The 121896-nt window shown below is 52.9% G+C and overlaps 6 protein-coding genes across 14 annotated transcripts; 4 read left to right on the plus strand and 2 right to left on the minus strand.

The window, feature by feature from the left end:
• Positions 1-13561: 13561 nt before the first annotated feature.
• On the plus strand, positions 13562-51056 carry DEDD (death effector domain containing). Of its 4 annotated transcripts, XM_090056422.1 has the most exons (6): positions 13595-13640; positions 15183-15307; positions 36258-36657; positions 42500-42607; positions 46365-46511; positions 48241-51056. In XM_090056422.1, exons 3-6 carry the CDS (start codon positions 36333-36335, stop codon positions 48615-48617), a joined length of 957 nt encoding a protein of 318 aa, XP_089912548.1. In that variant the 5' UTR covers positions 13595-13640; positions 15183-15307; positions 36258-36332; the 3' UTR covers positions 48618-51056. The 4 variants fall into 4 exon arrangements, with proteins under 4 accessions (XP_089912549.1, XP_089912548.1, XP_089912550.1 ...); XM_090056423.1 differs by lacking the exon at positions 15183-15307 and having other exon boundaries at positions 13562-13640; XM_090056421.1 differs by lacking the exons at positions 13595-13640; positions 15183-15307 and adding an exon at positions 14071-15118.
• Positions 51057-52050: 994 nt separating this feature from the next.
• Positions 52051-54925, minus strand: NIT1 (nitrilase 1). The gene is made up of 4 exons (XM_090056420.1): positions 54297-54925; positions 54065-54198; positions 53354-53479; positions 52051-52699 (listed from the first exon to the last, which is right to left on the minus strand). The coding sequence occupies exons 1-4, from the start codon at positions 54868-54870 to the stop codon at positions 52325-52327; spliced, it is 1209 nt and encodes a 402-aa protein (XP_089912546.1). The 5' UTR covers positions 54871-54925; the 3' UTR covers positions 52051-52324.
• Positions 54926-55333: 408 nt separating this feature from the next.
• PFDN2 (prefoldin subunit 2) lies at positions 55334-56626 on the plus strand. Its single transcript, XM_090056443.1, has 4 exons — positions 55334-55468; positions 55714-55802; positions 55892-56015; positions 56303-56626. The coding sequence occupies exons 1-4, from the start codon at positions 55376-55378 to the stop codon at positions 56480-56482; spliced, it is 486 nt and encodes a 161-aa protein (XP_089912569.1). The 5' UTR covers positions 55334-55375; the 3' UTR covers positions 56483-56626.
• An 8876-nt stretch (positions 56627-65502) lies between these two features.
• KLHDC9 (kelch domain containing 9) lies at positions 65503-71318 on the minus strand. 4 transcript variants are annotated; one of them, XM_090056417.1, is made up of 6 exons: positions 71249-71303; positions 70713-70827; positions 68071-68591; positions 67577-67727; positions 67148-67346; positions 65503-65795 (listed from the first exon to the last, which is right to left on the minus strand). In XM_090056417.1, exons 3-6 carry the CDS (start codon positions 68577-68579, stop codon positions 65629-65631), a joined length of 1026 nt encoding a protein of 341 aa, XP_089912543.1. In that variant the 5' UTR covers positions 68580-68591; positions 70713-70827; positions 71249-71303; the 3' UTR covers positions 65503-65628. The 4 variants fall into 4 exon arrangements, with proteins under 4 accessions (XP_089912543.1, XP_089912541.1, XP_089912545.1 ...); XM_090056415.1 differs by having other exon boundaries at positions 70473-70827; XM_090056419.1 differs by lacking the exon at positions 70713-70827 and having other exon boundaries at positions 71249-71318.
• Positions 71319-72320: 1002 nt separating this feature from the next.
• LOC149861288 (V-type proton ATPase catalytic subunit A-like) lies at positions 72321-106819 on the plus strand. Of its 3 annotated transcripts, none has more exons than XM_090056380.1 (15): positions 72321-72471; positions 74515-74662; positions 74875-75003; positions 75212-75426; positions 77152-77289; positions 82125-82276; positions 95697-95859; positions 96489-96597; positions 96925-97047; positions 97735-97849; positions 98308-98371; positions 98457-98660; positions 98803-98897; positions 104734-104905; positions 106620-106819. In XM_090056380.1, exons 2-15 carry the CDS (start codon positions 74581-74583, stop codon positions 106710-106712), a joined length of 1854 nt encoding a protein of 617 aa, XP_089912506.1. In that variant the 5' UTR covers positions 72321-72471; positions 74515-74580; the 3' UTR covers positions 106713-106819. The 3 variants fall into 3 exon arrangements, with proteins under 3 accessions (XP_089912506.1, XP_089912504.1, XP_089912505.1); XM_090056378.1 differs by having other exon boundaries at positions 72324-72471; positions 74458-74662; XM_090056379.1 differs by having other exon boundaries at positions 72376-72471; positions 74518-74662.
• A 4144-nt stretch (positions 106820-110963) lies between these two features.
• Positions 110964-120874, plus strand: LOC149861289 (uncharacterized). The gene is made up of 4 exons (XM_090056441.1): positions 110964-111085; positions 112808-112898; positions 117892-118236; positions 119049-120874. The coding sequence occupies exons 2-4, from the start codon at positions 112844-112846 to the stop codon at positions 119174-119176; spliced, it is 528 nt and encodes a 175-aa protein (XP_089912567.1). The 5' UTR covers positions 110964-111085; positions 112808-112843; the 3' UTR covers positions 119177-120874.
• The last annotated feature ends 1022 nt before the right edge of the window (positions 120875-121896 follow it).

The raw sequence follows: 121896 nt of genomic DNA on the forward strand, positions 1-121896 counted from the left end.
CATCTGACTGTGTAGGCATCAATGCCACAGTTGTCCAATTTTTTAATGAGGATGGGGTGGGAGACGGTGTCAAAGGCCTTGCTGAAGTCCAGAAAGACTACATCCACAGCAACACCTGCATCCAAGGCTTTTGTGACCTGATCATAAAAGGCAATCAGGTGGGTCTGACATGACCTGCCTCTAATGAAACCGTGCTGGTTGCCCTTGAGCATCATCCCTGAAGCCGGCCCGTTGCAGATGTGCTCCATGATGATCTTCTCAAAGAGTTTCCCTAGGATTGAGGTAAGACTGACGGGCCTATAGTTCCCTGGGTCCTCCCTCCTCCCTTTTTTAAAGATGGGGACCACGTTGGCTATCTTCCAACCATCTGGCACCTGGCCCAAGCACCACGAGCGCTTGTAAAGCCGTGCCAAGGGCTCTGCAATAACCCCTGCTTGCTCCCTCAACACCCTGGGGTGGAGAGCATCTGGACCTCCTGATTTGAACACGTCCAGCCCCTCCAGAAGCTCTCTAGCCCGGTCCTCCCCAACCTGAGGTCGGAGGCGTTCCCCTCGAGTCCATCTTGCATCACGGTGGGGGAGTCCTGGTCCCTGCACAAGAAAACAGAGGTGAAGAATTGGTTAAAGAGATCTGCTTTCTCCTCTGGTGCAACCACCAGATTGCCCAGTGTATCTTGCAGGGGCCCCACATTTCCCGGTGCTTTCTTCATCCTCCCTATATATTTGAAAAAGGACTTTTTATTTTCTTTGATCTTAGACACTAGTCCTAGCTCTATGTCTGCCTTAGCTTTCCTGACAGTCCCCCTACAGGCCTGAGCAGAGGAGGTGTACTCCTCTTTGGAGATAGCACCTCCCTTCTATCGGGTGTACACTGCCTTTTTGGCAATCAGGCATTCCCGGACACCCTTGGTGAGCCAGGGGGGCTTTCGGGCACTCTTGCCCCCCTTGCTTCTTGTTGGGATGGTCACCCCTTGGGCCCTGAGTATCGTCTCCTTAAGGAATGACCGCTCATCTTGGGCACTGAGCTCCCCTGCCCTCGAGAACCGCAGCGCCTCTCCCACTCATTTCCTCAACTCATTGAAGTTGGCCCTCTTGAAGTTGAGGGCTACTGCCTTGCTGCAGGCCCTTGACACCCTGCGCTGGATGGTGAATTCCAGCAAGCGACGATCGCTGTCGCCCAGGTGGTCAAGGACCTGGAGGCCCCTTACCAGGTCGTCGCCTGTGGCCAGAACCAGGTCCAACAGGGCATTTCCTCTGGTGGGGCTGTGCACCATCTGAATTAAGTGGAGGTCCTGTATCTCGGCCAGGAACCTCCTGGAACGGTCCAACCTGGTTGACTGTTCCTCCCAGCAGATGTCCGGGTAATTAAAATCACCCATGACAACTACATCCCTTGCCTTAAGTGCCGCTGCAAGCTGGCCCAAAAATTCCTGGTCCAGCTCCTCCCCTTGGTTGGAGGAGTTGTTAAATCCCTCTCCCCATAGCCCCCTTGTATCTTGACCCAGAGCACCTCAGCTTCCCCTCCTCTGACCCCATTCTGCTGGCAGAGGATGTGTAGTGCTTCTTGACATACAGCGCCACACCCCCGCCTTTCCTTCCTTCTCTATCCTGCCTGTAAAGCCTATAGCCCCTAATGCTAACTGCCTAGTCGCGGGATGAATCCCACCACGTTTCTGTAAGCCCTATTATGTCTGAGTTTGAACTGGCTATTCTGCGGGTGAGTTCCTCCTGTTTGTTCTCCAAACTATGAGCATTGGTATATAAGCATTTAAGGCCTTGCATAGTTGTGTGTGCCACCCCCGCCACCCCAATTTGGGAGACTGTCTGGACCATGTTTCTTACCTGGGCACTCCTTGCATTTGTCACCTGTCTTGCTCGGGTTGTGTCTCCTCATCTTCCTGCAGCCCCCTCCCCCAGCAAGGCTAATTTAAAGCTCACTGTACGAGATCAGCCAACTTGGAAGAAAAGACATGCTTGCCTTTAGGAGAGAGGTGAAGCCCTCCTGCCCCAGCAAGTCCCTAGGAACCCAAGGCCCGCCTGGCAGCACCAACTGTGTAAACGCCGGTTGACTTTGCCAATGCAGGCCCCGTGTCGCCGTCCCTGCCTATTCACTGGAAAAAAAGAGGAGAATACCACCTGTGCCCCCGTCTCCTTAAGCTTGTCCCCCAGAGCCTTGAAATCCTTCATAATGTGGTCAGGGTTGCTCCTGGCCGTGTCATTGGTTCCCACGTGGATGACAACCATGGGGTATACTGGTCTGCAGGTCGGATGTAGGCCAGGATCCTCTCCGTGATGTCCCTAACCCAAGCCCCAGACATGACGCTGACCTCTTGTGCCATGGGGTCAGGTTGGCAGATGGGACCTTCCAGTCCTTGTAGGACGGAGTCTCCGATGACGAGGACCCGGTGTTTCTTCCTGCTGGTGTTCGCTCTCTGCCCATTCCTTGTTATGTGGGGAGTGGTATTGTCCCTGCCGGATGCAATTTCTCTGTCTTTCTCCATCACAGCTGCCAGGGCCTCAAACCTGTTCCCCAGGTGAACCTGGGGAGCTTCCACCACTCTAGGCCTAGCAGCTCTGGATCTGGACACCTTCTGCCACTCCTGCAGTGGATGCGTCTCCTGTGGGGGCTGTACAGTGGGCGACTGGGCCTGCAAAGAACAGAGATAGGCATCAATTTCATCCTCTGCGTCCTTGATCCCCCTCAGCCTGCTCACCTCAGCCTGGAGCTCCCTCACCTGCTCCTCCAGGGCCCTAAGTCGTGCACAGGAGGGACAGGCCAGGGGACCACCAAGGCCCCCCCACAGACAGTGGGGCAAGGGGTCACCGACCCTGCCATGAGCTCCGTCTGGGTGGAGGCCTCAGAAGAGCCCATGGCAGGTGGCAGCGCCAGGGTGGGGCCCCGGCAGCCTCGCTCCGCGTCTTTATCATGTCTGCAGAGCTGCACCTACTGCTTTTGCTCTCTGGAGGTACCGCTCTGGGCAGCTACCTCGTACCCGCCTTACGTGAACGCCGGCGCAAACACTGGCACGCCCTTACAGAGCACACCTGTTTGCGCGCACTGCTCATGCGTGCTGCCCGCATGCGGCTCGGGAGCATGGCTCCCTGTTGGGAAAGCTAAGAGGGCTCCGAAGGTTGATAGGGAAGCAGTTGTCATTGGGGTTAAGAAATTCCATGACCACGTGCATGGCTGCAAATTCACAATTGTGACAGATCATAAACCATTGCTAGGGTTATTCACCAAGAATGGACCAACGTCCTAGATCATTTTGCCGTGTATGCTTTGTTGAACCTTACTGTTAAATGTATATGGCTGAATTTTGACACCCCTGCGACATTGATAGTCAATGCAGATGCAACTAGGTGTTTAGCATTATCTTTCCCTGAATTTGGTGTTTCTCTGCTCTCTGAGGTGCTGATGCTAGAATCCCTCTTCCAATCCTCCTCTCCAGGCAGATGACATTGCTCATATGACTTCTAAGGATCCAGTGTTATACCAGGTGCTAAACTGGGTATGGAGCAGGTGGCCTTTGGCAAAAGTTGCAGATGAATTTAAGCCATTTGTTACACATCAACATGAACTTTTCACCCTTAAGGGATGCCTCCTATAAGGTAACTGATTGGTGATTCCCAGTACAGAAGGAACATGAGTTCTTGATGCTCTCCAGGTGAGAGATTCCACCCACCACCAGCTGAAAACTTGCTTGGATTGGATCCACCTAGAAATGGTAGCTGAATATGAAACAAGGCAAGAAATCCAGTTCTCCAAGAAACAAGATGTTTTACCTGTAAGAGCCTTTGAAACAGATGAAGGTGTGTACATCTGAAACTATGTGACTGAGCCACAGTGGGTGCCAACGTCTGTCTTTGGAGCTACAGGGCAAGTATCATATAAGATCCAGACACTAAGCAGGCACATTGACTGGATGCAAGGCCAAGTCGCAGACAGTGGGATCTCTACAACAACAGTATCACTGTCTAGCAGGCCAGCTGGCCTAGCGGGCAGAGCTAGGAATGGCACTGGGGATTGCAATGGTAGGGGTCAGAAGCCACAAATCAGGAACCAAATATCAAGCCAAGATCAGGATCTGGGAATCAGAAGTCTAGTTACCGAATCTTAGGGACAATCCACAGGGTGAGGTCTAAGAACAGAGCTAAACCAGGGTCAGGAGCCAAGAAACATCTGTCCAAAGCCAAAATCCAGAAACCAAGTCAAAATCAGGGGCAGAAACTAGGAAAGCTAGAGAAGTTGCTGAAAACCAGACTAGAAACCAGTAAGTTGCTCAGCAGGGCTCAAATGCTGGAGGAGTAGCCTTAAAAACAGCCCCAGAGCCAACCAAAGGGAAAGGTCAGCTGGCCTTGATTACTTGTTGAGTACGACTGACCCAATTGCAAGGGCTGTAGGGCAGAAGCATGACTGAGCCTTACAGAGCTGACCCAGGCTGCTGGGCTTCTTTCCTGCAACAAAAAGGTGTTGCACAGCTGATGGATGTAAATTCTGCAAAGTCCATCAGCTGCTGTTTTAGACCTGCCAGCACTTCTGGATGCTGAAGATCCTCTAGAAGAGCTGAAGGAGCCTACTTCTGCTGCCAGTGAAATGTCTGTTTAAGCCTGAAGTGGATGGCATGAGATGGGTCACCACCTGGCCCAAATACTCACAGGACTACGTTATCTAGAGAGGGGTGTTTTGTATTGAATGTCTATGTGCGTGGTTATCAGAAATCCCTTCAAGGATGATTCAAGGATGATCTCTACCATAGCTCATTGATGAATCTTGAGATGACTTAAGAGTCCAATCCTTGAGCCACAGATCCATCCACAGAAGTTGCAGGTCTTCCTGTGGGCCATAAAGTGTCTTGCCCACAAAGCGGAAAAGCTCAAGGAGGAGGAGATGAATCCCAGGCTCCAGCCTGCTTTCCCCTGTGGAAAGACCTGCAACTTCTGTGGATGGAGCTGTGGCTCAAGGATTGTACAACCTTAAGCATAGCTCTGCCACTAGCATGGATCTTCGAGAACTTGTGGAGCTCAGGCAAAGTGCCCAAAGATTGGAAGAAGGCCAATATGGTGCCTATCTTCAAGAAAGGGAGGAAAGTAGATCTGGGGAACTACAGGCCCATCAGCCTGACCTCTATCCCGGGGAAGATCTTGGAAAAAATCATCAAAGAGACCATTCTTGACAAATAGCCGAAGGCAACTTCCTGAGGGATAGCCAGCATGGGTTTGTTGTGGGTAGGTCTTGCCTGACCAATCTCTTTTCCTTCTATGACCAGGTGACAGATCACCTGGACAAGGGAGAAGAGATTGACATCATATATCTTGATTTTAAAAAAGCTTTTGATCTGGTATCCCATGATCATCTCACAGAAAAAACTGGCCAACTGCGGCCTTGGCTACATCACAGTCCCCAGGGAGTGGGGAATTGGCTCTGTGGTTGGACCCAGAGGGCGGTAGTTGACAGAAGTCAATCATCATGGTGTGTTGTGACCAGTGAGGTCCCCCAAGGCTCCGTCCTTGTGCCTATTCTTTTCAACATCTTCATTAATGATTTGGACGTTGGTATCAGAAATGGACTGGCCAAGTTTGCTGATGACACCAAACTTTGGGTAAAGCATCCACTCCCAAGGACAGGATGGTGATCCAGGCTGACCTTGACAGGTTCGGAAAATGGGCAGACAAAAACCTGATGGCCTTCAACACCAAAAAATGCAAGGTACTCCACCTTGGGAAGAAAAACCCGCAGCATGTTTATAGGCTTGGCAGTACTACACTTGCTAGCACCATGGTCAAAAGGGATTTGGGGGTCATGATTGACCACAAGATGAATATGAGCCACCAATGTGATGTTGCAGCTGGCAAAGTGAACAAAACTGTGGCTTGCATCCATAGATGCTTCTCTAGCAAATCCCAGGATGTCATCCTCCTGCTGTACTTGGCCTTAGTGGAGCCGCAGCTAGAGTACTGCATCCAATTCTGGGCTCCACAATTTAAAAAGGATGTGGAGAAGCTTGAGAGTCCAGAGGAGAGCCATGCGCATGATCAGAGGTCAGGAAAACAGGCCTTATGAAGAGAGGCTGAGAGGTATGGGACTCTTCAGCCTGGAAAAGAGCAGGCTCAGGGGGCACTTGGTGGCAGCCTGTAAGTATATAAGAGGTGCTCACCAGGATCTGGGGGAAAGTCTGTTCACCAGCACACCCCATGGAATGACAAGGTCAAACGGTCACAAATTCCTCCAAGACAGTTTCAGACTGGACATAAGGAAGAACTTCTTTACTGTCCAAGCTGTCAAGGCCTGGAACGGACTGCCGCCGGAGGTGGTGCAAGCACCTACTCTGGACTCCTTTAAGAGACATTTGGATGTTTATTTTGCTGGGATCCTGTGACCCCAGCTGACTTCCTGCCCCTGGGGCAGGGGGCTGGACTCAATGATCTTCCAAGGTCCCTTCCAGCCCTGATGTCTATGAATCTATGAAACCAAGAGGCACCCTGTGTCAAGGAAAGCGTCTTGCCCTTGATGGAGAGAAAAGAGAATGGAGAAAGGAAGAGGAGAGGAATCCCAGCCTGTGACTGCTTCAGCCTCCTCACATTGGCCTTTGCAGCTCCAGGACCACCAGCACTGCCTGGGCTTGGGGTGCAGTGAGGCCTTCCTGGGCAGCAGTTGGTCTGGGTGCTTCACTGGGTCCTGCTTTGCTCCTGTGGCCTGGTGAAATTGAGATCATGATTGTCTCTGGGGGGTCTGCAATGGTGGTGGTGGGGGGTCCCTTCTATTCCTCCTTTGTTTCTACCAGTACCGGACCCTGGAGCACTTTCTTCCCGTAAAGGAGGCATACCTAGTGGCACACCCACCCTCTCCACTGGGGGCTGCTAGGACCACAGGGATTCAACCTGGGGCAGCCAGGCCAGCAGATACAAGCTGAGTCCTTGGCACCACTGCACACCTGGTCAGACACCAGCCCCAGCCCGGTCTGGTCCCTCCTGTGAGGATGTTAGCAAGGAGTCAAGTGACCAAGGGAACATATAGGCACTTTGAGCCCCTGACAGGGGGTATAAACCCCCTCCTATTTCCTGTGAGATTTGTCTCAGCAACATCACTCATGTATGTGCTCCTTGGACCTCTGCCTTGCTGGCCGGATGCCCCAGTTTTGAATTTCTATGGTCCTAACAAAAGTGTGGGGAGCAGCCAGGCCTTGTGCTCTGAGCATGCAACTAGCTCAAGCTAGGAGGTGTAGGACATCCTGGCCAGTGAAGCCTGGTGGGACAGGAGGGTGCAAGCCAGGGGAGCATGAGGTGACAGGCACGTCATGGTGTCTCGTGGTCCCCAGTGCCTGTCTGTACTGGGGTGACAGCACTGCCAGCCTCCCAGGACACATGGGGAGGAGCTGTCAGATGCTCCACTCTCTGCTGGGGCAACACCAACCTACAGACCAGCGGGGGTGCGGGGCAGGCCTGGCCATGCCAGAGGGCTATCCTGACTTGACCTGGATTGCTCCAGGAGTGGGCTTAGTTGTTCCTGCCCCAGCCCCCTGGGTCCCTGGGCACTGCCTTCTACCACTTTGTATCTCACACATCTGGGCATCAGTGCTAGGGTTACCGCCTTTTTAAAATGGAAAGGCAGGACACATGCCCGCCTCCCCCCCACAACACCCACTGCTGGTGGTACGGCTGGATCCAAGCTGAATGGGGAGAGATGTGGGCTGCCTGCTGCCCTTTCCCAGGGAGCCCCACACCAGCTGTGTACCCATGGTCCACCGGGCAGCAGCAGGGGTGGTAGTGTGGAGTTGTGCCCACTGTTGTTGCTGGGAGGGCAGGGGGTGTGCTGGTGTGGCAGCATGGGACTCCCAGGGCAAAGGCAGCAGGCAGCTCGTATCTACCCCTGCCCTGTGCACAAACTGGGGGGGGCATGTGCCCCCCTCAGGGGGTGCAGCAACAGTGGGGAAATGCCCCTTGCCCCCGGGACAAGCTGCCTGGAGCTCTATTCTGCTCCCTGCCCTGGCCTGGGTCCCATGCACCACCCTGCCTGGGCAGCACCCTCAGGCCCAGTTCCTGCCCCACTCCCTCCCTCACTGTGGGGGCCTCAATTTACCTGCAGGGAGCTGCTCTTCACACTGCCCAGCTGTATTCCTGGCCACATGCATGTGTGTGGGCATGCACGTGCATATTACAACCCGTGTCGTGCTCCCCGCAGCCCTTTGTAGGCTGAAACACTGCCCACCTGCAAGAGGAAACCTGGTGGTGTCTCAGTCCCTGCAGGAGACTGCAGATCCAGGACAAATGCTGTTCCAAAGTCATGCAGCATGGGACTGGGACTTGATCCTATTCCAGGACTGTCCCACCCAGTCAGAGGTGGGTGGTCCCCCTATTCAGCATTCTCCCCTCCAAACAAACCTGTAACCTGGAGTTTGCTTTGGGAGGACAGAGACAGGAATGAACACATTCCTTGGGACCCATGGACACCACGGAGGCTCAGTAATGCACCCCATGCGGTAGTGTGGAGTTGTGCCCCCCGTTGTTGCTGGGAGAGCAGGGGGTGTGCAAGTGGCACCTAAAAACCTCACCTGGTTGCAACTGTGGAAACCCGGACCAAACCATGGAGTATATAACATCCTGCCCCAGATCCAAGTTTGAGGGCAACGCTCTGGAGTTACACTCACTTTCCAGCAGGGCATTGGTCTGGCTGGGGAATTTGGAATTAAAACGGTGATGATAGTTCTTGCTCCTAAAACCATATGAAAGAAAGGAAGAACCTTTTCCACATGAAAATATGCACCTGATCTTTCAGCCTGGTCCTGCCCATCAATCACTGCAGCCCCATGCTCTTTCTCTGCCTTTCTCTTCTGGATTACAGAGCCCGTATTTAGCGCCATATGTGGTGTCAGGAAGGAATTTTGCCCCACAGACAGATTGGTATGGATGGGGGGTCATTGTCTTCCTCTCTAGTGGGGGCCATGGCCCTCTATCGGAGATCTTTTGAGCATATATTAACAACCTTTGCTGCAGCTGGACATTGACTGCTGTGGTCCCCCTGCTTTACCTGTGGCAGATTCGGGTGTGAGGTCTTATGTTGTGTCAGGGGTGACTGTAATTTTGCTAAGAGCCTAGACAGTGGATGTGTCTGGGATGGTTTGGGTAGGGCTGATCCTGCCTCAGGCAGGGGGTTGGATTAGAAGTAGCGTCTGGAGCTCCCTTCCAGCCCTGCTACTCCATGATTCTGTGACTGCAGAGTTGGGCACTCGGACAAGTTACCAGGGAGATAAAAAAGGAAGGGATTTCCCATGGATCTGCTGCCCCGAGTCAATAACCTATGTGGACATGGGGCTGGGGGATATGACTTATGAGGAAAGTCTGAGGAAAGTAGTCTTATTTAGTCTAGAGAAGAGGAGGCTGAGAGGGGACTTAATAGCAGCCTTCAACTACCTGAAAGGGAGTTGGAAAGAGGATGGAGCTGGGCTGTCCTCAGTGGTGGCAGATGACAGAACAAGGATGCAGCCAAGTCCATCTGGAAAGGGACATGCGGCATAGGCTGTTCCAAGCCCCCCAGGAAAGGAAGCGGATGGGGAAACCGAAGGGGACAATGACACAACCAGACCTGAAGACAGCGAGGAGGACAACAACAGGATCAGCAGCAGTGGAAGCAACAGCGACATGTACACCAACGAGGACTGTGAATGAACTGAGAAGGGAAACCCCAAATCGGGGTTGGGGCTATGAGACTGTTTGGGTTAGGGAAGGGCAGAGGGTGGGTGTGTGTGGGCACAGCGGAGTGGGTGTGGTTATTGTAATGGGTGTATGGGTTTATTCAGGTGGTTTGGAAAAGAAAAGGTGCAATGCAAGTCTGTGATAGAGGATTTATATACATACCTAAAAAAATATATAGATATATTTTAATAATTTAAAAAGGGGGAAGTTTAGGTTAGATATTAGGAAGAATTTTCTCACTAGAAGAAAGTCAAACACTGGAGATTACCTAGAGGCGTGGTGGAGTCTCCATCCTTGGAGGTTTTCAAAACCTGGCTTGACAAAGCTTTGGCTGGGTGATGTAGTTGGGGCTGGTCCTGCTTTGAGCAGGGGACTGGACTAGATGTGACCTCCTGAGGTCCCTTCAACCCTCATTGCCTATGATTCTGTAATACTCTTAGCTCATGGTAAAGAAAGAACAACCCCATGGCACTGTGGCTCTTTACCAAGATCTGAACTACTGAAGTATATGGTGCAGTGGACACCCCCCTTTACTTGGCCATGAAGTGTCCATGGCCTAAGTTTGTTTAATCCCCTCTAGCCATGTCTACACAGTCAGCTCACTGCACGTGGCAGCAGTATGTGTAAGCAAAGCACTCTGCTCCTGTTGAGATGCCTCCTAACCCAGAAGCAGCATAGTCACCACTGCATAGTACTGTGGGCTGGCTAATTAATTGGCTCTTTCTCCCTACAATGCTAATTAACCTTCCCACCGCACCATGTGGACATGGCTACACAACTTGTGGGTTAAGACGCAGCACAGTGTGTCACAGCTTCACTACCTGGCATACGATGTCTACTGAATCCCTGAAATGCCACACACCATTCATTTCTGGGCTCTCTCCAATTTGTTTGTATCCTGCAGCTTCGGACCTGGATGCAGCATTCAATGAGGATCTCGCTCCCAGGTGGCATCAAACAATCCTTGCTTCTCATGTTGGGTAGGGGGCGTTTCTCCTCTTGTGATATTTTACCTATAATTTTATTTACACATATTCTATGCATATATTTATCTACATATATTTTAGCTTTTCTCCCCCACTATTTCCCCAATGTGATGGGGGTTGTTTAGAGCTGGGCCCCACAGGGAAGGGAGGTAACCTCTTTGCTAATGATTTTGGGGGGATTGTTAACCCCTTCATTAACAATCATTGCAGCAGCAGGACATTAACTACCATTATTGCCCTGCTCCACCTGTGGCAGGTTAGGGTGGTAGGCCTTGTGGCACGACAGGGGCACCTGTGTAGTTTTAGTAATTGGTTAGACACGGATTTCTTTAGGATGGTTTGGATAGGGATAATCCTGGTTCTGCCAGGGGGTGGGACTACATCTGACTTTTGGAGATCCCTTCTAGCCCTACTTTGATACAAAGATGGAGTGATTCCATTTCTACTGGCAGGTTAGTTTTCTTCCACTAAAAACCTATCACCTGCCTGTACCTGGTAGCATTTTTTTTACAAATTCCTACAACCATGAAATTAAATCCCTGAAAGGCAGGAAACCTTAGAGCACTGGGGCTGGAAGGGACTTCCCACATCTAGTCCATCCCGCTGCCTGAAGTCAACTGTATTCTTGTTCTGCCTCCTGGGTCCCTTCAAATGGACCCTGTGCACTTGTCCTGCAGCAGCAACTGTTTTGCTTCTTTCCTTAGATAATTCAGTTGCCCATGAAATTTGGATGCATTTGTCCAGAGTCAGGTCAACCTCTCCCTTAGTTTAGGATTAAATGTTCAGCAAGTAATTCTGTTAGGGGGGCTTTTAAGTTCCCAAAATTATATGTGGATGCCAGCGTTTTCAGCTCTGTAACAGTTTTTCGTTCCTGATTCCAGGTAAAATAACACTATTTTTCCAAAGCTTCATTATTTTTTTTTCTGGAGTCACAGTACTTGCCAAAAGCCTTCATCAGCTGCCCTAATGTATTGTGTTGTACTCATTTCTCTTTCCCTTGTCCCAATGTGGTAATGGAAAAGGTTTGCTTCCATTTCCTCATCCTTGGTTGCTCAGCTATATGTACAAAGTCAGCTTTTTCTTCCACAGCTTCTATGCTGTTCCCGGATTCTTTGACTGGAAAGCCAAATGTGCAGGGGGTCTGAGCCCCTCTCTGCTTCCTGCAGTCTCTGCTGTGTGGGTGATGCTTTCAATCACATACTCTTTGCTGCTGTTCTCATCTACTGCCACCATATTTCCTGCATGGAGCTCTGTGTAGATAGCCAAAGGAGCCCATTTGGACTGCAGGCATTCAGATCTTTATTAGAAGAGCCACATGCTCCGTGCTGCTGCTTGCAGCTATGAGGTACACCATGTGTTTGAAGCTATTACACAATTTCCCAAGCACATGGAGCTTTCTGGTGTCTCTCTCCAAATCACCCCCACCACGGCTTGTGTTCCAGCTTATAGGCTGTTACATGCCCATGATTCATTATCCAAAACCTAGAGATGTCCCATAGTAATCTATAGTGTCAAAACATTTACACCTGGTGGGCTGAGGTCTTTTGCAACACATAAAATGCTCTATTTTATGTTGGTTTGTTTCTTGTAGCCAAAAACAGCAGGAGTGTAAGCTAAGAGCTGGTGTTTTCCAAGGGAGGATGAAGCCTGAAAAGACTGAAAACCACTCGTCTAAGACAACAAAACAGGTGGAAGGTGGAGTAGAGAATTAGTTTCCTAAATGCCAATGGCTTACAGATACGCATCCCCTTTTTCCCCCCTACATCTCTTACAATTCAATATATCACACACACAAACAGCCCTCCACCCTTCTTTTCCCAGCATGCTTCCCTGAGAGCAAGCCCCTTAAATTTGGCAGAGCCAAGCAGCTGCTGAGCTCAAACAGTCCTGTCCCATTAAGTTGTTGGCTGGCAGTTGTTTTTTTTCCAGCTCCACTGGTAAGTCTTAACTCTGGCTATATGTTGCTGTGTGTTTCCCCTTTCTCTCTTTCAAGGAGGCGGTAGTTTGGATATTCAGTCCTCAGTCAGTGCTGTTGTAGAGCCCTGCATGGGAGGAAGGAGCTGTCTTTCCTGCTAACAAACCCATGATGAGAGCCTTCAGGCCTTGCTGCAAGCCAAGTAAACAATGTCCTATTGAAACTGGGGAAATTGAGGTACAAAGCTATGCAGTAGCTCACGCATGTCAGAGCTCAGCCCTGAATCCAGGTGTCCTGCTCTGCAGACCAGTGCTTGCTCCCCTCTCTCAATAGCCCCTAGCAGAAATAATCCCAGGGCTAATAATTTGATGTAAATGGCCGGAGAGCAGAAGCTGTGCCAGGCGGAGATGAACCAGCAGGGATTCATAGATGCTGGGGTTGGAAGGGACCTCAGCAGATCATCGAGTCTGACCCCCTGCCCTGGGCAGGAAAGAGCGCTGTGGTCAAATGACCCCAGCCAGATGCCTGTCCAGCCTTCTCTTAAAGACCTTAAAGGATTTTTTTGCAGGGGGATCTCTGGTCCCAGGTGGCTGGACCAGCTCTCACATGCAAGGACAGGTCTTGATAAAATAAGGCAGCTGCTCTTTCAGGGGCCTGGAGGCATTTCTTGGTGTCAGGCATATGTTCTGTTTAAACACAAGGCCATGCGTCACTCCCCTCCACCCCTGCCCAGCTGGCCTGGGAGGTCTCCACCCCTCCCTTCAGGTGCAAGGTGCCTGCCCGTCTGCCCTCACGCAACATGGCGGCCACCTCCCCACGCTCCCTAACGGGAGTGAAGCTGCCCCTCCAGACCCCGGATGGAGCTGCCAGGCTGCCCTCGACCAAGATGGCGCCGCCTCCAATGCTTCCCAAGGGCTGTGAAGGCAGGGGCGGGAGCCCGGATGTGGGCGCCCCTCAGGGGGCGGGGCCGGGTGCCCGGATGTTCCTCCTGCTTCAGACGGGGAGAGAAGCTGACGGATCCAACATGGCCGCCCGGGTCCAGAGGAGAGAGTGAGCGAGGCCTAGTCAGCCCAAGCCCCGGTTGGCGCCGCCCGGCAGCAGCGGGGCATGGGCCAGCGGCACTAGGGACGGGGAGGCCCCGGGGGCCCGGGCGGGGGGGCGCAGGCCCCGGCGGGCCGTTACCCGGCGCTCGGAGCGAGGCGGGGGCAGGGCGCCCGGCCCCTACCTCGGGCCGGGAGGGGATGGGGGGCGGCCCGGAGGCCTGAGCCCCTCAGCCAGGAGCCCCCAGGAAATACCGCCTCTCCTGGACCCCTCGTCTCTGCTGGGGGGAGGCAAGGAGCCAGGTGTGTCTGTTGGCCTGTGGGAGAGGAGAGGAGAGGAGAGTCTGCAGGCTGTGAATTCAAACCAGGCGTTTATTAAAAATACACGGTTTTTTTTGTAGGGGTAGGGGGGTGGGGGGAGGTTGGGGTGACGGGTTTTTTTTTTTTGGTCCCAGCCTCAGCTCAAACCAGTTTTCCTGGCCTGCCAGGAGAGAGGGCGGGGAGGGGGGAGGAGAAGGCAGGGAGAGAATTGCTAAGCTGTGATCACATGTATTAATTAATACAAGGGGAGGAAAGCTGTGATCATAGATAACGAAGGAGCGGGGAAGGTTTTTGGGACCCTCTTTGGGCAGCAGATCTACGGGGTTTGGGGGAGTTCTAAATCTGGCGTTTGGGAATTTTCGGCTTAGTTTCTGGGAGAGTCAAATATTTAATTGCTGCAGTTAAAAGAAGGACGAGTCTGGCAGCTGTGCGGTGAGCCGGCTGTTGGGAATGTGACGCTCCTCGTCTGCGCTCGGAGAGGGGCCTTTTCTTGGACGAAACAGTATTAAGGGGCAGGGGGAGGGAAACTAAAAGTGACCATAACAATTTAAAAATGAAGCGGAAGGTACGGGTTGAATTTTAAAATAATTCCCCGTTCTGTTAACCTTTCCTTGGGTATCGGTGAATTGGTTTTGAACATAAGTTTTGCAGAAATTATATTATTATTATTATTATTATTATTATTATTACAATATTAAAAGAAGAAAAATTGAGGGGAAGGAAAAGTAGGTGGGAAGCTCATCTTATTTGCAAGGTTAATGACAAGGTGTTAGCCGTAAAGAAATGGGCAAATCAGAGCTTTAATGCAAATTGTATTTTTTAAGAGAAATGACCTAGAGGGTACGAATTTGATTCTTTTCCTCTTCCCTCCCTCACGTCAATGACTTTTTCAGTGAGGTAGGCTTCAGAGTTTTTTGGGGGAAAACCTTTGGGCAACTTCAAGGCAAGTCTACCAGTTTTTCAGTATTTCATTCTGCTCATCAAACTTGAGAAGTTAGACTTCCCTGACCCAAGAGCCATATGTCAAACAGTTCACAATTTTTTATTTAATAAGAAGTAAAGTGAAGGGGGTTATAGAAGACTACTTAAAAATTCATGGTCGGCCACTGTATTCAAATCGCATCACCGGAGAGGATATAAGCAGGAAAGGAAGCACTTCAGATTCAGGTTGGTTTTTATATATTTTATAGTATGGTAGTGATTCATTCACTTCTGTTTATCTCCCTGGAAGGTACGGTTAGCCCAAGTGGAAATAGGCAGAATATTAGGTCTTGTGCTGGTCTGGGTTCGTGAGACTGACTGGGCCTCCAGCTGAAGCATTACCCAGCGGATGTGTAAAAGTTTCCCTTCCATCGGGTAAGCTTTAAATTCCAGCTAAAACAGAGTAAGTGATTTGGATTGGGGGGGAGGGGACAGAGGACAGTGAACCTGGTTCTCAAGCCAAGGTGCAAATACAAGATTGTTCGGACAGAGTCCAGTAACCCTTGTGTCTTCCTGGACCCCAGAACAATTGTGGAAAGGTCTTTTGCATCCTGCCTTCTAGAATAATGGAACAAAGGAGCACTCTATGGAGGCTCTGGCGCTTGAAACATTTGAAATGGCACCAGAAGGCTAGAAGCGTGCCCCCAAAGTGTGGAGCTTCAGCTCATTAAGGTAAATTTTAGAAGGTGCAGAACCCTTCAACAGCCTGTGGGAAGGCTGAAGGACAATATTTTTTTATTGGTTTCATTTTTTTTTTTTAGGGTAAGGCTTAACTTCCAAAACTTTGGGCAATGGCACTATAGGCGCGCACAGCAGGGAATCCTGTTGTGGAGGTGAAGGGAGGGAGCATACTTTGTGTATTGTATTAAGTTTTTGTGCTGTGGTCCAGGGAATAGGGCACTGTACTTGGAGTAAGCTGCTTGAGCCAGATCCTGGCTCTGGTTCTGACTTCCTATGTTATTGTAGGTTGCATTGCCTGGCTGACTTAGGCCCCAGTTATCCTTTCTGTACAGTGAAGAAGATGAAGCTGACTTTCTTTGAGATGTGTGTGTGGCAAGTGCTCTCAAAACAGTGTGCGATTAGTCATGGCCAAAGTGCAGTTCAGAACATTTATTTTCAGAAGCAGTTTGGGTTCTGATAGACTTCCTTTCCTCTAGTGTTAAGTCCCAGCTCTAGTTTTGACCCTGAATTCTAGCTACATGCCACTCTGGTTACCACTTGCGCAGACATTATGTTTTGTCAGCTCTGTTTTTGGCTGTGTCGGCCCTGTGTACAGTGCAGCTCTTGTCTGGTTACAAACTCAGTTAGCTGTGAGCTTAGCTGTCTGTCTGCCCAGCGTAGTTAATGTTTCATTTATAACCCTAGTTGCAGCTTTGCCCCTGTCTGCACCCTGGCCTTGCAGGTGACTAAATTTCTGTAGCTATCTATCTGGACAAACTGTTAGTTTGCATTTTGGAGGGATCCCTTGTTTGCCTGTACAGCCAGGTTGTCCTAGCTGTCATCACAATAATAGTATCTCGGGGCGCACTTCCCTGCTTACTGCTGTTCCTGCTCCAGTTACACACCCTCCATCCTTGGCTGAGGCATTATGGGGGATCACTTGGATACTACTCTTAAGTGATATACATGCTCAGACTTTGTCTATGGCAGGGTATTTCTGCAGGCAAATAGCAGCTGCTGCAGAAAAGTCTCTAGAGCATACGCGTCTCTGCATGCTTGTGCTGGATCTGCAGGCTCCACTGCCCAGCTATGGTGGAAGGGAGTAGAGTGCACCCTCAGGAGACATCACAGCTGAAAGGACCTCAGCAATGGGCAGAAATCTATACCTGTCACCTAATGGCAGAATCCTTTCAGTGGGGGAGATGGTTATTCTGCTGGCAGGAAATAAAAGGCACAGAGCACCTACTAGTGGGAACACATTTTTCCAGCAAAACTGTGCAGTGTTAGATCAAGCTTTGACGAAGAGAACTACCTAGCTCGCCAAGGTACACTGATATTATGCTGCCTACTTGTGCTAGTATGCATAAAGATCCAAACCAGACTGATATAGGTGGCTGTGCTGTGAAAGAAGCTGTTAGTTTGGGCACCAGCCTTTTTGTAGGTATCAGGTCAGGGGTGGCGGTCATGAGCAGCACACAGAACTACAGTGGTGGTTATCGGATGTACAGATCTTTCATTACGTGACATTGGAGCCAGCTGTGAAGTTGCTTTTCATGATAAAGGCCCTTTGCACTGGAAGAAAAAATCATTTGTCATTCTATTTTTCCATGTGGTTCTCCCTCACAGGGTTACTGATGGTTTGTAGCCCATGTTTTAAACGCTTTAGTTGATGTGCTTCCTTCTCTGATAGGCTCATCCCCTGCACACATCACCCAGAGCAAGCTTTATTATAATAGGTTATGACATTAATCTGGCATGGTAAAAGGAGGGCCTCAGCTATAATAAGGAACTTTGTAACTGTAAACTCATTTGCATACAACACAAGCATCTTTAATAGCTGCTGAGCAGGGGTAGTTGATATAAAATAGCCAGGGCCTGTTTGCAGTTCAGCTTTAAGTGTTAGTAACATCAATCCTGCTCTACCCAGGAATGACATGGCCTCAAATAGTGTGGATAGGAGCAACCACAGGATGGCATTGTTTTGTAAGCTACTGATATTGCCATGCTGGCCATCAATCCTTGTGGTCATGTATCCTTTTTTGCTGAGAGCAACAATACCTATTGCTGTAGGGGCAGGCAATTATTTTTGGAGGAGGGCCGCTTACTCGGTTTTGGCAGCTGTTGACGGCTGTGTGGGTAGCCCTGCCCCTTGACAGGTGCCCCACTCCCTGGTCACCATCTTGGGACCAGCACCAGTGAGGCCCAGATTGGGGTGCAGGCTGGCAGAGGTCTGTGGAGGTGGGCTGGACTGCACCAGCAGGGAGGGGGGAGCTGGCCCAGCTCCATAGAGCCCCTACCAGCTGGGATCCCGCGCTCCTGCCACCCTCTCTGGGTCCCGCCAGCACTGGCCCTGGGACACCGGTGCAGGCCCCATACTCCCACTGGCTCCCCACCTGCTCACACCTTGTGCCCCCCAGCCTTGCGGTATGGGCAGGGGGGCAGCACACAGCCCTGACCCCTTCCTTGCTAGCAGGGAAGAAGCTGGTGCTGAGCACAGGGAAAAGTGGCCCTCTGCCTGCCCCATGGCTGGCAGCCCACGCAGAGCTGTCTGGAGCAGGCACAGGCAACCCCAGGCAGGCTGCGAGTGGCTGCAGCATGGGGCGCTGGCCATGGGGCAGGCGAGGGGCTGCTTTTCCTCTTGCTCGGCACCAGCTTGTAACCCGCCCCACTGTCAGCCTGGCCGTGGGGCTGGGTTACAAGGTGGTGCTGAGCACAGTGGGGTGGGGAAAGCATCCCCTCCCTGCCCCATGCCCAGCACAGGCAGGCTGCAGCTGCTTGCAGCCCGCATGGGACTGAGGCACTGGGCGGGGGGAGGGGGATGCTGTCACTTTTGACAGGAACCAAGGGTAGAGAAATAATACTAATTTTCTACACTTTTTTAGGGGCCCTGCGGGCCAGATAGAATGGCCTTATGGGCTACATCCGGCCCGTGGGCCATATTTGGCCCACCTCTGCTGTAGAGGAAGGTCCAAGGAACTCCATAGTGGACAATTGGGGTTATAATAGATGTTTCTTATCAGCAGTTTTTCATGATGGCTTCTACTCAAATCCTTTCTTGAACTTTTGAGTCACAAGTGTTTTCTTGTTCAGGCCTACTGAATTTGGGGTTGTGCATGGCTTTGTTCTGGCAAAAATGGAGGCATTTCTCTTGTCTGTCTTCAGTTGATGATGCTGAGGATTGTAGGTGTTTTTCAGCTGATGCAGTGGGATGTCTGTGTAGAGTCCTGGGAATTAGGAGGATATATTCATCTCATTACAAAACAGCTAAATATCCAAGCTATATAGCTGAAAATCTATGCAAGAACCTAGTTGCAGTCTTGACTGTCATTTTATAGCCTTGCTTATCTGCTGGATGAAAACACCAACTTGCATGTGTATCTGAGAGCCATGTGTCAAGTGTGCTGTGTGTAGAGATACTCAGTTTCTAACATGAATTGGGGAGATGACTGGAGTCTGCTCTGCTGTGAAATAGGACCCTACTTTAACCATGTTAGTGGCCCTTCTCTTACAGACCTTAAACATGATGTGAAGAGAGAATCTTTTAAAACCAGTTAATGTAAGTTGTTATTTTTCCTACTTTGATCTATGTAGGATGCATGAAATCTTTCTTTTCTGCTTGCATTTTGTCTTAAATTTCCAGAATATTAACTGTACTTCTAAATGCTATCAGTGATGATAAATGGTTTCTGCCAAAGCAGGTGCAAAAATTGGATCACTGGGCAATACTTCCCAAATCCAGATGAAAAGTTGTGTGTTGTACCCATACCATAAATCTGCTTCCAAGCGGGCAATAGGAAAGAGAGACTGGCTATAAAATGGAGGCAAGATGAGGGATTTTTTTTATGCTGTAGCTTTTGCCATACAGTGTTTTAAACTCTGTTTTAAAGAAAAGACTTGAAAGTGCTGATCACGCTCATGCCCTGCTAGCATGCAAATAATCATAGCAAAGGTTGGCCAGGAGACTAAATAAGATGTTAGTTTCTTTCCAGTAACTTGTTCTCACTGATCAACTTATAGTATTATGATCTGGTCAGTCAAGCGTTTCATTCAGTCTTTAGATAAGAGACTGAGCTTGATTTCTCTTTTTTTGAGAATCCTAGAGGATACTTCTGGGCTACACGGGAGATAATTATCTCTGATAATAGCACTTTCTCAGGATGAGAGCTTAGTGCCCTGTCCTGGAGAAGCTCAAACATTGTTCTTAGCTGTGAGTAGGTCTGCTGAAGTCAGAGGGACTATTGGCAATGTGTGAAATTACATCTGTGCATAAATATGAGGTCAGGTCCATGATTGTAAGAAGGAAAGCCCTTGTGTGTACTTTTGGCTGTATTTTGCCTAGTTACTTAAAGTGTTTCCCCAATACAATTGGTTTCCTCCTGTTTGTGTGTGTCATTAACACAGCAGTAAGGGGACAAAAACACTCTTAAAAGAAAAAGTGATAGCAGAACTGTAAGAGTGGTAGGTCAGCAGGGGGACATGCTGGTTGGTGGCATAGCAGAAACGACCTGAAATTGGATTTTTTTTGTTTTTGTTTTTGTTTTAATAACCTCTTCTGGGATTATGAAAACAAGATCTTACGCTTGTTCTTTTGTTCACATTAGCATTTCAGTTTGGTCATAACATTAAAATTAGGAAATTACACATCCAGGCTGTTGGATAGTTTTGTGAATTTGTTGTTGTTGTTGGTATGTCTTGTGGCACATTCTTTGGTGTGGGGAGACCTGATTTTTTTTTGGCAGGTGGAACACTTCTGTTTTCTGTTATGAGAAGTGACTTCCCCTTCCCGCCCCCCCATGCTTCTGAAGCTACATAAGGTTAAATCCTAATAGTACTTAAAACAAACAGATAGGTTTCTCATTAATATTTATACGATCATGAAATTATTGTCCTGTATCTAAGAGGTGGACTTAAGGTTGCTTTTGGAAAGTTAATCTTGTGTTTCCTGAGTTATGCGCCAAATGCCGACTACAGCTTTGCCTTGATACGACCTTGAAGGTATTTTGTATGTAATTTCTATGGATGTTTAGAGGATAAGGTAAACCTGTTACTCCATGGAATATCTTTTTTGCCAATTATTTTGCCAATTTAGAAAGTGAATACTTTTGAGAGAAAAAATTTCAAGAATGTACTTTGTAGTAATAGCCAAGTAAATCTACGAAAACACGAGCCAAAAAAACTTGAGCCACTGAACTGCCAGCTGCATTGTAGCTGTAGGAAGCTGTTTTCTGTCTCAGGTTATCTTTAACTGCATCTTTCTGTATAATCATGACTCTTGGTTTACAAGACCTTTATGGAATTGTAAGCCAGGGGTCATGAGGGGGGGAAGGAAGTGGTGTGGGTTGGGAGCAGATTGAGGCCCCCACAGTGGGGAAGGGAGTGGGGCTGGGTATAAGGCTGAGTCAGGCGCTACCCAGCAGGGACAGAGCGTGGGGTGGAGCTGCAAGTGGCTTGTCTGGTAGGGGGGGAGGTGCAGTTCCTACTGCTGCACACACCTCCAGGTGCACCCCCCCACGCCTCCCCCAGATCTGTGCATGGGGCAAGGGTGAGCTGCTGCTGTGGGCTGGGAATGGGTGCAGCACCGGACTCTTCCCGGCAGGGGAAGGGTTGGCATGGAGCTGTGCTTGGGGTGGTGATGGCACTGGGAGGAGGAGCTACGATGAATTCTGGTGTGGCTGTATCCCCCATTCCCAGTCCAGACACGACCCATCCCTCACACTACCCATCCCCCACACCGGGAAGAGTCTGGTGCTGCCCCTGGCCCCAGCCTGCCCTCGCCCTGCCCACAGATCCAGGGGGCATATACGCTCCATGCCTCCCCTGGGGGGGTGTGCAGCTATGGGAGCCTTACCCCTGTCACCCAGACAAGCTGTGGTTCTGTCCCATGCTCCATCCTGACTGGGCAGTGCCTGCCTCAGTCCCAGTCCCACTCCTTCCATCACTGTGGGGGCCCTTCTCTTTCTGCTTCTTTCCCCACAACGGACTTACCACCTGGACGCTATTCTCCAAGCTGCCAGGTTGGCTGCGTGCATGGTGCAGCTGTGTGCCCGCACGCGGCATTTATCAGCGACATTAATGGCTACATCAGCCAAAAAAGCCAGTTGTCGATAATATCAATTTTCATTTTATCAGTGTTGATTCGATCTGAACTGATGCATCGATGCACCTCTAATAATTGGTTAAGCAGTAGTTATCAAATTCAGTTCTCTAGGATGGCAGTGATATGTGGCCGAGACATTTTGCCTCCTGCATGCTAGGTATTGCTGTACCTAGTATTTTTTGTAGCCAAGTTGCAAAGAGCTAGTCTTACATGGTTACAACAGAGGTGAGAGAGATCTGTGATTCACCATGACTGCGCAGTGAAAATACTTGCATCAGCATGTGTATGTGCACGCATGCATGCATGCCAAAAAGAGTATACTCTGAAGAAGTGGGCAGTTAACGTCTCAGTGCCTGATGGGTGTGTGTATATAGTGGGAGGGTATTGCCGACATACTGCTGCCACTAAGATGCCCTACCGCATGGAGACTTGGGAGCAAGGGGGATGAGCTGAACCAGTTACAGGCTCAGCTCTGTGCATCCTGTCTGTACTACAGGCTTTAATGCCCTGACTGTAGGAGAACAGCCATGGCGCCTCCTAGGCTAGTAACAAGAGTGCAGAGCTCTCAGCGTGCAAGTCTCATATCGTCAGAGATACCATCAGGATAAAATTGGATGTCTATGGAATTCTTCCTACTTTTTGATAGAAGCAGGAAGCTGCAGCTAAGATAAGAGACCAAAAGAAATGTATGGTCTTTTGGCAGTTTTACTTTATGCATTTGCCAGTGGTTTGTATAGTCTGTTGCGGCTGTTCCTGTTGTCAACTTCCCCTGTTTGTATTGGGTTTTTCTCTCAGCTCTGGGTAGGGGAAGGGAAAGGGGGCGGGGGTGAGTTTTAAAGATATACAAATTGGTTAGAAGCTTCAGGATAGGTGCAAGACCTGAAACTACTTTAACTAAATCTCAAGTTCATGGAGTCCGTTTGATCATAGAGGCAAAACTATAAGAGCAGGTCTTCACATGGTTTATTATATCAATAAGGAACTATGGCAGCTAACGACTTGGCCCCATTATTTTTTAAACTAGTCCATGCAGTTCATAGGTGACAAAATTATACCTTTAATTTATTTTTAAACTTTAGTGAGCTGTTCCTTCTGCCTCTGTGAGCTTGCATGCTTAGGTGCAAAACATCCCTAAAAGAAGATGAAAGGATTCTCAGAGTCTGTGTTAGCTTTCTATGATTCTATATAGCCAGATGTTGGAAGGGACCTCAGGAGGTTGAATCTAGTTCAACCCCCTGCCAAAAGCAGGAGCATCCCTGACTAGATCATCCCAGCCAAGGCTTTGTCAAGCCGGGTCTTAAAAATCTCTAAGGATGGAGACTCCACCACTTCTTTGGGTAACCTGTTCCAGTGTTTTACTACCCTCCTAGAGAGAAAATTCTTCTTAATATCTAAACTTCCCTTGCTGCAACTTGAGACTGTTGTTCCTTTTTCTGTCATCTGCCACCACTGAGAATAGCCTACCTCCATCCTCTTTTGAACCTGCCTTCGGGTAGCTGAAGGCTGCTATTAAATCTCCTTTGTCTCATCTCTAGACTAAATAAGCCCAGTTCCCACAGCCTCTCCTCACAAGTCATGTCCTGCAGCCCCCCACAACAATTTCATTGTCCTCTGTTGGACTCGGTGGCACAACTGGACACAGGACTCCAGATGTAGCCTCACGGTGCTGAATAGAGGGGGAAAATAACTTCCCTTGACTTACGGGCAACATTCCTACCAATGCAGCCCAGGATGCCATTGGCTTTCTCGGCAACGAGGGCACACTGCTGGCTCGTATTCACCTTATTGTCCACTGTCACACCAGGTCCTTTTCTGCAGAGCTGCTGTCTAGCCAGTCACCCCCAGTCTATAGTGGTGCATGGACTTGGTCCATCTTAAGTGCAGAACTTTGCTCTTGTTCTTGCTGAACCTCATGAGATTCCTTTTGGCCAAATCCTCCAACTTATCTAGGTCACTCTAAATCCTAGCCCTGCCCTCCAGCATATCTGCTGCTTTCCACAGTTTGGTGTCATCTGCAAACTTGCTGAGGGTGCACTGTATGCCATCTTCCATGTTGTTGGTGAACAAAACTGGCCCCAGGACTGACCCCTGGGGCACTCCACTTGCTACCAGCTGCCAACTGGACATGAAGCCATTGATTACTGTCTGAGCCTGATGCTCCAGTAAGTTTTCTGTCAACCTTACAGTCCATTCATCCAACCCATACTTCCTTAGCTTGCCTGTGAGAACGGCTCTGTGGGTGTGGAGTACCGTGATTTTACTAGGGCTTTTGATAGTCTCCCACAGCAATCGCCTTGCCTGATCAACCTGATTGCTTTCTGTGACATCACTTGCCCTGGGGAATCCATGCTGACTGTTCTTAATCACCTTTTTCTCCTCCAAGTGCTTGGAAATGGATTCCTTGAGGATCTGCTCCATGATTTCTCCAAGGACTGAGGTGAGGTTGACTGGTCCATAGTTTCCCTGAATCCTCCCTCTTCCCTTTCGTAAATACGGGCACTATTTTTGCCCTTTTCAAATCATCCGAGACCTCTCCTGATCACCAGGAGTTTTCAAAGATGATGGCCAATGGCTTTGCAGTTGCATCAGCCAACTCCCTCAGCACCCTGAGGTGCATCCGATCCAGCCTTCTGGACTTGTACACGTCCAGCTTTTCTAAGTAGTCCCTAGTCTGTTCTTTCAGCACTGAGGGCTGCTTGCCTCCTCCCCAAACTGTGCTGGCCGGTGCAGTAGTTAGGGAGCTGCCCTTGCCTTTGAAGACTGAGACAAAAATGGTATTGAGCACTTCAGCCTTTTCTGCATCTTTTGCCACCAGGTTGCCCCCCCATTCAGTAAGGGACCCACATTTTCCATGATCCTCCTCTTGCTACTGAAATACTTGTAGAAAGCCTTGTTACCCTTCACATCCGTTGCTCGCTGCAACTCCAACTGCGTTTTGGCCTTCCTGACTTCATCCCTGTATGCCTGAGCAATGCTCTGATATTCTTCCCTAGGTATTTGTCCAAGCTTTCACTTCTTATAAGCTTCCTTTTGTGATTTTGTTCACTGAAGAGTTCCCTGCTAAGCCAAGCTGGTCTTTCTGCCCTACTTGTTAGTTTTCCTGCACATCAGGATGGTTTGTTCCTGCACTCTCAGTAAGACTTCTTTAAGGCCTCATAAAAGGTTAAGTTCTTCTGATTTGGGTAACTGTGAAATTGGCGGAGAGCTAGGTTACAAGGAAAGTAGATTTTCTTTTATAGGCTGTATAATGGAAACCCCTGATTTGAAGTAATACAACAGACTTGCATATCATTCCAGAGTATTGCAGTAATAAGGAACAGCCCCCTGAGACTTCAAGAGAGCCAGATATTTTTTCAAGATGAGAATTTTTGTGCAGAAGCCTCCACTTGTTTCTGCCTGGAGTGCACAGCATGTTGAACAACTCCATGGCTTCATGCTTTGGTTTTTTTCCCCCCTTTAATTACCATTTGGCTCCCAGGTGTTTGTTTTTTTTTAAAAAAAAGCAGAACAAACTAACACCATCCTTTTGTGTGTCATGTAATTTTTTTTTTTTTTAAAATAAAATCCTAATGTACTTGAAAACAATTCGATGAAAACAGCAAGCCCTATTTAAATGAAGTGTGAGTGCATAATTCACTTTACATTCAAACCTTGCTTTACAGTGTTGGTTTTCCAGAGCATTAAGGTAAAGCAGCAGTGTTGAGCTCACCTGTGTCCATGGGCCAGATCCAGACTGTGTGGCTACTCGCAGACAGATCTGGATGTAGTGACAATGGGGTGAGCAGCAGCATAGGGCTTAATGCAGCCATCGCTTTTTCTCCTGTGAACTTCCAGCAGTGATGCTCGGCCCTGTGGGTGGGTGAGACAGCTTCTTGGGCCAGATTTGGGCTGCATGTTTGCCACCCCAGAGCTAAAATATGATGACCAGGAAGTGAAAGTGGCCAAATGTATCCAGTAAACACAAATGAGACTTCTTATTTTTTGTAAAATTACTTCTGAAATGTGGGTGGCAAATTTGTTAATAAGGTCTCTTTGCTCCCCTGGTGTGTGGGTAACCGAGCAGAATGAAAGTTAAATACTGGTGTACCTTCAGTCAGGTACTTTGGTGTCATATCTAGACAGATTGTAATGCAGCTGAAGTAGTATGAAATGCTAGAACTGGGAGCTCCAGGTGGAGAAGTGTTACTGTACAGGAACTGTCCAACCAAGGTCAGCAGGTAATCAGCTGAATAATAATTGAACAGCTTCCCCTTCCAGGAGACCTCTAAACATACAAGCGTTGAGACTCACAACTGTCCAGATAGATAGCAAACGTTACCCTCTTTTTTTGTTGACTGTAGAATATGCAACCATTTACCCACCCATTGAAGAGCAGTTCATTTGGATTCAGTGAGATTTTTTTAATTGGATTCCTAGTGGTTTGTCACAATCTTGAAATAAAGTGTTTGTGGGAACGGGGAGGGGGTAGAGCTCAAAGCTCCTTGCTTCCCCAGCACCGACTCCTGTGCTTTTCATGTCTAGCTTTGGACTAGTCTTCTCTTCTTAACATATGAGTTACAGTACCCTAATTTCAGAGAATGTGGCTTTTTTTTGAAAATCAAACCTGGCACAGATATGGGATTTAGACTTTTTTGTTTTGTTTTATTTTTTTAACTCTTCCACTTATAAAATCATCTTTGTTTCTTTAAAGATTCTAAAGTATTTATAAAGAGGAATCTTTTTAGCCAGTGTTGAAAAACAGCCATCTCTAGAGAGGAAAGGGATACCTGTTAAACTGTACAATATGCATAGCATGAGAAACACCATGTCCAATTTCAAGTACTGGGTAAATGTAGTTAGGCAGTATGGAAATTTGCTAGGTGAGAATTTTAATCTGGGACATAGACTAACCATTTTTCTGGGATTAGTAAAAAGTAGTTTGTGTTCAGATGAAGAATCGGTGGTTTAATTTTTTACAAGCAATACTGGTACACTTAATCTGAATTTCTAACACTGCTAGGTAAATGTTTGTCTGTCCCTGTTCACATTCCTGTTCAGTACTTGAACAGGATCTAGTTATTCACTTGTGAAAGGAACTTTGAAAGCAGTGCATTAGAGCAGTGGTGCTCAACCCATGAGCTGGATCTGGCCCCTGGCACTACTGTCTGGCCTGCACGGCTCCTCCTCGATCTGTGGGAGACCCCCCAGGCTGTGGCCCTATGCATAGGGCAAATGTAGAGGGCCCAGTCCTGGCCGGTGGAGGTAGCCCATGCTGTTCTGGCCTGCGGGGCCAAAACTGAACACTGTTGGGATTAGAGTAGTGCACAGATTGTATGCATGTAATTACTGGAGGTCTCAGATTGACAGCTCTGAGAAGAAACATTCAGTGGTATAAAGAACCCTATCATTGTTATTCTCTTTAAATAAAATGGATAAAATCATTGATGACAACAGAGGAGAGTCTGGCCTTTTCTCTAGGATAGTTTTATAATAAGTTCCCCACTGAAATGAAAACACCTCCATGTTCATGGTTACAGTTTAGCAGTGAGTGTCTCCCTTCTTTCAGTTTACAGTGGAACATGAGATAATATTCTTATTTTTCAACATGTTATTTCCACCTTTTCAGTATAAATTTAGTTTGTTTTGTTTCCATTTTGTTCTCCAGTGACTTTGGAGCAGGCTGCCCAGAGAGGTTGTGGAATCTCCATCTGTGGATGTTTTTAAGACCAGGTTAGATAGACATTTGCCTAGGATGTTTAACTGGAGATGATCCTGCCTTGTGCAAGGAGTGGGACTAAGAGCATTTCCACCCCTACTATTCTATGGTTCTCTTCGTGCGGAAACTCTTGAGATTGCGCTGTCCAGTGGCCATAGCTAGAGTTCTTGTTGAGCATGGAGACTACTCTGATGGATGGGTGCCTGCCCATTGGAGCTGACTTGATTACTCAAGTCTGTTGGGTGCCTGCATGTTGGAGCAGACTCAGGTAATCCAGTCTGCTGGAGTGTGGCAATTACTGTGCTCCAGCAGCCTCCAGCATCTCATTTATCAGAGAATCATTGATTCGGAAGGGACCTAGACAAATCGTCTAGTCCGACCCCCTGCCATGGGCAGGAAGGAGCACTGGGGGTGGCAGGGGTCATAAGACCCCAGCCAGGTGCCTATCCAGTCTCCTCTTGAAGATTTCCAGGGAAGGTGAGAGCACCACCTCTCTGGGAAGGCTATTCTAGGCTCTGGCCACCTTCACAGTGAAGTAGTTCTTTGTAATATATCACCTAAACCTATCCTCCCTCAGCTTGTGGCCATTGTTCCTGGTGACTCCAAGGAGGGCCCTGGTGAACAGACTTTCCCTGAGTCCCTGCTGGTGGCCCCTGATAAGGTTGTAGGCAGCCACAAGATCACCTCTCAGCTGCCTCTTGTGGAGACTGAAGAGTTTCAGGTCCCTCAGCCTCTCCTCATAGGGCTGGTCATGGAGGCCCTCAACCATACGAGTGGCCCAGTGTCTTCTGCTTCAAAATGGTGGCAGGTGTGCTTGAACCAGGTGCTGGATGATTGGAAGGTAGCCAATATGGTCCCCATCTTTAAAAAAGGGAGGAGGGAGGACCTGGGCAACTATAGGCCTGTCAGTCCTACCTCAATCATAGGGAAAATCTTTGAGAAGATCATCATGGAGCACATCTGCGATGGGCCGGCCTCAGGGATGATGCTTAAGGGCAACCAGCATGGTTTCATTAGGGGGAGGTCATGTCAGACCAACCTGATTGCCTTTTATGATCAGGTCACAAAAGCCTTGGATGCAGGTGTTGCTGTGGAAGTAGTCTTTCTGGTCTTCAGCAAGGCCTTTGACACTGTCTCCCACCCCATCCTCATTAAAAAATTGGACAACTGTGACATTGATGCCTACACAGTCAGTTGGATTGCAGATTGGCTAAAGGGTTGCACTCAGAGGGTGGTGGTGGATGGGTCGTATTTGACCTGGGGAGAAGTGGGCAGCAGAGTTCCCCACGGCTCGGTCCTTGGGCCCATGCTGTTCAATCTCTTTATCAGCGATTTAAACGAAGGGGTGAAAAGCACCCTGTTTAAATTTGCTGATGATACCAAAATTTGGGGTGAGGTGAGCACGCTAGTAGGGAGGGAAAGACTGCAGCAAGACTTAGGTTACAGGGGTGGGCTAGCAAAAACAGGATGGGTTTCAATACTGACAAGTGCAGGGTGCTGCACTTGGGCAGTAGTAACCAGTAGCACACTTACAAGATGGGAAACTCCCTTCTTGAGAGCACGGAGGCAGAAAGGGATCTTGGAGTCATTATTGACTCCAAGATGAACGTGGGCCGACAATGCAAGGTCACGGTTGGAAGGGCTAACCTCACCTTGTTGTGCATCCACAAGTGCATCTCTAGCAGGGACAAGGAGGTGATCCTCCCTTTCTGTGTGACACTGGTCAAGCCGCAGCTGGAGTACTGTGTCCAGTTCTGTGCGCCCCACTTCAGGAGAGATGTGGACAACATTGAGAGGGTCCAGAGGAGGGCTACCGGCATGATCTGGGGACTACGGGGCAGACCCTACAATGAGAGACTGCAGGACCTGAACCTGTTCAGCCTTCACAAGAAAAGGCTGAGGGGGGACCTGGTGACCGTCTATAAACTCACTAGGGGGGACCAGAAGGGTTTGGGAGAAACCTTGTTTCCCCTAGTACCCCCTGGCATGATAAGGAATAATGGCCATAAGTTGTTGGAGAGGAGGTTTAGATTAGACATCTGTAAGAACTGCTTCACAGTTAGGGCGGCTAGGATCTGGAACCAACTTCCAAGGGAAGTGGTGCTGGCTCCTACCCTGGGAGTCTTTAAGAGGAGGCTTGATGCCTACCTAGCAGGGATCATTTGAGCCCAGTTTTTCTCCTGCCCTGGCAGGGGGTTGGACTTGAAGTTTTGTAAGGCCCCTTCTGACCCTACTTCTATGATTCTATGAACCACCACCATTTTGAAGCATGGGGATGATGATACATGAGATGCTGTGGCGCTTTAATAAGAGCAGCTCTGAGAGCTGCTCCATAAAATGCCTCTCTTTCCCTGCCCCCCCCTTCCCCCCCCCACCCCCCCCAAAACGCATGTAAAAGGTATGTGTGCAGTCAAACAAGGTCAAGTCTGCATTCCCTCCATGGATCTCTAGACATGCCAGACATGAATCTGGTTACCAGTCTGCAAATTGCTGTTTTGGTGAGGGTGCAAAGAGTCATAAATGCTTTTTCTCTCACGTTTTGACAGCTTACAAAGAACTGATGATAGTTGGGTGTTTGGCTTGATGGTTCTTCCTGACAGTATGAGGACCATGCACTGCTGAGAAACAGTATAGTATGGAGACCCCAGACTTCTGCATTTTTCTGCTGACCTCTGGCATGTCCCTTTGTATTCCAGGTGGATTGAGAATCTCTGTGACTCTTCTAAGATCCTTGGGTCATGGGTGTACTCTGCACCATCTTGAAGTTTAATATGTAGAGAAAGTAGAAGTTAATCTCCTAGCAGAATCGTGTTTCAGGCCATCCCTGATATAAAAGGTGGTTCCACTGTCAAGGGACCCTTCCAGCTCAGTGGGACAGCATAATGATAGCAAGCTGTTCACCTGCTGTGCCAAGCTTCAGTAGATGATGTGCAGAGGGGCTAGGAGCATGTCACCATGACTGCCATCCAGTTGCAAGTTTAGATGTGCTATTTGAAACATCATAAATGCAGTAGAATCAGTGGAATATTAAATGTGTTGCTGGAAATGCCAGCAGAGAAAAGGGACTGCATAGATAGCCAAAAAGTGGTCGGTCGTGGTAAATATGAGTAGGCCCAATAAAAAGTTGTCGCTTTTTACTTTACAGGGAGCTGGAAGTGGACATTGGGAAGGGGCTTGTCTCGGGCAGCATCGCTCATTGCACAATCCCATATAAATTGAATAAATAGGCATTGCTTTTCTGAACCTTGCAGAAGTTATCTAGAGGGAACAGTAGTAGTAATAAAAGGCACTTCTTCAGCACTTCGTATTGGTGGATCTCAAAGCACTCTGCAAAGGAGGTCAGACTCACCTTTGTTTAACTGAGGGCAGCAGAGGCACAAATTAATCTGTTTCAGAGGGAGGCTTCCAAGGCCAGCAGAGTATTAGCAGAGCTGAGAAGGAAAAACCCAGATATTCAGAGTCCCAGAGCAGCGCTCTAGCCAGCAACATCTTTTTCCCAGTCAGTGGTAGTTCAGCTCCCCTTTCAGTGGGCTCCATCTGACCTGTAGTTTCACAAGAACTGAGGATGTGGAAACTGTTTTTGGTGGCTGTTGTGGAAAAGAAAGGAGGTCAGAGACTCCACAACTTGCTTGTCAGGCCGAGGTGTGAAAACTCACTGGCAGGAATCCCGATGAGTCTGTGTTCTGATTCCAGTGTCCTGAGCTTCAGTAGTCACTGCTCTAATTGGTCTGTTCTCATTAAACTCAGGTGTTCAGAGCTTATGTGGCCCTAGACTCATTCCATGCAGCATGGAATACACTAGGCTTGAGCCTATGACCTTCAAGTCTTACAATTTTGGGGTGTTTAGATCACTGTGTTGCACCCCCACACACACCTTTTCAGAGAGGATGCATATACAGGTATAAAGGCACCTTAATGTAGCCTGTTTATTTGCAGATCAGAAGCTATTCTGATAAGAGGCACCTTTGTACAGAGAAGTGCATTCCCACTGGAGGTGGCACTAGTAGAATCCTAGTAAAAACATCCTTAACTGGGATAGTTGGAGTTCTGCAGAATTAGTTTTAGTGAACTTCATTTAAGTTCATGGCCTTGGGATGAAGGGGGGGGGGAGGGAAAGACAATGCACTTATCTATACCTGATGTAAACAGTGCTTGATGATTGCATGGAGTGTGCCGGTGTTAGCTCTGAAACTGCTTGCTTTCTAATAGGAGGCTGCTAATCCCACAGTACTGCTAGTACCATGTACTTAACAAAAATCCTGTGAACATCTTGCTGTCATATCACCTTTGGGACAAGGATCTTGCAGCATTTTAACTCTGTCAGAGTGCTCTGTAGTTAGGAAAAGTGTAAAAAGGATTTGCCCACCAAGAAAATGGCTTGATTCTAGGTTGGAATGTGACGGAGCTGCTTAGCATCTCAGGCTAACGACCCATAGCACTTTGGAGCCGGAAGTGAGTAAATCTTAGTGCTTGCATAGCTTCTTGCATCTTCAAAGCACTATGCAAACGCTCATTAATCCTCCCACCATCCTGCGAAGTAGGTCAGTGTTATCCTCAGTCACTCACCCAAGGCCAGATTGCGAGTCTAATAGAGTTGGGAACAGATGGTGGAGGTGCCTGGTTCTCCATCTCGTGTCTCCTCTGCCAGACCGTGTTAGTTGTCTGAATACCGGACCCCAGTGGGGCTCATTGTGCTGGAGGTGCCCCCATGCTGAGCTGGTGAGTGAGTGCCCTCTTTCCAGGCAAAGTTCTTTGGGTAGATGTAATATCTTTTATTAAACTAACTAAATAGTTGGGGGAAAAAATTTCTTTGCAAGCTTTTAGGCTTTCTTTCCATGTGGTCTCTGCTACCTCCTTGTTTCTGTGTTTGCTGTAGACTAGATATTGTGAAGAGAGGCTGTGCACTACATGGGAAAAGTCTGCTTTTGGGGTGAGACCATGTTTTGTTCCTTGAAGAGAGAGGCAAAGCGCAGTTGGATCAGTTGAGGCTTGCAGCTATGTCAGCTGCTTCCGCAGTCGGCTGCAGAGGCACTGAGGTTGTATAGGCGCCAACACCTCTAGTCGGGGTGCAGGTTGAAACGGAGGGAGGAGTGGATCCAGGCATAGGGCAGTTTCCCTGCTCCCATTGCTCTTTTCCTTCTCTGTACTTGTTATCCAGCTGAGGATGATGCGCCTGGGCCTGCTGTCTCAAATTAGGAAATACTGCCATGTCAAATTAAACTGCAAGAGGAAGTTAGCACCCTTACCCCCGTGAAAGGGGCAGAGGACCCTTCAGCAAGGGAGGCCGTGTTTATATGATGTAAGTTAGCACCATGCAGTGATTCCCTGTGATAGCCCTGCAACCAGAAGCAGTGTGGTTGTATCAGGGTAGTTCTGATGCTAGATCAGTATCTTCCTGGTGCTGATGCTGCATAGATAGATGCACCCCAGAGGAGTACAGGGCCTTGGTCGGGTATGGTGCTGGAGAGGACCAGACCCTTGATCTTGCTGGACTGAGGAGCCAGTGCTTTGAGGGCTGTGATGGCAGTGCCACATGGGCATAGCCAAGCTGTTTGTAACTGAGGTAGCTTGCATAAAGTCTACCTGCAGCAGCATACATGTAGCTTCAGTTTGGAAAGCATGCCAGAGAAGGGCTGTGGTGACCAGTCAGGCAGCTGAGCAGTGACTGCAGTATACTCTGGGAGAGAATAAAAGTAAGTTGGCTACATGAAATGCCTGCCTTCAGGCTGCTGGATCTTCCCAGGCTGAGGGGCTGCAAAACATATACCTGCACAAACACTGCCTTTTGGGTCTGTCCTAATGCTGATGCTCTAAACCCGCCACTCAGTAGAGAACGGGCCCAGCAACTGGGTGCTTTTACTGCTTGCTGTCCCTCCAGTTTCACCTACTGACATGCATCTCCCAGTGTTTGTCTTGACTGTTTAACTTGGGCATTGCTCAATTCCTAGTGCCCTCTTGCCCTAGTATGGTGTTTCCAGGCCTAGCAGCCTGACCTAGCAGCTTTTGCTTGGGCTAGTAACTGACCCACTTTATGCCGAGGATGCAGGATGTATCACTGGAGTACCATGTCCTTTGCTGCTGTTCTGCAGTGGTCCCCCCCGCCCTCAGATGGATGAACAAATTCTACCATGATTTGGGAGGAAAGAGTTGCAAAGCAGCTCAGTTCATGCAGCCCTGAGAACCATGGGGGCTCCTGCCCCAAATCTTCACAGGGCATAGAGGGGAGCACAGTACCAGGAAGAACACAGCCATTTGGGGATGGTTTTACAGTGGTTGCTCAGACCCGACCTGGGTGCTAGTGACTGTCTTGCTTTACAGTGGGGATGCAGCTTTGGAGACCTCCAGATGAAATGTTGCTGCATGCAGTGAGAGAAACAGGAAGTCCCAAAGTAGGGCATTGGTGCTTGGAGAAAGTGCAGAAGTATGTTGACTTGCATGGCACTCTTCAGACATGGTGTGTGTGGTGGGAATTCTGCCCCTCCATAGCATCCCTGGAAGAAATGAATCCTCCTGTGGGATCATGACATAGTAGAGGGGCATCTTTTACACAATGAATGTGTGATGGTGTTAAAGCACAGCATGTAAATTCATTGGTCCCCGGCTGCTAAACAATTGGGCCTCACCATGGCTGAGCTATAGGGGCAGGAACAGAAGGACCAGGGGTGGAAGGTCTTTTATGTGTGGCTTTCATTAGTTGCATATGCTTTCTCCTACACATCCTGAAGCCACTCCCGCCCTTCCCCCTCCCACCCTTTTGAGCTTTATAATTAATTTTTAACCCAGTTACTGCACATAGGTGTAGTGAGACAAAGTTCCTTGGGTAAATGCGATATCTTTTATTAAACCAACTAAATAGAAAAATTATTCTTTGCAAGCTTTTTGGTCACAAACACCCTTCTGCAGGCATAGGAAGAGTCTGCTGGTGTTTGTGTGCTTTCCTGGGTCTAATACAAGCATAAGCCAATAATTCTCTGTAGCTTGTTTGGGAGAAACAAGACTTCCAAAAGGCCAGAAAGCTTTTCTTAACCTATAAAATGTTCCCCTGTTGACTTTTTACAGCATTGCTGTGTAGCAGCTGTGCGCTTTGATACACTACAGTTCCTGCTTCTGTCCCTGTGTGCGCTGTCTTGAAATTGTTCAAGAAGAAAAGCTGGTTTGGCAATACCTCTGTCTTGGACTAACTCTATAGTTGGGAGAGGGGTTAGACAAGCTTCCGGGTACAAAATGCCTTTCTTCAGGGCTGGAAAAGAAGCGGGTAAAGCCTAAGCTAAATACTAGGTAAAAGAATTACTGTTTAACCACAGATGTTAAAAATAACTGGTGTAAACAGTTGAGGCATGTGTATTTTTTTCAAAGCATAGCTACTCTGAAAGAAGTTGATCTCCAAAAGGGAGTAGGCAAAGCTAAAGCCTTGAAATGCTGCTGCTTAGTCATTTTGTAGAAGTGGGCAGAGATAGGCATATATGACCTGAAACGTACCTTCCTTTGATTACTTAAATATACTATAAATATCCATACTGATAGCTTCTGAACTTCCCATTTGGTATAAAAGCTATGTAAATGTAATTGGGTTAATTTTTAAAGTGTGCCAAACATTTGGAGCCAAAGAAGCTTTCATCTGTAGGAATCTTGCTTTAATTTTAGGACACTTGAGTTTTTGTGTTACCAGATACAGCAGGTATTTTACATACATTTTACTTCATTTCATACAGCCAGTATCAGATCACTTTAATCAGCTGTCATGCATCTGGCAGGATGACCAATTAGCAAGTGTGGTAAGAATTAAGCATTGTGTTGTGTAGAAACAGGAGAAAACTCCAGTCACCTGAAGCTCCATCCATGGCTCTGCTGTTGGGAGTTAGAATGGGGAGACTGTATCATGGTGGTTCTCAACCGGGGTGACACAGCAACCTACCAGGAGTGTTGCAACACTCGCTGCCTCAATCTTCAACCCTGCATCAAGGTGAAATTGCACCTTGCACTTCCATTTTCAGGAGACATGTCAGAGCCAAGCTGAGAAGTGGCTGCAGCGGAAATGCGCCTGCCTGAATTATGTTATGCCTTTGTGCCACCATGCTGCAGAACCCCCTTGGTTTCTTCCCTCCCAGGCATTGTGTCCTTTTGCTCCCCGCATACTGCATGTACAGCCTAGCACCTTGCCTTGCTGACTGGGCATCCCCAGACATTCTCCACTGGGGCCCTAGGGCTGGAGTTCAGGGGATTGTCCTGGGGTAGCTTAAGGGAAGAACTTGGTCCGGTGGTTCCTGATCCCCACCAGTGACCTGGAGTCACATGTAGGAAGTCTGCTGCTGCACTGGGAGCAAATGTGTGCTGGGCCAGGCAGAGCTAGGGGAGTGCTCCCTGCCAGCAGTCTGATGGGTGAATATAATATATTATAATTATATCACCAATTATTGGCATATGAATGAATAATAGAATGCTAATGTTTATTATAATTTCCATAATATATTGGCTCTCTTAAATGTGGTGCCAGTGACTTCTGCAAAGTCTTGGAGGGGGTTTCTTAAGTCTAAAAAGGTTGAGAACCCCCAGTGTATTGGGACTCCTGGATTCTGTTTCCAGTGCTGCCACAGACTTTTGTGGACTGCTTGAACACGTTTCACCTGTCTGAGCCAAAGTAAGCCTGTATTTAGATGTGGGGGGTGTAATCCTGACGGACTCTTGGATGAAAAGCGCCATCTAAGGGTAGAGTGCTACAGGTGCCCCAACGGCCAAAGGAGCGTCCAAGCACAAGCTGCTCCCGATAGAGGAAACTCCAGCCTCAATTTTCTTGAGATCCTTCTCCTACGAGGAGCTAGGGAACATACAGGAGAATTTCTGATTAAAGCCTATTGCTTCTCTTTCCCTTCTAGGGTTGGAGTGCTAAGAGCAGCCTCCCGTTCCTTTGGGAACTGGGTGGCACGCACGGACATCAGGCCCTGTGCAGGATGGCTGCCTTGAAACGGAATCGAGCCCAAGCTTGGCCAGAGGAGAGAGGGGACAGGGAGCATGGACTGTACAGCTTGCACCGCATGTTTGACATTGTGGGCACTCACCTGACCCACCGAGATGTGCGGGTGTTGTCCTTCCTCTTTGTGGATGTGATAGACGATTATGAGAGGGGCATGATCCGCAGTGGCCGGGACTTCTTGCTGGCTCTAGAAAGGCAGGGCCGCTGTGATGAGACCAACTTCCGCCAGGTGCTACAGCTGCTGAGGATTATTACGCGCCACGACTTGCTGCCCTACGTCACCTTGAAGAGGAGAAGGGCTGGTAAGTGTGACTAGCATCCCAGGCCCTTCTAAGTGCTCTGCTGAAACTATTTAACATATTGCAGGCAGCTTTTTAGGAGCGCTGCAGCTGCTACTTCGTGTTGACAAGAAGAGGGCTAACAAAAGCTTTTCCGTGGTTGTTCTGGTAACCGTGTGGGCAGCTCTGCATGTGCAGTGTCCAATGCAGGGGTGGAATTCAGTTCTCAGGGCTGTTTGGGTATGCCACGGGTGTCAGACTTGAATGGTTCCCCCAGGGCCGGGTCCAAACAATGAGGCTCCTTGATCGAGTGAGCTGCAGTGGCAAGGGGGTTAATGCAGCTGTCATTCGTCCCCTTGCTGCCAGCATATATCCTCAATGAGACTATTTACTTGGGAATTCAGTGGTGGGCCTCAGCCCCACATTCCTGGCCCTTCCAGGAGACCTGTGGGCTTAGTGAAACAAATCTGTGGGCAGGAACTTTGGCACCACTGGGGGATGCAACCCCCAAGAGGAAAGGGGCATGATGGGAAGCATTGAGGCTCGATGCTCAGGCTAGAAATTTGCAGAAACCAAGAGAAAGCAGAGACTTTTTTTTCTCTCTGCTGCTTTGCTTGCCAAGAAAAGCATCTTGTACTTCAGCAAAAGTTCCTGTCACTCTAAGAATGCACAAACTGACCCTCTTGACAGTCTGTCGAATCCTGAAGCCTGCTTATGGCGTTTCCTTAACAACAGAATACTATAGTTGGGTTTCTTTAGCCAAGACTTCATTGCTTCTACAAAATATGCTGCTGAACACTTGCTCTAGCAGTGGCTGTACTGATGGCCCCATCTTTGCCATGGGACTTATGGGCTCCACGGTCCTCTTTTTACAGAAAGTCAATTGAATGTAGTTGATTAGGGAAGGAGGGGGTGGAATAGGTTAAACTTGCTTTGAAGGTTTCTTGGTTTAGTGTCTTCACATCTTTTGCAGTCCACTCAAAATAGTATCACAGCTTCTAGTGTGCTGTCTGTACCTTGTGCCTTGCTGATGACTTGGTCTTCGCTCCAGTGGGAGGAAAAAAGCTTTGTAAAGTTTAATGTCTGTCCTTCTGGGAATGTCCATGGCATCAAGAGGCTGAGGAGCAGTTTGAACTAGATTGAGTAGGGCTCAGGATTTAGGAGTGTAGCTTTAAAAAGACGTTCAGATTCTCCTGGTCTCAAAAGGAAAAAGGAAGGCTAAGATTTGTCCTCCCATGAAGCTCATTAAACCCCATCCCCTTCAAAGAGTTGGATGACCTTTCTGCTCTACCACCCAACTGCCTTTCATACGCTGCATGCTCTGCAGCATGTGCTGTATTCTGCAGAGCCCCAGCCAGAGCAGGTTCATTGAATGTGGGACATAACAACCGTCTCTAGCGTCGCTGTTCGCTGAGTCTTGGACTCGTGGGGTGGCCCAGATCTGAAATGGGAACAGCCACTGCCTGGCAGACTCTCTTGGATTGCATATGCTCTGCCTTTGCTTCCACTACTCAGTCTAAGAAAAGTCTCCCAGGTTATTTAATTTGAGAAGTGCAAGAAGAAAACTTCCACGACTTGCAAGACGAGCGTAAGTAATAAATCTGAGCAAAACGTAAGTGTTTCAATAATAACATTTGAGCTCTGATAGCTGCATGGTTCTGTCCAAGTCCATTGCTCTTGGCATTCCTAAGGCATTCCTGAATAAAATTCCATGCTTCTAGCCAGGCTTCACAATTATGCCTTTGTATCACTGTAGACAGCAGCGACACATCCAGAGTTGGGTTCCCATAGCAGTGTGATAATCGCATGTGATATATCTCATCATGAACTAACAGTGCAAACATCTAGGCATGCAGCATCTTACTGTGGCTGAATCAATTGCCATAGAGAACCTCCAAGATGCGTACAGTTTGAAATCATTGATTATTTTAGAGTTAAAAGTAGTTTTAGGTTAATTCATATCCCTGACAATCTTTGCTGCATTTTGAGGCTTTACAATACCTTCCTGCTTTCTTTTTAAAGACTCTTCTCTTGTGGAAAACTGCAAGCAAGTAAAAGGGGAAAATGGAGAATTCAGTGTTTTGCATGTAGTTAACAAAGCACAGATTTTTTTTTTTTTTTTCCCCCCTTCAGCCTCATGTCTGTGTTGTTGGGTGTTAAAAGTAGGTAATAGAAACCAAATAAAAGACTTTACTTTCTTTTTAATGGTGTCACTTCTGAATTTTCTGTAATGTTTTGGAACAAGCAGGTTTAATATTTGAATGGTCTTTTTCTCTGCCTTCTGTCCCAAGGGTGGGTTCATTGATTTAAATAATTGAATTGAATTGTGTGGTGCTTTCTGTGTTCTAAAGGGAACGGTTGAATCACCATGGCTTTTATCTTAGTACTACTTCCTGCTACTCATATGTAGAGCGATAGTGTAGCCTTCTAAGTAGTCATAAAGATTAGTGTAAATCTGTTCAGACTCTATTTAATTTTTTATGATTATGCTTTTATTTCCTACGTGATTTTTTTTTTCTTGTGATTTTTGTTGAGCTGTCTTTGGATAGAAATTGGAATGCAGTTATAATAAGATATTATTTTAAAATAGTTAAGTAAAAATCTAATACTTAACATGCTTGACTTGAGGAAAAATAAATGAGGTTTGTTATTTTACATAAAAATTATGATTTATAGAGTTGCTAAAGGGAAATACCTTCTCTAAGTGACCCAAGTTACTTGTTTCTGGTCACCATGTCCTTGAAGGTTTTGGAGGTGGTAGAGCAAATATATGATTAAAAAATGAGGTGTGAGATGAGAGGAACCAAGCTTTCATGCTACTTCAACTCCCAGTTGATTATTTTTTTTTTCCCAACTTTAAATGACCTAGTTGACTAGCCTGAAATTAAGAAAATCATTTCTCTTCACCTGTAGGAGAGGCAACTGCTTCACAATCTAGTTATTTCTTCCATAAACTCTAGCTCTGGGTGCCAACTAGTGACTTCCTCCCATTTAGGGGTTGGCTGTTCTTTATAGCTTGCAGGCCTTCCACTTGAATATTTATTTGACTTACGATTTTAATTGGGCCTTTGCATATTTTTGTCATAACTATTTAATATTCATTTTTATTTTTAAAAGAACTTTAAATGATAAACATCCCAGGTATTTTTTCCCTTGGAAAAAAAATCATCTCTCCATACTGCCCTTTTCTCAGTACATCTTCCCTAGCTGTGCTCAGCAGTTGCACTTTGATCTTGCATGGTAATCGATTCTTGCCAGTTCCTTCAGGTCAAGTTTGAATCCAACTCAAATATATAATGCCTGCAATCACCATGTTTCTAATAGGCTTCAATTTCCTGCTGTATGAAAAGCATTAATAAGGTAAGATGAAAATGCAGGTTTAAATTCACAGGACTCTGCTGCCTTAGGAGCTGTATTGTGATAAAATAAAGAGATGCAGCTGGACAACGTTGTCCAGCAGTGTTGAAGAAGCTTTCAGTGGAAAGAGCTTAAAGTGACCTAAGTTTTCTGAAAACTTACTAACAGGTGCATGTTTAACTTATAAACCCGGTACAGACTGAGCCTTATGGAAAAAAGTTTCAGAATTACTGAGAATAGAAATCTTCTTCCCATGATGTTACCTGATAACATGGGCAAGTGCTATTTCTGGCCCCTGAGAATAGCCTCAGATGTTATGTTATGGTGGGGCTACAGTAACACATTTCTTTTAATTAAGCTTTTAATATTTAAGATACTGTGGACACTTGGTATTGGGAGCTTAAAAAGAGTGAATTGCCAATATGGTGTATTCTCACAGGTGAGTTAACCTGAATTCAAGGTGACTTTGAATTTTAAGACAAACTATAAATTTGTTTTGAATTTTCAGTGTCTAGAATCTAGTTATTACAGGTCCTCTTTAAATTTATGCCCCCCACCCTCCACTGCTGCAGTGGCATGGGGATAGGCAGCCTGCCCCATTGCCACCTGTACCATCCCCCCACCCTGCCCACTTACCTTTGCAGCTGCTCTGGCTGTCTCCCCGCAGGGCACAGGGCATCCAACCAGGCCAGTTAATAGTTGCCAGCTCTGGCTCCAGCCTAAGTTGGGATCAGAGCTGCAGCAGCTCCCAACACTGCTTCATGCACCCCCTCTCCATGGTGGCCCCCCTACTCTGTGCATCTTTCCCTGTGCTCCCCTTGCACTGTGTGTTCAGTCCCCATGCTCTCTACATGCTGCCCGTTCCCTGCAATCCCCCTTGCTGCACACATCTCTTCTCTCTACTTGCCCCAGCACCATGCACTGTTCCCCTTGTGCGCTTCCCCCCTGCACTTTGTGCCCCTGTCTCTGCGCTCCCCCTGCGCTGTGAGTCCCTTTCTCCTGCACTGCCCTGACTCACTGCATGCACCCCATCTGCTGCATGAGCCAACCTGGCTCTGGGGCTACTTGCCTGGCCCATACTGAAATCTAAGATGAGGCTGTTCCCCCCATACTGAATGTTTTATAGTCAAGTAATTATGGCATTAGGGGAAACAGCCTCATCTTATATTGTAACAAATAGGGTGTTACTGCATTCTGAATCTGTTCTCCAGTACAGTCAGCAGCACGTGCAGAAAATAAATGTAATGCCCAAGGAAAACATTTGTCGGCAATTTCATACAGGTGTAAAATTGGAACTGGGTGAGACCTGAGATTTGAATAGGGTGGAGGTTGCATCACTGGTGGAAGCCTTCCTGGGATGGTGGCCAACTGCATAGTGTATGAAGATACTTTTACTCAACACCTGGTAATGGTGGTTGGTCGTCTTGTGTTACGTGCCATGCATACATGTAACTTTGTAAGTGAAGACCGGCCAAATTTTTGACCTTCTGATTCCATTAGGCTGAGACTTTGCAAGTAACGGTGGTAACAAATCCAAACAGAAGCATTCATCATCATCATAAGAATTGCCATTTACTGGGTCAGACCATAGGTCCATCTTGCCTAGTCTCCAGTGTTGTGTAGTGGGAGAGAGCAGATACTGAGAGCGAACTGGGTATAACCAGAGTCTTTTTCCACTGTTGCTGTCTCAAGTGCAGCCTCCAGCAGTTAAGGTCTAGGAAGCTCTGATGCAGAGGCCGTGCCCCTCATTCCCATTCTCAATAGCTACTGACGCCCCTTTCCTCCAAGAACGTGTCCAGTCCCTCTTGGGATCTGGCTAATCTCTCTGCTTCGACCACATGTGGTGGCAACAAGTCCCACACTTTAATACCTTGCTGGGTGAAAAAGAGCTTCTGTTTTGTCAGTTTTAAACTTACTATCCCATAGTTTCATTTCGTGACCCATTAGAGAAGAAAAATGAATAGTTTTAAATGTGGCATTTTTCATGTGCAGTTACATTTTTGAAAACCGTTTCTACAGCTTTTTGTATATGAGTGGTGGCTGGTGTTTTCAGAACTTGGCTAAACTAATGAAGTTTGATCATATGTAAGATCATAACCCTCAGGGTAAGAAGAATCTATTTGCGACTGACACCTAAGACATGGACTTCCACAGGATCAAGGGTTTAATTAAAAACCATCTCACAACAACCTGCTGTTATGGCTGTGAAGAAAACTTTCCTGGTGTGCCACAGTGTGGTCCACTGCTGCCCTAACAATCCCTTGGGCAGCAGTGGAAGTGATGAGAATTGCCTGTTCCCGGCTGTAGTAGATCAGGAAAATAGTCAGGGCACTAGAGCTCTGAACTTCTTTGACCTTTCCTTTTGTCTTATAATACACATTGGCTCCTCCATAGGTCGGTGTCTGACTGTTCAAGCCTAGATGATGGTTCTCTTTAGGCCCTCCTTTAAGCGTCTTCCATATCAGTCATGGTCTCTGCCCTCCTTTTAAAAAAAGTCCCTCTCTTCCAGTGTGTCCAGACCTCGTAGACAAGTACCTAGAAGAGACATCCATTCGCTACGTGACGCCCCGAGCTCACAGTGATGCAGAGCATGGTCTTGGCCACCCTCACAAATCAGGTGAGCACCTGGTACTGTGCCTGAATCTCAAGGTGTGGATATTTAGTTCCTGGGTAATGTCCATGTAACTAATGGAACAGTCTTACTTTGCCTTTTTTTCTCCTTGTCCCTCTGCTATCGTCCCTCCCATTCTACAAAACTCTCCCGAAATCTACCTTGAGGGAGTCTGTGTGCTACAGTCATAGCTTAGCCAGCTGATAGCACTCAACAGAATTAAAACTCTGGGCAGCTGAAAGTGTTAGTGTTGTATCACGCTGTCCCCTGATGACTTCTGTGGTTCATTCCCTCTCAGCAAGTAATTACTGTGAGACTTATTTTTTTTCCTTGCTGATCATCAGTAAGTGAAATGACACTTGCTGTCTAACCCTCTCTGGAAATATCTATCAAAACAGGGAAGCTTTCTACCCTTCAGCTACTACATTGGCAGTTTACCTGCCATTTCTGTCTTCCCCTTGCCACTTCTACCACCCACAATTTCTCCTGGATCTCAGTTCTAGTTCTTAATGGCTTCTTTTCCAACATTTACTTCCTTCCTTGGTTAGAGGTTCTCTCTCTCTCTCTCTCTCTCTCTCTCTCTCTCTCGCTCGCTGAACCCCCAAAGGCAAAGTTGCATTTAGTGGACGTCTTAAGCCCGTTTCACCCAGTCTGTTTGATTAGAAGGTCGGGAGCCTTTTGTGCTGGGCCACCACAGACTGTTTTCCATGCATCTCAAATTAGGCATCTGGCCAGTGTTTGGGTTGGGCATTTGGACAAAGTTGGAAGCTATGGGAAATGAGAGGACTAGATGGTGCTTTCCATTTTTGAATTAATGGAACCCAATGCCCTAACAGTGGAGGCAAGGAGTGACAGTCCCAGCTGCTAGCTTAAGTATAATGCATGATCTCTGCCATGGTGCTTTAACCAAGAGTTGAGTCATTAGCCCTTTGATGCCTGGAATCAGAGTCCCAGCTTGTTGCTGCCTGCACTAATTCCAGAAAGCAGTCACGTTTCCTGTCCTGAATTGCCATCTGACCATTCTTCATGCCATTAAGTAAAGAAGAGTCTCAATCACCACATCATCTTTGACCCTACCATCAGTCAACCAGGATTTAACTGGCCGTGCTGTTATTGGGTACTTCTCAACCATTTTTGAACTGGACAGAGTCACCTGTGCCTCAGACCTTTACCAATGGGATCTTTTCAATGACAACAGATGGCCTTGGACAAGTTCAGACCACGTCCCACATTGTTGACTCATGTCCAGTTACTAGGCTACACGGTGGCCTTCAAGGTCTTCACTCTGGTGATTTAATATCACCTTAAGATGACTGAAACAATATGCCAAAATCGCATACGCTAAATACATAAATTGCTGTCTACTGTTGCAGTGAATGGATGAATAGCTCTTTCACTCCACACCTGTGTGGTGAATGAAATGTTGTCCCTCCCTTTACATTTCTTGTAAAACACTTGGAGTATGCTGTTTAAACATGTGCTGTGACCAGTGATGAGTGCCAGGTGCTTCAGAGCCTCCCATTGGAAAGAAGTGTTTTGTCAAAGCCTGAAGCGACGTTCCTGTTGCTGATGGCACGAAGAAAGCCTCCTATCAGCCCTTTCTCCCTTTGCTGCTCCAGCATTTGTCTTTTACGCACTGACACCTTCACGTGATGAGGGTAGTGAAGATCTACTTGACTTAGTCAAGCGATGTGTGTTTTATTTCTGACAGTCTTCCATGGGAGACACTGAGCAAGTTGTTTCACCTGTAAGCTCTGTGATACAGATATGACTCGCAGTAATGTTGCAACTGTTACAGGTTATACCTAGTTTTCATATGCTCTGGTTTAACCAGAAGTTGTGGGCAGGAATTACGGGGTAAAAATCTCTCTGGCTTATGTTGTGCCAAAGGGCAAGTTAGCGCGTGTAAAGTAGTAGCAGTAATTCCTGTGGGTTTGCCACTGTCCGATTCTTGCATTCCCAAACTGATTTTTTCCCCTTAAATAAGTTCCAGTGCAAATGTCTTCTACTAGCAAATCAGAAATGAACCTCTGTCCCCCCCCTTCAGTTGCTGGTAAGCTCCCTATCTGGTCTGCAGTCAGGCCCGTTCTTCGACAGTCTTGCCCAGCTCCTGTTCTGTATCCAAAACATAGCTGGCCCCAAACCAGCAGTCCAGCTTCCGACGGATGGACAGGCCCATGAATGTGTTCATCTTTTATTTAAACACAGCCACCATATTGATGTGTCGTTTGCTCCTTAATGTGCTACTTGAGCAACAAAAGTAGCTCAGTTTTCACATCGTCTTTTCGTGCCGTCAGACTTGGACAAGCTCCCTCCCCTTCAGAGTTTTTTATTCTTCCAGCTATAACCTGAAAGTAATTCATGGTTTCAGCCCTGTGTAGGAACAGGAGAGTAACTCCTGGAAGGTGTTTTGGATGCTGCTTTGTTGCTTTGCTTGAGCTTGCCACTGGAGGGCAGAAGCAACCAGGCTAATTGGGTTTCCAGAAGGCCTTGAATCCAGACAAGGCAGATTCAGCATAGACCCAGCTTCTGGGGTTGAATAAAGTCCCCACTGATGAGAAGTTGGAATGACACCTGCCTGGCTTTCCCTTGGAGGCTCTAGTCTGTTTTTATTTTTTTTTCCGAGTGCAGTACCAAAAATTAGGGACCTTAAGAGTAGTTTCTGTTCACTTCAGTGCATTTTCTCAGAATGTATGTAGGGGCCCTGCCTTGGGTGCTTAGAACAGCATTTGTGTAACTTCACTGTCTGGGAAGATCTCGTATCCATTTCCCCTTCTACTTCCCTGTGCATGGAGCAGCAGCAGTGGCTCTGGAGGTAGTCAGCCCACTAGCTGGGGCACCCTGCACTACCCCATGAATGTCTAGTGACTTTGCCCTGTCTGTCTTAGTACAAAGCAGCTGGTTACTGTGGTGGGTGCTGTCCCTCTCCGTACCAGGAACTCTCTTGCTGTTACCCTTGCTTATGCCTGCCTCTGCCACCTTGCCCATCTTATGCTGTTGTCTGGTCGGACTTGTAGGGTGGGGCCACGATTAGCTGTCCCATAAGGTGTGGCTCCTTTAAAACCATTTCCCCCACCAAGCCGTCTGAGGGGCTGTGCTTCTGGAACTGCCTGGCTTCTCAGGAGAGGGTAGGGATGACTTTTAACAGGAAGAGCGGGAGTGTTTAACAGCAGGGCATGGGTCAAAGCATGGTCCAGGTGACTCTTACCTACTTCCCCTCTTTCCCCCCCCATGCTTCAGAGTGAAGGCATCTTTCCTCCCTTCCTGTGCCCTGTTAGAGATATCGCACCCCTCCCAAGAGACGGCTGCATTTCGGCAGTGACTTTGGGCTGCACAAGCCCTAGTACCTTATTGTGAGGTACGCTGGCTCAGACATGGCCCAACCTGATCCTTGGCACAGTGGTGCCTGGTAAGAAGTTGCTGAGGAGAGGGTAAGAGAAGAGCAGCAAGAACTATCTCTGAGCTGGAGGAGCTGGGTTGTGGGAAAACTGACTGCAAATGCTGACCAGGTCCTGAAGCAGGAGTCAGCTGGCAGTTTTAGGGGTACCAGCAGGGGGAGGGGAGCTGCATGCAGTACTGCCAGGGAGGTGGTAACAAGTAACAATGGAGCATCTTCAACTCCCCCCAGGCCCTGCTCAGGGAGGGCTCTTGCATGGCTAGGGAGGAAGAATGTGGGGCTCAGTCGAGCCTTTTCTATCCTTCTAGCATGTGATGCCATTCCCTGGGCCCTGTATAACCCCTGTGCCCTCTTCCTCTGCCCTAGTGCCTCCCCATCACCCTGTGGTCTGCTGCTCCTCGGCGGGACCTCAGATCTGTACCAAGAGGCCTGGCCGTGGGAGAGCTCTTCTCAGTAGTCAGCGGAAGAGGAGGAAGTCGGTGACTCCAGATCCCAAGGAGAAACAGACTTGTGGTAAGAGCCTCTGAGGACGCTGTCTCTGCCATTGTGGGCCTAGAGTGTATGCTGAGGTGCTGTCTCTCCAGGACCTGATCTCTGTTTGATAAAGCCAGTTTGCTTGGGCTGGCAGATGGTCTGATCATTCATTTGACTGGCACCTGAGCAGAGTTCTGCAGGGCAGGGAGCAAGAGGGGCACCTGCATGGCAGAAAACTAAGCTCTGTGCTGAGGCTGGGAGCAGCTTGGGATGTTTCCAGGCAGTGGCATGAAAAACCCACAGGCACAGCAGCAGGCTTAACTGCTGTGCTCCCCTTTCACGTGTCACAGGATCCTGGGATGGCACAGACTCCTTTAGAGAGGCGCTCTGAAGCCCCACTCCTGTGAAAGAAGGCAAGCAGTGGTGCCTCCGTATGCCAGGCAGCCAGTGCCTGCCTTGTGTCCCACTAGGTCTGGGAGTATGTGGGAAGTGGGGAAATAAGTGAACTGAAAAGTACAGTACCCCCCACCCCCAGCTCCTATGCTTGTGGAGGTGGTGGAAGGGGCTGTAGCGAACCTGGAGGAGAAGCTGCAGCAGCCAGAACCCTGCTGACCCCTCAGGTAAATATGGGACAGGCAAACGGTGGAAAGAGCAGGACACAGCCCTGCTGTTCCCCTCCTTGTACCTGCTGCAGGGCAGCTGCCTCCTTCAGGGGTCTGATGACCCACCCCCGAGCTAACCAGTCTGTCCCACCGAGCAGCTCCTTCCAGCACTTGGCCACTCCTTGCCGTGCATTCGTGGGTGCCCTGCCACCCATGAGATCCTTCCTTTTAAACGTGCTACGTGGTGAAGTAAGGTCCATAGGACAGAGATGCTCACACTTGGCCTTATGGGTTGGATGAGTGATGCAGGGCCCTGCTGGGGGGCCAGATAGGGTGGGGTGGAGTTTGGCCCTGCATGCTGGGATCTCCTTCTCAAGAGATTTGGTAGAAGAGGAACAGTGGCACCCCTGTCCCCACTACCAAATATGTGGATCCAAAGGGAGGCTTCAGAGCTTGGATGGCACAGTGCCATGGGCTGAATCTGGCTGGAGGTTTAGCAGCCCTGCCGTAAGGAGATGCATTAATCTTTAAATGGGGTGCCACTGAATGCCACACTGTGCGGCTCCCTTGCAAAGGCTGCACAAGAGAGGAGACGTTCAGTATCCAAGCTTCGCCACAGCTGTCCAGTCTATTTCCGCATGTGCAGCTTGGGTGGGCAGGACGGTGGCTCAGAGGCTGCGTTTTCCTCCACACACAGGTAGGAGGGAGAAGCTAGTTGAGTCTTGTGCTGTTTGACAAGGGGTGAAGCAGCTTATTACTGTGCAAATGCTGCTAATGCATGCAGAAGCTTGGGCGTTTCAGGACTGCCCTAGGCAGCTGTGTTGCTCCTACCTAGACCTCTGGCATATGGCATATACTAGAAACAGCTCCATGGAAAGGGTCTGTGGGCTCCAGTCTGCTCATGAGACTCCTCTAGTCAGTTGATCACCAGGGTGCCCTGTGGTGGGGTAGGACAGGAGGACACAAAGTGGCAGGGGAATGGCTGGGGGTGGGTACTGGCTGGTGGCATCTCTGCTTCAAGTCTGAGCTCTGCTGTCTCTGGCCCTATGCCACAAGGAAAAGAGGCACAGACCTTGGAAGCAAGGGCACAGCGCCAGGGTCCCTGGACATGGGGACTGTTGGGAGGAGAGTGCTCACTGTCCTGCCTGCTGGCTTGTGCCCCCCAGATATCCGCCTGCGTGTGCGAGCCGAGTACTGCCAGCATGAGACGGCGCTGCAGGGCAACGTCTTTTCCAACAAGCAGGACCCCCTGGAGCGGCAGTTCGAGCGCTTCAACCAGGCCAACACCATCCTCAAGTCCCGGGACCTGGGCTCCATTATCTGTGACATCAAGTTCTCCGAGCTCACCTACCTCGATGCGTTCTGGCGAGACTACATCAACGGCTCCTTGCTGGAGGCCCTCAAGGGCGTCTTCATCACAGACTCGCTCAAGCAGGCAGTGGGCCACGAGGCCATCAAGCTGCTGGTCAACGTGGACGAGGAGGATTACGAGGTGGGGCGCCAGAAACTCCTGAGGAACTTGATGCTGCAGACGGCACCCTGACCCGGCAGCTCTGGTGCCCATGCCCGGCAGCCCATCGCTCCTCCTCTTGGGTTTGTTTTTTCTTTTTCTTTTTTTTTCTTTTTCTCTTTTTTTTTAAAAAAAGATGATTTAAAGTCCTCCCAGCCCCACCTGCCCTGCAATGGACTGCCGAGTTAGGACTTGCGGTGCCTCCAGGGCAGGGCTGAGAGTGGAGGAGGAAGGGGAGCACCCACCTACAGTGCCGGGGCTCCTGTTGCCCTTCCCTCATTCTTCCCCCACCCCTGTGCAGTTTTTTGTACTGTCTGATTAAAAACCAGTCTCCCGTGGTGCCCGGGCCCTGTCAGTGAGCGAGTGTGGGGGGGGAGGGAGGGAGGGCTGATCCTAGGCTTGGGTCGAGGGACTGTTGTTAGACACTTTATCAGGGAATGGGTGCATGGCGTGAACCCCAGAGGGAGTGGGGAGAGGGGGGCACCCTTGGGTGTGAGTGGTGGGGGAGGGAGGGGATCATCTGTGAACCCAGATGCACCACGTAGCACTGGCCTGGGCACTGCTTCACCCACCTGCTGCTTGGCACAGGAGAGGGTCTCAGCTGAGATGTTTTAGGCCTGGTCTCTGCCCCCTAAGTCATTTCCTTCGGAGGCTGGGCACAGGGGACTAGAACAGCCCTCTCCTGCCTCCTGGCAGATGCTGACAACTCCCTGGTACAGCAGGGCCCTTCTGTTGGCAAGAAGAGATGCGGCACCAGGGGAGCGGCTCGGACAGGAGCAGGGCTTCTGGCCACATTGTCATCCAAGCGGTTCTCATTGCCCTTTGGGTGGGGCTGGGAGTGGGGCTACCCTGTCTGCCCTCATGCCACGGCATGGAGCCAGTCTTCTGCACTGATGTAGCCTGTGCTGGGAGCAAGAGCGGACGGGGCTGTTCTGCTTCACCTCCCCACAACCATGTGCCTTCGTTACCCCGTCCTGCCCCCTTCCTTCCCCGGCCCGAGCAGATGCCGACCTTTCCAGGACAGGGAGAGGTGTGGATATGGGCTGTCTGCCAGCCCCAACCCCACTCCCATGGGCAGCAGCCAGAGGAGCTGTCAGTTGTGCCATGTTGGCATGGAGAAGAGAGCTTAGCTCCCGCAGCCTGTGCTGCTTGGGCATCTCAGCTCCTCTGGCTGGCAGTGGGAGAGCACACGACAGCCTCTGAGGGGTGTGAGGGGTCACTGTGAAGCATGGTGGCACCCACTCCCAGCTCTTGTGTGGGAGAGCAGGCCCCATGCCCCCATCTCCCTTCCAGTCCTCGTGTGTCCCTGCTACCACGCTGTGCCTGGCTGTTGGGAGGGGGGCTGGAGTGTATCGGGGAAGCTGTGCAGCGTGGGCCCAGCGCCGTCTGTTTGATCCTGCCAATAAAACGTGGTCTGAGTCACTGGCTTGCACTGTGCACGGGGCCAGGGGTGCAGGGAGGCCTGTGCAGGCAGGGGCTGGCTGCTGCTGTCGGCATGGGGCCTATCCACTGCGGGCAGTGGGCGTCCCAGAGCAAGCGGTTGTGGATGGCAGGCCAGAGCTGGGTGGCGCTGAGCCTGGGTGGCCTGTCCATCACTCATGCTGAGGCCTAGAAACACTAACTTCACCTGCCCCGACAGTTATCCTGCAGTGGCCCAGGCCTAAGCACTGATCCCAGCATGAGGGGTGCAGGATGCTTTGGGTTCCCTCCTCCCAGCCCTGCTGATGGTGAGGGCCAACCAGTCTAGCAGCACCTGCTGAAATCTCACAATTGCTGCTCTTAAGTTCTGGAGAGAGGCTTCAACCCCCCCCCCCAACTTGGCTCATGTGCCCTGGGCACCTGGAGGGCCTCACACCTGCTTGGCTTGGGTCCTGGCCAATGAGGCATAACTGAGCTGTGGGGCAGTGATGGCTGCTTAATCCCCCACCCCCCAGGGTCTGGTGGTGCTCCCTCTCCTGTCCCAGGATCCAGCCCTGCTCTCTCCACAAGGGCTGGGCCCAGAGGTCACTTTCCAACCAGCAGCTCAGAGGTTGGATCTTCCCCACAGAGCTCTGCCCCAAGGCCCCATCTCCACCAGCCCCAGCCTTACCCCTGGAGCTGCTCATCTGACATCAGGGGCTGGGGGGGGTGTTGCTCGGTGTGGATGACAGGACAATTGGGGTGTGCTGTGCTGGCGGATTGCTGAGCAAGGGTTGGGGGAGGTGGCAGCTGGGAACTGGTCAGTGGGAGGCTGTGAGCAATCGAGCTGCATTTTTTCTAACCAGTTTTCTCAGTTGCGTGTGCATGGTCGATCTCCCCCTCCCTCCCCCAGCACACGCACGCACACATACACCCCCCTCCCCCAGTTTGAGGACAGTTCTGGCACAAATTGTGTAACTTCTGTGACTTCTGTATTTTTTAAGCCTCCAGTATATCAGTCATACTCCCTGTGTAGCTTTCAGTTTTCTTGAAATAAACATCTACTGCATCTCGCAGGCTCCCTGCGTTGCTGCTTCAGCGGGCAGCTGCTCTGCCTTGCCCCTGCCAGCTGGGGCTTTTCTGGAGACCCTCAATTGGGGAGGAGGGGAATCCTACTGCCCCCTTCCCCCCCAGAGAACAGCTGCACCTGGCAGCACTGAGGGCTTCTTGTGCCCCGGAAGAGGCTTCCAAGCCTGGTTTTGTGCTCAGTGGATGCAGCCCAGGGGCTCTTCCACCCACCCTGTCCTGTGGGGAAGTGGGGGGGGAGGGTAGGTGAGTTCCAGGCTGAGGCCCACCAGTGTGGCTTCTTTACGACCTCCGGGGTCCAGGATGCTGCCTGCTGGCACAGGCCCCATCTGGCTGGCAACATGGGGCAGGAGCTGTGCTGCTGGGTGCTTGAATTGGGGGTGACTGTGTTCCCCTGAAGTCGGGCAGAGAGAGGGCAGGGCAAGGTGGAGGCAGCTGTCGTGGGGAACAACCGACTTGGCCTAGGAATGGGCCAAGCCAGGAGCACCTGACAAAGCAGGTTGTTGCCTTTGAAAGCTCCTGCCTCTGGCCTGGTCTGGCTCTTAGGTCTGCTGCTATAGGTGGCTCTGGCCTGGAGAGCTGGGCTTGCTGCTTGCGCACAACTGTGCCAGCAGAGCCCTCCTAAAACAAATAGCTCCTGTTCCTTTGCATCTGAGCCATGGCTTTTACTGGCCAAGTGCCATGATCCCTTTTACATGTGGAACAAATAACTCATGTGTCAGCCCCTTTCCTGGCCAGGAAGTGCTGCCCTGGGGCTTGCACCATAAGACATAGCCATGCTACAGCGCAGAGGGAAAAAGCTCACACCCAGCCTGGAGAACTGCTCTGCTGGGGCTCGAAGCAGGATGTGCCTGGTGTTCATGCGAAGGTGGAATGGACTGAACTCTCTGCACCTGGAGACCTACACTCACTTGATAGCAACTGTCTTTTGAGGCCTGCACTGCAACCAGGCAAGTGGCGCAGTCAGCATCCAGAGCAGCCATTTCCTCACTCTTCACATTTATTTTGCAGCTGTGAGGGGAAGGCAGCTCACCTAGGCCTAGCCTTGCACCTGGGCCCTGTGCAAGGGCCATCCTAACCACTGGGGCAGCCACACTTGCTCCCTGCTCAGGGCAGGCTGAGGCAGCTGTATGGCTGTCCCTGCTGGAGCATGGTGCCTGTGGGCAGTGGGAAAGGGGGGTGCAGGCCAGCTGAGCCCCCCCAACCCCCTACTTACTCCACCAAGGGAAACCTGAAGGACATGACCCACTAATGGACTAGTGACTGATGGGTGGAGGTTCCTCCCACTTCTCCTCTGTGCAGTCCCCGCTGTCTCCAGGCTGGCAGGGGTCTGCCTCGGTGTCAACAGCCTCGTGGAGTAGCGGGGCCTTCTTCAGGATGCCGATGCTACCGTAGATTTCAGGCCGGCGGTGAGCCCAGAGGGGCATCTCCCGGCGTAGGCGGTGCAGGTAGGGAAGGTCAATCTCAGCGTAGCACAGGCCTGGCCCCTCCTGGCACTGGGCAATGACGCGGCCCCAGGGGTCCACCACCATGGTGTGGCCGTAGGATGAACGATGCTCGTTGTGCTTCCCCGTCTGTGCCGCTGCAACCACGTAGCACTGGGTCTCTATGGCACGGGCCCGGAGCAGCACCTGCAAGGGGCAGGGCTGCCTGAGCCACAGGGGGACTCCAGAGGGCCTGAAAACTAAGTAAGGGCACCTTTCCCTAGGCCAGGGAGGTGCTGTCAGCACTGGGGAACCCTCCCAGACCTGTCCATGCACTTGGGTGCTCCGGGGTGCCAGCCAGCCTGGGATAACAGCATGCCTAGAGCTATGGGGAATGCCCCCAGCCAGGCCCCAGGACTTGTTCTGCAGCCTCCTCCAGCGCTGGGACTTTGCGCCCAGACAAAGGGCATCTTCTCTGCTCTTAGGACTCATGTTCTGATGAAACCTGTGTAAAAACCAGCTCTGGACCTGTTCCACATTTCCAAACAGTAATGTAGTTGTCTGGATGTTTTTATGGCATGATCATTCCTTTGCATGCGTGGCCTGCCTTAAGTTTACAGCACGATTCACCAGTTAACTGCATAATGTGATGTACGGCAGAGGCCTTGATGAGCCGCTGCTGCCCCAAAGGGGAAGAGAAGCGGGGACTGCAGGATGGCAGAAACAAGCCATGGGGGCTGATGTGGAGCTCTGAGGGCTGCAGCCCAGGCCCTGCCCCTGGGTGCAAGTTGTGTGGGAAGTCGGGGGTAGTGTCAGCCCCTGGCCAGCACCAGTGCAGCCCGGCAGCAGTGTGAGTCTCACCTCCCAGTGGGCAGCCCCCGTGGTCTCAGTGAAAGCTGACGGGAAGGTGAGGATCTCGGCTCCCTCCCGGGCCAGTGCCAGGGAGATCTCAGGGAAGCGCAGATCATAGCAGATGGCGAGGCCAACCTGAGGCAGGGGGGCAAGAAGACATCCCCATGTGATGCAGAACAAGCCCCCTGCTCTTCCCCCCCTCCCCGTAAGACACTCATCCCGGGACACTTGGGGAGAAAGGATGTGGCTCATGGGGGGTGGTGCTTGGGGTAAGAAGCTTTGGCTGGGGCAAAGCAGGGCCAGCCCAGCTCCCAGGCATGCACCAGGTGCAAGGGAAAGGGATGAGATGGCCCCAGAGGGGAACCTACTGCTGGTTTCTCAAGGTGGGGTGCACCCTAGCAGCTGGCATGATGCTCCCAGGACCCCCAGGGCCAAAGTTGCTGGGGTCCCAGCCCCCTACCCTGTCCTTGGGGACTGAGCCCACAGAGCAGCAGGGCAGGGGAACCCCATCCGGGCTCTGGGCTCCTGTCCTGTGACCCTGTGCCCCGAATGGGGCCTGCCCTGGGCTGTGACTCCCACAGCACAGAGGTGGATGGTTGGGGGGGCCACGGCCCGGCCTGGGCAGAACCGGGGCTGACGCCGGGACCCACCTCCGTCGGGCTATCGGGGCAGCTGCTCTGCCCGACAGTGCGGGGCTGGGCCACCCCGCCTCGGCTGTACCTTTCCCACGGACGTGCTGACCGGGGGCGCGATGTCGAAGCCCGGGTGGGTGTAGCTGCTCTCCTCCAGCGAGACGCGCCCCTCCAGCTCCACGTCGAAGAGGTGGATCTTCCTGTAGGCGGCCGCCATGGAGCCTGCAACGAGACAGGAGTCGAGGGGAGCCCGAGCTGGGGCAGGGGGCACGCAGCACCCTGGCGGGGGAGACATTGGGGGGGGGGGGCGTGTCACGGACCGTCGGGCCCGATCAGCAGGTGGCAGTTGTAGGCGCGCCCGTCGCCCTCGCTGTGGCCATGGCCCGGGCGGAGCTCGCGGAAGCCGCCGAGCGAGAGCCAGACGTGGCAGGCGCGGGCGAGGCGGGCGCAGCGCCGCACCAGGGCCCCGCGCAGCGGCTCGGCCGGACCGGGCTGCCCGGGCGGCCCCAGCGCGGCGAAGGCCTCGGGCAGGCAGACGAGCCCCGCGCCGCGCGCCGCCGCCTCCCGCACCAGGCGCTCGCAGGCCGCCGCGTTGCTCTCCAAGTCGTCCGTGGCCGTCAGCTGCGCCGCCGCCACCAGCCTGCGCGGCCCGAGCCCGGGGGCCGCCATGGAGCCGACACCGCGCCGAGGCGGCCGCAGCAGCGCCCGGGCCGCGGTCAGGCCCCAGCGACCCCCGGGCACTGGCGGCCGCGCCTCCTGCGGGCGCCCGCGACAAAGATGGCGCCCTAGAGGGGGCTTCAGCACGCTGCTCCCCTCACAAACATGGCGCCCCAGGGAGCGTTTCAAACAAATTATCTTCTGGAGAAAGCAGCGCGACGTGCCCCCAACAAACATGGCGCCGGGGGGGGGATTTCGGTCGGCTTCGTTCCTTGGGGAAAAGAGTGTGATGTGCCCCCAACAAACATGGCGCCTGAGGGGGGGTTCGGTAAGGCGTCGCTCCGGCGAAGACAGCGTGACGTGCCCCCAACAAAGATGGCGTCTGAAGGGGGTTGGGCACGTCAAGTAATTTCCAGAGAAAATAACTCGACGTGCCCTCAAGAAAGATGGTGCCTGAGAAGGGGCGTCACAAATAAACTCTACAAAAGACGACACGACGTGCCACCAACAAACATGGCGCCTGAGGGGGATTTCGGTCGGCTTCGTTCCAGGGAGAAAAACAGTACGATGTGCCGCCAAGAAAGATGGCGACAGAGGGGGGCCGGGGCGGGGCTTCAGTAAACTGTTCTCTAGGGAGGGCGGTGCGATGCGCCCTCAACAAAGATGGTATCCGCAGGCCTTTTTGTATTTTTGTGTTTCCGGCGGGCCGGCTCACGCCCCGGAAGTGGGAGCAGTGTAGCGCATGCGCAGAGCGGGCGAGGAGATGGCGGACAGCGGAAAGGCCCGGGCTGGCTCAGCGGCTCCTGCTGCTGGCAAAGCCTTGACGGCGGAGCAGGTGCCGGGCGGGGCGTGGGTGGGGCGGGCAGAGCCACCGCACACAGCAGAGGGGGCGGAGCTAGGTGCGTGCGGGGCAGGGTGTCGTACCCACTCGTGAGGCAGACCGAGCACGTGCCGGGCGGGACCACTGTCCCTATGCGGGGTGCAGCGCCGGGCGGGACCACTGTTCCCATTGGGGGGGCAGCGCTGGGCGGGGAGGCGGCAGTGGGGCCGGCACCCCCCGGGTGACACGTCCCCCCGCAGGTGGTGGCCGGCTTCAACCGTCTGCGGCAGGAGCAGCGAGGCCTGGCCTCCAAGGCGGCGGAGCTGGAGATGGAGCTGAATGAACACAGGTGGGCGAGCGGGGCGTCTTTGGCAGTGCGGGGCCAGGGGGTGCAGTACGGCCGCAGGACCTCACCCCCCACGCCCCCTGTTCCGGCAGCCTGGTGATTGAGACGCTGCGCGAGGTGGACCCCACGCGGCGGTGCTATCGCATGGTGGGCGGCGTGCTGGTGGAGCGCACCGTCAAGGAGGTGCTGCCCGCGCTGGAGAGCAACAAGGAGCAGGTGGGAGGTGCCGTCGGCCTCGCTGCGCTGCCACGGGGTGGGGGGCTCGCGGCTGGGCAGAGCCGGGATCCCCAGGGCTCAGCCCAGGCACGGGGCCCCTCGCTGCCCTGCCCGATGCGCCAGACAGGTCCTCACAGCCCCGCAGTGCGTGCATCGTGCCCGCGGCAGCCCCCGGCCGGCGCATCCTGATCCCCGCAGACTCGTGCCCTGGGCTGTGCGTTGGCCCGTGCTGAGTCCTGCCATGTGCCCCCTGCCTGACTCCTCGTCCTCCTCTGTCCGCCCGGCAGATCAGCAAGATCATCGAGACACTGAACCAGCAGCTGCAGACGAAGGGCCGGGAGCTGAACGAGTTCCGGGAGAAGCACAACATCCGCCTCATGGGCGAGGACGACCAGAAGCAGCCGCCGAAGGACAGTGCGGAGGGCAGCGGGCCCAAGGCCAGCTCTGCCGGCGTCTTGGTCTCCTAGGCTGTTTCCCCTGTGCCCTGCCCCCTTCCCCAAGGACTGTCCACCCCTTTCCGGGGCCCTGGTTCTCCCCCCCACCCCAGCTTAACTTTATTACTTTGGCATCTCGTGTCATATTTTTGTTAAATACATTTTTTTTGGTCGTGAGCTCAGTGCGTAAGTGGTGGAAGAGGGGCTGGGTGTGTAGTTGGGGCAGGAGCTCATTGGCCTCAGAGGGGACCCCCAGACCCCCCCTCATCAGTGTCTCGGCCTTGGTCTCTGTAGACAGGGAGCCAGGTGCCCTCATGAGCTTCTCAGGGACCCTGCTCCTGGGCTGGACCCACACTATGATTTTGAGGCCTTCTTGTCTCATGCCAGCCTCATCCTTATGCCACCTGCACCATGCCACCTTTAGCCAGCAATCGCTCTGCTCCCCGGACCAGCACCCTATGCTCGTGCAGTCACAGAGCCGTCACCCTCTGTGAGAAGCTGGTTCCAGCCCTGCAGCTTCCTGGGGTGATGTGTGCGCACAGTCCCAGCCCCTTTCCAGCATAGGATGGATGCTGGCCTGTCTCGACCCCATTCAGGCCACAGGGGTGATAGTCCAGGCTGAAAACCCCTGCATGCTAATGGCTTGTAATGTGCTGTGAGGAGGAGAGGCATCACACAGCTGCAGCGCTTTGCCTAGCTGGAGCCCAGAGTCTATGCCGTGCACAACAAGATTGGATCAGCCTGGTCCCAAGACAGCTGCTTGGAAACCAAGTCAGGGGTTGGGGACAGGGTGACCTCAGCCAGAGCCATGCAGTCAAGCAGCAATGACCGGGGGCTGGGAATGTTGCACCAGCCTGTCCCTGCTGCGGTCTTGGGCTCATGCCAGGACACCGGTAAAGGCCAAACTGTTCTGTCCCAGCCTGTGGCAGAAAGCCACCTTCATTTCTCCCCAAAATCTCTGCCCTGTGACAATGTGATTAGATGGGCCAGCACAGAGGAGTCACACCTCAGCCTGTCTTTAGGTAACCTGAGCTGGCTGCATTCCTGAGGGAGGGGGGAACCTGCTCCCTCTGCCCACGGGACTGGCATCAGTTACCTGGGTGAGGGGCATCTGCCTGGTGGGCTGGAGTCTGCCCGGTAACAGGTGATGTATTTCAAATTGGTTGGCTGACAGCCAACTGGGGCTGACCTCCACTGGCCCAGGTGAAGGAGGTCACAGGGGCTATATAGGTTGGGCGGGGGGGAGGCTCGCTCTTCTCTCTTCGGCCATGAGGTGAAGCAGCAGCCAAGCAGGGGAGACAGAGGAGCCTTGCCATCGGGACCTAGCTCTCTCTCTCACCCCCAGACTCCAGAGGGGAAACGGAAGAACTCTGGAAGATGCTTGTGAGGAAGCTGCTCAATCGGATTAGATATTTAGCAGGCAGTAACACAGATGCGTGATCAAAAGGCTACCGCAGCCACACTGTTTGCTCTTTAGGATTCCTAAGATATTGCTCAACCCTGTACCCTAGTTTACCCTACCCCTTGTGATCAATAAAGTTCTCCTTTTTGACTGTTGTGGGAGACTTATTGAGGGGTGGGTCTAAATTATGCCTAAGAGACCCCTTAGGTCTGCGGACTAAGGGAGACTTTACTTTTTGCCCCCGGACTTGGGGAAGTGCCCCAAGTGCCTGTACCAGGTCGAGTACCCGTCGGACTATTAGGCCTGTGTTTCCCCGAGGACACAGGGCCGAGGCAGTCCCTTCTTGGGGTGGTGGCGGGGACGTTACCCCCAGACTAGCGAGTGTGCTCCGGGAGAGGGGTCAGCCAAGCATAAGGCGCCTCTAGGGAGGCATTCGGAGCCTGGAAGGTGGGCGGGCGTGGGGAGGTGGGCAGCTCAACGCAGGAGCACCCCCTACTGGCCCGCCACACGGTGGCAGTCGTGGGATCCGAATACCCTGCTGTTTTACAGGCATAATTTGGGAAGAGGAATAGAGTCACTGAAATCCCTTGAGCAAACAATTTCTAATTTGGCATTGGGTCGACTGGATAGGGTAGATAGCCAGGATGGTGGACCAGTACATCCAAATGACCGTGCCTGAACTAGAAGAATGGGCGAGAGGCCTTCATGTGAAGAAAAGGCTAAAGAAGGAAGAACTGATTAAACTCCTGAGTGACAATGACTCGGCCACAGAGCAAACTTCACGCATGCCAACTTTTGAGTCCTCCCCAGAATCACAGCGCCGGACACCAATTCCACAGTCCTCAGGGAGATCAACCCCTACGGAGGAGCGCTGGAGGTACCAGATGCGGCTAGAAGCTGAAGAGCGGGAGTGAGAGAGCAAGCGCAAGTATGAGCTGGAGTTGAAAAGGATGGAGCTGGAGGTGAAAAAGATGGAGCCGGCGGAGAAGACAGCACAGCGCAAGGCGGAGGCCCAAAAGGCAAGGCTCAAGCGCGAGCATGAACTAGAGGTACTCCATCTGCAGCCCAAACCAAACTCCCCAGCCTTCTCTCGCTACCGAGTCAGAGACGATCCTGACGTGTTCCTCAGCATCTTTGAAAGGCAAGCCCGACAGTGGAAAGTGCCTCAGGAAAAATTCATGATGCACATGGCTCTTCTGGTAGAAGGCGACCTGGCGGTGGTCCTGAACAGCCTTCCCTTGGATGCAGCTGATGACTATGATGCCTTTAAACAGGCCGTGTCTTCAAGGGTCAAGTTAGGACCGGATTATTTCCGGACAAAATTCCAGAATATCTGCCCGCAACCCAAGAAATCAATGGCTGATTATGTGGCCTTAATGTGGGATGCTTTCCTTAAATGGACAGACAGAGCCAAAGCTGACACCGTTGAGAAACTGCACCATCTCATGACATTGGACCAATTTTATTATTGCTATCCAAGGGAGATTAAAACCCTAGTCAAGGACGGGGGCCCCAAAACCACCCATGAGGCTGGTGAAATTGCGGATCAGCTGTTGCTTAATCGTGAGGGGTCAGACAAGAAGCCTCCCTGCTCTGGGAAGGAACATAAAGGGGTCCAAAGAGGGGGGAGGGGAGGGCCAGGTCCAAAAGGGGAAAAGGGGCCATCCCAGACCGAGTGTAAGGAGGCCCCTGATTCGACCAAACACCCCAATTTGGAGAAGAGGGGGTGCTATAACTGCAGGGAGCCAACCCTTATCATTCAAGGGGTGGGGTCTCCGCCATTTGAGATACTGGTAACCCGGTCACCCATCGAGTGGAGAGGCTGTGCGATGCATGTAGAAATGGGTGTGATGGAAGGGGCTCCGGCTCCCATCCTGGTGGGACGGGATATACTTAATCGAGAACTTCTGCACAGAGAGATGGACCAGGCCCTAGAGCTAGAGCCCTACCGCATTAACGCAGTGACTCGTCTGCAGAGCAAAAAGGCTAGACGGGGAGGTTTAGAAACTCCCCAAGAGACAGCCACACCATTGGCTGCCCTGGGAGAGGCCCGAGCGGGGGGTGAACGCACACCAGACCCTCAGGGAACTAGCAACCCCGAGGGTGGGCTAAGTGACAGTCCCGGAGAGGTGTCTAGTCCGTCAGCAGCAGAGGAAGGAGAGATTCTCAGGGAGGAGTCCAGCGAAGTCCCTGAGGGTGAAGATGCACTCCCTGCAGGAGCCCCCGAACTCTCTGCTGATAGCTTAGCCGTGCAAGAGGAGTTCAAGCAGGAGGTTCTGGCAGACCCCAGCTTGGAGGACCTCCAGCAGATAGCTCAGGAGCAGGAGAGCGAGTTTACCCCAGAGAAGAGGGAGCAGGTGGTCTGGGATAAGGGACTTCTCTACCGGTTGTGGGTGCCAAAGAGCCATGCCTAGACCTGGGAACCCCATCGCCAGATCATAGTACCTCGCAAATACAGACAACGATTGCTCTCCATGGCTCACGATTTACCGTGTGCGGGTCACATGGGCAGGGAACGGACAGAATGTGACGGACTATTGCAGATCTTGTGAAATCTGCCAGCAGAAGGGCAAAAGTGGGGACAAGAGAAAGGCTCCCCTACAGCCCCTCCCGATCATTGATCAACCCTTCCAATGGGGATAGACATTGTGGGCCCTCTGAGGCATAAGACTCATAGAGGGAAAAAGTACATCCTGACTCTAGTGGACTTTGCCACTCGGTACTGGGAGGCAGTTGCCCTGACCTCCACTGAGGCACCTGTGGTTGCTGATGCCCTAACCAAAATCTTCTGTCAGCTGGGTTTTCCCTCCGAGATCCTGACCGACCGGGGTGGAAACTTCCTGGCGGAGGTGATGAAGTGCCTGTGGGAGTGCTGTGGGGTGAAACACCTCAAGACCACAGCCTACCACCCTCAGACAAATGGGCTAGTAGAGAGGTTCAGTGGGACCTTGAAAGGGATGCTAAAGGCCTATGTGGACTCTAACCCCAATGACTGGGATGAGAAACTGCCGCACTTGCTCTTTTCCTACCGGGACGTGCCCCAGGAGTCCACGGGGTTCTCGCCATTCGAGTTGATGTTTGGGAGGCGAGTTCGAGGTCCTCTCGATTTGGTGAGAGAGGAGTGGGAAGGGAAAATCACTTCCACCAAGACCCCCGTGGTGCAGTATGTGCTGAACTTTCGTCAGAAACTGACTGACATGATGAAAGTGGCACGAGAGTCCCTGGGACAGGCCCAGGAAAAGCAGAGGTCCTGGTACGATGAAAAGGCTCGCTTGCGTACCTTTGACCGCGGTGATAAGGTTATGGTTTTCCTGCCACTAAAGACAGACAAGCTACAAGCTGCTTGGGAAGGTCCCCATGTTGTCCTGGACAAGCTGGATGATGTGGCCTATGTTGTGGCCAGGAGTGGGAGAAAGCCTAAGACTGTTCATGTGAACATGCTTAAACCTTACTTTGCTAGAGGCGATACGGTGTTCTGGATTTCCTCAGTAGAAGGATCGCCTGAGGACCCAGAGGAGCCGGTCATGTACGGTGACTGGGATGGAGAGGCAGGAATAAAGGAACTGCGCCTGCTGGACCATCTGCCCTCCCAGGACAAGGACAAGTTGCTTGCGGTGCTCAAAGACTTTGAAACAGTGTTCTCCAACAAACCAGGTAAAACGGACCTGGCGGTACACTCCATAGACATGGGCAGCCATCGCCCTATACACTCCCGACCGTACTCAATTAATGAAAATGTGAAGCAAGCAATAATGTGAGAGATCACAGAGATGGAAGAGTTAGGGGTAATCTGGCCTTCAAGGAGTCCCTGGGCCAGCCCGGTGGTACTTGTCTGGAAGCAGGACGGGTCCATCTGGTTCTGTGTGGACTGCTGGAAGCTGAATGATATCACCACCCTGATGCATACCCTATGCCCAGGATGGACACTTTGCTCCATCGCCTGGGCCCTGCAAAGGTCATCTCTACTCTCGATCTGTCCGAAGGATTCTGGCAAATGGCACCGGATCCGCATGCCATAGCCAAGTGTGCCTTTACCACCACTGTGGGACTATATGAGTTTACAGTTTTACCTTTTGGTATGCGCAACTCTCCTGCATCCTTTCAAAGGTTGATTAATAACCTGCTACAAGGGTGCGAGCAGTTTGCCATGGCGTACATCGATGACATCACCATCTTCAGTCAGGACTTTGAATCGCACCTGATCCATCTGACCACCGTGTTAGGCAAGATCAAGCAAGCTGGTCTTACGGTGAAAGCTAAAAAGTGCCAGTGGGCACTATCCGAGGTAGTATACTTGGGACATCGGGTGGGTGGAGGTCATATTGCTCCCTTATGGGACAAGATTGAGGCCATTAAGGACTGGCCGCCTCCAAGAAGCAAGTCAGAGCCTTCCTTGGCCTGGCTGGATATTACAGACGGTTTGTCCCAGGATTTGGGGCGACGGCGGCACCCCTACACGAGCTGACCAAGAAGGGAAGCCCTGATCCAGTGGTCTGGAGGCCGGGGTGCCAAGAAGCATTCGACACCCTAAAGGCTGCCCTGGTCAAACAACCGATCCTGAAGGCACCGCTCTTTGATAAACCCTTCTACGTCGCCACGGACGCCTCCGACACAGGACTAGGAGCCGTACTCCTACAAGAGCACCAAGAGACGCGGCACCCCGTGGTGTACCTCAGCCGGAAGTTAATCCCTTGGGAGCGAAACCTGTCATCTATCGAGAAGGAGTGCTTGGCAATCATCTGGGCACTGAACAAGCTGAGGCCCTATCTATGGGGGCAGCAGTTCACCATCCTAACGGACCATGCCCCGCTGCAGTGGCTGCAGACGATGCAAAATTCCACTGCCAAGCTTCAGCGATGGGCCTGGCGGCTTCAGGAGTTCAACTTCACCGTCGAGCACATCAAGGGAAGCCAGAACGTGGTCGCGGATGCCCTGTCACGAAAGGACTCTGGGTAGTGGGTCGGGTGGACTCGGACCTGCTTGAGAGCACTCGGGCAGGGAAGTTCCTGAATGTGCTGTTATGTTTTATATGTTTTATTGTTAGGATCAGTATTATGTGGGGTGTAATTTCTCTGTAGGGTTGAAAGGTGACCCCTCCAAACTAGCACGCTTGTCTCCATACCTCTGTGAAGCTATGGATCCAAGCTTTTAAAGGGGGGGAGGGGGAAGTGTGGCAGAAAGCCATCTTCATTTCTCCCCAAAATCTCTGCCCTGTGACAATGTGATTAGATGGGCCAGCAGAGGATTCACACCTCAGCCTGTCTCTTTAGGTAACCTGAGCTGGCTGCAGTCCTGAGGGAGGGGGGAACCTGCTCCCTCTGCCCACGGGACTGGCATCAGCCACCTGGGTGAGGGGCATCTACCTGGGGAGCTGGAATCTGCCCGGTAACAGGTGATGTATTCCAAATTGGTTGGCTGACAGCCAACTGGGGCTGACCTCCACTGGCCCAGGTGACTGAGGTCACAGGGGCTATATAAGTTGGGGGAGAGGAGGCTCTCTCTCTTCGGCCATGAGGTGAAGCAGCAGCAAAGCAGGGGAGACAGAGAAGCCTTACCACCTAGCTCTCTCTCTCACCCCCAGGCTCCAGAGGGGAAACTGGAGAGCTCTGGAAGATGCTTGTGAGGAAGCTGCTCAATCGGATTAGATATCTAGCAGCCAGTAACACAGATGCATGATCAAAAGGCTACCGCAGCCACACTGTTTGCTCTTTAGGATTCCTAAGATATTGCTCAACCCTGTACCCTAGTTTCCCCTACCCCCTGTAATCAATACAGTTCTCCTTTTTGACTGGTGTGGGAGACTTATTGAGGGGTGGGTCTAAATTATGCCTAAGAGACCCCTTAGGTCTGTGGACTAAGGGAGACTACTTTTTGCCCCTGGACTTGGGGAAGTGCCCCAAGTGCCTGTACTGGGTCGAGTACCCGTCGGACTATTAGGCCTGTGTTTCCCCGAGGACACAGGGCCGAGAGTGAGTCCCTTCTCGGGGTGGTGGCGGGGACGTTACCCCCAGACTAGCGAGTGTGCTCTGGGAGAGGGGCCGGCCGAGCATGAGGCGCCCTAGGGAGGCATTCAGAGCCTGGCAGGTGGGCGGGCGCAGGGAGGTGGGCGGCTCAACGCAGGAGCGCCCCCCACTGGCCCGCCACACAGCCTTGTTTAGAAGCCATGGGCTGAGGCAGTTGGCATCTGCCCCATGTGCACCCACATCGGGGGCAAGTGACTGCATGCCATTTTGGCAGCGTGGCCCGGTGGTTTCTGCAGCACAGCGTCCAGCTGCCCTGGCAGGGAGGGAGCTATATTGCAAGGGGGTGGGGGGCAGAATGGCCCTCGCTAGCAGGGGGGTGAGGCACAGGGTCTGCTCTGGCAGCATCCAGCCCAGAAACGTGGGGCAGGGCAGTGGGAAAGGGGCACAGAGTGGGGCTGTGGGCATGCTGGTCCTATTTACCAGTAGCAACCCCTGTTCCCCCATGAATGCACTTCCTGCTCGCAGGCTTGATGCAGCCACTGCTGCCCTCCACACCACGTGCTGAAGGGAGCAGCGCACAGGCCCCTGCAGTGGGCCCGGCTCTTGGTCCCAGGCCTCACTGCAACTGGCTCTGCACGGGTGTGAAGGGTGCACAGGAAGCACTGGTGGGAGAAAAGATCTGCACCTGCCCTCAGCTGTGTCCTACAAGGGGGGCACCTGTAACATGGCCAGGTATTGAAACATTACCAAGGCCTATGGCTTGGCTTGGCCTGGCCTGGCTGCTTTTTGCTGCTCTTGCTCAAGCGTGGCCTGCAGGCACCTGGCATCTCGCCTTCCCTAACTGCTGGAAGTGCTGGAGGCTGAGACCTGCTCTCACCTGCTGAGGGGAAGGGGGAGGCCCAGAGCGTTACCAAAGCAGCCATTTCCCCTCAAGTTGCGCGTGAGTGAAGCAGCAGGCTGACAAAACCAGACTGCGGTCAGGGCCTTGGTTTCCCGGCTCTGGCTACAGCACTGCAGTGCAGCCGTGGGGAGCTCTGGCCTGGCATCGTCCCAGCCAAGGTCCGGCCCAGCCCTGCCCCATGCCCTCCTGACTTGGCCTCAGGGAGGCAGCTGGAAGCCTCTGCTGAGAGGACAAATGTGGAGCCTGGCCTGGAGGCTTTCCCCCGGCCGAATAAACCCAGGAAGTTCCTGAGTCACTGGTGGCTCCCAAACCTCAGGAGGGCTAATTAGCTCTGAGTGAATGACCCTGCCCTCGCTGCGTGGGGCTGCAACTTGCATGAGCTCTGCTCAGCCCGTGGGCACAGTGCTCAGCGCAGTGGCTCGTGGTGCTGGCGGCTGCTGTGCAACACTTCCTCTGATGTCCCTTCTTCTTGCCCATTATCTGAGCCACCCCAGCCCTGGGTGTTCAATGCCAGCACAAGCCCTATGTGCACAGGGGCCCATGTCCTGGTGGAAGGGAGGGCCTGGCTTGTCCGTCCATCCCACAGGAGAGATTCACAGTTCATCTCCTCCAAGGAGCCTGGAGGCTCGGCTGGGTGAGGCCAAGCAGGAGAGACCCCAGGCCTTGAAGCCAAGTGTGGAGAACGGCATGGCCATCACCCTCCCCACCATCACCGTGCCACAGAGGGGGACAGTGAGGCGGGCGCCCGGTGGTGCCCCGCAGAGGACAGAAAAGGGACAGATCCGGTTCCATGGGGCCCTTTTATTTCCCATGCACCACGCCTGAGCCAAGGGCAGGCTGCACTGCTCGCAAGAAGACGGCGGGTTGTCTGGGCCACACAGAGGATGCCAAGGAGATGGTGGGCACTCTCTGTTCACTCAGGGATGTCCAGGATGCAGACCTCGGGGCAGGGCGTCTTCCCATCGGGCCCAAAGCCCCCGACCAGGTACAGCTTGTCGTCCCACAGGCAGGTGCGGTGCCCGACCCTCTTCTGGCGCCTGTCTGAGCCAGGGAAGTGGAGCCAGCTTGGGGAGGAGCATCCTGGGAAACATGAGAGGAAGGGCAGAGCATGGGGGCTTGGCCAGGAGGGTCCCCCTGCCAGCCTGCCTCATCTAGCCCTGCCTGCTGCTGGCAGGCTCCACATCAGAGACACCAAAGGGAAACAGGCATCAACCCGAGGAGCCTCCAGGATGTGAGCGACAGCCTGTTGCAGGGACACCCGGGAGCCAGGACTCTGGGGTTTTAGTCTCAGCCCGGACTCTGGTGACTCCGAGCAAGCCATTTCCCCTGTCATGCCTCAGTTTCCCTACTTGGGGCATGGGGTGCACCCTGTTGCGGTAGGCTTCAGAGGGGGTTGTATCGAGCACTGGCAGGTGCTCAGGGTTTGCCTGATGCCCAGCCCCAGCGACCAGGAGCACTCTCCTTCCAAATCAGAGCCCAGGTAGAGCAGCCAGGCCTCTGTCCTCCAGTAGCTCCAGCCTGTGGGGGAGTGGGGTGACAGCCCTATCCCCCCCAGGGCAGTGCCTGGGTGCAGGTGTGGGTGCTATGTGGTCTTGGAGATCCTGGGCCAAATGAAGCATGTGGGATCTGCAGTCTGCTGCTCCTGGCTTTTGCCCGAGCTCTGGGAGGTTGTACTAGGCATCGCTGGCTACTGAGCTGCTGTGGGAACAGGGTCCGGACCAGGATGCCCCTCTCCAGGCGGTGTCCAGGCCGGTCCTTGCTTCCTCTCTGTGGCCCAGGGAATCTCGACCTCTTCGGTGCAGTGTTGCAACTTCAGCTTCTGAGCTGTGGGGTTGTGGCTGCTTTCAGCAGCTGGGGACAGGTGTGGGCCCTGGCACTGCTGCTCCCATGAGCCTGTGTGCAGCAGCTCTGCCTCCCTTTGGAGCATGCTGGGAACTGTAGTTCCCCCCACCTGTATCAGAGGGAAGGTAGCTACAGGCTGCTCAAGCCGAGTCTAGAGCCACACCCAGGGCATCCAGGGTCCAGCAACTACCCCAGACCATGGGCTTCCCTCAGCCTCCCTTTCTTACCTCCTTCCTTCCCCTTTCCCACCCCTATCTTTGCCCCTGGGCTCTCCCTGAACCCACAGCAAATCCTTTGGGTCATGCCAGGGCAGAGCTGTTACTGATTTGTGCCCTACGGTCACCCAAGACTGCCTAGCATTGGGCCGGGAGAAGGGAAAGACACAGATCTTTGCTCCAAGGCAAGAACTAAGGGAGTATCACCACTAACACCGTGCAATATGGGGCTAAGGAGCCACAGGCTGAGCAGTCCTGACTCCATCCAGTAGATGGCAAGAGTTAGCACACTCACAGGCATGCACGCACGCGCACACACATACACAGAGCTGTGTGCAAGTGCATGCCAGCCAGTTCCTTGCTCCCATGACATACTTGTGTCATAGATGTAGAGGTCATTGCTGACGGCATCTCTCCCCTTGGCCAATGTCTCTCCCCCAAAGACCACAGCGAAAGGCCCGACCACGCTGCAAGACTGGTGCCTCAGGCCCTTGGGAGCCTGCGGGGAGCCTCTCCCCGAGCCCACCAGGCGAGAGAGCTGCGCCGTCAGCTTCGGCGCGTGCACAGGCTCCACCTGGGGGAACGGAAAGGGCAGAGGGTGAGGACAGGGCAGGTGAGCCCAGGAGCAGGTGAGCCCCTGGGGGACAAAGGAGATCCCCCCCCTGCCATGTGCTGTGGGAGTGGGGCAGGAGCACTGGCTGCGGGGTAAGGGAAGCTCCTGGCTACTTGCAGTCTCCCACTGAAGCTGCCTGGAGCAAAGGGCTCATTGCAAGCAGGGACCGTCCAGTGCCATCAGCCACTCACGTGGATTTTGGCCTTGCTCCAGTGTCCGGCCACCTCCATGTCACAGGAGTCGCGGCCCCCGAACACCACCAGCCGGTAGCCTCCAGGGTCGTGGAGCAGCATGGCTGAGTGCCCAGCTCGTGAGGCCAGGCGCAAAGCCTCCTCCTTGTACCTACAGCAGAGGGGAAGGTTCCTGCCACCCCCGTACTGGGGTATTTGGGGGACCTCTTAAGCCAACCGAGGGGCTGGTGGCTGCCATCCAGAGGCCCCCCTGCCATGCGCAGGAGACCCCGCTGCCCAGGCCCAGAAGGATGCCGCATTACTGTGGCAGCCAGTTGGGGGTCTGAGCCCCCCAGTGCAGTTGGGGGAAGCTCAGACCTTTAACAACTCCCTTGGGCATGTTAAAAGGGCCCCCAAACAGCCTGGGAAGTGTGGGGTCCCTGTCACACCTGGGCAGGAAGCCACCTTCCCAGAGCCCTAGCGGGGCCTGGGTGAGCCACCCCAAAGGTACCTACCAGTAGGTCTTGGTGGCGGGGTTGACACGCAGCGTGTAGAGGCTGGCGAAGCGCCGCTGGGTGCGTAGGCCGCCCTGCCGACCCACCACCCGCAGCTCGTGCTCCGACACCTTGGTGCAGGTGTGGCTGCTGAGCCCCACCGGGGGGTCATTGGAGGGCCCCTCGGCCCAGCGCTCCCATCGCCCCTGCTCGGCATCGAAGCAGCACACAGACGAGACGCGGTGCGCGCCGTCCCAGCCGCCCACCACGCACAGCCAGCGGTCGGCCAGCACGGCCGTGTCATGGTGGCTGCGCGGGTCCCCGCCGCCTGGCACCACCGTCTTGGCTGTGAGCAGCACAGGGTCGAAGGCCACTGTGTCCCCCAGTGGTGGCTCCTTGGGCTCGCCCGACCTCAGCCCCCCGAAAAGCAGCAGCTTTCCCCGCACCATGTCGCAGGAGTGGTGGGCGCGGGCGAGCAGGGCATCCCGGGCGACGGGCTTCCACTCCCAGAGGCTGGGGGCAGCGCTCATGCCAGCACTGACCTGCAGGGAGCAAAGCAGCCGTCAGCGCCCCCCAGCCAGCGGGCACCGTGATTCAGCCTCGCAGCCAGACCCCCTGGCCTGCCCCCAGCTCTGCCACTGATTCACAGCATGGCCTCAGGCAAGTCACATCTCCTCCACTTGACAACACGGATGCTCAAACCCCACTGGTGTGTTCATTGCTGCTGCCTGCTGGGTGGAAGCAGGATAGCCAACTGTGTGTCATAGGCCCTGCACTGCAAATAGTTAGAAATGATTCTCCTTCTACACAAATGGTACAGGCCTAAGTGCCCAGCACCCTGGTGCTGTGTTGACTACTGCATGTAGGATGGCAGCAGCTGTGAAGTCCTAGGGCCAGATCCTGTTCCAATGATTGGGTGCCTACATGCACTCACGTGACTAATAGGGGCCCTGCTATATGGGCAAATGAAAGCTGGATAGAAACCAGCTCTAGAACTGTTACGCATTTATCCCACATCAATAACTTTATAGTGGGTTAGCTCTTTTTGTAGCTGGAGAGTCGTTTTTATCACACGCTCATTACTTTGCATGTGTGGCCGGTCTACATGTATTGCACAATTCACCAGTGAAGTGTCTAATATATGTAACATGCTCTGCACATGTGGCTGGTCTACATTTATTGCGTGAGTCACAAGTGAATTGTGGGATAATGCCACTCACCACATCTGCAACAGGGCCATGAACACTGCATGCCCCCGGAGACTGGGGGGGCACGATGAGCTCCCGCAAGTGGTGGCAGTACTGTCGGTGGCGGGAGCATGGTGGTGGCAGATGGGGAGCTCCTGCAGGCAGACACAGCACTGTTGGTCGGGGGGTGGCAAGCACCAACCGGCAGTTGGCAACCAGATGCCGCTGGCAGTGTTGGCAGCAGCGATCGCGAACCACCTGCAGACACCACCAGCAAAGGAGGGGTGTGGCGACCAGTGACTGCCCACAAGTGCCACCGACAGTGCTGGTGGCGCCTTTTTGCATGGGGTACACTGCCATGCTCAGGGGGTGCCTACATGTCGCCAATGAACAGGGCCATGCACATGCAGCTACATATGTGGCTGCTCTAAACTTACTGTGTGCACAAGGGGCTGCTCTAAATTTGTTTGCGCAGGTGGCTGCTCTAAATGTATTGTGGGATCAACGAATTGCATAGTATATGTAACATGCTTTGCAGTGTGTCTGCTCTAAATTTCTAGCGCAATTCACCAGTGACTCGCGTAATACGTGTAACGGATGTGTGGCTGCTTTAAGTTTATTGTGTGATTAACGAATTGCATAATACATGGAATGTATTTTGCACGTGTAGACACTACATTTATTGTGGAGTTCACCAGTGAATCATGCAATAGATGCAACGTGTAGCAGGGGCCTAAGTGTGAGTCGCTGTAGTTCAAGTGCCATGAAATGCATTCGTAGCCCACCCCGTAGGGGTTAATGATCTGGGTCTGGAGCCCGTTATGCACATGGTGAGTAGGATTACTGATGGGCCCTGGGAGGAGAGCCTGGGCTCTGTGCTGGCTGATTAGATAGGCGGGCACATGCCCACCCAGCCACAGGCACGCCCAGAGGCGTGGGAGCCCGGCTCAGGGCTGAAATGAAGGAGCTGAGGGGGAAAAGAAAAGCCTCCTCAGCTGGGGAGGGAAAGCAGAGGGAGGAAGGATTCTCAGAGGAACATGGGGGCCAGGAGCTGCTGCTCCCCGGGCACGGCCAGGCACGCCAGGCACCAGGGGCTCCCCATTGCCTGGCCCTTTTTGGCGATGGAAGGGTGTGTGCCAGCAGCATAAGTGGCTGCACGGGCACGGGACACTGCTGCAGACAGGTGCCCGGGGCAGATGCCATGATGGTGGTTCGGGCCCAAGTGGTTTCACTGACCTGGCTGGGGAGAGCCCCTCCTTGGTCCGAATGACTCAGTGTAGACAGAGGGCGAAGGCCTGCCCCTGCACTGCGGGAGGGCCGACCCTGCGAGACTATAAATGCCTCCAAGTCCAAGGATCTCAGCTACACGGTTTATGGGGGCAGGGGATTGCTTTCCCCCTCGCTTGCTCCTTCAGCCTTTCAGCTCGGGGCAAGCGGGGCTCAGGGGCATCTGAACGCCAAGGTCTCTGGGCTTGCCTGTAGGATGCTGCCATGGATCTGGGGTGCTTGAAGCCCCGGGCTGAAGAGTCGGGGAGGGACGCACCGCGCAGACCTGAGCGATGGAGCTCTGCTTGCTCGATAGACCTCGCAGCTGGTTTGGCCCCAGGCAGGACATGAAAAATAAAAAACCCGGAGAAAAACTCCAGGTGGGACCAGGGTGGTGCAGCCAGGCCTTGCACGCCGGGGCCAGGGCGTGGGTTGACGCTGGTCCTGCCTCTCTCAGGTGGGCTTCAGCCAGCCCAGGGGGGCAGCCTCCGCTCTCAATGCACCGGGGTGGGGGAGAACCTGCGTGTCGCCACTCCCTGCCCACACTCTTCTCCCCGCCAGCTCCCCCAGACCCCTCCCGGCCCCCCTCTCCCAGAGGCACCCCCGGCTGGAGCCGGCCCACATCCCAGGGGGAGCCTGGGTCTCCCCCAGCCGCCTCCCCATGGCACCTGCCCCCTGCCCTTGGCCAGCCCTGCAGCCCCCCGCTCCAACCCACCGCCTGCTGCAGCACCCCCCCACACACCCACCTTGCCTGCAGCCTCCTTGGCAACCGCCCCGGCAACTGCGGCGCGTCCTAGCAACCGCAGGGCTCACGGGGCGGGGCCAGCACAGGGGGTGGTGGGAGGGGCAGGGCTAGGAGGAGGCCTGGTTTCAGCCCCAGGGGAGGGCAGGATGGGGGGGTGGGGTGTGGGGCTCCTGGGTTCTTTCCTCTGACCTTTGCCCCTCGCTAAATCCAGGCGTGGGTTTGCACAGCCCAGGCCTGAGCTCCCCAGGGGCTCCAACAGACCACCCCTGGCAAGAAGGATTTATCCTGGTCCCCTAAGTGGCTTCTCCCCACCCCAGAAGCAGCTGCATCTCCCCTGGAGAGCTGCTTTTGCAAAGGGCTTTGGCATGAGAGCACGGGCATTGAGACCCCACTGGGCCCATGCCCTCCACAGACCCACGCTAGGGAGGAGTCTCCTCTTTCCATAAAGTGGGCATAAAGCCAAGCTCTGCCCACTCCAGCAGCAAGTGGGAGGTTTATTATACGTGACCTCCACGGGTACTACCCCATGCCAGAAAAGCGGCTATCCCCGGGTGCGACTAGGAAAACCGCCCCGGTGGTCACAGTATTTCCCTGCATTGGATGCTGGGCAGTGGCCTGTGTGGGGGTGCCCAGTGCAAGATGGGCAGAGGCCTTTGGGGGTGTTGACGTGGCTGCTTCCCATTCAATGGGAGGTGCTGGAGAAGGGGAGCTCTTGTCCCAGGAGGTGTGATGGGGTGTCTCGAGTGTCCCGCAGGTAAAAGGAGGATCTGAGGTCTGCACCCACCTGCCTTGCTGGTTGCGGCACGTCCCACCCCAGAACTGGCTGCACTTGCGGGGCAGAGTGCAGTGGAAGGCACGCGCCAGGTGAAGGACCCGGGGGCAAGGTGAGGGGTGCGGGGATGCTGCTGCCGCCTGGGCTTGCTGGTGGATCCCAGAGCAGGGCTGCTTAGGTGGGCAGGGCAGCCTGGGCAGTGCCCGCTGTTTACTGTACACGGCTCTGGTGGCTGTTACCCATTCCCCTTGCAATGACCTCCATTGCCTTCCCCAGCTTCCTGCAACGGGCTCGGGCTGGAACTGGTTTCTGGGCAGGAGAGAGCCAGCCCCGGGCCTGTCCCTTCTGCCCTCTTGCCTTATAAACCCATCAGACAGCAGAGGCACAGCCCTGGGGACTGCCTGTAGGCCACCAGCCCTGGCCTGAGAGGACAGGAGAGGAGAGAGCCTCAGGTAGGGACTGTCTCTGCTCTGTCCAGCTCTCCGAGGGGGTCAGGACTCCTGGGATCTGTTTCCAGCGCTGGGGAGGGGCGGCGGTCCAGTGCCCGGGTTAGGGGTTCTCAGCGCCCAGACTCCTGGGTTTTAGACAAGGATCCGAAAGAGGAATGAAGTGTAATGGTTGGAGCAGGCCCAGGACAGGACCCAGGACTCCTGGCTCCTATTTGCTCTCTGAGGGGAGTTGGTGGGGGCTGGTGGTTAGCACCCAGCCCTTGCGCCGGGGCACAGAGATCGCCTGTGCGGGAGCTTCCTCCTGCTCAGTGACACGCGGAGCAGCAGGACTGGGTTGGGGGCTAGGTCTCATCCCCCCCACCAGAGATGCGGTGCCCAGCAGCTCTGCTGTGCTGCAATCCCCAGTCTCGCTCCGGGCATTGCCTGGCACCCACTGCTCAGCAGCCCTCGCACCCGGGGGTGCCCCCTGCCCACCAGGCAGTGCGGGCGCTTCTCCGCAGCCCAGCACCCAGGAGGACGCACGGGGGAACCAGGCTGAGCCGTGCTGCTTGGCTTCTTGGTGCACATCGCAGCACTTGGCAGCCTTGTGCGATGGGCAGCTCCCAGCTCTGGTTTGCAGGTGGAGTGACCTGCTCGAGGTCTGCCCCCTGCAAGGAGAGCCCTCAGTCTTGCTCCCCTCTCGCTCCCTTCCCCTGCAGGGCCTAGACTCACAGCTCCAAATTCCCAAGCTCAGCCCTAGCCCTCGTCCTGCCAAAGCACAGGCCTTCTCCCCGCTCTGCCCATTGAGCTAGAAGCAGGTGCGCATGCGAGTTAGCTTTCATCAGTGGAGGCTGGATCTGAAGCCCACGCTGCCAGAGCTTGGAGGGAGGTTTGCAAGCTCCAGGGCTGTGCCCTCTGCCGTGGGAGAGCTCCACCACAGCGTGCCTGTTTCCCCGTTCACCCTCGCATTGCTGCCTGCCACCCGCCCATACTGCAGTCCCCTGCAGGGTCTGACCCGGGGGTTCTCCGCCCCTGCGTAGACTCGAGGCTCTCTTCAGAAAAGGCCGGCTCTTAGACTTCTCTCTTCTTTTTTGGCCTATAGAAAAATAACAGAGCAGCCTTTCTGTTGCAAAGAGCTCAGGGGGAGGGATTTGTATTGGAAATCTCCAGCTTTGTCTCATGAATCGTGTTCGTTACCTACCAGGGCTAATGTGGCGCGGTGCCATTGAAAGCATCTTGCGGCACCCCAGGGTGCTGGTACCTCCCCAGTTGAGAATCACTGCTCTAACCCCTGCCTTTTCCTTTGCTCCCTGTATTTCTGGCTGCAGCAGCTCCCCTTCCTCTGGGGTAGGCTGAAGTGCCCAGTCCCCAGCACTTTGTCTGGCAGCGAGCACCGGGAGCCTTCCCCTGGCTGGCCTGTGACAAGTCCGGGCCAGCACGAGCTGGGTCTGGAGGGCCTGAAGCCTGAGCTGACACGGCTGTGCCAGGGCCTCCCAGCACGGCCCAGCCCCGGGGCATGGGTGCACCTGGCAGTAGCAGCCCGGAGCAATGTCCCCATAGGGGTCAAGTGTAGGAGCTTCAGGAGAAGAGAAACCCAGTTCCTCCATGCGTCCCCCCTGAGGCCCAGCTTCACTTGCGCCATCGCGTTACCTGGCCCCAGCTGGACCCACGGGCCCAGAAATTGCACCACGTGCCCACACATCGGCTGAAGGGGCATTTCCCTGAACCTCCCTGGGGTGGGCCTAGCTCCCAGGGCCCAGCAGCGTGCCCCCTGCACGTCTTGGCTACACTGGCCACAGGTTCACCATGGTCTGACATCCTCCAGTCAAGTGAACGTGCCTGGCTGAAGACGAGCCTCTCGCTCCCCGAGCAGAGGCAGGACCCCTGGGCCGTGCCGTCTGCCTCCCCAGGGGCCTGGGTGGGCTTGGCAGCGTGCAGCAAAGCCAGCAGAGCGTGCTCACGCCTGCTGCTCCTGGCTGCACCCGAGCAAAGACCCGCTTTGCATCCCAGGGCAAGAGCTGTGCACTGATCCTTTGCGGGGGTGACTGCAGCTTTGCACCCCCGAAGCAGGAGCCAGGCCCGTCTCTTGGAGGGGCTCGGCCAGGCCTCTCGCAGCCCTGCAGCGCCGGGGCCATGGAGTTCTCCAGGCTGCCCCGGATCGAGGACGTGGAGGAGGAGAGCATGCTGGGCTTCGTGCACGGCGTCTCTGGGCCAGGTAGGGCAGCCGAGACCAGGCGCAGCTTGGAGGTGCGGGTGATTGCAAGGGGGTAGGAAATCAGGCAGGGTCCCTGGCTCAGCTGGGAGCGCCCCCGGCTCTGCTACCCCAGGGGAGGCGTGGGCAGGGGTCTGGGAGGAGGGGGCAAGGAGGCAGAGGCAGGGGTGTGGGCCCTGCGTGGGGGCTCATCACAGCCTCTCGTGTCCCGGCAGTGGTCACTGCCTGCAGCATGACGGGGTCGGCCATGTATGAGCTGGTGCGTGTGGGCCACGCCGAGCTGGTGGGCGAGATCATCCGCCTTGAGGGGGACCTGGCCACCATCCAGGTGTACGAGGAGACCTGTATCCTTCCTGCCATCCCCTGCTGGTTTGCCCCTCGCCCCTCCACTCCCCCGCCAAGTCACCCCTCACTCCTGCCCTTCTCCAAGCCATGCCTCTCCCCCCTCCGCCTGCCTCTGGCCCCGGGTGTGCGTGGGGGACCAGGTGCTGCGCTCGGGAAAGCCCGCCCGGCTAGACCCCCGTCTCGTGCCTTTCCTGAGCACAGCCGCAGCGGGGGTGTGCGTGGGGGACCCGGTGCTGCGCACGGGGAAGCCGCTCTCGGTGGAGCTGGGCCCGGGCATCTTGGGCTCCATCTTCGACGGGATCCAGCGCCCCTTGAAAGACATCACGGAGCTGACCCAAAGCATCTACATTCCCCGGGGCATCAACATCCCGGCTCTGTCCCGCCGCCTCACGTGGGACTTCGCCCCCAGCCCCAGCATCCGGGTAAGCGCACAGCTGGGCTGGGAGCAGCCTCCGGGCAGCTTTGCTGGGAGACTCGCCCTTTCCAAGCACTGGGCAGAGGTCCCGGTGGCAAGGGTCTCTCATGGGCGACCCTGTGAAGGGCTGAGGGTGCCACAAGCTCGGGGGCAAGGCAGGGCTGGGCCTTTGCAGGTAGAGAGAGGAAGCAGGCCCCCGAAACTCTGGGATGCATGCAATGGGCACAGCATCTCCAGGACCACATTCAGGCATTGGAGTGATGCTGGGGCAGTGCCCCTCACTGATGCCCCACCTGCCCCTGGCAATGCAGGGCTTCCTGGCACCAGGCAGGCATGAATGGGTTGTCACCGACACAGTCCCCATTGGCACGGCACCCCCTCGTACCGGCTGGGATCACCACTGAGCCTTCGTACATCGCGGCCCCTTGCCCTTCCCGGGGCACTGAGATCAGCGCTGGCTGCCAGGGAATAGCGCCTCCTCCTGAGTCCCCTCGCCGCTCCCCACACAGCCCTAGCATGGGCCAAGTGCGGGGCTTAGCTCTGACTCAAGCTATAGCTACGCTATGGTGGGCTCTACGCGAGCTGTTACCACACAGGAAATATCAGGGAGGTATTATGGGCATCCGCTCAGGGCTTAGCTGGCACCAGAAAGGCAAATGACGTGCGAGGGGTTATTAATAAGGGAGTTGTAAACCAGACAGGAAGAATCAGGATGCCCCTTTATAGATCCATGGGGTGTCCCCATCCTGAATCCTGTGCCCAGTTCTGGTCCCCGCACCTCCAAAACGATCTAGAAGAACTAGAGCGGGTGCAGAGAAGGGCCATAAGGATGCTGAGTGTATGGAGGGGCGTCCCTAGGAGGAGCGACTGCAGAGGCCAGGCCTGGTCAGGAAAGAGATGCTTGACGGGGGAGAAGAGCAGGGTTTACAAAATACTGAGCGGTGAAGAGAAAGTGAATAGGGGTCTAGTATTGACCGTTTCTCTCCATAGGAGAACGAAGGGTCATGACATGAAGCCGGTAGACAGTACGCTTAAAATAAACATAAGAAAGTACGTTGTCACGTAGCGGGGAACTAAAGCGAGGGACTCATTACCAACAGATATGGGGGAAGCTAAGCGTGTCGCCAGATCCCCAAAGGGATAGGAGACATTCTTGGAGGAAAGGAGCAGCGCCGCTGTTGAGCGTGGCAGCGGGGGTGCAGCTTGAGTCAGAGCTTCCCAGACCTTAAGTGCTGGAGGCTGCAAATGAGAGGGACAGTGGGAAACCCTGACCCAGTTCACTCTCCCTTTCTGCCCCGTGTGAGACAGGAGCCTGGGCAAGATGGACCTGTGGTCTGACCCACTCCATAGCTATGCTTATGGTGTTATTATTCCTGAATCCCTGTTGTCCCTTGGCCCCGAAGGGTGTATGTAAGGACAAAAGCATCTTAGTTCCCAGGTCATCCTTCTGCTTCTGCTGCTCTTTCCTCCCCAGGGCTCCCCATGTGGGTGTCAGTTGTGGTGATATCCCAAGCAGAGGCATGGGGAAAGGGTGCAGGGGTGGATGAACCCCTGCAGAAAAGCAGAGGAGGGCTAGGAGCCTGGCCAGGGACACCCCCAATGAGGGGCAGTGGCTGTAAAAACCTGGCCTAAATTGGCATTAAGCAGTACCGCGTGCTGCACATCTCTGTCCCATCCTCTTGGCTGGAGGTCTCTGCAGCTCACCCATCCGTCCTCTCCCCTCCCTGCCCAGGTCGGCAGCCACCTAACCGGCGGGGACATCTACGGGGTAGTGAAGGAGAATTCCCTCATCAAGCACAAAATCATGGTGCCACCTCGGAGCCGGGGGACGGTGACTCACATTGCCCCCGCGGGGCACTACGACATCTCGGTATGTCCGTGGAGAACGACCTGCTGGGGCGGGAGCATGGGGTAGGCAGCCTTTATCCAGAACAAGGCTTGTGATTGATTATGCAGCATCGGGAGGGGGCGGGAAGCTGGCCTGACGGCACAGCTGGTGAGTGCTCAGTGCCAGATTTGCCAGCTGCTATCTCCTGTCATGCTGGCACTGCTGTAGGAGCTACCATTTCACTGCCACCCCATAAGGACAGGGCCAAACACCAGGCAAATGGGGCCTCTGACCTTGAACTTGGGGATGGGGCTTCGGGTTCTGATCCGGGCAGACTTAAGCTGAGCCATGTGGATCCTGGATGCAGGATTACAACCTGGACTGATCTGAAGGGTTTTTAAAGATTTTTTTTTGCCTAGTCCAGAGGTTGAGCTGCATTCCCTGCATGTCAGGCAACATCAGGGGGCACATCCTGCTCTTGAGTATTAATGGATGGAGTCAATTCTCTGTATTTCACAAGTCCCTCTACATCTTCTCCCATGAATTAACTCTTCCTTGCAGTTGAATGCAGCCAAAGGGAACTAGATTCCCAGAGTGTTCTCTGCCTCCCCTCCCATGGCTCCCGTCCATATGGTCCTTTTAGCAGGCACTGCTGCTTTTCCACACATCGATGCTCTCTGTCCCAGTCCTGCTCTTGGCTCAGCGTCGGGCTCCTTCAGGGGGGCTGGGCTTGTTTGTCTTGACAACACGCATGCAGCCATTGCCAAGTTGTCAAAACAGAGCCTGGGACACAAGCGGTTTCGGTGCAGCTCAGCCAAGCCCCGTCCAGCTGGTTCCAGCAGCACGTTACCCTCCGCTCCTGCCTGGGGCCGTCCAGCGGAGCAGCACATAGCCTCTCTGCTCGGGTGCATCGGCATCATGGGCCTGCTGATGGGCAGGAGCACAGAAGCAATGGCAGAGCCGGAAGTGGAACCCAGGGGTCCTGGTGTGCAACCCCCCTTTCACCGCAGCATCCTCCTCCTGCCTGCCTCACTGGGATCCTTCACTGCTGCTGTGGCCGGCGGTCTCCACCTGGCAGCAGACCTCCCAGAGACAGGAAAGGCTCCCAGGAGCTGACTCAGTCCATCCTCCGGCTCTGCGAGATTCTTCCCGCAAGCTCCGGGTGTAGCCCTGAGTGCGAATGGTTTGCAAGCCATTAGCGGAGTTTGATTTTCTTGCGACAGACAGTCTTGTTACCACAATCCGGTCTTGCCCCAGCCATTGTCTTGCATTTTTTGTGCAAGAGACATTGCCCAAGCTTTCATGGTTTTCATATGCAGCACAGCTTGCGCCTACTTTATTTGAATCCATATAGTGAGGCTGGCTCGACCTCTCAGAGACCTCGAAGGCAGGAGGGATTGCTGTGGCTGTAGGGCCCGGACAGATAGTTAGCTGTGTGAGTCTGAAGGCAGGGTAGGCAGGCACCTTTGTAGACTAACCAAAAAAGATATAGACAGTTTAGCCAGATTCACAAAGGGATTGGACACATTCTTGGAGGAAAGGGGCATGGGTTGCTGTTGAGCATGGGAGTGAGGGGCTCAGCTTCTGCAGCAGAGCATCCTGGACCATCAGTGCTGGAGGCTGCAAGGGATGGAGGAACTGGAGGGAAACCCCTGGTTAGAGCCAGTTCACCCTCCCTTTCAGCCTCCGTTCTCTGCCCTTGTGTGGCACAGGAGATTGGGCAACGCAGACTTGTGCTCTGACTCAGGCAATGGCAGCTCTTAAGTTCTCGGGCCATGTTCTTGCAGAGCACAAGCAGATGCTGGGGTCCCTAGCCAAAGGCATGTCTGAGCCAGTCCGTCTTTGAAACAGAGCAGATTTCGAAGCAAAGCACTGATAGAGACACTCTGCTTGCCAAGAGTCCAGCCCTGCCCTGGGGAAGCTCTGCCCATGTTCCTGTGCACCCGCCAATGTTCATCTTATCTGTCACCAGAACATGGTCCAGCTGCGATGTCCAGACCCTGCCTCTTGTCCTACTTTTGCCTACCAAAGTGAGGCCAAAACCTGTCCTTGGAAGTGGGAGCGTGCAGCCCCTTCCCTCTGTGCAGCTGAATAGCTCAAGCACTGTGATCCATTCTCAGGGGCTTGTCGTCACTGTGGTAGCCCCAAATGCCCTTCCGCAATCCTCATCTGCTCTTGTTTACACCCTCCAAACCCAGAAAAACCCCAGTGAGACCGCTCCAGTGCCATGCCCAAACATGCAGGAGACCAAGGACTTGAGAGCGTGCACGCAGGGAGGCCATGTAGCAGCTGTGTTTCATAGTTTCATAGTTTGTAGAGTCGGAAGGGACCTGAGCAGATCATCTAGTCCGACCCCCTGCCTTGGCAGGAAAGAGTACTGGGGTCAAATGACCCCAGCAAGATGTTCATCTAACCTCCTCTTAAACCCCCCAGGGTAGGAGCCAGCACCACTTCTCTTGGAAGCTGGTTCCAGACCCCAGCCGCCCTGACTGTGAAGTCGCGCCTCCTGATATCTAACCTAAATCTACCCTCTGCCAGCTTGTGACCGTTATTCCTGGTCACTCCTGGCAGTGCTCGGGGAAACAGGGACTTCCCCAGTGCCTGCTGATCCCCCCTGACTAGTTTATAACAGGCCACTAGATCCCCCCTCAGCCTTCTCTTTTGGAGGCTGAACATGTTCAGGTCCCGCAGCCTGTCCTTATACGGCCTGCCCTGCTGTCCCCTGATCATGCAAGTGGCCTCCTCTGGACCCTCTCCATGCTGTCGACATCCCTCTTGAAGTGCGGTGCCCAGAACTGGATGCAGTACTCCAGCTGCGGCCTGACCAGCGCCGCATAGAGGGGGAGGATCACCTCCTTGGACCTGCTCGAGATGCATCTGTGGATGCACGCCAAGGTGCGGTTGGCCTTCCTGACTGCCTCTCCACACTGCCGGCCCATGTTCATCTTGGAGTCAATGATGACCCCCAGATCCCTTTCTGCCTCCGTGCCGATAAGAGGGGAGTTCCCCAACCTGTAGGTATGGTGCTGGTTGTTCCTCCCAAGGTGCATCACCTTGCACTTGTCTGTGTTGAAACCCATCCTATTCTCGTCCACCCACCCTTGTAACCTGTCGAGGTCTGATTGTAGCCTGTTGCATCCTTCCAGTGTGCCCACGTCCCCACACATCTTAGTGTCATCAGCAAATTTGAACAGGGTGCTTTTTACCCCCTCATCCAAATTGCTGATGAAGATGTTGAACAGTGCGGGCCCAAGGACCGAGCCCTGGGGGACCCCGCTGCCCACGTCCTTCCAGGTTGAGAAGGACCCATCTACTACCACCCTCTGGGTGCGGCCCTCCAGCCAGTTGGCGACCCAATTGACTGTGTGGGTGTCTACACCACAGCCCCCAGTTTCTTAATGAGAACGGGGTGAGAGACAGTGTCAAAAGCCTTCCGGAAGTCCAGGAAGACTATATCCACTGCTACCCCTGCGTCTAATGATCTGGTGATCTGATCGTAAAAGGCCACCAGGTTGGTCTGACAGGACCTGCCACTGATGAACCCATGTTGGTTGCCCCTGAGCATGAAGTCTCCTGCTGGCCCCTCCTGGATGTGTCCCAGCATAATTTTCTTGAACAGCTTGCCTAGGATCGAGGTGAGACTAACCGGCCTATAGTTTCCTGGGTCCTCCTTCCTGCCTTTTTTGAAGATGGGAACCACACTGGCCCTCTTCCAGTCCTCCGGTACCTCACCAGAGCACCACGAGTGCTCGTAAAGCCGTGCCAGGGGACTTGCAATGACCTCGGCCAGTTCCTTTAGAACTCTAGGGTGGAGATCATCCGGGCCGGCTGACTTGAATACGTCCAACCCCTCCGGAAGCTCCCTAACTAAATCCTCGCTAACCCGTGGCCCAGGTGTGCCTCCCCCGGGATCCGAGGGGGGCCCAGCAGGGAGGTGGCTGTTCTGGTCCCTACTTAGGAAGATGGAGGCAAACAAATCGTTAAACATGTTAGCTTTGCCGTCTGGTGTGACGACCAAGTTTCCCAACACGTCCTGCAAGGGCCCCACATTACCCGGGACCTTCTTTTTACCCCCTACGTATTTAAAAAAAGATTTCTTATTGTCCTTAACGTGTTGGCCCGTTGTCCTGTGTGGAGCATGTCACCATGCATGTGAGAGGGCCGGGTGTGCTTGAGAACATCTCGGCTGAGTGCCAGCTGCCATGGGGAGCATGTTTCCAGCCCTTTCTTCTCCAGTTTTCCAGCTGCCCTTCTCAAATTGCAAACCTCTGACTGCACACAGCAGTCCAGTAGATGTCACACCCAGGCCAAGTACAGAGGTAATAAAACCACCCCTCTTTGTCACCCATTAGCTATTCTGGCTGTAATGCAGCCACAGAAGCTCGAGTCCAGCTGACTCTGCTGTGCCTCCTGCATCTGGTTCAGAGCTGCTGCTCTCTCCTTGAGGCTCAGGGGGTTTTGTGGTGCCCTGGGGGCTTTCACATGGCCTCTGGCAGGGAGGGGGAGTCCATCTCCTGTTGATATAGATGCAGCCATTGCTCCCCGAGGAGCTTTCGCCCAATGTAGGGGCCTCTCTAGTACAGAGGCAGGTAGAAGGCTGCTCCCAGCCCCTCCTGGATGAAAGGCATGGCAGTGTATCTAGTACTGTGGGTCCCCAGCACTCAGTCCCCAGTACTTATCTAGTACCTTTGCTCCCCAGAGCCTATAGAAGAAGTGGCATATACATTAGAGCAGCGTGCAGGTCACTCTGAGGGCCATCAGGGTTAGGAAGAGCCCAGAATATGGGGAGCAGATAGTTAGTTACCCTCCTCTGGCCCAGGGGCCAGCTGCAGAGAGCCCAGGGCCACAGCCTAGCAGTGTCCCCCCTGTCTCTCCAGGATGTCGTACTGGAGCTGGACTTCGAGGGTGTGACTGAGAAGCTCAGCATGGTGCAGGTGTGGCCCGTGCGACAGATCCGGCCTGTGGCTGAGAAGCTCCCTGCCAACAACCCGCTGCTCACGGGCCAGCGGGTCCTGGATGCCTTGTTCCCGTAAGTGATGCCCTCTTCCTCTGGGGTAGGGAGGGAGATACCAGGGGCTCAAATGATACTCCCTGCCAGGGTGCGGGGCTGGTGTGAGGTCCTTGGAGCTAAGCCCCACTCTCTTTGTGTACTCTCTTTGGCTGGGAAGAACGGGGCCTCCCTGGATGCCTCCATTCCCCTGGATCAGGGGTGGATCCAGGGTGGCAGTGGAGCAGTCCCACCCCGTGCTCCACCCAAACTTTAAAGTCAACTGCCTGGGAGAGGCAGCAGCATTTCTATTCAGGCAGTGCTGAGGGAGTCAGCTAACTGTCATCCCCCGGATTCCTGCTAATCTCTCCACTCCACGGGTGTTAATGGCCCTCTTTCCTTTTTAATGGTCTTGGTGCTCCACTATTCAAACCAGCCTTTCTTCTGCAATGGTGCTGTCTGTTGGCCAGTGCTGGGAATCTCTCTCTCCCATTTCACAGCCCTGCAGACTGTTCTTAGCTCTAGCTAAAAACCTTACCTCAGGTGTGGTCATATTAAGTCCAATGTAGAAATGACTGACAGTGAAGTATTGGAGGTGCTGTCAAAACACCCAAGAAGGCGAGATTCTTTTTTATGACTCTGAATGAGAGATGCACATTTAACTAGAATGACTGTGGGGCTAATGACAATATCTTTTTCCTGTTTTGACTATTGTTGTCTAGTTTGTTGTGTGATTTAAAAAAAAAATTTATATATATATATAATCTAGCAAATTGGTGCTTGCTTCAGTAGCTATATTTCTTTTTCCTATGATCTTAAACTGAATGCTATAGTGTTACCCCCTCCCCCCACCCCCCAGCACGTTAGTGAAGCTTCTGGTTTATCTGTAAGTGGAGAGAAACGCATGTTGTGTTGTATGTGATGGTGAGACACACCAGTTGCACCCACCTCTTCCTACATCTGCCCCTGCCCGGCGTGACTGCTGAAGTAACACCTCTCATTAAGGCACATCTCTGAGCAAAGCCCCCTTCCCCTCTTCCCACAGTGCTGGGCATCTCCAGCATCTGGAGCAGGGCTGCCTTCCTCCTCCTATGGATACTGCAGGGGGTAGTCTCCGTTTTCTGCCAGGGATTGTGGTGGTTTTGTAGATGACCAGCTTCTCTCCTGCATTGCCTGTGTAGCAGATCTTTCTCTTCCTTCCACCCCTGCTCCCAGCCCGAGGGCTCGATTCCCCTCTGCCCTTGAGCTCATGCAAAACACAGGCACTTCCATCACCTCTCACACTCACTTTACACTGGTGCAAATGATCCTCCCTCTCCTTCCCCACCCCGCCTTTAGTGCTCCCAATGTTTTAGCCTCCACTGCTCCTCCCCAGAGCCAGGCAGGGTGAACTGGTGCCCAGGACTGGTCCACACCTTGGAGCTCAGCTGATGGATGGGGTCAGGGCCTACAGGGTTTTGAGGGTGGTCGCACCTAGCATGCCTTAGTGATGGCAGAGCTCCCCTTCCTGCCGGCCAGGTGTGCTGGGTGTAATAAGGCTTTTGCTGTTCCCAGCAGAAGGCTTGCAAAGGCTCCCCCATGCCTTCTGCTGGCAGTTGCGGTGTCTTTGGCCCCTAGGGCTGCCCCTGGCTGTGCAGAGCCACCAGCCAACTTGTTACAGAGGTGGGTACATGCACACAAAGGCTTGGCCTCATGCTGGCTGGCAGGAAATCGAACTCCAGGCCACCGGTGCCTCAAACAGAGGCCTTTGCTGTGTGTGCTGAGGGCATGATCCCATTGGCAGGGGGCACAGGGAAGCTGGGACAGTGGCTGGCTGCCAGAGGGCACTCCAAGCTTACCCAAGCACATCCAAGCACACATGGATGGCTTTGGCCCCCTGCACTATGCATCTTGGGTGGCGTAGAGTTGCCCCTGCCCAGGGCAAGGCTGTTGATGCCCTAAGCTTACTTGGGCAAGAGGAGTAGCCTATGCCTTGGGGAGTGCCCATGCTGAGAGCTCTGTGCCTCACTTTCATAGATTTAATAGATTTCATAGATATTAGAGCTGGAAGGGACCTCGAAGATCATCAAGTCCAGCCCCCTGCCCCAGGGGCAGGAAGTCAGCTAGGGTCAAAGGACCCCAGCAAGATAAACATCCAAGAGTTTCTTGAATAAGTCCAGAGTAGGTGCCTGCACCACTTCTGGAGGGAGTCTATTCCAGGTCTTGGGGGCTCGGACAGTAAAGAAATTTTTTCTTATGTCCAGCCTAAAACAGTCTTGTAGGAGTTTATGACCATTGGGCCTTGTTTTTCCTTGGGGCGCTCTGGTGAACAGACATCCTCCCAGATCCTGATGTATACCCCTTGTGTACTTATAGGTGGCCATCAGCTCCCCCCCTGAGCCCGCGCTCTTCCAGACTGAAGTGTCCCATGGCTCTCAGCCTCTCTTCATAGGGCCTATTCTCTTGCCCTCTGATCATGCGCACGTCTCTCCTCTGGACTCTCTCAAGCTTCTCCACATCCTTCTTGAATTGTGGAGCCCAGAACTGGACGCAGTACTCCAGCTGCGGCCTCACCAAGGCCGAGTACAGGGGGATGATGACATCCTGGGATTTACTTGAGAAGCATCTATAGATGCAAACCAGGATTTTGTTTGCTTTACCAGCTGCAACATTGCATTGGTGGCTCATGTTCATCTTCTGCTCAATCATGACCCCTAAGTCTCTTTCAGCAGTGGTGCTAGCAAGCGTAGCGCTGCTGAGCCTAGAAGTATGCTGTGGGGTTTTTTTCCCCGAGGTGGAGTACTTTGCATTTATCAGTACTGAACGTCATCAGGTTTGCGTACACCCACTTATTAAGCTTATCCAAGGCACCCTGGATCACTAGCCTGACCTCAGGTGTGGCTGCTATGCCCCAAAGTTTAGTATCATCAGCAAACTTAGCCAGTGCGCTTCTGATACCAATGTCCACATCGTTGATAAAGAGGTTGAAGAGAACCAGTCCAAGGACAGTGCCTTGGATGATGCCACTGGTTACAAAGTGCCATAATGACTCGCTGCCATCAACCACTACTCTCTGGGTCTGACCTCAGCGCCAATTTCCCAGCCATCAGACTGTGGTGTACCTGAGGCCACAGTTTGCCAATTTTTCCATGAGGAGGTCATGGGACACCAGATCAAAGGCTTTTTTAAAGTCTAGGTTGTGGAAGAAATTAAACTTGGCATTGTGGTTGAATCAGAACTGACAGAGCCAGCTTTTCTTTATTGAGGGCTGTACTGTGATCACAGGGAGGATTCCACACAGCAAGGGGAATCACCCACTTGTCTGTTCAAAGGAATCCTTTTCCTCCCTAAGTTTCTAAGCATTTTTATACTTAAGACAGATAAAGAGAAAAAAAAATACGACCTTGAAGAAACTAAAACAAACTTACTTAATTGGACATCTGTGCACAGAGTAATAATGGAGGATTTTTTTATCTCAAAACATATAACTGAAATAAGCAGTATTAGCACTTCTGGTGTCTGTCTGTTTTTTAGTCAGAGAGGCCAAAAGCCTGACTAAATTCACTTTAACATTCCCTAATTTTTTTTTTTCAATAAGTTAGATATTTATAGCCATTAGCCTTTCAACTTTTAGTTTTTCTTTGTTTTCACTTTTTGCTATTCTAACATACCGATTGTATACTTCATTTCTGGTTGATGGGCTATTTCTTATTTGCTTAACAGCACGGTTTAAGCAACATTGAATTATCATAAACACTAGGCATACTTCAATAAAAACAACAAACAATATCAACAAACTATGAATGATGGTAGAGCCTAAGGAACTGAAAATTGAGCTAAACCAAGAACTCAAATTCCAACTATCTGACTCATGCAATTTAGCTGCTTCTTTTCGAATATGTTTACTTAAATCTTGGATTTCTTCTGAATTATCGGGAATATAAGTACAACATTCTTTACCTATTAAAGCACAAACTCTTCCTTTGCTGGCTAGTATATAATTTAACGCAAGTCGGTTTTGCAATGTCATTTGCCTTATTTCTTTCATTTCTGTATTTATTTTATCAAAACTATCAGCAGTAGCATTAGCAATCTTTTCTGGAGATGCTGCAACTTTCTTTATCTTGGACATAGCTAAGCCTGTGCCATAGCTGGGGAACATTATACCCCAAAACCTTTGATTTTCTGTAATTTCATGAACATTACAAATTCTTCTTTTAGGTAAGTGAGGTTTAATAGTAAAGGCAGGATACGCTGCAGAGACATAGCACGTTCCTCTCCAACCAGAGGGAAGATTTTTATAGGCCTTATCTCTACACACAAAATAGTGACCAGCTAGTGCAGTATATCCACCTGTATTATAGCGTGGGGACATCATCCATTGTGAATAATAGCCTGAAAATTGACCTGCAGGGGAGTAATTAGATATCCAGGAACCATTAGAAAACTAAGCACCATTTATTTTAAATTCTACCTTGAACTCACTGACTCTTACTGCAACACGAGATCCATTACAGGTCCAACAAAACTTTCCAGGGGTGGCATACAGTAATCGTACATGGTCAGACCGGTTGCAACTTACATTCTGCCAAGTTTCATTTCCATGAAAATCTGAATAGTAAGGGGCTAACATCTGAGTTGTATTCAAGGGTACTGGTATCATGGGTATTCCTCTGGTAGAACAGATAGGGACATGACTACATATGCAACAACGAGAGACATTTAAATCTATCCCAATTTGATTAACTAAAGATAAGAACATATTTTCATGAAATGACCTTCTTTGTTGGTGCGGAAGTGTAGTTTAGTTTACAGAGTTTCTTATAACTGATGAGTCAAGTTTATATAAGATGGTCCAAAAGGAAATACTGAGAACTACTTAAATCATGACTAACCAACTCCACCTTGGGAACCAAGAACTAGGTAGAGGCCTTTTTGCTGTCCCGAAGGGCATAGTGGTGTCGTTGGGGCACATCCTCTTCGCTCTGTAGTGGCAAATCCTCTTCGCCAGTAGGCACTTAGCTCACTACTGGTCTTGAGCTCTCCTGCTGGCAGGCACTAGGCTCACTACCAGTCTGTGGAGGCTGATTACAAGACTGATACGGAGGAGACTCTGGGTCTAACGGGGCTGATGTTTTCTTACTGTGTGAACCGTGGATCCATGTCTGGAGTCCTTGACACTTTATTGCAGTGTTGGCGGTCAGGAGTACCTGGAATGGGCCTTTCCAGCGAGGTTCCAGCGATGACTTTCATTGATGGACTTTTCCATGGACCCAATCTCCAGGCAGGACAGACTGGCACGGCTCATCTGGTTCTTTGGGGAGAGCTGCTTGTACTTGTGAATGAAAAGCCATAACACACTTCATTAGTGCCTTACAATAATCCAGAATAGTATCATCAAGTGAACGTATATCGCAAAAGTGGGAGGCAACAGGTGGCGAGGCGGGAGCCTCATGGGTCTTCCCATTAGGATTTCATGTGGGCTAAGCTTGGTCTTTTTGTTGGCAGTAGATCTCATCCTCATAAGGGCTAAGGGAAGTGCATCTGGCTATTTTAGGTGAGCCTCAGCACAAATTTTGGCCAGTTTATTTTTCAGAATGCCATTTTGGCGTTTTACTTGCCCCGAGGCCTGCGGATGGTACGGGCAATGAAAGTTCTGTTGGATCTGCAGGACTTTACAGACTTCTTTCATTATCTGTCCAGTAACATGAGTTCCTCTTATCAGTGTTTAGGGATAAAGGAATACCAAACCTTGGAATAAAGTCTCTGAGCAACTTTTTGCTTACAGTGATGGTGTCAGCTTTTGCACATGGGTAGGCTTCTACCCATCCAGAAAACATACATACAATAACAAGAACACATTCATAAGAACAACATTTCTGCATTTGAATAAAATCTATTTGTAAATTCACAAATGGTCTTCAAGGTGGGGGATGTGCCGCTTTCTTTGTTTTTACAGGTTTTCCCACATTATGGGCTTGGCAAATAGGACAGGTGTGGCAGTTGAGCCACAGTTGGAAAAGTTGGATCAAACCAATCAAGCTAAACAGCTTCTAGCATCCCCCCTTTGCTCACATGTGCCATGCCATGGTATATGCAAGCAAGATGAGGAAGAAGGACCACTGGTGCAATCAGGTGGCTGTCTGGGGAGCGCCACAAATGGTCAGGGTGTAACGAACACCCAGCCAGTCTCCATGTGTGTTTCTCTGGTTTTGGAGCCTGATCTTGGAGGAGGGCAACGTCGTGAAGACTTGCCAATGGAGACTGGTCAGTTGGAATAGACAAAAACACAGGCGTGGCCTGAGTAGTGGAAATAGCCACAGCTTTGGCAGTGGAGTGTGCCAGAGCATTCCCATGTGTAACATCATCATAAGGTTTCTGGTGAGCTTGGCATTTCATAATAGCAACAGCAGAAGGTAATTGTAAAGCATTCAACAAGGTATTTACATATGGACCATTACTAATCTTGGCACCTCCTGAAGTAAGGAAGCCTCTTTGTTTCCAAAGTTGCCCATAATCGTGTACAATACTAAAAGCGTAGTGAGAGTCAGTATAAATATTAACAGAGGCACCAGAGGCCAGGCTGCAAACCCTGGTGAGGGCCACAAGCTCGGCAACTTGAGCTGAATATACATTAGGTAAGTGATGGCTTTCTATAACATCATATTGGGAACATACTGCATATCCTGCAACAAGGGAACCTTTTGAGTTTCTCTGACACGATTCATCAACATAGAATACTAGATTTGGGTTTTGCAAGGGGTTGTCTTTTAGATCAGTGCGGGGCATTGATAGGTGAGCAGTAACAAAAATGCAATCATGGGGTTCACCATCTGAAGGGGTAGGTAAGAGGGAAGAAGGGTTTAAAACAGGGCACCTAGTTGGGTGACATTTCCAGCAGAGAGAAGCAAGTGTCCTGGTTGGCCACAATAATGACAACTGTCATTATTTTGGGACTGAAATCCTCCTCGTCCCATCCCATAACCATGTCCCCTGCCTCTGATGGAAACCTTGGCTTCTGCCCCTGCCTTAAGTCTGTAATTGTAATGACATTAGCTTAGTTTCCATGGATTCCTTTTTCTTTTCCTGGCAGGTTGTACAATGATTTGCAATGGTGACTAGTTCTGCAGGTGACTCAGTCTGCTAACCTACAGCAATTGTGCACAATTGTTCCTGGACTTTAGAAAGAAGTCTGTGGACAAAAGCGGAAGCAACTGCTTCTGGGGCAGTTTCAGCTGCATTTTCAATACCAGAATGTCTTTCAAATACTAGTTTCAGGCGGTCCATGTAGTCTGCTGGGGATTCTCCCTTATTTTGTTTACAGTTATGTATTTTGGCCCAGTCAGTTTTCCTGGGGCAAATTTTAAGCACAGCCTCGAGGAGGCATCTTCAGGCATCTGGTAAGTGATCTCCTATTCCGGGGTCTTGAGTAGGCCAAGTAGCCTGTGCGATGAGGCGGTTGCTGACCTCAGAGGGCAGAACACTTCTCATTAATTGGTTCAAATTTGCTCAGGTTGGATCATAACAATGGATTACAGTGCCTAATTCATCTCTAAATTTTTGGGGTCCCTCTCTGATGTTGGGAAATTGTTTAACAAGGTTTAGGAGATCTCCTGGGGTCCAGGGGAGAGGGACTCTGTAGTTTCTCCATTTGGACCTTGCCCTGGAAGTTGGTGTAAAGGCATAAGCTGAGCCTTTTTAGATTTTAAAGAAGGGCTGGATTATACTGGGTACCAGACCTTAAATAAGAGGAGGGGGTTGAGATTTCAGGAGACAGATGCCATGCCTCCAGTGGACATGGGCATGCCCCAGGGGCAGGTGACGGTTGTTGAGTGATAGTTTCCTGGTGAGGTGGGCTAATCCTGCCAGAAGAGCTTATTTGGTTACTTTGGACTTGTTCAGGTTCAGATTGTGCCTGGGACTGATATGGTGGTAGCACATTAAGAAAATCAATTATATCTTCTGCAGATTCATTCTCAGTTATTTGTGGATAAAGTTGCATTGGTGCTGATGGTACTATTGATGGGGGGCCCCTTTTGGTGCACTTTTCTGTTTTAATTCCTTTATCTGAGATTTCAGTTTCCCTTGGGAGTCCTTAAGACTCTGAACTTGAGATTCTTGACGTCTTTTGAAAGCTTCTTCATACCAATCAAAAAATGTGTCCCACTGTCTGTGGTATATTACTACCTCTTGATTCGAGGTCTCTGCGGAGATGAACAATTTTACTTAAATCAAATATTCCCTCCAGGGGAAACTGCCGGCTAAAATCATCTCTGGCATACCAAATCCATTTGTCTAGAAACTTACAACTCTTATGGCCATAGTGTGTGGACATGTACAATGCTGGAGTCCCTTTTGGCGGAGCCGGTATGTCTTTAGACTCTCCGCTCCCCAGATCTTTAAACTAAATTCCCACAGGTCTTTCATACAGGAATGGCTTATTCAGGGTGTCCGGTCAGGTTGGGAGATTTACTAGCGGCACGGAGATGCTGTGGCTAATGTCCAAAGACAAGACTCCACTGCGGTAGTGTCACACAATGCAGTTACTCACGGTTAGATACGGCTCGTTTATGAGGGTGGGGAAAGGGTAAACCTGTCCACTGGGTCACGAGGTTCCAGTTGGGCCCCTTGCATTCGAAACTGCCCTTCTGCACAGCCTTGGGGCGGCTGAACCCAGCCTTAGTCTCAGACCTGGTCCGTGGCTCATATTTCTCTATTCATACTCTCAGTTCACACAGGGGAATTTCTGCGTTGAGGCACGAGGTTCAAGAGCATCTCTTTAGTCTCAGCCTTGGTCAATGCTTATTGTGGAAAACACCCACACTCTAATAGTTTCCATCTTGCACCCTTGCTTTCGAAGAGTATGCAGAACAAGTCCGGTGTCCTCGGGGTGGCTGCACAAGGTTTCCACTCCTGGCCTCAGAGAGACCTCCTAGTTCTCTACAGAACTTAACTCAGTTCACACGGGGAAATACTTTCATTGACAACAGTGATGCTTAAAGCGGTTCGTTTCTCTGGAGGCCACCAAAATCACAGACACACATTCATTAGATGGCACAAAAGGTGTATTTGCAAATAGGGTCAGAGCAGAGTCAAAAACTCAGATTACTCTGAACCCACCAAGGAATTTTGCAGGCTGTATTTATCTTTTTCCTCCTGGGCATGTGTGCAGAAACAGGAACTCTTACAGCTCACTTCCATTTCATACAAGCATACATGTGGTTACATCACTACATACATCGCATGTATAGTATAGTTAACTACTTAAGTATGCAGGGCGGAGAGGTAAATATGGATCAGGTAATTAAGCATGCTCAGAGACTACTATAGGTCACCAAGAGTTCAACCCCCCCCCCCCCTGCTTTCAAGGACACAGTCAGTTGAATTCCAGCTTCTGTAATCTGTATGAGAAAGGCTAGGGAGAAGCTGGGGGAGAGTCTGCGATTTAGCATAAGAAAAAGCTGTGGCAAGGCTGGGAAAGGAACAAAGTCCTTGGCAGTGTTTCTTTCTTATCGGGTGCAAGATGCAAGCTGTGCATTTCTAACAATACTCCATTTCTAACAACAGCAACACAGAGTCTTTCACCTTATCTCTTTCTACTCACAGTTACTACTTACACAGTGGGGCTGACAGTTCTGGCAGAAAAAGTGTGGATAGGGTGAGCCTCAAGCAGTGACTCAGGAAGACACAGAGACAGCCGCTCACTGAAAAGCCCCAATAGAGATTTCAAAAGGTCTCTGACCTTGGTTTGGTGCCAGGGCTTCAGGGAAGAGATGTCTGTGTCCCAACTGATCACTCCAGGCATCTCTATCCAAGTCACGGCACCAAACTGTGGAAAAAATCAAACCGCGTTGTGGTTGAATCAGAACAGACAGAGCCAGCTTTTCTTTATGTAGGGCTGTACTGTGATCACAGGGAGGATTTCGTACAGCAAGGGGAATCGCCCACTCGACTGTTTCAAAGGAATCCTTTTCCTTCCTAAGTTTCTAAGCATTTTTATACTTAAGACAGATAAAGAGAAAAAAAAATATGACGTTAAAGAAACTAAACAAACTTACTTAATCGGACATCTGTGCACAGAATAATAATGCAGGATTTTTTTAATCTCAAAACATATAACTGAAATAAGCAGTATTAGCACTTCTGGTCTCTGTTTTTTAGTCAGAGAGGCCAAAAGCCTGACTAAATTCACTTTAACAAGGTATATGATGTCAATCTCTTCTCCCTTGTCCAGATGATAGGTCACCTGGTCATAGAAGGAGATGAAATTGGTCAAGCAAGACCTACCCACAACAAACCTGTGCTGGCTATCCCTCAGGATGTTGCCCTCAGCCAGCTTATCCAGAAGGGTCTTTGATAATTTTCTTGAGAATCTCACCAAGGATTGAGGTCAAGCTGATTGGCCTGTAGTTCCCAGGATCTACTTTCCACCCTTTCTTGAAGATGGGTACCACATTGGCCTTCTTCCAGTCTTCAGGTACTTAGCATCTGAGCGCCATGAATTTCAAATATTTTTGCCAATGACACCTGCCGGTTCCTTGAGTACCCTACGGTATAGTCTGTTAGGGCCAGCTGACTTGAAGGTGTCCAGCCTCTTAACGTGAGCCTTTACTAGATCAATGCTGGGTATAAATAAGCCCTCACCCTGGCTGTTCCACATCTTGCTAGGCAGGGTGGTCCCATTGGACTGATGAAAGACCAAAGCAAAGTACCCATTAAGCAGGTTGGCCTTTTCCTTGGTGTTGGTTATCAGCTGTCCCATTTGGTTCAGCAGGGGTCCAATGTTACTCTTGCTTCTTTTCCGACTCCCTACATAACTGAAAAAGGACTTTTTGTTATCCTTGATATGTGAAGCCAGATGGAGCTCGGTTGCATCCTTGGCTTTCCTGATCCACTCCCTGCAAGCACGGACCAGTGCTGAGTACTCCTCCTAGGTGGTACTTCCAGCCTTCTGTCTTTTATAAGTCTCTCTTGTGAGGCATAGGAGGTCCTCAAGTTCCCTGCTGAGCCAAGGGTGTTGCTGCGCCCTTTTGCTACCCTTCCTTCAAGATGGGATGGCTGTCCCTTGTGCTGTCAGGATCGCTCCCTTGAGGAGCAACGACTCCTCTTGGACTTGTCCGCCTGTCGAGTCATGGTCCCTTAGGGCCTCAAAAACAAGCCTCCTGAGTCAAAGTCATCTTTCCTGAAGTCGAGGACTTCTGCTTTGCTGACTGACTTGCCAGCTTTGCAATGGATAGTAAAGGTAATCAGCTCGTGGTCACTATCACCCAGCTTTCCACTGATTCTTAGGTCACTGACTATGTCATCCGCTTTGGCCAGTACCAGGTCCAACAACTCTTTGCCTCTCATCGGCCCATAGACTTCTTGAGTCAAGTAGAGCTTGACCATCCATGCATGTGAGGAAGCTTTGCAACTGATTGGATTTGGCCAAACACTCTTCCCAATGAGATGTTCGAGCAGTTGAAGTCTCCCATCACAACCATGCAACGAGATCGTGCAGCCTCAGCCAGTTCCCTGCCAAATTCCTGGTCCTGCTCTTGTTTCTGGTTAGGAGGTCTGTAGTAGACTCCTACCATGATGTCCCCTGAGCCATGTTCTCCATGTATTTTGACACAGAGAGACTCCAGTCGTCCTTTCTGGGTGCCAGTGTCAATTTGGAGGGATATGTAGCTGTTCTTGACATAGAGGGCTACACCCCAACCCTTTTTACCTGCACGATCATGCCTGTATAGGGTATTGCCATCTATACCTGCGGCCCAGTCATAAGTGGAGTCCTACCAGGTCTCCATTATCCCTATGAGGTTGTATTTATTCTTGTTTAGCAGGAGGACCAGTTCCTCTTGTTTATTCCCCAAGCCCCTGGCATTGGTGTACAGGCAGGTAAGTGTCCCTCTGGGGGCCCTTGCCTTCCTCACTGATTGTTCCAGGGCTGGGGCAGGGCTGGGCTCCCTTAAGTGCCTTGGCCCGCTGGATTTACAAGGTTTACCCAGCGGGCCAGCAGTGGCAGTAATCCCCCTAACCCCCAGCGGGCTCAGTTTAAAGCCTGGTTGAGCAGCCAGGCTGACTGAGAAGAGCCTCCTCCCCAGCGGAGAGAGGTGGAGGCCGTCTCTTCCCAGCAGCTCGCTGCCTCTCTCGCCAAAGAGTGGACTGTGATTGTGGAAGACAAAGACTTCCCAATGACACCAGCACCGCAGTCTTTGGTTCACTACCTCAACCCATCTCCTTCCTCTGCCCATGACCCATAACCGGGAGGAGCGAGGAAAACACCACCTGCACCCCCTAAACCCCACTCCCAGAGCCCTGTAGTCTCTCATGACCTGGCTGGGATTGCTCTGAACCATGTCATTTGTGCCCACATGGATAAGGAGCATAGCGTAGTGGTCAGAGGGCTGGATAATCTTTGGGATCCTCTCTGCTATGTCCCGGATGTGGGCCCCTGGGAAGTAGCAGATCTCTCGGGCTAGGGGGTCAGGCGGCAGATTGCCCCCTCAGTCCCTGTCAGGAGGGAGGCTCCCACAATGACCACTCTGCGTTTCATCTTAGGGAGAGTAGGGGTGGGTGATCGTCCCTTGCCCACAGGAACTGGCATCTCTCTAGGCTCAACTGGGGTTGCAAGAGGTTCGTACCTGTTGCAGAGCCCCAGAGGGGAGGGGACCTTGGTGCGGCAGGCCTTGAGGCCCTTGACCACCTTGGTCCAACGTCCTGGCTTGATAGTATGGGAGATCCTCCCTTGTCCTAGGAGGTGACCTTGGTCTACCCTCTGCCTCCAGGGGGTGAAGGGACTGGCAGTAGGAGTTGATCTGCTCACCATCCCTGGTGGCACGCAGTCTCTGGACTGCAGCCTGGAGCTCCTCTATCTGGCATCCCAGAGACTCCAAAACAGAGCAAACCTCGCAAGGGGGGGTGGCCATGCTCCTGGTCCCATGTGCCTGGCAATGTGCCAGGCAGCCCCCGCAGCCAAGAGCCAGGGGCTTCGTCTGGGTGGAGGTCTCTGAGGTGTCAGAGGGGGAGACCGCAGACTTCTAGGGGACCCTCGGGGTGCAGTGTGTACCCATTTGCATCACGCCGCTAGTAGGTCAACTACTGATGGGACTGCCTTCCCTAGAAGGCATTGCTGGCAGGGCCACGGACCCTCCTGCTCATCCTCCTGTGCAAACTCCTGTACTAACTCGTGCACCGGGCCCAGAAGCATGCCTGTTTGCATGACTCCTGGGGGGCTGGGCCAAGTAGGAGCGGGGGGGGCGGGATGTGACCCTCCTCAGCTCCACTCAGCCGCCTCCCAGCTGTCTATGACCCTCCCACCACAGGACCCTGCTTACCTGCAGGCAGGCTGGGCTTGTCGGGGGTCCTGGGGTCTCTCCTGAGGGGTCCCTGGGTTCACGGGGGCACAGGGAGCTTTCACCCACGCATCTCACACCGGAGCTGGGACACTTGCTCCCCTGCTCAGCTTTTCTCAGTCCCCCCCACACCCTCTTCCTACCAGATGTGTGCAGGGAGGGACCACGGCCATCCCAGGGGCCTTTGGCTGCGGCAAGACCGTTATCTCGCAGTCGCTGTCCAAATACTCCAACAGCGACATCATCATCTACGTGGGCTGCGGGGAGCGGGGCAACGAGATGTCTGAGGTGCTGCGGGACTTCCCAGAGGTGAGATGAGGCAGCTTGCAAGCCCCAGGTGCCTCCTTTCTGCTGGGGGGTGGGTGGTGCCCTGGCACTGGCGGCGGCACTGCGGCCATGAGTGTTTGGGCTCCTCCTGTCCAGCCCAGTGGAGCCGTGTCCATCCCACCGATGACTCCTCCAGGGAGGCTCCGTGGTTCTTCTGGGCCCAAGGGGAAGGTTTGTGGTAGGGACCGGGGTCAGAGTGGGTCCCTCCAAAGCCAGGGTGGGACATAGACCCCCAAAGAGACCTGACTGACCCTGTAGCAGGGCAGGGCCTTCTTCACCAGCACGAGTGGCCTTCAGAGCTTGGGAGCAACTGCTATGAGCGTAGCGGGCTGAGGGGACAAGCTTGTCCCTCCCACTGGCTGAGCACAGAGTCGCCTAGCCTGCCTTGTGCTTGCTGTGGGTGGCTGGGCTGGTAGGAGCCAGTGGAGCCATGCTGAGTTGTCCAAAGTGGAGGTGCCTGCAGTCTGGGCCAGGAGAAGCCATGCAGACGCTGCCTCCAGGCCTGCCCATCTCGCTTGCCCAGGGTAGGGGCTCAGCTCTCTGTCTCCCAGCCGCGGGCTGTCAGCACTCAGGGCATTGCCCCTGCACTGACCATGCTCTGCTTGGCCCAGCTCACCATGGAGGTAGACGGGAGGACGGAGACCATCATGAAACGCACTTCGCTCGTGGCCAACACGTCCAACATGCCTGTGGCTGCCCGCGAGGCCTCCATATACACAGGTGCATAAGCACCCCTCCCCAGAGGCTGGGGGATATGGCTGGCCCCCTGCCAGCTGCCAAGCACCCCTTGCCATAGCATCCATGGGGCGATGGGTTACTTTGGCCAGTGTTGTCCAGGTTGCAGGGAACATGGACCACGATGGAGGAAACGGGGTGATGGGAGGTGGAGGGCTCTGGGATGAACACTGCATGCTTCAGTCTGCATGGCTGTCTGTCGGGGGTGGGGGGGTAGAGGGGACTGCTGGGCACCCCAGCAGGGCAGGAGTGGGGAGCTGGTTGGGAGGTCCAGCAGAGCTCCTTTGTTCATCCCGTGCCCCCATCTGGCAGGTATCACCCTCTCTGAGTACTTCCGTGACATGGGCTACCACGTCAGCATGATGGCAGACTCCACCTCCCGCTGGGCCGAGGCACTGCGTGAGATCTCCGGGCGGCTGGCGGAGATGCCAGCAGGTAATGCTCCCTTCTGCAGGCCTGCCCCTTGCTGCTTCCCTGCTCCACCTCCCTCTGGGGAAAGAGCGTGGGGGCACGGCACTTGGCATCCCCTGCTCCATCCCAGGCCCAGAGCTGAAAGTGGAAGCCCAGCTCTATCCCTGGGTTTTTGGAAGGGGCAGGGGATGAGAAAGGAGAGACACCATCCCCTTTCCCCTGGCACTGACCAGGCTTGCACTGCTCTGCTCCCTGACATGCCCTCAGCTGGTCTGGTCTTCTTCCATCCCTCCCACTGCCCACATGGGCCTATCTCTTCCCTGCAGCCATGGGGACACCCCCTGTTTGGTGCCATCCCATCCTTTGGGGCTCCCCTCTCAGGTGTAGGTGGCCTCAGTGGTTCTCTGAGTCAGAGGGCAGGCTCCTGGCCCTGTGCAGAGGGTAAGCTGGCACCTGGAGTGATCAGGGGACCAGTGCCCTGTGGGGTGGGGGGCAGCGCTGAAGTAGCAACCTCCTTGTTCTGCCTGTGGGGTGACTCAGCCACGTCCCCAGTCCCAGCTCTGGGGACTCCCCGGCCCTTCCATCCACTGGCTTTGGATCACATGGCATCTCCCTGAGCCTGCCCAGTCCCAGGGAGCTCTCCTCACTGGTGTGGCTGGGACCCGGCCTGCCCCAGGTGCCGCAGCCCTGAAACTGTATCTTGATCTCCAGACAGCGGCTACCCAGCCTACCTTGGCGCCCGCCTGGCCTCCTTCTATGAGCGTGCGGGTCGAGTCAGGTGCCTGGGCAGCCCACAGCGGGAGGGCAGCGTCAGCATCGTTGGAGCGTGAGTCTTTCCCGAGCCCTGTGTTTCCCTGGAGCTGGCCCCTGACCCGGCCGTTGGCTTGGGAGGCTGAGGAAGAGGGGCCTGGGGAGATGATGGAGGAAAGGGGCCAGGGTAGCCATGCTCTGGGCCCCCGAGTGCCAGCTACGGGTAGCAGAGATGCTCAGGATGGGATGGGGATGTGGCCAGTTAATGCATGAGTGTCTGCCCCAGCCACAGTGTGGACTATTGCCTAGTGGTTTATGCTGAGGCTCGTTTGCCATCTCATCTCATCCCATCTATCTGTTTCATCCATCCAATCCCATCCCATCCCATCCTGTCCTCCATCCATCCGTCTGTCTATCCCGGTGTCTGTCCCACACGCACTGCGGTGGGGTTTTAGGACCCCCTGGGAGAGCTCAGCAGCAGCAGGATCAGGTCCTTCCTTAACGTCTGAAGCCCCTCCCCATGTCTCCCCCTAGGGTGTCCCCTCCCGGAGGTGACTTCTCCGATCCTGTGACTTCTGCGACCCTGGGCATTGTCCAGGTGAGTCTCCTTGGGGCTGGGCATTTCCCCTTTCCCCTGCCCCGTTCTAACCCACTCCCCTCCCCCTGCCGGCTGCTTCCTCCAGGTCTTCTGGGGCCTGGACAAGAAGCTGGCCCAGCGGAAGCACTTCCCCTCTGTGAACTGGCTCATCAGCTACAGCAAGTACATGCGGGCGCTGGATGAGTACTATGAGTGCCAGCACCCGGAGTTCCCCGCACTGCGCACCAAGGCCAAGGAGATCCTGCAGGAGGAGGAGGACCTGGCCGAGATCGTGCAGCTCGTGGGCAAGGTGCGGGCTGGGTGCTGGGGAGGGGAGGCTGGGCTGGGCTAAGGGAGGGGGGAAGTAGAGAGGGGAGGATGAGGGAGGGGAGGGAAAGGCTATGCCCACTTCCTCCTGCAGCCCCTGGCCATGTGCTGTGTCCCCCCTGCAGGCCTCCCTGGCTGAGGCCGACAAGATCACCCTGGAGGTGGCCAAGCTGATTAAGGATGACTTCCTGCAGCAGAACGGCTATTCCTCCTATGACAGGTAACTGCCCACAGCTGGGCTGCCGACTGCTGCTCACCCTGGGACAAGGAGCAGGACAGGCTGTCCCCTTCGTTACCCTCTTCCAGGGTTGGATGATAGGGAGTCTTTATGGAAGTCCCTGGCTTGTATTTTCCCTGCTACATATGTCCATGATTCATATACAATTATATATATATAATTGTACATATGTGTATGTAAGCTGTGGGGAATCGAAGCCATATGTAAAATTTTTAAGGACATGCATCTATCCACAACCTGGTTGGGTCTGTGTTAATGAAAGAGGTTGCTCATGAAGACCCCCCACCCCCACCAGCAAAGTGAAGAGTTTATATGATAATTACTTAATAGCTCTTTACCTAGGATGGCCTCAGAGGTTATCAATTAGGCTTCAAGTCTTAACAATGAGGTAGTCCTTATGGTAACAATGGGCTTTGGTTTGTGTGGCTATAGTGAAACGCTTAAGTCAGTGCTTTCTTGTTTACATCAGCAAAAACCCGGGATCTGCCCATACCACCCTGTCTCTACAGGGTAAGAAGGAAGTTTGGCCCAACCTTTATATAATGGAGAATGTAGGCAAGATGGAGCCTCTGATGAGTTCATTGCACAGGGAAAGCCCCAGGGACAGCCTGGAGTGGGAGAAGGCCTAAGGGAGGCATTCCTGCTTCCTGGTCTTTGCTGCCCATCCATCTGTCTGTCTGTCTTCCCTGTCGCAGGATGGGTGCCATTGGTGACATGTAGTGGGTGCACGTGGGTGCACATGCATTTCCTGAGATTGGCCGTTGCCAGTGGTGCCTGCGGGCGGTCGTCACTTGCCATCTCCCCCCTCACCGTCGACACCACCAGTGGTGTCTGCAGATGGTCGCCAATCACCAGTTGGCACTCGCCACCCCCCAACCCTTGCCACCGACACCGCTGTGGCTACCTGCAGCTCTCCGCTGTCTGGCACCATGATCCCACCACTCCCACCACCGCCTGCAGGTGGTTGCCGTGCCCCCCATAGCCTCGGGAGGCACGTGACGTTCATGTGGGTGCCATCCTATTCTTGCAGTGCTGGGGCTGGTCCAGCTCAGCACCCTCCATGGCTCTGAGGGGTGGTTTTCAAAATCCCAAAAGTCACAGAGCCCTTTCATGCCACTTCTTTTCGCCACAAGATCCATACCCTTGTCCTCAAGACTGATGGCCCAGCAATGGTGGCATGCCACCTCCCGCCTCCTTCACCATTACCCGCAAGCTCTTTGACTTATGATGGGACCCTAGGGTTTGAAAGCCAGTGGGGTAGCATCCCTCCCTGCCTGGCCTTGACTGCTGCCAGTGCTTCTGTGCCCCCTCCCCATGAGACAGTTGAGCGAACACCAGCCTAGATACAGCCCACCTGGTTTCTCTCCCCTTTCAGCTGGGCGAGGACAGGGTATAATGGCAGGAGCAGGGAGTCAGATACATGGTCCAAGGGCTCTTTGGGGCCACCTGAGGTGATAAAGCCCCCAAGCCTGGAAGGGGCCTCATGCATCATCTGGTCCAGCCCCCTGCATGGACGTGGGATTGCATCTCCTAAACCACCCCTGACCAGGCAGATCCAGGCTCCTCTTGAGAACCACCATGCGGTTTCTTGGGCAGGTCTATTCCACTGCCTCACTGTCCTAGTACTAGGAACGTTTTTTCCATGAGATCTAATTTAAATCAGCCTTGCAGCAGTTTAAACCCATTGTGTGGGCTCTGTCCTCTGCAGCAAGGGAGAACGGTTGTTCTCCCTCTTCTTCATGGCAGTCTTGCAAACACCTGGAAAATCAAGTCCATCTCCCCCCCAAGTTTCCTTTTCTCTAAGTTAACTCTACCCAGTTCTCTCAACCTGTCCTCATACAGTTCCCTGGAAACCCTTTCTTGCTGGTCTCTGGACCTGCTCAAGCTTCTCCACATCCTTCTTACAATGTGGAGCTCAGACCTGCACACAACGCCGTAGGTGAAGCCTGCTCAGAGCCAAGTCAAGTGACACTATCAGCCCCTGCAATGCCTGTGATCACACCTAATGCTCCTGTGGGTACAACCCCAAATGACATCTGCCTTTTGGCCACGGTGTCACATTGCTGACCCATGTCAAGTCCGCGATCCACCAATACCCCGCAGTGATTCTCAGCAGTTCTGCTGCCTGTCTTGGTGCCTTTGGTTATTCTTCCCACCTGTTTGCCTGCATTGAACATCATCCTGTTGCTGCTAGCCCAGTCCAGGAGTTCTGTTCCTATCGCCCTGAACTTTTGCCGCCCTTTCTGGTTTTGTCTCATTTGCAAACATGATCTGGAAGCTCTCAATTCTGGCTTCTAAATCATTAATGAACCCAATCAGATCCTCTGGAACCCCCTCGAATCTATCTGCCATTTTGATGTTGATCCACGTATAACTCCCCATTGTTTGTCCTTATTGAACCAATTATCTACCCATCCGGTTGTAATTTTATCTTGCCCACATTTCTCCAGTTTGCTGATGGGACTGTTAAAGCCTTGCTAAAGTCCAACCATACTATGTCCACTGCATTCCCTTCATCCACTACTGACTTTGTTGAAGAACGAGATCCAGCTGGTTTGATATGATTTGCTCTTAGCAAATCCATGCCAAGAACATCAGGATCAGCCTTTCTTCCTCCAGATGTTTACAAATGGCTTCGTCATAGTTTTCCCAGTTGGTTCCTGGGTATTGAAGTTGGGCTGATCAGTTTGCAATTCCCAGGGTCTTCTTTTTGCCCTTTCTTTTTTTTAAAGACAGGCACTGTGTTGACCCTCTTCCAGTCCTCTGCAAAATCACTTTTCTTCTATACATATAATTGCTCTGAGATCCTTTCTGCCAGTCTCTTCCATGGGATGAACTTGCCAACTTCAGTTCATTCACACCAATCCAAAGCTCTCAGATTCTCTTTAGTTATCATGTCCCTCACCTTTTCCTTTGTCTGTATTATTGTCGTGAGCTGTTGGATTGCATCAGGTTTTTTTGTTAAGACTGAGGCAAAGTAGCCCTTGAGTACCTCTGCTTTCTTGCCATCTTCTGTTAAGAGCTGACCCTGGGGAGTTGGCGGTGGCCCCGCAGCTCCCTGGCTCTTTCTTACTTTCTTTCTTTCTCATTGCCGGCTGGGACTGAGTCATCTCAGAAGCACCATGTGTGGCCGCATGGGTCTCCTGCTGTTCTTCTTATCTTTTCACCAAGCCAGAAGAGCTTCTAACAACATCACGAGTGCCAGCTGGGTCAGACCAGTGGTCCCCGTAGCCCTTTATCTTTCCCCGACAGTGGCAGAACTGGATGCTATACAGGGAGAGCACTGAAGTGGATATTTCTAAAGCGATGTTTTCCCTTTTCAATCCCTTCTCTGGCATCCACCATTTATTTGGCAGCTTAGAGCTGCCAAAGGAAACATCTCCACATCTTCTGTTCAGTAGTTATTAATAGATCCATGAGCCATGAATTTATCTGTTCCCGTGTTGACACTGGCTATGCTACCTGCGTCCACCATCTCCTCTGGTAATGAGTTCCACATGTTTAAAAAACCCGTTCTCTTCTTACTTTTAAATCTATCACCTACTAATGTCAGTGGGTGCCCCCTTGTTCTAGAGTTCTGGGAGCGGTGAGCAAGTTAAGCTTTCAATACTGTGTCTTTTAGAAACTGTCAGCCCTCCAGGACCCCATTATCTTTCAGTCTGTCCACCCATGGGACACTTACTCCTGTTTCTGAGTCAGAAGAAATCTGCCTTTTTGCAATGAAGTGATTAGTTCTGCTGACCTTGTGCTTCCTGTTTCTTAGACTCATGAATTCTTTCATATCATGACATTTCCACGCGGACTTTTCGTAACCTTGATGGTCTCTCCCAATTCTTCCTTACCTGTCAGGATGAGATCCAAGATGGCTGATCCCCTGGTCATAGCCTCAGGTTTCTGGAACAGAAGGTTGTTCTCAACACATATTAAGAACATGCTGTGTTTTGCTGTATCAGCAGCTATCAGTTCAAAACTGGCTCCACAATTCAAAAAGGATATGGAGAAGCTTGAGAGAGTCCAGAGGAGAGCCACACGCATGATCAGAGGTCAGAAAAACAGAGCTTATGATGAGAGGCTGAGAGGCATGGGGCTCTTTAGCCTGGAAAAGCGTAGGCTCAGGGGTGGTCTGATGGCCACCTATAAGTTTATCAGGGGTGACCACCAGGATCTGGGGGAACGCCTGTTCACCAGAGCGCCCCAAAGGATGATGAGGTCGAACAGTCACAAACTCCTGCAAGACCGTTTCAGGCTGGACATAAGGAAGAATTTCTTTGCTGTCCGAGCCCCCAAGGTCTGGAACAGCCTGCCATCGGAGGTGGTTCAAGCACCTACATTGAACACCTTCAAAAGTAAATTGGATGCTTATCTTGCTGGGATCCTATGACCCCAGCTGACTTCCTGCCCTTTGGGCAGGTGGCTGGACTTGATGATCTCCCGAGGTCCCTTCCAGCCCTGATGTCTATGAAATCTATGAAATCAGAGAAGTGAAAATCCTGCGTATCATAATTCTTATATATTCTCTGCTGATGATCTTCAAGAGTATCTCATCCAACTTTTCCTGACTTGGTGGTTTGTAGTAGACCCCTACTATGATATCACCACTGTACTTTTCCCCTCTTCCTCCTAGACCTGGGAACAAGCATCTATAACAAGGGTGGGCAATTATTTTGGGCAGAGAGCCGCTTACTGAGTTTCGGCAAGCCATCGAGGGCCGCGTGACAGGCAGCTCAGAGCAGATTAATATTAATTTTCTAAAATTTTTAGGGGCCCCACGGGCTGGATAGAATGGCCTGGCGGGCTGCATCTGGCCCCCGGGCCACAATTTGCCCACCCCTGACTATAATGATGACGTACCCTGTGGAACTACTTTCTGTTTTTGTAATCCTAACTTTCCAAAACTGAGGCTATTCCTCAGTGTTGATGTTCCAGTCATGGGAGTTATCCCACTGAGTCTGTAATAGCAAGCAAGTCCCCGTTTGCATTACAAGTCAGGCTCTCATGCTGTTTATTCCCCATGCTCCTTGCTCATCAGAAAGTCATGGGGAAGTTGGGCTGGAAGGGAGCCCCAGAGATCACATCTAGTCCAACCCCATGCCTGAAGCAGGATCAGCCCTGTGCAAACCATCCTGTACAAATCCATCACCTGACCTCTTACTAAAATTACTGTCACCCGTGCCACAACACAAGACATCACACCCGAACCTGCTATGGGTAAGGCAGGGGGATGACAGCAGTCAATGTCCTGCTGCTACAAAGGTAGTCAATATATGCTCAAGAGATGTGTACACCTGCATCAAAGGTACTTTGCATCTTGCCCTACTCTTTTTCCTTTTGCACCTTTATCTACTCCCCACCCCAGAGAACCTAGTTTAAAGTTCTCCTTATTAGGTTGGCCAGACAATGCCCAGAGATGGTCTTTCAGCTGGATCCCTCTCTTTGGTAGAAATACTCTTCTTCAAACATCTGCCTCTTTTTGAAGAATCCAGAGTCTTTGCATTGACACCAATGCAATAGCCCCTGCCTGGGCCTTTATCTTTAATGGAGAGGATGAAGGCCTGTACCCCAAGCCCCTTCCTTCTGCCTTGAACCTTGTAGTCCCCTCTTATGTGCTCAGGACCACTCCTGGCTGGGCTCTGTGCAGAGAGGTTGTGGGGTGCTCTGCAGAGGGCAGCCAGGGGCAGGGATGGCACAAGCTCCAGCTGTGGTGGCCCTGTGCCCAGAGCAGAAGGTGAAGGGTAGCAAGGAGCACCCTTGCACCAGCCAAGCCCAAGCCCTGGCGTGGTTGGAGGCTCCCAGACGCACCCATGTCTCTCCCTGGCAGGTTCTGCCCTTTCTACAAGACGGTGGGGATGCTCCAGAACATGATCACCTTCTACGACCTGGCCCGGCATGCGGTGGAGTCCACGGCCCAGTCTGAGAGCAAGATCACCTGGGCAGTGATCCGCGAGAGCCTGGGTGACATCATGTACAAGCTGAGCTCCATGAAGTTCAAGGTGAGGCACTGGACAGCCCTGCCCCGTTGCAGCCGCACGCCATGGCATGGTTGGCTCACAGGGCAAGCGTGGTTAACTTCACATCACTGGTGCTCCAGGTCGGCTTCTGTCTCACGGCTTTCCCCTCCATCCACCCACCCTTTGCCTGTGCTGAGTGTGTAGCTAGGTAGGTAGCTAGCAAGCCGCCCCTCATCCATCCATCCACCCCTGCAGTACCCCCTCCACCCACCCTTCCTTCCCATAGCCTCTCCCGGCCCCATCTCTCACCTGTTCTCTGAGCCTGGTGGCCCTTGCTGCATGCCCTGCTCACTCAGTCCTGCAGCCCTCCCAGCCCAGGACAGTTACAGCCAGCCAGGGGACAAGGCTTGGGAACTCTCCTGCCTCCAGGCACTAGGTCTGTCCCAGGGGAGGAGGCCACAGCCCCCTCGCTGACAGTGCCTCCAGCAGTGCCATGAGGAGGGAGGGTCCTCGGGTGACTGCTGCCTGCCATGCATGGCCAGCCCTGCCCTGGCCCTGCTGCCACAAGCAAGGCAGCCTCCATGCTACAGCGCATTGCAGGGCATGGGCCCAAAGAGCTGCTTGGCCTGTCTGCCTGCATTCTGAGATCCCAGTCAGCAGCTTCCTGAGAGGATTTCCAGAGGATTTGCTCTCATGCATGTTCCCCGGAGCTGTAGACAAGACCTTCCAAAGGGCTGCCTTCCCCCGGGCCCCAGCTACAAGCATGGCTGGCTCCCGCCATGGCTGTGCTGGGGTCTGCACGGGGCACAGGTTGTCCATAGAGCTCCACCCAGCCCAACCTGCTTGGCATGTCCTTCTGGCCTGGTTGACAAAGGGATTTAGCGCCTGGAGCGCTGAGCGAGTGGAGACGTTCCAGAGCACGTGACTTATGTCGGCGTCTGAGTTGCACAAGCTGGCCTGGCATCTGAGTTGCACAAGCTGAGCTGAGCCCATGGAGGGTTTCTTATAAGAACGTAAGATCTGCCCTGTCCTGGGTCAGACCGCGGGTCCGTCTTGCCCAGTCTCCCGTGTCACGCGGCAGCAGAGAGTGGAGGCTGAACAGGACAGTGACTTGGGTCGGACCTGGGCATTTCTCTCTCCTTTGCAACCTTCAGCATTTAGGGTCTACGAAGTCATGATGCAGAGGCCGTGCCCCTCACTCCTGTGCTCAATAGCAACCGATGCCCCTTTTCTCCAAGAAGTTGTCCAACCCCTTTTTGAATCTGGCTAAACTCATGTCAGTGGCCAGAGCAAAGCCCCAATGGAAGGGGTTTCTGCTTCCCCTGGAGTGCCTGCGGGGCTGGATGTGGGGTGTTCAGGCTGGGTGTGATTATTTAACTCTTTTCCACGGCCTCATTTTTAACCAGGAATGAAAACTAGTTGGCAACGAGCATTCGGGATGTTTCATTTATCAGAGGTTGCAGGGAAATTGTCTGCTGCTTCCATGCATGACTGTTTTTGGAGAGAAGCCGACCATTGTTTAGTTTCTGGCTCATGCTCTCTCTCCCCCTGTCCCAGTAGGCAGTCCCCGCAGACAGGGCCATGTAGAGAACATGAGGTCAGGGCCTTGTTTCCTGCGCAGGAAATGTACCTTGCTGTTCCTGAGCCAGTTTGTACCACGTGGGGCTGCGACAGCCTGCCGAGGAGTGAAAGGAGCCTTTTCCAGTCCTGGCTGGCCCAGAGTGACACTCTGTCCTTCCCCTCTCTCCTTTGCCAGGACCCGGTGAAGGATGGCGAAGCTAAGATTAAGGCAGATTATGCCCAGCTCAGTGAGGAGATGCAGAACGCCTTCCGCAGCCTCGAGGACTAGGAGGCCCAGGACGGTGGGCCGAGCCGGCTGCGCTCGCCTGGGTAACGTGCTGCAACAAAACCCCATCCCTGGCCCACGGCCTGGGGGAATAAATCCTGCCAAGTGTTTCCTTTCGTGCTTGCTTTCATTAATCAAGAGGCCTTGCTAATGGAGAAGCCTCCATTTCCTCTGCACCTCCTAGCATGTGTGTCGGTGCGTGGAGCCGCTGGTCGAGCTCTGCGGCCAGATTCTTGCCTCCACTGCTGCTCTGTGAAAGGGACTCAAGACCGGCTATGTGGGGAGTGAGCCTAGACTCCTGGCAGCCCAGGCAAACTTTTAGTATCGGGCCCCCCCTTTGCCAGAGATAACAATAATTTTAAAAATTACCATTTTCAGGCCCCCTTTCTGTCCAGATCCTGGGCGGCTGCCCAGTTGACCCATGGCTGTGTCCAACCCCGGGCTGGGGCAGGCTCTGGGTGCCAGGACGCTGGGGTTCCTTTCCCAGCCGCAGCAGGAGGATGGAGCAGGAGCTGGGAGTCAAGCTCGCCCTCCCCAGTCAGCCCAGCCTGGACAAAACACCAAGCAGGGAGGGGGTGTAGTGGGTGCCACAGGACTGGGCACTGGGGCTGGCCTGGCAGGGAGGATGGGAGGCCCCTCCATATGCCAGCACTTTGCACCAGTGTGTTACCAGATTTGCCCGTCACTTTGGGGTGCGCTCATTTATCAGGGATACGTTTCTAGGGTCTTTGTAATTCTATCAATGTGCTGCTTGTGTTTCTATACGGAGCTGTATCGCTCCCGTCTGCAAGTCCTCACCCCCAGTGGAGATACCTTGTAGGACTCGGTTTTAGTGGGGCTGGGTTCCTAACTCAGTCTCACAAACACACACACACATTAACATGACACTCCTGATCCGGCCGGATTGATCAGCATGGGCAGGCTGACACCATCACATGCCAGGAATTAATTCATTAGGGAAACAACAACATGCAGTCAGACACAAGCACACAGGTGAACAGAAGACCTGTGAATCCGGCTGGGTGTCCAGCTAACACCCTCGTGGGCCGGCATCCAGTTCATTAGGGCATGTCTGAGCCAAGCTGGGTCAATCAGCCTGTCCAAGCTGATCCCCTTCTGTGTCTCAAACTCGGCACCTCCCAAATTTTGGCCCTAACTGTCCTAGTAGTGGTAGCTTCTTGATGAGCAGATGCCACAGTATTTTTGGGCTTCACAGGGATCTTTGGCTTAGGTAAAAGAAGTGTGGCTGCAGAGCAAGTGGGGAAGGGAAGTAGAGAAGGAAAAATATACCCGGTTACCATCAGTTTGACTACAAAAGTTATTTATTGCTAAGTATATGAAATTTATGATGGTACTAGTAATAGCCATGCAAGGAAAAACAAAGACAATTACAATATTTGCCTTTTTCAGTTGAGTATTTGGGGAAACCTAGCTCAAGCTTAACTATTAAAATTCAGGTTCAGACAGCTATGCCTAGAGAGAGAAAGAGAAGGAGAGAGCTGGGATCTCACCATTTCAAGGCACTCGGGTGGTTTGTTGACTGGCAAAGTTCCCAGCACAATTATTGAAGGTCAGATGTGATGGAAAAAGATGATCTGCTTAACCCAGATTCTTGAGAACAATGGCGGATGGTGTCAGAGAGATTTCTCCCTCCTGAAGCACACAGTTTGCTGCTTTACAGCTTTTTTATACCCTTAGTCCAGCCTCTTCCAAGCATTCTTTTAATTGTGTAAATCAAGAGGGTCCCAAGCCGTCATCGCCAGGGAAAATCCTGTTATAGAAACAGTTTCAATTTAAACGAATTACCTTTCTCAGTGACAGGGGTTATCTAGTTTTGAACATCTCAAGAAACTGATTAACAACCAGGAAAAACATCAAGTTTTAAGGAATAACCAGACACCTAGGAGCCAGCTTGAAATGATTATGAATATATAAGATATACCGGAAGGGCTTCTCAGCTAGCCTAGCTGTGCTCGCACTGTGAAGTCAGCATCAGTGTTTAGTATTTTACCAGTTGTCAGTAAGCCTCAGCTTCTCATGACTTAAGATATTACTGTAGTTTTTTAACAGACTTAAGGCGATTACTTAGTGTGATCATAAACTTTGTGGGTAGGACTTCTGCCAGCCATCCTGGGCATGACATATGACAGCATGTCTGGTCAGGGCTCCCACAGGCTGGACATTGCGATGATGTTCAAATCTTGCCCGTACCTGCTCTGACTCAGTCTCTTGCCTCAGCATTTGCTAACCCAGCAACCGAGTTTTAGTCCATCAAGTTTAAATAGGGACCGGGGCCTGTACGGCCCGAGATGTCTATTAAACTTTTCTTCCGCTTAGTTCTGGTTAGATGAGGGGGGGAGGTGTTGGAGGGGTGGGATAAAAGTCCTTTACAAGTCCAGCAAGCTGGGTGCCAGGGCTCCTGCAGGCATGCAGAGCTGACAGGTAACAAGTGCCACTGGGTACCCAGGAGCAGCCCATGCCTGGCAGGGTCCAGCTCAGTCCTGTGTCAAGTAGAGCAGCTTTGGGGCTGCCCTGAGCGCCGCTAAACGGCCTGGGGGATCTGACACACGCCCAGGCGCACTCGTAGGGCTGGAGGGAGCAGGGCTGGCACAGAGCCCCTCCCCTGCAGCCTCAGGGGGTTGGTTCCTCTCAGCTGGGGCCCCAGCATTACTGGGAATCTGCTGATCCTCTGGTTTCCCAGCTTCCCAGACAGGCTTGCCACAGTGCACCTGCTGAATCTGCTCCTCCAGGCCCCGCCAGCCAACTGTGAGCACGTAAATGCACACGCACAAGCACATGCAGCTCATGCACCCCTGCACATGTGGAAGCAGCGGTGCACACACATGCAAACACATGCACGCATGCACCGATGCCTGAAGTGCAGGTTTCAAAAGGAGGGAGATCAACTGTTTTGGGCGGCTGCAGGGGACAGGACAAGGAGCGACTGTTAAATTGCAATGAGGGAGATTTCGGCTGGGTATGAGGAAGGACTCTTGCGCTGATGGGGGCTCAGGGCTGGAACCGGCTGCTGCGAGACGGTGCAAGCTCCGTTTTTGGAAGCCGTTGGAAGTGGACAGAATAGACATGTGGCTGGGATGATTTAAACTGGGATGGGCCTGCCTGGAGCAGGGGGCTGGACTGGATATGACCTCCTGAGGGCTATTCTATGACACACGTGCTCCTACACGTATAAATACACACATATGCACAGGCAAATCAAGCGTGCATATTCAAGCACACCATCAAACCGATGCATACATACATGTCCACCTCCAAATGAACACACAAACGTGCATTGGTGTAGACATGACATGCATCTTTGCATGAGCCTGTGTTAATGCATATTGCACGCACATGTGCGCAAGTCCTGCCCCCAGCCCTGATCAGCATCAAAGCTCCCAGGCTCCATCCGTGGGGGGGCTGATGGCTGCAAAGCACCCCTTGGCCCAGCCCCACACAGGCCCTACCTACAAGGTGCCTGCTCTTGTCTTTGCCAGCTGGCTCCAGTGCTATCTTGGCTTTGCACGTCCTTTGCAGGCTGGGCTGGCACTGCTGACTTCACCGGGGCTGCAGCCGGCTGACACTTCTCAGGCTCCCTCAAGCTGCAGGGTGCTGGTCTACCTTGCTGTCATGGTCCCATGGCCTCCTGGCTCGCTCCTGTTTCCCATGCCTCCTGGACAGCCGACTGTGAGACAAGCTGTGCCACGCCATCCCTCCCCCTCCATCACCCCACAGAGTCTGGGTCCCCCAGTCTCCCTCTGGGCTGCAGATAGAGCTCAGGTTGAGTCCTGACTCCTCGCCACAGGTTACCTCCAAGCATCTGTCTGCTCTATCCAGGCACCCAGGAGCCCCAGGCCACCTTGGTATTCAGCTCCTACCTTGCAGAGCTGGAAGTCCTGGAGGACAGGCTGCCAGTGGCATGAGTAGGGGTGGTGGGTGTATGGCGGCCCAGCTGCCCACAGGGTTGTGCTGGCAATGATAAAGGCTGACACTGACATTGATAGGTGTCTCCCCTCGGACTGCACCAGAGGGTTTATTGCACCACTTGGCCTGACTCTCTCCCGGACGTGCCCAGGGTGGCTTCTGCATCTGGAAGATGCCCTGACCCCAGCCCGCAAGCAGAGGGGGTGGCTGGCTGCATTCTGGCAGGAGCTCCCTTCCTAGTCTGGACAGGGAGGCTGGGATTGAGGAGCTGGCTCGGGGCCCACGGCACGCCCAGCTACCGCTGGAAGAGGCAGCGCTGGGAGGCGGAGGCAGGGACCGGCTGGGAGTGGGGGTCGGCTGCGCACACGGTCAAAGGCTCAGGCTGAGGCCAAAGACTTTGCAGGGCCTGGCTGCCTGGACCGGGAGGGAGCAGCTGCCTGGCTGCCTGGCAGGTGAGAACCCGTGTCACAGGCTGGCAAGTAGCAGCTCCTCGAGGACTGTCTGCTCGGTCCAGCCTCTCTGGCAGCCGTGCTCCGGTCTGGGGAGCCCGGGTACCCCCGTGTCCATTAGTGTGGGGGGCCGGGGGCCCACTTTGTGGGAAAGCATGGTGTAGGTGGGACATGCCATGTGCTGGAGGAGGGTGCACCTACCATGTGCACCCTGGTAGGTGCCAGGGGCTGGAGGAGGATGGGTGCTAGAGGCAGGTTCCCTGTGCTCTGTTGTGGCTGCCTGCAGGTGGTACATGCTGCATACTAGACAGGGGCCACGTATGGGTGAGTGTGGAGTTCCTGGATCGGTTTGCACAAGGACCGTGTTCTGTCGACAGGCCATGTGTGGCAGGGCACGTGCTCCAGGGAGGCTGGCTACACCGCGTGTGTTTTATACTGGCTGGTTGCACCATGTCCTGGAGGACTGTGGGATCAAGTGAGGGCATGCCCTGTGCTCACAGCTCTCGGTGGGCAGGGGCGGGCACGGCTGGGAGGTCTCCTAGACTGTGACATTGCTGTTGTCGATGGGCAGACCCCTGCTGTTGAGGGGTAGCCTCTGTGCTATAGGAGGGCTGGGCACAGGGGTAGATGCCAGGCTCTGGGGGTGTCCGGATGTGCTCTGGTGCTGTCAGTCGGCCGTGGCAAGGGGCACGTGGTCATGGGCTGTGTAATGGCTGAGGGGTGGCACGTGTCCTGTGCGGTGGGATCAGTGGGTGCTAGAGCAGAGCTGGGCATAGGGGACCTATCTGGGTCAGCTTAGGTCCAGGGTGACTGGGCTGGGGGAGATTGACAGGAGGCATCCTTCTGACCTGATCTGGTCAAGCCCTTCTTCAGGCAAAAGCAGCAAAGCTGGGTGACCGGTGGGGGCCTGGACACTGGCTGGACCAGGAGACAAATACCTACAGGTGAGGGCTGTCCATCCATCTGTCTGTTTTTGCCTATGGACTGGAGCTCTCCCTGGGGCGCTGGCACCTGCTGGTACCTGGTATCCCGCTTTCCAGCCTACGTCCCGAGCTGCACCAGGGCTCCTGTGTTCAGCACTCCCGCTTCCAGCCCCTCTCCTGTCTTTCGGATGCCTGCTCTGCATGGCTGCCCCAACCCTTGCTGCTCTGGACTGGGGAATGCAAACAGACCCCGGCCCAGAGCCTCGGTCTCTGTCTGTCTGCCTCTGCGAGACCCTGAGCAGAGACGCTGAGGTTCCAGGTGGGTGCTGCCTTCCCAGGGCACGGCTCTTGGCAGCGAGCATCCTGCACGGGAAGATGCGAACCTGATTGTGATCTCCATCATCCCCCAGCAGCCTGGAGAGAGGCTGCTGGATGCAATCCCTGGGCTGCCTGTCAGCCTGCTTCCCCCAGCAAGGACAGCAGCAGGGAGGCAACCTGGAGATGTGGGGAGCTGGGAGCAGGGCAGGGGTGGGGTGCTCCCGGCTTGGCTCAGGGAAGGTAAGCAGGCGAGGAGAGTGCAGTAATGGGGGCTGGGTGTTGGGTAATCCCCGTTCTGAGCTGGAGCAGGATTGTGGTCACCAACTCCGTCAGTGTCACGGGAGCTGGCGCCTGGCTCACCTCAGCCCAGCGAGGAGCGGAGCTCTGTCTAGACATCAGCATCTCATCCGCTGTGAGCCACATGGCCTCCCTTCATCTCCCCTGTGCACAGCTCCCCTTTATCTCTCTGTTTCCCCCGCCTCAGGTCTGGGAGGTGACGCTGCCCTGACAGCTGGCAGAGATGTGGCTCCTTCTGCTATCCCTGGCACTCCTGGTCAAGGCTTTCATGCAGCAAGGTAAGGCCTGGGAGAGGGGGATGCAGGGATGCCCTGTCTACATGCAAGCAGGTGCATCTGCTTCAGTCCAGAACAACAGAGCAAGAGGTGTTTGGAAGCTGGGGAGATGGCGATGCTTGATGGGTGCTTTGTCCTGCCAGGGTGTCCATTGCCCTTGTAGTCTGGTCTGTGCAGGCCTCTACGCTGCCCTCACACCTGTGACTCCTGGGCTGCTTCCACAGCACAAACAAGCCCCATAGCTGGCATCTCCAGGGGCATTTGGAGCTGCTCCCCCCTCCCTTTTGCTTTGGTTGCACTGGGTGTTTTATGGGATGCCTGCAAAGACTGCAGAGACCAAACAGGGTCTGGAAAGTCCTTCCCCCACAGGGGAGGTCATTCCACACTCAGGGACTGGATCCCAATGATGCTCTGTCTCCTACCCCCATGCACTCTGCCCTGAAGGCGGAGAGCTCCCTGGTGCCAGGGCCGTGGAGCTGGGCCCAGGGCCCACCTCCGACACGCCGGGCGATTTGGGGGTGTTCTACAGCCAGCAGATTTGGTGCGTGAAGATGAAGACAGAGGTCCTGCATCCTATTCTTCTGCCTGCAGGAGCCAAGAGAGGGAGTGGGGGCAGGTCCAAGGTGCTTGGGGCAGCCTGTGCCTCAGCGGAGCTGTACAAGGGCAGTCTCTGACTGGGCAGGAAGGGACACAGGAGGGTGTTCGAGGCCAGGCATGGAGCCTCTGTCCATTGGGGTGCAGCTGGGAGCTTTGCTGCTGGGGGCTGGGGGGCTGGGAGCCAGGGGTGTGTGGCTGGGGGCGCAGGACCCGCAGAGTGCTGCCCTGCTGCATTGCAGAGCCGTGGTGTACTGCGCACAAGAGACTGGGCGTTGCCACTATTAACAACCAGCTGAGCCAGGCCCAAGAGAAGGTTGTTATTTATGAACTCCTTTACTAGCTTATCATGGCTCAGAAACCAGCTCCAATGCTTAGCTCCAGGCTCAGGGCCTCGGACAGCGCTGGGAGGAAAACAAGCCCTTGGCCAAGCCGATGAGGGAGAGGGCTCAAGGGGTTGGATTCAGTGCCAAGGCAAGGCAGTTCTGGCATGTGAGATCTGGGATTTATAGTCAGAGGGCTGAAAAGAGCCTCCAGGGTCATCTGGCCTAGCTGCCTCCAGCGAAGCTGGGCTTATCCAGCTCCTTCTAGAGAAGCACCACGTCCCCAAGCAGTCTGTCCTGCTGTCTGACTGTCCAGACAGCAAGTAAGTTCTTCCTGAGATCCAACCCCAGTCTGCTCCGGTTTAAATATGTCCCAGTGCAGGGGATCTGATCCAGCTGCTCCAAGCACCTCTGCCAAGCAGAGTGCCTCGGGGCAGCACAAGGTCCCTGGGTGCAGGGTGATGCACCTGGCAGGTTTGCTGTGGAGCTCTGGGTCCCGAGCACCTGGGGGAAAGATCCCAGAGCCAGCTTACTGGCAAACCTCTGGGTCTAGAGCTGCCTGCAGCTTGGATGTGTGAGGCCTACTCAGGGCCCTGGTGCCAGACACTGCTGCTGTGGCACTGACAAGCCCTGGAGATGGAGACCCCGAAACCCTGCAGACTCTCTGCTGTGAGTGGGGGCTTAGAGCTAGCTTTGGCTGCTGGACTCAAGAAATCCCACACCAAAGTAGACAGGTATCCTGAATGTCAGGGCTGGATCCATGAGGATGCCCTGAATGGGAGTCTTGTCCCTGAGTCATAGTCATATAGAAGGGCTGGAAGGGACCCCCAGAAGTCACATCCAGTCCCACCCCCGTCTGAGGCAGGATCAGCCCTGTCCAAGCCATCCCAGACAAAACCATTGGCTAACCTCTTCACAAAATTACGCAGTCACCCCAAATACAACAGCAGACGTCACTCCCGAACCTGCCCCAGGGAAGACCGCAACAGCGCTGCAAAGATTGCTACTATACACTCAAGAGATCCCAGGCAGAGGCAAACCCCCTCCCGTCCGTACCAATGTGACCATGGAGAAAATTCCTCCTGACCCCAAATATGGCACCGGTCTGGCTTGGAGCAGATGGGTGAGACCCTCTAGCCAGGACCCTCTGGGTTTGAGTCCCAGCGAGAGCATTGGCCCAATCTAGTCGCCATCCCCAGCGTGGGCTGCAGCCAGCACGCAGTGCAAAAGAAAACCCAACACGTAGCTGCAGGGGGGGCAGGGAGGGATGTTCCTTCCCAGCCTCATGTGGCAATCAGCAAAAGCCTGTCAGCAATCAGCACTACACCCATAGTGTAACACAGACATCACTACACCTAGAGCATCCCCAACCAGTGACTGTGCCACCTCTCCTTGACGGAGAGTCCACCCCTTCCCTAGCGTCTATACCATGGCCTCCCTGCTCTGACAGTGCACAAGTTTTTCCTGAGATCCAATCAAAACCTGTTTTTCTGCCACTCCAAACCATTGATCCGTGTCCTCTGCAGCAAGAAAGAAGAGGAATTTCCCCTTTGAGTCCGATAAATGAGTCTTGGGTCCTGCTGGGTTTGGCATGAAAGCATGGAGTGGCGCTCCAGAGGAGCACAGCTGTGTGCTGTAGGCAGGGACCAGCCACAGCCAGGCCATGTGTGCATGGGCTGGCAAAGCTGCCCTCGGCACTGGCAGAATACGACTGTGCTAATTAGCTCCACTCTCCCAATTGTTTCTATAAATGGTGTAAATTATTTGCCCCTGAAATCCGCTCACTTTGCCTTTAATTACCACCCCCCTGGTTTACTCACTGTCAGCAAACAAAGGAGAGATAAGTAGGGAGCCGGCTGATTCTCGAAAGGGCTCTGCCCTGGCTCTCTGCTCCTCCTGCAGCACAGGGCAGTTGGCCCGGCAGACCTGTGGCACAGCTGCTCTGTGGAGCAAAGGTCCTGTTTGCTGCCCAGGAAGCCACTAAGACCATCTGTTTCTCAGGGGGCTGCAGCGAAAGGGCTTCACTACAAGAACCTCTCTGCAACTACCGTATTTCCTCACATACCACACACCCTGGTATAAGACACTAGGGCTGTGTGAAACAGTACTTTTCCGTTTCAACTTCCGTTTTGCCATTTCGACGGGACAGTGTTTCGTTTCGAGTTTTGTTTCATTTCAAAACCACTGCTCCATTTCATTTAATCAAAACTGTTTCGCTGTTTCCACGCTGTTTCAATGTTTCGCCCATAGGCTATAATGGGGAAGCACAAAACTGCCTATAACTTTGTCATTTTTAGGCAAATTTGGATGAAAACAGCAGGGGCCATAGACCCTTCTGAGGGCATGAAGCCTGCAAAGTTTCAAGGAGATAGGTGTAGAGGTTTGCGGGAAACTGCACCTCAAGCTACTGACAAGCAAAACTAGTGATGTGTGACTGCGTGTGTGTTAAGGCGCACCCTCACTGGTGCTGGGGCCTCTACACAACACAATAGTGTGCCCCAATAAGGCTTCCTCCTTCCCTACAGCCTCATCCCAGTCCACCACTTTACAACAGGAATAACCTAGTACGCAGCACAGTAGCATCAGCAGCATCTCAGGCAGCCAAATTGTCACAGTCAATATGACAATATTTCCCCTCTTCCCCCTCCCTCTCCTCACCTCCTGTTTCCCAGCAGGCAAACTCAGCTTCAGCTTCAAAACTCAAAACATTTCAAAACTTTCAAAACGTTTTGACTGTCCTCCTTGTGTTTCAAGGCTGTTCTGAAGCCTTTCATTTTGTTTCAATGTTGCTGCTTCCAGCTCGAAACGAGTCAAAACGGCCTCAAAATGAAACAGCTGGTGAAATTTCGCACAGCCCTCTAAGACACATGCCTCATTTTCAAACAGCAGAATGAAAAAAAAAATCTTTCCTTGTAGTAACTGAGTTGCAGCAGTCAGGTGGATCATGTGAAGATTAACTTTTGCCTGTGCCCCCCCAAAGCTTCAGTAGCAGAAAAGGCTGTTACCGTATTTCCCGACTTATGATATGCACCTTGATTTCCAACAGCTGTTTTTTGGGGGGGGGAGGGGTAATGTGCATTTTGTGTGCGAGAAAATACGTTAGATAAATGGCCAGATTTTGGGTTTAGGGGAAACGTTCTGGTTTGAGTCAGACTTTAATACCCTAGGTTATTAGGGTTTTCAACCTTTTTTCATTTGCAGACCCCTAAAAAAATTCGGAATGAAGGTGCAGACCCCTTTGAATGGTACATGTGGGTAGTCACATACTTTCCATTGATATCATCTTTCACGGACCCCTTAGACATACTCTGTGGGGTCCGTGGACCACAGATTGAAAAGCACAGCCCTGGAGAGAGCTGGGCACATTGGAGACATGGGTGTGATGCTAGCAATTTTTAGATAACTGCAAGGCTGCCCGAGAACAGCGGGGGAGCGACTGCTCTCCCGTGCTGCAGGGTACAGTCCAGGCAGCTGGACCCGCATCAGCAAGGAAGCCCCTTTCCTACCCTGTGTGGTGTCTGGAGGTGGTCCCTGGTCTTGGCTGAATTCCAGCACAGCTATTTGCTTCCTCATCTTCTTCCCCAGCCCCTTGGACAGGAGTTCTCCTTCTTTCATTTTGCTCCCTGTTGCAGAATGAGAGGTAGCAGCTTTCCACTGGGGGCTGAGCATGTCTCCTGTGGCATGGACCACTTGGAAATGGGGGACAAGGCACTGCACTGCTGTAAAAGCAGCAAGGGCTGCTAATCCAACTCCTTCATGGATCAAGCGTGCTCTCCAGACCTGTGTAACCAGGTGGCCCATCGCAGGCTTGGACCACGGGTGTGGAGGGCAGGCAGGGCTGCACTGGGTGCCTTGCATGAGTGGGACAAACAGCTCTTGGGCCTCCGCAGTCTTGGCTTGGAGAGAGGACAGGGGAGCAGGGCACAGGGAATACCAAGCATGGGATGGGCTGGCATTTGGGCAGCAAGGTGGAGGCAGGAGCCATCCAGTGGTTTGCTGGGGCAGGGGGAGGGTTGTCACCACATCACAGCTGTCACTGGAGGCTGTACTGGGTCTGATTTTGCTCTTCTCCTGCCCAGGCTGCCATATCCCATGCCACGGCATCACCAGCACTACCCAGCAGGAGGCCGCCCCTGGGCACAACGTCTCCCTGAGCTGTTCCTTCACTGTCGGCAGTGGGGAAGAGACCCCAAAGATCCGCTGGTATTTTGCCAACAGCACAGTCTGCACCTCGATCTATTGGCAAAACCAGAGCCGGTGCTCTGGCTGCAGGACCTGGCTGTGGGTGGATGAGGCGGGGCTGGCTCGCGGGAATGCCACACTGCACCTTGCTGACCTCACACTGTCCAACGTGGGCAAATACTCCTGCTGGGTGAACTTCGGCTATGACTGCCAGGTCACAGAGGTGGAACTCCTCATCCAGGGTACGTGCATGGGGCTGAGGGAGGAATCTGTCCTGGCCTGCACTCAGCAGTGTTTTCCCTGTGTAGGCTGGGGGAGTGGAAGACCCCAGGATTACCTGATTCCTTCTGCACAGGCAGGTCGGGAGCTAGGCCTCCCTTCACAGCACTGCCACAGCCCCCGTTCGCTGAAACGTGGGCACGTGCACCCATGCATGGCGTTGAAAGAGACCTCTCCATGCAGGGTGTTCACATCCCTAATGCAGCACCTGTGGTTCATGAGGGTAGGGCATTTCCCCAGGGCCAGGCAGACCTGGGCTCAGGCCTCCCTTATCCAAAGGCAGCAGAGAAGGAGCCTGACAGCAGCCCAGGGAGGAGACTCCCCTTGCAGGTGCAGGGCTGATGGTCTGGGCCTTCCTGCCAAGCTAAAAGGACCAGTGAGCATGTAAGGAGAGCAGGATGAGGACCCAGGAGTCCCCTCTCCCAGCTGTGCACTCATCCTCTGGCTGCAGTCTTCACCTCCTTCCTTCTTGGGGGATATCCCAAAGCAATACAGAGGACTGGCTCTGCCCAGCCACAGTAACACAGGCAGGGGCAGCTGCTGCAGAAGCAGTGCTCTGTAAAACCACAGAGGGCCCTGGAGATGGTGTAGAGCCAGGCAGGACCCTCTGGGTTTGAGTCCCAGCGGGAACATTGGCATCGGCAATGTGTCTGCTTGAGCTTGGGGCTGGGCTCCGGACACTTTGGAGAGCAGGAGCAAGCAGGCAGTGCCAGTCCTGCTCCAATAGCCATACTATTGAGCTGGAAATGAGCCTCACACCCTTTCCTCTTTGCAGACCACAGCTACAGGCAGGCGATTAACACAGGGCCTGCAACCACCTGCCTTCCTGGCCTTGTGGGGCTCCTTGCAGCAGCAGTCACCTGGTACATGTGGATGCAGGGCCGTGGGCTCAGCTCCATCTAGGACGTAGCAGCACCACAGCAGAGAGGAAGCCAGCGGCCAGCACATACTGTCTGATCAAGGAAGCAGCCTCACCAGATCCCAGGACCCTCCCAGAACGACCCCTTTCTGGGACACTGGCATGGTGGCAATGCTGATTGAGGCCATGGACCTCTCCCAGCCTGGCAGAGGGACACCGGGGTTCAGGGTTATTGCTGCTGATGGACTGGCCTCAGGGTGCAGGACTCCTCATGGGAGAGATTTTGCAGTGGCTCCAGCGAGCCGAGAAGCTGGCCATGTGGCATGATGCTGGCTCGGGGCAGGGCGGCGGGGGCTGCCCCTCTCCGTTTCAAAATTCATGGACTCTGCTTCTGGCGGGAGCAATGCTGGGATTGTCTCAGGGACCACACCAATGTGTCTGCCTCTGCCTCTGCCATTGCTTCTCTCTACAAGTGCCTTCTCATTGGTCAGGTCGTCAGGGAGAGACCCAGGCCCAGATCTCCGACCCTGGACCGGATTTTCCTTGTTTCCCCGATGGGGGGGTGAGTGTAGAAACACCCTGGCCCAGTGACGGGGATGGAACGGGAGGGAAGGAAACCGTATTCCCCCAGGTGGGGCAGGTCAGCAGGCATCAACACGTGGCTTGGTGAGGGGAAAGCAGCCTCAATCCTGAACTGGACGTAGCTTTTTGCTGAGGGTTTGTGTCTCAGGACAACCTTTTTTTCTCTCTGGTCCTGAGAGCTGCCATGGGTGCCCAGGTAGGCCCCCAACCCCTCTACCCCGAGCACCCTTAGCTCCCTGCAGAGGCACCGTGGGCAGGAGCGCTGTGCTGCCGTGTGACATGACTGCTGCGGGAGCCAGGGAGAGTTAATCTGGGGTAAGGGCCATGTGTCCACTGCACGGGGAGCCCTTTGCTCCCTGCAAACTGACTCCTTCACCTGCTCGTGGCCTGGTGCTGTCATAGGGCCTGCAGGTGGCCAGTGGGTTGTGTGTCTTTACCCCTGGTTCAATTTACTGTGGAGTAAAATCCAGTGCAAACAGTTGTGGAGCAAACGTATCTTTGTTTCTGCACCTGGCGCCAGCAGCTGGGAAATGGCGCTGCACGGCTGCTGCTGATCCCTGCAGAAGGGGCTGTCCGCCAGCTCCATGACAGAGAAACGGTGATTCCCCTTCCCTCGTAGAGCACTACGGGGCAGATATAGAGAGACAATTGTGTACTGCCTCTGTCCTGACCCAAAGGGGTCTGCTCTGCTCCCCTGCCCCGTGTTTTCAAGAGGACGCTGGAATCTAAAGGGATCAACTCTCTCTGGCTGCCCAGCCCAGCCAGGAGATGGGCAGTAGGGTTGCCAAAAATCAGCCTGATCACACTGCTGCCAGTTCCCTGACATCCAGCACCTGGGATAAGCTCAGGACAGATGGACCGAGACAGACAGATCAGGCAGCGTAGCAGAGAAACTGGCCAAAGCATGAACAGTTAATCCTGCAGACCATGATCTGGGGGAGTCACCCCCATCCCAGCGCATGTCACACGCTTCAGGGGGTCAGCGTCACCCGCAGATCCTTGTCTCCCTGGAGCCAACTGGAATTTCCTTGTTGAAACATCCAGGGCTTTGCTAGTTTGTTTGCTTCTGATTTTTGGCAACATGGATGTTTCATCAGGACAAAAAATCCCGCGTGCATGGATGTGTGTGAATGTATGCAAGGGTATCAATAAACGAGGTTCCCAACCAACTCTGCTTGGCATGTGTCTATTCGTGTGCTTGTGTATGTATGCGGGGGTGTCAAAAAACATGTTTCCCAACCAAATCTATTGGCGGCGGTGTCATGAAAGGAATTACTCAGCCAGTTCGCTGCGGGATTGTTGCTGCAGTGGTTAATACATGCAGATGTGATCTTTGGATGCAGAAGAGGAGGAAGTGGGGAGCCCAGAAAAATCTGGATCTGTGGAGATGCAGGGAGAGTGTGAGCAACTATCACCACCCTCCTGATCATGCAGCCTAATGTCAACCGCACAAATGGGACATGGGCTGGGCATGTTCCCAGAAGGGATTGACTCCCTGCAAGGCCAAGGCCCCCAGACAATGACATGCACCCAGAGGCATCCGAACCCGCTCTTCCTGGTTGACACGGAGAATGAGACAGGCTCACCCCACAACTTGGGAGCACTGGATGACTCTCCTGATGGGCCAGTATTAGTCATTTGAGGAGGAAATGCCTGGAACATGGGCTGACTCCAGGGTCCTCAGCTTTGCCTGGGAGTGGGGGCTTCCTGCTGAGTTTGGCCTCTACCCTGGGCTGCGCGCGGTCACTTCTGTCTGAGAATACAGCCTGGACCACACGCACAAATGCAGCCCTACATGAGGAGTTGCCATTTTATCCCAGAGCCATTGCTCTCCCTGGCTGTCTACCGACTCCCAGAGCTCCAGCCCTGGCTCCCTCTGCCTCCTGGCAGCCAGGACTCCTACTCCCCCGGTTCTTCCCCTTTCTGTCCTGTCTGGGGCCTCCCACATGGCTTCTCTCTGCCTTAGTTTCTCCCTTTGCCCTGACTTTCCCAGCCCCAGCAACATGTCCCTCCCTGCCCACACACGTACCGCTGGGCACGTACCACGCCAGTCATGGGCAGATCTAGGATTTTGAAAACAGGGGTGGAGAAGGAGAGATGCATCCATCGCATATGGAACAACACACATTGTTGTCTCATTAAAAATAAATTAGGAGCTGTATTAACACACCAGGGGCCCAGG

This window comes from Crocodylus siamensis, chromosome 6 (genome assembly GCF_052110815.1).
Source record: "Crocodylus siamensis isolate JL-2025a chromosome 6, ASM5211081v1, whole genome shotgun sequence".
In the NCBI taxonomy this organism is placed as follows: Eukaryota; Metazoa; Chordata; order Crocodylia; family Crocodylidae; genus Crocodylus; species Crocodylus siamensis.

What these genes read in the sequence shown, in the direction of transcription:
- DEDD (XM_090056423.1), top strand. Translation starts at nt 36,333, where the DNA reads ATGGCTGCCTTGAAACGGAATCGAGCCCAAGCTTGGCCAGAGGAGAGA. An exon ending in CTTGAAGAGGAGAAGGGCTG is followed by an intron (nt 36,658 to 42,499) that starts GTAAGTGTGACT and finishes CCTCTCTTCCAG; the next exon opens with TGTGTCCAGACCTCGTAGAC. An exon ending in TGGCCACCCTCACAAATCAG is followed by an intron (nt 42,608 to 46,364) that starts GTGAGCACCTGG and finishes CCTCTGCCCTAG; the next exon opens with TGCCTCCCCATCACCCTGTG.
- NIT1 (XM_090056420.1), bottom strand. Translation starts at nt 54,870, where the DNA reads ATGTTTGTTGGGGGCACGTCGCGCTGCTTTCTCCAGAAGATAATTTGT. An exon ending in CCTGCTGATCGGGCCCGACG is followed by an intron (nt 54,199 to 54,296) that starts GTCCGTGACACG and finishes GTCTCGTTGCAG; the next exon opens with GCTCCATGGCGGCCGCCTAC. An exon ending in TCAGCACGTCCGTGGGAAAG is followed by an intron (nt 53,480 to 54,064) that starts GTACAGCCGAGG and finishes CCCCTGCCTCAG; the next exon opens with GTTGGCCTCGCCATCTGCTA.
- PFDN2 (XM_090056443.1), top strand. Translation starts at nt 55,376, where the DNA reads ATGCGCAGAGCGGGCGAGGAGATGGCGGACAGCGGAAAGGCCCGGGCT. An exon ending in ATGGAGCTGAATGAACACAG is followed by an intron (nt 55,803 to 55,891) that starts GTGGGCGAGCGG and finishes CTGTTCCGGCAG; the next exon opens with CCTGGTGATTGAGACGCTGC. An exon ending in TGGAGAGCAACAAGGAGCAG is followed by an intron (nt 56,016 to 56,302) that starts GTGGGAGGTGCC and finishes TCCGCCCGGCAG; the next exon opens with ATCAGCAAGATCATCGAGAC.
- KLHDC9 (XM_090056419.1), bottom strand. Translation starts at nt 68,579, where the DNA reads ATGAGCGCTGCCCCCAGCCTCTGGGAGTGGAAGCCCGTCGCCCGGGAT. An exon ending in GGAGCAAGGCCAAAATCCAC is followed by an intron (nt 67,347 to 67,576) that starts GTGAGTGGCTGA and finishes CCGTTCCCCCAG; the next exon opens with GTGGAGCCTGTGCACGCGCC. An exon ending in CCTCTACATCTATGACACAA is followed by an intron (nt 65,796 to 67,147) that starts GTATGTCATGGG and finishes CATGTTTCCCAG; the next exon opens with GATGCTCCTCCCCAAGCTGG.
- LOC149861288 (XM_090056380.1), top strand. Translation starts at nt 74,581, where the DNA reads ATGGAGTTCTCCAGGCTGCCCCGGATCGAGGACGTGGAGGAGGAGAGC. An exon ending in CCCCCAGCCCCAGCATCCGG is followed by an intron (nt 75,427 to 77,151) that starts GTAAGCGCACAG and finishes CTCCCTGCCCAG; the next exon opens with GTCGGCAGCCACCTAACCGG. An exon ending in AGCGTCAGCATCGTTGGAGC is followed by an intron (nt 97,850 to 98,307) that starts GTGAGTCTTTCC and finishes GTCTCCCCCTAG; the next exon opens with GGTGTCCCCTCCCGGAGGTG.
- LOC149861289 (XM_090056441.1), top strand. Translation starts at nt 112,844, where the DNA reads ATGTGGCTCCTTCTGCTATCCCTGGCACTCCTGGTCAAGGCTTTCATG. An exon ending in CAAGGCTTTCATGCAGCAAG is followed by an intron (nt 112,899 to 117,891) that starts GTAAGGCCTGGG and finishes TCTCCTGCCCAG; the next exon opens with GCTGCCATATCCCATGCCAC. An exon ending in GGTGGAACTCCTCATCCAGG is followed by an intron (nt 118,237 to 119,048) that starts GTACGTGCATGG and finishes TCCTCTTTGCAG; the next exon opens with ACCACAGCTACAGGCAGGCG.